This window comes from Somniosus microcephalus, unplaced genomic scaffold (genome assembly GCF_052327205.1).
Source record: "Somniosus microcephalus isolate GS21.2 unplaced genomic scaffold, FLI_Smic_1.0 unresolved_chr6, whole genome shotgun sequence".
NCBI lineage: Eukaryota > Metazoa > Chordata > Chondrichthyes > Squaliformes > Somniosidae > Somniosus > Somniosus microcephalus.
Genome location: NW_028225184.1, coordinates 47,425,161 through 47,569,339, shown reverse-complemented (window position 1 = coordinate 47,569,339; position 144,179 = coordinate 47,425,161). Strand labels below are relative to the sequence as shown.

General features: G+C 43.2%; 1 protein-coding gene and 2 long non-coding RNA genes across 4 annotated transcripts; all 3 read right to left on the bottom strand.

Moving 5' to 3' along the window:
* Positions 1 to 39,050: 39,050 nt before the first annotated feature.
* Positions 39,051 to 43,525, bottom strand: LOC147087273 (uncharacterized). The gene is made up of 3 exons (XR_015075605.1): positions 43,441 to 43,525; positions 41,629 to 41,669; positions 39,051 to 40,572 (listed from the first exon to the last, which is right to left on the bottom strand). It is a non-coding gene; the product is annotated as an uncharacterized LOC147087273 (long non-coding RNA).
* A 1,066-nt stretch (positions 43,526 to 44,591) lies between these two features.
* LOC147087272 (Fc receptor-like protein 5) lies at positions 44,592 to 88,127 on the bottom strand. 2 transcript variants are annotated; one of them, XM_085978214.1, is made up of 4 exons: positions 87,391 to 88,127; positions 85,321 to 85,614; positions 47,108 to 47,404; positions 44,592 to 45,508 (listed from the first exon to the last, which is right to left on the bottom strand). In XM_085978214.1, exons 1-4 carry the CDS (start codon positions 87,698 to 87,700, stop codon positions 45,348 to 45,350), a joined length of 1,062 nt encoding a protein of 353 aa, XP_085834340.1. In that variant the 5' UTR covers positions 87,701 to 88,127; the 3' UTR covers positions 44,592 to 45,347. The 2 variants fall into 2 exon arrangements, with proteins under 2 accessions (XP_085834340.1, XP_085834339.1); XM_085978213.1 differs by lacking the exons at positions 44,592 to 45,508; positions 47,108 to 47,404 and adding exons at positions 55,696 to 56,075; positions 56,747 to 57,040.
* A 29,149-nt stretch (positions 88,128 to 117,276) lies between these two features.
* LOC147087271 (uncharacterized) lies at positions 117,277 to 126,706 on the bottom strand. Its single transcript, XR_015075584.1, has 3 exons — positions 126,566 to 126,706; positions 125,881 to 126,079; positions 117,277 to 117,568 (listed from the first exon to the last, which is right to left on the bottom strand). It is a non-coding gene; the product is annotated as an uncharacterized LOC147087271 (long non-coding RNA).
* Between the last annotated feature and the right edge of the window lie 17,473 nt (positions 126,707 to 144,179).

Sequence of the window (144,179 nt, the reverse complement as noted above, 5' to 3'; positions counted from 1 at the left end):
GTGTGTCAGCTCACAGTGATAATAAATCGTTCAGTGCAATTCACACCGTGATTAACACTGTGAGCTCTCTCCTACTGTGTCAGGTAATGGTGTTTATAAACACTTCTGTGTAAGTCACTCCCTGTACAACACTGTGAGCTCTCCACTGGTGTGTTAGTTCACAGTGTTTATAAACAATTCAGTGTAATTCACACCGTGTCCAACACTGTGTACTCTCCCCTGGTGTGTCAGCTCATTGTATTTATATACACTTCTGTGTAAGTCACTCCCTGTACAACACTGTGAGATCTCCCCTGGTGTGGCAGCTCAATGTGTTTATAAACACTTCAGTGTAATTCACACCGTGTCCAACACTGTGTGCTCTCCCCTGATGTGTCAGCTCACTGTGTTTAGAAACACTTCAGTTTAATTCGCTCCGTGTCCAACACTGTGTACTCTCCCCTGGTGTGTCAGCTCATTGTGTTTATAAACACTTCAGTTTAATTCGCTCCGTGTCCAACACGGTCAGCTCTCCCCTGGTGTGTCAGCTCACTGTGTTTATAAACACTTCAATGCAATGCACACCATGTCCAACACTTTGAGCTCTCCACTGGTGTGTCAGCTCACTGTGTTTATAAAACTGCAGTGTAATTCACTCCGTGTCTGACTCTGTGAGCTCTCCCCTGGTGTGTCAGCTCACTGTGTTTATAAACACTTCAATGTAATTCACTCCGTGTCCGTCCTTGGGAGCGCTCCCCTGGTGTGTCAGCTCACTCTTTTTATAAACACTTCAGTGTAATTCATTCCGTATCCGACAGTGTGAGCTCTCCCTTGGTGTGTGAGCTCACAGTGTTAATAAATCGTTCAGTGTAATTCACACCTTGATTAACACTGTGAGCTCTCTCCTACTGTGTCAGGTAATGGTGTTTATAAACACTTCTGTTTAAGTCACTCCCTGTACAACACTGTGAGCTCTCCACTGGTGTGTTAGATCACTGTGTTTATAAACAATTCAGTGTAATTCACTCCGTGTCCAACACTGTGAGCTCTCACCTGGTGTGTCAGCTCACTGTGTTTATAAACACTTCAGTGTAATTCACTCCGTGTCCAACACTGTGAGGTCTCCCCTGGTGCGTCAACTCACTGTATTTATAGAAACGTCAGTGTAATTCACACCGTGCCCAACACAGTGAGCTTTCCTCTGGTGTGTCAGCTCACTGTGTTTATAAACACTTCAGTGTAATTCACTCCGTTTCCGACACTGTGAGCTCTCCCCTGGTGTGTCAGTTCAATGTATTTATAAACATTTCAGTGTAATTCACTCCGTGTCTAACACTGTGATCTCTGTCATGGTGTGTCAGCTCACTCTGTGTATAAACACTTCAGTGTAATTCACTCCGTGTCCAAAACTGTGAGCTCTCCCCTGGTGTGCCAGATCAGTGTGTTTATTAGCACCACATTTTAATTCACTTTGGGTCCAACACTATGCGCTCTCCCCTGTTGTGTCAGCTCTTTGACATCTGAAACATTTCATTGTAATTCACTCCGTGTCCAACACTGTGAACTCTCCCCTGCTGTGTCATCTCAAAGTGTTATTAAATCGTTCTGTGTAATTCACTCCGTGTCCGTCCTTGGGAGTTCTCCCCTGGTGTGTCAGCTCTCTGTGTTAAGAAACATTTCAGTGTAATTCACTCCGTGTCGGACACTGTGAGCTCTCCCCTGGTGTGTCAGCTCACTGTGTTTATAAACACATCAGTGTAATTCACTCTGTGTCTAACACTGCGAGCTCTCCCCTGGTGTGTCACCTCACAGTGTTTATAAACACTTCAGTGTAATTCACTCGGTGTCCAACACTGTGAGCTCTCCACTGGTGTGTCAGCTCACTGTGTTTATAAACACTTCAGTGTAATTCACTCCGTGTCCAAAACTGTGAGCTCTCCCCTGGTGTTTCAGCTCACTGTGTTTATAAACACTTCAGTGTAATTCACTCCGTGTCCAACACTGTGAGCTCTCCCCTGGTGTGTCAGCTCTCTGTGTTTATAAAGACTTCAGTGTAATTCACTCCGTGTCCAACACGGTGATCTCTCCCCTGGTGTGTCAGCTCACTGTGTTTATAAATCTTTAGTGTAATTCACTCCGTGTGCAACACTGTGAGCTCTCCCCTGCTGTGTCAGCTCTCTGTGTTTATAAACACTTCAGTTTAATTCACTCTGTGTCCAACACTGTGAGCTCTCCCCTGGTGTGTCAGCTCACTGTGTTTATAAACAATTCAGTGTAATTCACTCCGTGTCGAACACTGTGAGCTCCCACCTGGAGTGTCAGCTCACTGTGTTTATAAACACTTCCGCGCAATTCACTCCGTGTCCGACACTGTGAACTCTCCCCTGGTGTGTCAGCTCACTGTGTTTATAAACACTTCAGTGTAATTCACACCATGCCCAACATTGTCAGCTCTCCCCTGTTGTGTCAGCTCACTGTGTTTATAAGCACTTCAGTTTAATTCACTCCGTGTCCGACAAAGTGAGATCTCCCCTGGTGTGTCAGCTCACTGTGTTTATAAACACTTCAGAGTAAATCACTCCATGTCCAACACTATGAGCTCTCCCCTGGTGTGTCAGCTCACTGTGTTTATAAACACTTCAGTGTAATTCACTCCGTGTCCAACACTGTGTGCTCTCCCCTGATGTGTCAGCTCACTGTGTTTATAAACACTTCAGTGTAAATCACTCCATGTCCAACACTGTGAGATCTCCCCTGGTGTGTCAGCTCACTGTGTTTATAAACACTTCAGTGTAAATCACTCCATGTCCAACACTGTGAGATCTCCCCTGGTGTGGCAGCTCACAGTGTTTATAAACACTTCAGTGTAATTCACTCCGTGTCCAACACTGTGTGCTCTCCCCTGATGTGTCAGCTCAGTGTGTTTATAAACACTTCAGTTTAATTCACTCCGTGTCCGTCCTTGGGAGCTCTCCCCTGGTGTGCCAGCTCACTGTGTTTATAAACACTTCAGTTTAATTCGCTCCGTGTCCAACACTGTGAGCTCTCCCCTGGTATGTCAGCTCATTGTGTTTATAAACACTTCAGTGTAATTCACTCCGTGTCCAACACGGTCAGCTCTCCCCTGGTGTGTCAGTTCCCTATGCTTTTAAACACTTCAGTGTAATTCACTCCGTGTCCAACACGGTCAGCTCTCCTCTGGTGTGTCAGCTCACTGCGTTTATAAACACTTCAGTGCAATTCACTCCGTGTCCAACATTGTGAGCTCTCCCCTGGTGTGTCATCTCACTGTGTTTATAAACACTTCAGTGTAATTCACTCCGTGTCCATTACTGTGAGCTCTCGCCTGGTGTGTCAGCTCACTGTGTTTATAAACACTTCGGTGAAATTCACTCCGTGTCCAACACTGTGAGCTCTCCCCTTGTGTGTCAGCTCACTGTGGTTTAAAACACTTCAGTTTAAATCACTATGTGTCCAACACTGTGAGCTCTCCCCTGGTGTGTCAGCTCACTGTGTTTATAAGCACTTCAGTGTAATTCACTCCGTGTCCGTCCTTGGGAGCTCTCCCCTGGTATGTCAGCTCACTGTGTTTATAAACACTTCAGTGTAATTCACTCCGTATCGGACACTGTGAGCTCGCCCCTGGTGTGTCAGCTCACAGTGATAATAAATCGTTCAGTGCAATTCACACCGTGATTAACACTGTGAGCTCTCTCCTACTGTGTCAGGTAATGGTGTTTATAAACACTTCTGTGTAAGTCACTCCCTGTACAACACTGTGAGCTCTCCACTGGTGTGTTAGTTCACAGTGTTTATAAACAATTCAGTGTAATTCACACCGTGTCCAACACTGTGTACTCTCCCCTGGTGTGTCAGCTCATTGTATTTATATACACTTCTGTGTAAGTCACTCCCTGTACAACACTGTGAGATCTCCCCTGGTGTGGCAGCTCAATGTGTTTATAAACACTTCAGTGTAATTCACACCGTGTCCAACACTGTGTGCTCTCCCCTGATGTGTCAGCTCACTGTGTTTAGAAACACTTCAGTTTAATTCGCTCCGTGTCCAACACTGTGTACTCTCCCCTGGTGTGTCAGCTCATTGTGTTTATAAACACTTCAGTTTAATTCGCTCCGTGTCCAACACGGTCAGCTCTCCCCTGGTGTGTCAGCTCACTGTGTTTATAAACACTTCAATGCAATGCACACCATGTCCAACACTTTGAGCTCTCCACTGGTGTGTCAGCTCACTGTGTTTATAAAAACTGGAGTGTAATTCACTCCGTGTCTGACTCTGTGAGCTCTCCCCTGGTGTGTCAGCTCACTGTGTTTATAAACACTTCAATGTAATTCACTCCGTGTCCGTCCTTGGGAGCGCTCCCCTGGTGTGTCAGCTCACTCTTTTTATAAACACTTCAGTGTAATTCATTCCGTATCCGACAGTGTGAGCTCTCCCTTGGTGTGTGAGCTCACAGTGTTAATAAATCGTTCAGTGTAATTCACACCTTGATTAACACTGTGAGCTCTCTCCTACTGTGTCAGGTAATGGTGTTTATAAACACTTCTGTTTAAGTCACTCCCTGTACAACACTGTGAGCTCTCCACTGGTGTGTTAGATCACTGTGTTTATAAACAATTCAGTGTAATTCACTCCGTGTCCAACACTGTGAGCTCTCACCTGGTGTGTCAGCTCACTGTGTTTATAAACACTTCAGTGTAATTCACTCCGTGTCCAACACTGTGAGGTCTCCCCTGGTGCGTCAACTCACTGTATTTATAGAAACGTCAGTGTAATTCACACCGTGCCCAACACAGTGAGCTTTCCTCTGGTGTCTCAGCTCACTGTGTTTATAAACACTTCAGTGTAATTCACTCCGTTTCCGACACTGTGAGCTCTCCCCTGGTGTGTCAGTTCAATGTATTTATAAACATTTCAGTGTAATTCACTCCGTGTCTAACACTGTGATCTCTGTCATGGTGTGTCAGCTCACTCTGTGTATAAACACTTCAGTGTAATTCACTCCGTGTCCAAAACTGTGAGCTCTCCCCTGGTGTGCCAGATCAGTGTGTTTATTAGCACCACATTTTAATTCACTTTGGGTCCAACACTATGCGCTCTCCCCTGTTGTGTCAGCTCTTTGACATCTGAAACATTTCATTGTAATTCACTCCGTGTCCAACACTGTGAACTCTCCCCTGCTGTGTCATCTCAAAGTGTTATTAAATCGTTCTGTGTAATTCACTCCGTGTCCGTCCTTGGGAGTTCTCCCCTGGTGTGTCAGCTCTCTGTGTTAAGAAACATTTCAGTGTAATTCACTCCGTGTCGGACACTGTGAGCTCTCCCCTGGTGTGTCAGCTCACTGTGTTTATAAACACATCAGTGTAATTCACTCTGTGTCTAACACTGCGAGCTCTCCCCTGGTGTGTCACCTCACAGTGTTTATAAACACTTCAGTGTAATTCACTCGGTGTCCAACACTGTGAGCTCTCCACTGGTGTGTCAGCTCACTGTGTTTATAAACACTTCAGTGTAATTCACTCCGTGTCCAAAACTGTGAGCTCTCCCCTGGTGTGTCAGCTCTCTGTGTTTATAAAGACTTCAGTGTAATTCACTCCGTGTCCAACACGGTGATCTCTCCCCTGGTGTGTCAGCTCACTGTGTTTATAAAGACTTCAGTGTAATTCACTCCGTGTCCAACACGGTGATCTCTCCCCTGGTGTGTCAGCTCACTGTGTTTATAAAGACTTCAGTGTAATTCACTCCGTGTCCAACACGGTGATCTCTCCCCTGGTGTGTCAGCTCACTGTGTTTATAAAGACTTCAGTGTAATTCACTCCGTGTCCAACACGGTGATCTCTCCCCTGGTGTGTCAGCTCACTGTGTTTATAAACACTTCAGTGTAATTCACTCGGTGTCCAACACTGTGAGCTCTCCACTGGTGTGTCAGCTCACTGTGTTTATAAACACTTCAGTGTAATTCACTCCGTGTCCAAAACTGTGAGCTCTCCCCTGGTGTGTCAGCTCTCTGTGTTTATAAAGACTTCAGTGTAATTCACTCCGTGTCCAACACGGTGATCTCTCCCCTGGTGTGTCAGCTCACTGTGTTTATAAATCTTTAGTGTAATTCACTCCGTGTGCAACACTGTGAGCTCTCCCCTGGTGTGTCAGCTCACTGTGTTTATAAACACTTCACTGTAATTCACTCCGTGTCCGACCCTGTGAGCTCTCCCCTGGTTTATAAGTTCACTGTCTTTATAAACACTTCAGTTTAAGTTAGTCCCTGCCCATCACTGTGAGCTCTCCCCTGGTGTGTCATCTCACAGTGTTAATAAATCGTTCAGTGTAATTCACTCCATGTCCAACACTGTGAACTCTCCCCTGCTGTGTCATCTCACAGTGTTAATAAATCGTCCTATGTAATTCACACCGTGACTAACACTGTGAGCTCTCCCCTGGTGTGTCAGCTCATTGTGTTTATAATCACTTCAGTGTAATTCACTCCCTGTCCAACACTGTGAGCTCTCCCCTGGTGTGTCAGCTCACTGTGTTTATAAACACTCCAGTGTAATTCACTCCCTGTCCAACACTATGAGCTCTCACCTGGTCTGTCCGATTACTGCGTTTATAAACATTTCAGTGTAAATCACTACGTGTCCAACATTGTGAGCTTCCCGTGGTGTGTCAACTCACTGTGTTTATAAACACTTCAATGCAAGTCACTATGTTTCCAACACTTTGAGCTCTCCCCTGGTGTGTCAGCTCTCTGTGTTAATAAACATTTCAGTGTAATTCACTCCGTGTCGGACACTGTGAGCTCTCCCCTGGTGTGTCAGCTCACTGTGTTTATAAACACTTCAGTGTAATTCACTCGGTCTCCAACACTGTGAGCTCTCCACTGGTGTGTCAGCTCACTGTGTTTATAAGCACTTCAGTGTAATTCACTCCGTGTCCAAAACTGTGAGCTCTCCCCTGGTGTTTCAGCTTACTGTGTTTATAAACACTTCAGTGTAATTCACTCCGTGTCCAACACTGTGAGCTCTCCCCTGGTGTGTCAGCTCTCTGTGCTTATAAACACTTCAGTGTAATTCACTCCATGTCCAACACGGTGATCTCTCCCCTGGTGTGTCAGCTCACTGTGTTTATAAATCTTTAGTGTAATTCACTCCGTGTCCAACACTGTGAGCTCTCACCTGGTGTGTCAGCTCACTGTGTTTATAAACATTTCACTGTACTTCACTCCGGGTCCAAACTCTGAAATCTCCACTTTTTCAGCTCCCTGTGTGTATACACACGTCAGTATAACTCTTTCCATGTCCAACACTGTGAGATCTCCCCTGTTGTTACAGATCCGTATGTTTATTAGCACCGCATTGTAATTCACTTCGTGTCCGACACTGTGTGCTCTCCCCTGGTTTATAAGCTCACTTTGTTTATAAACACTTCAGTTTAAGTTAGTCCCTGCCCAGCACTGTGAGCTCTCTCCTGGTGTGTCAGCAGAATGTGTTTATATACACTACAGTGTAATTCACACCGTGCCCAACACTGTGAGCTCTCCCCTGGTGTGTCAGCTCACTGTGTTTATAAACACTTCAGTGTAATTCACTCCGTGTCCAACACTGTGAGCTCTCCCCTGGTGTGTCAGCTCACTGTGTTTATAAACACTTCAGTATAATTCACTCGGTGTCCAACACTGTGAGCTCTCCCCTGGTGTGTCAGCTCACTGTGTTTATAAACACTCCAGTGTAATTCACTCCCTGTCCAACACTGTGAGCTCTCCCCTGGTGTGTCAGCAGAATGTGTTTATATACACTACAGTGTAATTCACTCCGTGTCCAACACTGTGAGCTCTCACCCTGTGTGTCAGCTCACTGAGATTATAAACACTTCAGTGTAATTCACTCCGTGTCCAACACTGTGAGCTCTCCCCTGGTGTGTCAGCTCACGGTGTATATAAACACTACAGTGTAATTCACTCCGTGTCCAACACTGCGAGCTCTCCCCTGGTGTGTCAGCTCACTGTGTTTATAAACAATCCATGTGTAATTCACTCCGTGTCCAACGCTGTGAGCTCTCACCTGGTGTGTCAGCTCACTGTGTTTATAAACACTTCAGTGTAATTCACTCCGTGTCCAACACTGTGAGCTCTCCCCTGGTATGTCAGCTCACTGTGTTTATAAACACTTCAGTGGAATTCACTCCGTGTCCAACAATGTGAGCTCTCCCCTGGTGTGTCAGCTCACTGTGTTTATAAACAATCCATGTGTAATTCACTCCGTATCCAAAGCTGTGAGTTCTTCCCTGGTGTGTCAGCTCACTGTGTTTATAAACACTTCAGTGTAATTCACTCCGTGTCCAACATTCTGAGCTCTCCCCTGGTATGTCGGCTCACTGTGTTTATAAACACTTCAGTGTAATTCTCTCCGTGTCCAACAATGTGAGCTCTCCCCTGGTGTGTCAGCTCACTGTGTTTATAAACAATCCATGTGTAATTCACTCCGTGTCCAACGCTGTGAGCTCTCCCCTGGTGTGTCAGCTCACTGTATTTATAAACACTTCAGTGTAATTCAATCCGTGTACAACACTGTGAGCTCTCCCCTGCTTTGTCACAGCTCACTGTGTTTGTAAACACTTCAGTTTAATTCACTCCGTGTCCAACACTCTTAGCTCGCCTCTGGTGTGTCAGCTCACTGTTGTTCTATAACCTTCTGTTTAATTCACGCCATGTCCAACAATTTGCGTGCTCTGCTGCTCTTTCAGCTCATTGTGTTTATGAACACTTCTGTGTATTTCACACTCTGTCCGACACTTTGAGCTCGCCCCTTGTTTGCCAGCTCACTGTTTTTAGAAATGCACTTTAGGAAGTATGTGACGGCCCTTGAGATGGTGCAGACTAGATTTACAAGAATGGTTCCAGGAATGGGGATCTTAGCTGCAAGGTTTGGTTGGAGAAGCTGAATCTGTTTTATTTAGAGCAAAGGAGATTGTGGAATGATTTGATGGATGTTTACAAGGTATTGGAGAGTTTGAATCGGCGACACAGGGAAAGGCTGTTCCCACTAGTTGATGTTACCAGGAATATCGGACACAGATTTAAGGTTTTGGGCAAAAGAAAGAGGGTGGATGTGAGGAAAAACTTTATTATGCAGCGAGTGGTGAGGTCCTGGAACTTTCTGCCGACGGAAGTTGGGCAAGCGGAGAAAATCAATGTATTCAAGGAGAGACTGGATTGGCACTTGAGGGAAATAAACCTGCAGGGCTATGGGGATAGAGTGGGGGAATGTGGCAGATTGGATTGCTCTACAGAGAGCTGTCATGGACTCGATGGGCCGAATGGCGTTCTTCTTGCTGTTATGACTCAATGACTATAACTTTCTGATGCGTTCCGAAATCGGCCTGTTGCCAGTTTGGATTACGGTTCACTTGTCCAACTCTGCCAACTTCGATTGAATATTTATTTTTAATTTATCTTTTCCATAACATCAATTATCTTCCAAATAGCCTCGTCACCTCTTAGCCTCCTTTATATTAACTGGGGCTTTCACATTGGGCATCACCCATGAGGCCGTTTTCTGCACTGCCTCAAGAAATTGAATGTCTCCCTTGTGTCTCGGTGACCAAAGGTGGAGAGATTTCTTAAGCTTCGGACGGAGCAGAGCTGCACACAGTAACCGAATGACTTTCGCTGACTTTTGCTCTATTGACTTGGATCTGTAGGTGAATATGTTATTGCTGTTTTGATTGCTGTTTTACCCTTTTTGCCCTTGTTAAGTGTCAATTCAAATTAAAGTCCGAAGGCTATTTCTGTGTTATCCTCAGCTCTATGAACACTATTCAAATAGTAGGTGGACATCCCATTCAATTTATCATGTGTAATATTTTACAAGTTTCAGCATAAAATCACACCGACCATTATTGTCCCTTTAGAAGGTTTTGCCCAAAGCGTTGTGCTGTTTCTGAGCTGTGAACTCCACCTACAGAATCCTCCCTCATTTGAAAATATTTGCAAGACTGACAAATTAACATTGAGGTCCATAGGTTTTATGATTGAGGTAAATTTGCAACAAAACCTATCTCAGCACCGATCGATAGCAACCCCACTCAGTACTTTCCCACCCTGGTATAAAGCCTGTAACATTTATCCGTAGAATTCTACCATTAGGCCTATTTGTTATCCATTTGATCGAAGAAATTATTCCAGTGTTTGACGTGTCACTTTGAAATGTTTATTCCCATAACAGTATTAACCTGGGAGTGAAGCGGCTGACGCAACCTGTTTGTTCAAATGACTGTAACTAATATCAGTTGCCCCGGGACAGAACTGTACCCTGGAGATATTCCTGCTGTATAAATAAAGGCTGCTTTCAATGCATCACTTCTCAGTTTCTACCGGGCCTGGTGTGTCCATCACTACAGGAATCATCGATTCTCACACTAAATGGAAGTCCCGATACTTCATCAGATAACAGCCTATTACTTCCCTATTCTCGCAGCTGTTGGTGTTCCTGGTGAGTGATGAACCAAGACATGAATCTTATAAAAAAGTATCTTAACTACAAAGCTTCTCGTGCTGCGTGTCTGGCAAAGAGCCGCTTTTCCTATTCCCTCTGTAGCACAGTTATGTGAGGTGTGGTGTCAGATTAACCCGAATGTTCTCTGCTTAATTAATGTGGTGTCTTCCTTCACACTGTAGTCTCCAGTGATGATACCGTGATTCTTCTAAAAAGACTGGCATGCAATCTGGACTCCGGATCAAAGGACGCTAAATCATTGAGAAATAGGGTCGCCTGACTTAAATCTGCAACTCGTTAATATCTAAAAAGAACTGAATCATGCCACAATGCTCGCCTTCTACAAAAGTAACTTTCACCCAATAAATAGTGTGTTTATTGATGCTCAGAGTTGTTACAGTATAGTAAAGAAGGGATGCACTACCCAATAACATTCTTTCTATTTTAGTGATTTTCCTTTTGAAAGTTATACAGCGAACACTTCAGGAATGTTTTATAATGCACCAAGTTGTAAATGTTAAAGGCATTTCAGTGACTGCGTTTATTAATCTATTGAAGCAATATTCCTTCATATATTTACCTTGAGCAAATCCGCGGATCTCACGATTCAGTACAGTCCCATTTTGTCCTATATTTCCTGATATGGTGTTTTACTTTGCAACGTTCTTTAAACTATAACTGAATTACCTTGGGGAGTGTATGGTTCGAGGCTACATCTTGTCAACTACCCGTCCTTCACTGTGAAACATAAATTGCCACTTCAGAAAGTGGGATTGCTGATTCCACTTTTAAACCAGGACCCTTTGCAGGAGGGACTGCTCTCCCAGTTCTCCCCTTTCTGTGGCCAGCGTGCCTACTTTAAACCAGCGCCACCGAAAAATGTGTTCATTGGATCTTGCTCGTTGCTGATTTGGCTACAACAAACGGGACAGTGCTTCAGAACTTCATGGGTGCTTTGGGACTTTGTCGAATGCCGTTTCAAATTGCTAGTCTCTGTTTATATTGTGAAACGCGCATTGCTGCTGAACAGATGTGGAAGAAGAAATACAAAAAGCATCTTTAACAGCAATAGGGTTAAACAAAGTAGTCTCATTACAAGAGTGAACTCCAGGAAACTGAAACGTATGTCTGCTGATCTGATATATTTACCATACTACAAATCAATAGGAGCTCAAAAATAGGTTGCATTTGGAAAAAAAGAGTAGGTAATTCAGAGCATAATTCATTGGATATTGCAGCATTTAATTCGGTAGATAATTCAGTGGATAATCGAGTGTGTACTTCTTTGTATAATGTAATGTGTCATTCGCTTGATATTTGTGGATAATACATTGGATATTTCAGAGTTGATTCTATAGATAATTGAGAGGATAATTCGTTGTATATTTCAATGTTTAATGCGATGGATAATTGGGAGGATAATTATTTTGATATTTCAGTGTTTAATTCTGTATATAATTGAGAGGATAATTCTTGGATATTTCAGTATTTAATTCGATGGATAATTGAGCGGATAATTCTTGGATATTTCAGTATTTAATTCGATGGAAAATTGGGAGATTAATTCTTGGATATTTCAATATTTAATTCGATGGATAATTGAGTGGATATTTCTTTGGATATTTCAGTGTTTAATTCGATGGATAATTGAGAGGATAATTCATTGGCTATTTCAGTGTTTAATTCAATTGATAATTGAGAGGATAATTCTTTGGATATTTCAGGGTTTAATTCGATGGATAATTGAGAGGATAATTCTTTGGATATTTCAGTGTTCAACCGATGGATAATTGTGTGGATAATTATTTGGATATTTCAGTATTTAATTCGATGGATAATTGAGTGGATATTTCTTTGGATATTTCAGTGTTTAACCAATGGATAATTGTGTGGATAATTCATGGATATTTCAGTGTTTAATTCAATTGATAATTGAGAGGATAATTCTTTGGATATTTCAGTGTTTAATTCGATGGGTAATTGAGAGGATAATTATTTGAATAATTCAGTGTTTAATTCGATGGGTAATTGAGAGGATAATTATTTGGATATTCAGTGTTTAATCGATGGATAATTGTGTGGATAATTCTTTGGATATTTCAGTGTTTAACCAATGGATAATGTTGTGGATAATTCTTTGGATATTTCAGTGTTTAATTCGATTGATAATTGAGAGGATAATTCTTTGGATATGTCAGTGTTTATTTCGATTGATAATTGAGAGGATAATTCAATCGATATTTCAGTCTTTAATTCGATTGAAAATTGAGAGGATAATTCTTTGGATATTTCAGTGTTTAACCGATGGATAATTGAGTGGATAATTCTTTGGATATTTCAAGTGTTTAATTAAATTGATAATTGAGTGGATAAATCCTTGTATATTTCAGTGCTTCATTTTATGGATAATTGAGAGGATAATTATTTCGATATTTCAGTGTTTATTTCGGTAGATGATTGATTGGATAAGTGAGTTGGCAATTCTGTTCATAACTCAGTTCTTAATTCGGTGGCTAACTCAATAAATAATTATTTTGATAATTCTGTTGACAATCGTTTGGATAATTATTTGTATATTTCAATATTTAATTTGGTAGCTAATTGAGTCGATGTATTAGAGTGACAATTATCTGATTCCTTCAATGTTTAGTGCACTGGATAATTCAATAGATAATTATGCTATAATTTATGGGATAAATATATATACATTCCATTAGGATAATTTCTCGAAATTGCAGAAGCAATGAAAGTTCTGTCGATGTATCTGCTTTTCGTTTTCATAATATTAGTTCTCACTTTACAAATTTAATCCCACTTTAAATGAAACTCAATTCTTCATTCGGTCTGGTGGCGTGGTCTGGTGGGAGGGAGGGAATTCTGCTTCAAATTATCGGGTGTGTTATCCGCCGTTTTTATAACTTTGCTAAATTAAGACTCTCTGGTCAACAGCAGCAACATAATTGATATCAGACCGACAGCAGTGGGGCGTCGACACCCAGCACCATATTCAGTTCCTGCCCACATGTGAATGTCGAAGGTTTCTCGGCTTCTATCTATGAAAACACACCTATCCTCGTATCAGGTGCATGCAATTTGTGCCCAATATCTGCTCCTGGCTTCCCTTCAGTGGTCGCTATTCATGTCCTCTTGCTGCATCCTATCTCTTATTGGGACCACATCTAAATATATCACAATGATTCAACACATTCAAGAAGTCATTACTTCTTTCTCACATCTCTACCATAGAGCAAGCTCGGTTTTAAACTGGAGGAACCACGTGTTCGAATTGTACTTTTTTCCCGCCAAGTCCCCATGCAGCTTTACACCTTCCAGTCCCCAATTCTCCTTCCCCAGGGGCAGAACCCATTGCAGCATCACCACGCCGTGTCCCCATTGCAATTTCACCTGCCCACACCTGATGCACCTTCCCCCCGCCCAGTTTCCATTGTACTTCACTCCACAGGTTCCCCATTACACAGAATAGATTAATATAAAATTTTGCAGCACAGAACCAGGCAATCCTTCCCAACAGATCTATGTCGGTGCTTATGTTCCACACGAGCCATCTCCCGCATTTCTTCTTCTAACTCCACTAACATATCCATTTATTCATATTTGCTACCTGTAGTTATCTAGCTGCCACTTACATGCATCTATGCAAAGCGCCACAAACACTCTGTGCCATAGAGTTAACCACACAGAAGGAGACCAGCTGGCCCATCGAGTGCGTGCCGGTTCTCTGTAGAGCAATTCAGTCATTCACATTTCCCTCGGGGGCTGTCTTATGAAGAAAGTTTTAGCAGGTTGGGTATATACTCATTGGAGTTTATAATATTGAGAAGTGAACTTATTGAAATATATATAATTCTGCGGGGGCTTGACAGAGTAGATGCAGAGAGAATGTTTCCCCCCGTATGGGAATCTAGATCTCGGGGGCACAATTTCAGAATAAGGGGCCACCCATTTAAAATGGAGATGAGGAGGAAATTCTTCTCTCAGCGGGTCGTGAATCCATGGAATTCTCTACTGCAGACAGCTGTGGACTATAGTGGAATCAAAGTTTATGGGGAGCGGGCAAGAAAGTGGATTTGAGGCCAAGATCCGATCAGTCATGATCTTATTGAATGGTAACGACTTCCACATTCTAACATTTTTTGCACTTCATACATTGCTTCTATATACTAATTGTACAAAGCAGATCATAACTGTTCACAACAGTCTAATTTTGGTCTCCCCAAGGATCTATATACGTTTAACATATCTCCTCTGTTATTGCATTCTATTCCTCTTGAAATGAACTCCATTGCTTTGTCTGCACGTCTTCTGGCTTCCTTGAAATTCTTGTTAATTTGTAGCCCGAAATTCCAATTCTTCTCTCCCCATTTGGATTCTTATTTTCCAAGGCTCAGGTGGCCTCCTTATTCCACCGACCAAAATAGACCCCCTTACATTTATATTTAACTAATATTCATTTTACCAGTTACTCTCCATGATCCCACTTTGCTAATATCTTCTTGAATTTTGTCACAGACTTCCTCTGTGTTAACTACACCACATAACTGGTGCCATCCGCAAATTTTGATACGATACTTCTGATTCCCAAGCCCAACCCTCTACTATAAATTGTAAACAACAGCGGCCCCTGTGGAACATACTTCCCACATTTCACCAGTCTGAGCAACTACCTTAAACCTCTACGCCTGTTTTCTATTGAGCAGCCAGTTTACTATCCATTCGGCTACCTTTCCACTGAGTCTACGGGCTCAGATCTTAGTCTCGAGTCTGCTATGGCGGTGGAAGCTCTTCTAAATGTTTATGTATATTTCATTCACTACCTTATCCTTATCTACTCTCTCTGCTAGTTTTTCAATTAATGCAATAATTTTGGTCAAGTAGGACCTTCCCCTTTGAATTCCGTGCTGACTAGTCTTTATTAAGTTTTCCGTTTCAAAAGGAATTTCCTTTTTATGTTTGAGTGAAGATTCTAATACCTTTCCTCTCACCGATATTAAGCACACTGGATGAACGTTCTCAGAATTTATAATTACATTTATATACAGTGCCTGTGCTATCTCTTCCTTAGCTTTGACTATGAGTGGAAAAAGTCATTCCAGACACAGGGTTTTATCGTCTACACATATGTTTAGTTTATCATAAGAACGTAAGAAACAGGAGCAGGATTAGGCCATTCAGCACCTCGAGCCTGCTCCACCATTCAATGAGATCATGGCTGATCTTCAGCCCAAATTCCATTCACCAGCCTTAGCGCCATATCATTTGATGCCCTTATTAGTCAGAAATGTATCGCCTTCTATGTTCATTATACCCAATGACTGAGCCGCCACAACCCTCTGGGGTAGAGAATTCCAAAGATTCACCATCCTCTGTGTGAAGAAATGTCTTCACATCTCAGTCCTGAATGGCCTACCCTTTACCCTGAGGCTTTGGCCCTTGGTTCTAGAACCCTAACCAAGGGAAACTTTCTCCCAGCATTCTCCCTATCAACCCCTGTAATAAATTTTGTTTGTTTCAATGATTTCCCCTCTCATTGTTCTAAAATAAATAAAGACAGACTGCAAAAGCTTTTATCGGTATATCAGGAGGAAAAGACTGGTAAAATCCCAAGTCGGTCCCCTGCAGTCCGATTCGGGAGAATATATAATGGAGAATAAGGAAATGGCAGACCAATTAAACTCATACTTTGGTCCTGTATTCACAAAGGAGGACACAAATAACCTCCCAGGAATATCGGCAAACATAGGGACTAATGAGAGGGAGGAGCTGACAGAAATTAGTATCTCTAGGGATATGGTGTTGGGTAAGTTGAGGGGACTGAAGGCCGACAAATCCCCGGGGCCTGATAAACTACATCCTAGGGTACTTAAGGAGGTGGCCCTGGAGATAGCAGATGCTCTAAGGATCATCTTCCAGAACTCCATTGACTTGGATACAGTACCCGTGGATTGGAGGGTAGCTAATGTTACCCCAATATTTAAAAAGGGGGGTAGAGAGAAAGCAGGGAATTATAGACCAGTAAGCCTTACATCGGTTGTGGGCAAAATGCTAGAGTCCATTATTAAGGATAAAATAGCGGAGCACTTGACAAATGGGGAAAGGATCGGACAGAGTCAACATGGATTTACAAAGGGTAAATCGTGTTTGACTAATCTGCTGGAATTTTTTGAGGAAGTAACTGGTAAAATAGATGGGGGAGAGCCAGTGGATGTGGTGTACCTTGACTTCCAGAAAGCCTTCGATAAGGTTCCACACAAAAGATTGTCATGCAAAATTAAGGCTCATGGGATTGGGGGCAAAGTATTAACGTGGATAGAGAACTGGCTGGCGGATAGAAAACAGAGAGTTGGAATAAACGGCTCGTTTTCAGAGTGGCAGGCAGTGACCAGCGGGGTGCCGCAAGGATCTGTCCTGGGACCCCAGCTGTTCACAATATATATAAATGATCTGGATCAGGGAATTGGATGCAATATTTCCAAATTCGCTGACGACACTAAACTAGGAGGAGGGGTGGGCTCTGATGAGGATGTCAGGAGGCTACAGTGCGATTTGGACAGGTTGGGGGAATGGGCGGATACGTGGCAGATGCACTATAATGTGGATAAATGCGAGGTTATCCACTTTGGGGGTAAAAACAGGAGGGTAGATTATTATCTAAATGGCAATAGATTGGGAGATGGGGAAGTGCAGAGGGACCTGGGTGTTCTTGTGCACCAGTCACTGAAGGAGAGCATGCAGGTGCAACAGGCGATTAAGAAGGCAAATGGTATGTTGGCCTTCATATCAAGGGGGTTCGAGTATAGGAATAGGGATACCTTACTACAGCTGTACAAGGTGCTGGTGAGACCGCATCTGGAGTATTGTGTACAGTTTTGGTCGCCCCATCTGCGGAAGGATGTTCTTGCCATGGAAAGAGTGCAACGGCGATTCACCAGGCTGATACCTGGAATGGCGGGAATGACCTACGAAGAGAGATTAAATAGTTTGGGCTTGTACTCACTGGAGTTTAGAAGATTGAGAGGGGATCTCATCGAAACATATAAAATTATGGCAGGCCTGGACAAGCTGAATTCAGAGAGAATGTTTCCAATGGCCAGGGAGCACAGAACCAGGGGCCACAGTCTAAAAATAGCGGGCAAATCATTTAAAACAGAGATGAGGAAGAATTTCTTCACTCAAAGAGTGGTGAGCCTGTGGAATTCCCTGCCACAGAGGGCTGTGAAGGCTAATTCAATAAATATTTTCAAGAGAGAATTGGATATATTTCTGAATGCTAAGGGGATTAAGGGTTACGGAGAAAAGGCGGGGACGGGGTACTGAACTGGTAAGATCAGCTATGATCTCAGACGAGGATCAGCCATGATCTCATTGAATGGCGGAGCAGGCTCGAAGGGCCGAATGGCCTACTCCTGTTCCTATCTCTATGTTACTATGTTACTAAATTCAATAGAATACAGGCCTAGTTTACTTCATCTCTTCTCATACGACAGTCCTGGCATCCCAGGAATCAATCTCGTGAACCTTCGTTGGACTCCCTCTGTGGCAAATATATCCTTCCTTAGGTGAGGAGACCAACATGGTACACAGTACTCCAGGTGTGGTCTCACTAAGGCCCTATATAATTGGAGCAAACTACTTTACTCCTTTACTCAAATACTCTTATAATGAAGGCCAGCATGCCACATGCCTTCCCAATGGCCTGCTGCACCTGCACATTCACTTTCAGTGACTCATGTAAAAGGACACCAAGGTCCCTTTGAGCATCTGCATTCCCCAATTTTTCAAGATTTAGGAAATATTCAGCCTGTCTGATTTTTCAACCAAAGTGGATAACTTCACATTTATCCACATTATATTCCATCTGCCATATTCTCGCCCACTCACTGAGCCTGTCGAGATCCTCTTGAAGCCTCTTCCCATCCTTTTCGCAACAGACACTGCAACCTAACATAGTGAAACCAGCAAATTTTGAAATGTTACATTTAGTCCCCTCATTCAAATCATTGATACAGTTTGTGAAAAGCTGGGTCCCAAACACCGATCCTTGCAGTACCCCACTAGTCACAGCCAGCCATGCTGAAAAAGACACGTTTATCTCTACTCTTTGTTTTCTGTCTGTTAAGCAATTCTCAGTACCTGCTATTATATTACCCGCAATTTCATGTTCCCTAACTTTGATCACTAACTGCTTGTGTGGGACCATATCAAAGGCCTTCTGAACATCCAACTACAACTCATCTACCCGTATTCCTTTGTCAACTGCACTAATTACATCCTCAAAGAACTCCAATAGGTTTGTTAAACAGGATTTCCCTTTCATAAATCCACTATGGCTCTGCCCAATCTTACTATTAGCTTCTTAGTCCCGAGTTATTGCATCCTTTATAACATATGCCAGCATTTTTCCAACGACCGATGTGAGGCTAACATGTCTGTAGTTCCCCGCTATCTCTCTCCTTCCTTACTTAAATAGAGGGGATATATTTGCTATCCTCCAATCTGCATGAACCATTCCGGAATCTATCGAATTTTGGAAGATGACAACCAATGCGTCCACTGTCCCAATGGCCACCTCTTTCAAAACCCTAGGAGGTAGGGATTCCGGTCCTTGAGATTTACCGACATTCAGTCCCATTGATTTTGCTGTTTTTTTTTACTAATAATAATTTCTTTCAGATCCTTATTTTCGGCACACCCTTGCTTTTCTCGTATTTCTGGGAGCTTTTTTGTGTCTTCCTTCGTGAAGACAGAAACTAAGTAATTATTTAATTTGTTCTCCATTTCCTCATCCCCATTATAAATTCTCCCGTCTCTGACTGTAAAGGTCTTACACTTACCTAAGCCAGTCTTTTCCTTTTCACATACTTAGAGAAGTTTTTAAAATCAATTTTTATATTTGTCTCTAGTTTGTGCTCATATTACATTTTCGTTTTCTTTATCAAATTTTTGGTCCCCCCTTGTTGCTTTCTAAAAATTCCCAATCCTCAGGCTGGCCGCTTTATGTGGCAACTTTACAAGCTTCCTTCTTTTACTTAATACAAGCTTTAATTCCTTTTGTTAGCCATGGTTGGATCTCTTTACATTTTGGGTTTTTATTCCCTAGAGGAATACATGTTTGTTTCAAATTATGCATTATTTCCTTGAATGTTAGCCAATGTTTATCTAATGTATACCTTTTAGTAGTCTCCCAATCTACCATGACCAACTTGCCCCTCATAGCCTTGTAGTTTCCTCTGTTTAGATTGAACACCTCAGTTTCAGATTGGACTACATCACTCTCAATCTGAATATAAAATTCAATCATGTTACAGTCACTTATCCTTAAATGACCCTTTACCACAAGATTAATCATTAGCCCTTTCTCATTACACAGTACCAAATACTGAATAGCCTGTTCTCTGGTTGGTTCCTCCACATACTGATCCAGGAAAGCATCTCACATGCATTCCAAGAATTCGTCCTCCACACCATTAGTGGTATTTGATTTGCCCAGTCTATATGTAGATTAAAGTCCCCCATGTTAACCGTACTGCCCTTGTTACATGCACTTCTAATCAATGATCTTGCTCCCATCTATCTTAGAAGCCTTGGTATCCATTTTGAATTCCTTGGCTAATTTCACACCCACCGTGTTTGTGACCCTGGTAAAAACTGAGGAAAAAAACTGTTCAATATTTATTTCATTTCACTGCTTTTAATTTAGCGTTTACCTTGTTCATTCCTTAGTGGCCATATCCCTATTTTCCTATTCCTGTGTTTATCAAATACTGAAATATTTATTTTTATACTGGTTGATAATGTAATTTCGTAATTTGTCTTGGAGTTCCTAATTGTATATTCACATCTTTCCTAACATCTTATTGGCATTTGCCTTCCTCTCCTTTATTGGCTTTGTACTGCATTCAGTGTATGCCTTTTTCTTTAGTTTTAAGTTTGCTTTTTCTCTTTATTTAGCCGAGAACACTTTTTGTTGGCGATTGACCGTCGCCCCGCAGTCCCAATTTCATCGTCACTCTGCTCAGTCACCATTGCAACTTCACCCAACATGTTTCCCATTGCGTCTTCACCCAGCCTGTATCACATTGCACCTTCATCCCGCCCACTTCCATTGAACCTTCAGCCTGCACAGTCCCTATTGCAGCTTCACCACGCCCGATTGCTATTCCACCTTTGCGCCTTCACCCAGCTCGTTCCCCATTTCACTTCCACCCAGCCTGCTCCCCATTGCACCTTCACCCCGCCCACATCCATTGAAACTTCAGCCTGCCCAGTCCCTATTGCACCTTCACCACGCCCGATCCCTATTGCTCTTTCACCCCGCCCCGTCCCCTTTGCAACTTCACCCAGCTCATTGCATGTTTCACCTTCACCCCACCCACTTCCATTGAAACTTCAGCCTGCCCAGTCCCTATTGCAACTGCACCCAGACCGATACACATTGCACCTTCACCTAGCCCGTTCTCCATTATACGTTCTCCTAGCCCCCTTACCCATTGCACGTCCACCCGACCCACTTCCATTGAATATTCACCCCGCCCAGACCATATTGCACATTCATATCGCCGAGTTTTCATTGCACCATCATCTAGCCCGCTCCCCATTGCAGATCCACTCTGCGACTTCCATTGAACATTCACCCTGCCCAGGCCCTATTGCACCTTCCCCCTGCCCATTCCCTATTGCTGCATCACACGGCCCAGTCCCTATTACAGCAGCACGCTTCCCAGACCCCATTTCACCATCACCGAGCTTCTTTCCCATTGCACCACCACCCTGCCCACTTCCATTGAACATTACCCTTTCTAGGCCATAATCCACCTACACCACACCCAGTCAACATTGCAACTTCACTCCGCCCACTTCCATTGAACGTTCAGCATGCCCAATCCGATTGCACCTTCACCACGCCCAGTCTATATTTCTTTGGCAGTGGAAGGCACGGCCGCCAATGTTGGAGCAATTGAAATCCAGGATTCCCAAGAGGCCATAATTGAAGGCAGGGACATCAAATGATTGCAGGCCTGGAAGAAATTACAGAGATAGTGAGGGGCGAGGCCAGGGTGAGATTGGAAAACAAGAATGAGAATATTAAAATTTAGGCATTGACGGAGCGGGAGCCAATGAAAATCAATGAGCTCAGGTGATGCTGCATGAACGGGACTTGGTGTGAGTTGGGATACGGGCAGCAGAGTTTTGGATGAGCTCAAGCTTAAGGATGTTGGAAGATGAGAGGCTGGTCAGGAGAGTGTTGGAGTAAGCAATCCTAGAGGCCACAGCTGCATGGATGAGTGATTCAGCAGCAGTTGAGCTGAGGCAGTGGCTGAGTCGCGTGATGTAACGGAGGTGGAAGTAGGCAGACTTTCTGATGGAGCAGATATGCGGTCAGAGGCTCAACTCGGGGTCAATTACAATGCCAATGTTGTGCATGGTCTGGTCCAGCCTCATAAAGTTGCCAGGGAGGGATGGAGTCGTTGGCTGTGAATGGAGTTTATAGCGGGGATGAATTCAACGACTTCAGTCTTCCCAATAATTGGTTGTAGAAAATTCTTGACAAGCAGTGTGACATATTAAGGAAAAGGGACATGATGGGAGAGGTGGCAGTGAGATGGAGCTGGGTGTCCTCCTCGTGCCTTTGGTCCAGACGTTGTGTTTTCGGATGATGTCGCTGATGAGCAGCATGTAGATGATAATATGAGGGGACCGGAGGTAACGGTGTGGGAGCGGACACAGAAGCCGTTGCTACAATTATATAGATACGATTAGAGCAAGGTGTGCAGTCCCACCCAGCTGGAAGACGCCGGAGAGGCAGTGGAGGTGGATTGTCCAAACGAAGGCTGCAGACAGCTCGAAATGTAAGAGGTGGGTTGGTTACCACAGTCACAGTCACGGCTTGGGAGGAGACAGCACGAGCAAGCACGTGGTAAGGAAAGGGAAGTTGGTGATAGGGCGGTAGTTGGCAAGGACAGAGGCTTCAAGGGTTGTTTTGGAGCAGGTGCTCGTGACAGCATGTTTGAAGGGGCGGGGTCAGTACGTGAGGAGGGAGAACTATTAACAATATAAGCTAAGATGGGGGCCCGTAAGTGCAGTTGGGTGGTCAGCAGTTTAGTGGAAATAGGTTCGACCGAGCAGTAGGTGGGACTCCTATACAAGTTAAACTCGGAGAGGGCATGAGTGCAAATACGAGAGAAATTGGAGAACGTTGCGAGTTCAGAGATAGAGCAGATTGGAATCAACAGAGCGTAAAAGTTTTCTCATTAATCAGTGCAATAGCAACCTGAAATCTGACTCAAAATAATTGTAATAATGATGGTTTTACATTGACTCTGAGTGGAAACAAATCTCACTGATCTTTGCATCTCTTGCAGTTAACTTGGTGGCGATTGTGATCCTGTCCCGAGGAAAGTGCGGTCTCTCCAAATGTATCACTCGCTACCTGGTGGCCATGGCAATGGCCGATCTCCTGGTTGTTTGTTCGATTGTAATATTAGGGTGCATTGTTGAAATGTATTTCCCAGTTTCATTCTTGACGATTACCCCCGTGTGCTCTTTACATACAGTCCTGGGTTGGGCAGCCACGGCGGCCTCTGTCTGGTTCACAGTGGTTTTCACCTTCGATCGATTTGTAGCCATTTGTTGTCCGAAGCTGAAAACAAAGTATTGCACCGAGAAAACGGCGGCCGTTGCTATCGGGGTGGTGAGTGCACTGGGTTGTTTAATAAACATTCCCTGGTACTTTGTATTTGACCCTGAATATATAATGGAGAACGTACCCCGGGGTTGTGTCTGGAAACTGACCTTTTTTACTGCACCCACGTGGGCAGCGTTTGACATCTTTAATCTTACTTTAATCCCTTGTGTCCCATTCGTTCTGATTTTGTTGCTCAATGTTCTCACCGCTAGACACATTTTAATGTCCAGTCGAGTCCGCAGGGAACTCCGGGGCCTCAGCAATGGAGAGAATCACAAGGATCCAGAGATGGAGAACCGAAGGAAATCCATCATTTTGCTGTTCAGTATATCGGGCAGTTTTATTTTGTTATGGATGACCATTGTTGTTTATTCTCTATCTCTCCGTACAACCATCATTCAGTATGATTATGATAATGACATTGAATCTGTGGCATTCATGCTTCAGGTTCTCAATTGCTGCACAAACACATTTATTTATGTGCTGACCCAGGGTAAATTCAGAGAGGAGCTAAAGAATGGGGTAAACTATCCACTGCATTTAATTGCAAAATTATTTAAATTATAGAAATAGCTGATGTCTATCCATACAATGTTTATCGGCCATTGCAACAAAGATCAAAACGTGTTTAATGGATCAATCGATATTGGTACAACATTTTAAGCAAAGTTGCAAATCGATGGTTACTGTAATCTATTCTCCTTAACAAACTGTGTTATGTATTGTCACAGGTATGATTATAATATTAAATGTTATCCTGTTATTCACTGTGAAAATTAAATAAAAGCTGACTGAACATGCCCATGTGATTATTAATGTTACACAGGATGATTGATTGGGTGGACTTAGGGCCAGCTGGAAGGATGATGCAGCATCGTGTATCATTGGAGCAACTGTTCCCATCAGAAGGGAACCGTCGCACATCATCACCTGAATCATCTGTAACTAACTCAATATAAATGTAACTTTCAATCAACGGGAAATACCCAGATTGTCTCTTCTCAGCTAAATTTACCTCAACGGCTGATGTACTGCCTAAATGGACCTGAAAATCCTTCACCACCACTCAGCGTCACTCCCCCAGTAACCAGCCTGCTTCTCCTCGGAAAACCTTCATTAAATATTGAGACCGGACGTATTCGCACCCCCTCAGCAGTACTCGTCTGTGGGTGACATCGCTGATGCTGCGACAGCTGAAAGAGCCAAGATAACCAATTCATTTCTGTAGTTAGGGCTACTGCGGGCATCGAAACATAAATTTAAATAATATTAAATTCATGGGTTGCTCGCGGCAACCTGGAAACGTATCGCCCATTTTCCATTTTCTCTCCAATGTAAGGAGGTCCAAGAATGTCATGACCCAGCTCCACAGAGGGTGACCTTGCTAGTGATTGCTATTTCCAGCAAGTTGTTCATGCGGGAATAATTTTACAGACCTTACCAGGCCAGCCAAATAAACTGGACACAAGTATGGCCCGTAAGAGTGCCGTGTAAATAGCATGATTGACAATTGGAGCCACTTTCCTCTCACTGCATCAAACAATATCTGAAATTTACTGTGATACGGCGTTCCACAATATCTTAGACATTTCATTCAGCAGCAATTCTTATTGTCCTAAGATCTGAACACTCTAAGACGCAGTTGAAGGCTCTTGTGACTGATATTCCCTTACCAATATATGATTTCACCCAATCAATGAAAGCGGTATGAAACCACAGTTGGAACATGTATGGTTTTGGATCAGTTTCACTCGAGCAACTTTATTCTAACATGGGAACTAGCCTACAAGCAAAGACAAGGAAAAATTAACCTCAACCCCCATGGGTTCTGCTGTAACTACTCACCCACCAACTAATATTCCTGTACGATAACGCCTAATTCTCTCTGAAATTCAACATTTAATATTTTGTCACCAGTTAAATATATTCTGTTTTTCTATTCTTTATACCAAAGTGAATAACCTCACATTTGCTCACATTTAAGTACATCTGACAGTTTATTGTACAAACACGCAAACTGTCTATATCCCTTTGCAGGATCTGTGTATCCCCCTCACAATTGACTTTCCCACCTAGCTTTGCATCGGCATCAAATTGAATACTTTACAATAGGTTCCTTCATGTAAATCATTAATTAAGATTGTAAATATTTGTGGTCCAAGCACTAACCCTTGCGGCACCCCACTAATAAGAGCCTGCCAACTGCAAAATGACCCGTTTTTCCCTTCTCTCTGTTTTCTGCCCGTTATCCAATCCTCTAACCATGCCAGTGTTTTACACCAACCTAATAAGCCTTTATCTTCCATAACCATTTGTAAGTGGCACCTTGTGGAATGCTTTTTGGAAATCCAAATAATCTACATCCAGATAACCTGCTTCCTCTTCATCTACCCTTCCAGTTGCATCTCAATATTCTCCAATAAATTTCCTTAACACGATTTCCCTTTCAAAAAACCACGTTGACTCTGCCTAAACATATTATGATTTTCTAAGTGCCCTGTTATCTCATCCTCAATAATGGTAAGCGAAAAAGTTATAAGCGTGATAGTTTTGAACAAATGCATATGGTTCGACTGGATCTGATTAAGCCTGTAAACAGAAAACTGAATTTTGAGGCATTTGGCTCCCTCAAGTAAAACAGCAACTTTGAGTTGTAAGCATTTTTAAGTGTAATTTGAACGACTATTCAGTTGTACATTCAGGTACAGCAAACAATTAGAAAGGTAAATGGCATGTTTGTCTTTTGTGAAATGGGGTCGAGTACAAGAGTAAGGAATTCTTACTACAATTGTACTACAGGGCTTTTGTGAGACCTCACCTGGAGTACTGCGCACGGGGTTGGTCTATTTAATACAGAAAGGGTATACTTGCCTTCAAGGCAGTGCAATGGCGGTTTAATAGATTGATCCATGCGATGGGAGGAATGTACTAAGGGGAGAGTTCAGTAGATTGGGCCTGAACTCTGTGTGGCAAGATGGATGCGGCGATGCTACTGACGCGGAATTAGGTGAACTTTGTTATAGAGTGACTATTGTGTATAACGCAGAACCTATGATCAGAGAGGTGCTGAGGGTCATTGGCAGCTAACGCCCAATGTAGGGATTGATATTGGTGATTAGGATACAATATTTGTGGCTGCGACTAAAGATGATGCATTTAGCCATGCCAATGTTTGTTTAGAGAAAATTATGGCTCATCCAAAATAGGATATTGGAAATGTAGTCCGACATCAAAGCGGGGGGGAGTGGGTGGCGATAGAGGGGACAGAGGATTAAAACTGGTTTCGTCAACGTACATGTAAAAGCTGATCACATATTTGGGAATGAAAGTTTCAATGGGAAGCAGGAGGATGAGGAAGAAGAGAGGGCTGGCATACGGAGAGATAGAAAATAAACAACAATGGGCGTCCATAATAATATATAACAGCCAGATATACTGAAGAGCAAAACGATGGATTTCCTCCGATTTTCCATTTCTGGGTCTTTGTTCAACTGATTGCAGCGCGTAGAGAGGCAGAGGTAACACGGTAAAGAAATTAAACACTGCAAGAGACGAATCAATACAGGTAAAGATGCAAAGAGTAAGTGATGTAGGTGCTGAAATGGATAGTGAAACAAGAGAGAAAGAAGAATAGAGAGATAGAGCGAGAGAGGGTGAAATTATTGGGCAGACACACTGAGAAGGCAGAAAGAGAAACCGGCAAAAGATAAGATGGAGGAAAATAGAAAGAAAACAATATAATGAGGGAAATTACATGGACGAAAGCCATAAACAGTAAAGGCACATGCATATAAATTAAGAAAGCAGCACACATTCAGCACAACTTAAGAGAAAGATAGGAGTTTGTGAGCAAGAGAAAGCTGCGAGAAATTGTTGTACAAATGGAGACAGAAACTGAGAGAGGTAGAGGAAAGTTAAACAGGAATAATTGTCACACAGGGGAGTCATCAGCTTACATTCCCACTAATTTCTCCAGCTCTATTATTTTTACTATTACTAAGTTCCTTTAATTCCTCCTTCTCACTAGACACTTGGTTCCCTCGCATTTCTGGAAAGTTAACTGTGTCCTCTTCCATGAAGACAGAACCAAAGTATTTGTTTAATTGCACTGCCATTTCCTTGTTCTCCATTATAATTACTCCCATTTCTGAATGTAAGTGACGTACATTTGTCTTCACTAATCTTTCTCTTTTTACAGACTTGCAGAAGTTTTCAATCCACCTTTATGTTCGTTGCAAGTTTACTCTCATACTATATTTTCCCCTCTTAATCAATCTCTTGACACATTTTTGCTGAACTCTAAACTGCTTCTAATCCTCAGGCTTGCTGGAATTTCTGGCAACTTTATATGACTTCACTTTGGATTTAATAGAATCCTTCATTTCTTTTGTAAGCCATGGCTGTGCCTCTTTTCCTTTTGTGCTTTTGCACCAGAAAGGAATGTATATCAGCTGCAATGTCACTGTTTTCTGGTTGAGGGTCAGATGTCGTTGTAATGGCATTAATAGAGTAATACATAGAGTTACACAGCACAGAAAGAGGCCCTTCAGCCCATCATGTCCGTGCCGGTCATCAAGCCCTGTCTATAATAATCCCATTTTCCAGCACCTGGTCCATAGCCTTTTATGCTATGGCGTTTCACGTGCTCATCTAAACGTTTCTTGAATGTTTAGAGTTCCTGCATCTACCAGCCTTTCAGGCAGTGATTTCCAGATTTCAACCAACCAGTGGGTGAAAATATTTTTCCTCAAATCCCCTCTAAACCTCCTTCCACTTACCATAAATCTATGCATGCTGGTTAACGACCACTCTAATAAGGGGGAAAGTTCTTTTATATCTACCCTATCTATGCCCCTCATAATTTTGTACACATCAACATGTCCCCCTCAGCCTTCTCTGCTCTAACGAAAACAACGCCAGCTTGTCCAATGTCTCTTCATAGCTGAAGCTCTCCAGTCGAGGTAACATCCTGGTGAATCTCCTCTGCAACCTCTCCAATGCAGTCACATCCTTCCTATAGTGTGGTGACCAGAACTGCACATAGTATTCCAGATGTGGCCGAACCAGCGTAAAGCTCCTTCATAACCTCCCTGCTCTTATAGTCTATGCCTTGGCTAATGAAGGCAAGTAACCCATATGCCATTTTAAAAACCTTATCTACCTGTCCTGCTGCCTTCAGGGATGCACCATGTACATGCACACCAAGGTCCATCTCATCCTCTGTTCTTCCTAGGGTCCTACCATTCATTGTGTATTCCCATGCCTTATTATTATTCTCAAAATGCATCACCTCACACCTCTCCTTATTTCCTTTCTGAAAGACTCCCATTCCTCTGATGTGGATTGTCCTACAAGTAGCTGGTATCAGTCCACTTTGGCCAGATCCTGCCTTTTCATATACAAATCGGCCTTCCCCCAATTTATAATCTTTATTTCCGGTCCATGTTTCTGCTTTTCCATGACTACCTTGAATCTCACCGAATTATGGAAACTGTCACCAAAATGCTCTCCTACTAACACTTCTACCACTTGCCCGGCTACATTCCCTAGATTTAGGTCCAGTTACCGCCCCCTCTCTTGGTGGACTTTCTACATGCTGGCTGAAAAAGCTCTCCTGGATGCACATTAAGAATTCCGCCCCTCTAAGCCTTTCACAGTCGGTCTATCCCAGTTAATATTGGGTAAGCTGAAATCCCCTACTATTATTGCCCTAATATTTCTACACTTCTCTGATATTTGCCTACATATCTGTTCCTCTATTTCCCCCTGATTGTTTCGGGGCCTATTGTACACTCCCAGCAAAGTGCTGGCACCATTCTCGTTTGTAAGTTCTACCCATATGGCCACATTAGAGGAACCTGCTAAGATATCATCCCTCCATACAGCAGTAATTGACTCCTTGATTAATATTGTGACAAGCCCTCCACTTTTACACACCCCTCTGTCTCGCCAGAAAATTCTATACCCTGGAATATTGAGCTGCCAGTCCTGCCCCTCCCTCAACCATGTCTCTGTGATAGCAACAATTTCCTACCCCCATTGTTGCACCAACACCTTCAATTTAGCTGCCTTACTCGCAAGACTCCTCGCCTTAATACAAATGACACCCAGCCTTGACATACACCCTTGTGCCATTACATATTTGCTCTGCCTTACAGGATGACTTGTTTTTTCCTCTATATTTGGCTGTGCAGCGACCCCTTCTATAGCTGCACTCCGTATCCCATCCTTCTGTCAAGTTATTTTAAACCACCCCCCCAACAGTACTAGCAAACTTCCCCACAAGGATTTTGGTCCCGTTCCGGTTCAGGAGCATCCCTTCCAACTTGTTCAGGTCCCACCTTCCGCAGAAGCAGACCCAGTGATCAAGGAAACTTAAGCCCTCCCTCCTGCACCAACTCTTTAGCCACACATTCATCAGCTCTATCCTTCTATTCCTATACTCACTAGCACTTGGCACCGGGAGAAATCCAGAGATTACAAACTTTGAGGTCATGCTTTTAATCTGCTACCTAGCACCCTAAATTCTTAATGCAGTACCTCATCCCTCTTTCTACCCATGTCCTTGGTACCAATGTGAACCATGGCTTCCGATTTTCACCCTCCCCCTCAAGAGTGCCCTACAGCCGTTCAGTGATATCATTGACCCTGGCAGCAGGGAGGCAAAATACCATCCCGGAGTCACGTCTGCAGCCACAGAAATGTTTATCTGTTCCCCATACGTTCGAATGACCTATCAGTATTGCTCACCAAATCTTTTTCCTCCCCATCTGTGCAGCTGAGCCACTGCTAGTGCCACGGACTTGGCTCTTGCTGCATTCCCGAAGAACAATCTCCCCCATCAGTATCCAAAGCAGAAAATATGTTGGTGAGGGAGATGGACCCAAGGGACTCCTGCACAACCTTCCTAGTTCTTTTACTCTGTCTGGCGGTCACCAATTCCCTGTCTGCCTGTGCACTGTTTGTCTGCGGTGTGACCACCTCGTTAAACATGTTATCCACGAAGATCTCAGCTTTGCGGATGCTCCGCAGTGACCCCAGCCACAGCTCCAGATCGGAAAGGCGGATTTCGACTAGCTGCAGCTGGAGACACTTCCTGCACACATGTTCGCCCTGGACACAGAAAGTGTCCCTGACTTCCCACATAGCACAGGAGGAGCACTCCACACTGCCGAGCTGCCCTGCCATGCCCTACTCTTAATTTACTCCCTTTACTTTCTTTAAATTAAAGAATAATGGCCCAGTAATTCGGGTCCCAACACGTGAGTATGGATGGAGTACCCACGCGTGGACCCGATGGAAGTGCCAGTTTCTTTCATGCTTAGCACATGCGTGGGAAACCGGCATTTCCGGACCTCTGAACGAACGTGTGCGCAAGGGAGTCTCTGCGTGCACTTTGCACTTACGTTTTTTTTTACAGATTTTTCCGTGAGGGTAAGTCTTTAGATTTTAGAAATGTAAAAATTGGGCATAAGGACTGCATTTTAAAAGGTAAGTGGTCCAATAATTAAAGTTAGAATTTTTTTTCCACAGGTTTATTATTTTAGTAGAATTTACAGTAAGGTAAGTGTATTTTTGGACCCGATTTCGTGAAAAAAAATGTTTTCCGAAATTTGAATAATTTTTTAAATAGTTTTTTAATGTTATTAATAGTTCATTTAATTAGTGGGATTTTTTTAACTTTTATTTTAAGTTTAAGTACTGTTTTGGGCGCCCGGAGTTTTCATGAGTTTGACAGTTCTTACTATCAAACTCATGAATGAACTTTTGCAACCTCCGATTAGTTGCCCAGTACTCACGTGATCCCAGCTGGCTCATCGAACTAACTACGTCGCTGGATCACGCTAGCACAGCGCGCCGGGACCTGGACCGGGCCACAGACGCTTCCACACAGGCCGAGGTCTGAAATGTCGGCATGCTAGGTAAGTGTAGGTCGGGGGCTTGCACCCGCGGGAAGCCCCCGATCATAATTTCTGGGCCATTAATTACACGAGGGACCTTATATTATTTAAACACTACTTATTCTAAACTATAGACCTTACTTTTACTTTAACGACTGGAATGTACATATAGTCACCAGGTCCTACTTAGCAATCAGCTCCTTCCATGGTTGTGAGGTCATTTTAGTGGTTTCGCAGTTGTTGTTTGACTGCTCCTGCTCTCGAGCTCTTTACTTGGTGTAAAGTAAGAACCAATTCCTACAGGGTGAAAAGTTAGGAAAAGCAAAGGCGAAGCAAGGGAACTCCTCCTCCCACTCCTCACCTAACTCCCTGATTCACTCAACTCGCACTACTCTGTTTAAAACGCACTCAGTTCAAAATCGCACTGCACAGCCTGTTTTTAGATGTGAATTAACTTAATTGTATAAACAATTTGTTCTAAATTAACCTCATACCTACACAGTCATAAGAACATTTCTGTGGCCGATTATCTCCGTTCGGGAGCATGCGGCATTGAATCCTTAAAGCAATCGTTTCAAACATAGTCATAGAATCATAACGGCACAGATGGAGGTCATTCGGCCCATTGCGTCCTTGCCGGCTGTCTATAGAGAAATCCAGTCAGTGCTATTCCCCCGCTCTTACCCCGTAGCCCTGCAACTTTAATTCCCTCAAGTGCCTATCCAGTCTCCATTAGAAAAATTTGAGTGTCTCCACTTCCAGCCTCTTCTAACGGCAGCGACTTCCGGATCATCACCACTCGCTCAATCAAAACGTTTTTCCGCACATCCCACCTGTATCTTTTGCCCAAAAGGTTAACTCTGTGTTCCCTAGTCATTGTAACATCAGCTGTTGGGAAGAGCCTTTCCCCGCGTAGCCAAGGCAAACCTGTCATAATCACCTCTATCAAGTCACACCTCAACCTCCTTTGCTGTAATGATAAAAATCCAGCTTCTCCAACCTGTCCTTGTAACTAAGATCCCCCATCACCGTTAAATCTCCTCTGCACCCTCTCAAGTGTCTTCACATCCTTCTGAGAAACATACAAACAAAGAAACATAGAAGATAGGAGCAGGAGTAGGACATACGGCCCCTCGAGCCTGTCCCACCATTTAATGAGATCATGGCTGATCATCCAAATTCAGAACCTGGTCCCTGCTTTCTGTGATATCCCTTGATCCCTTTAGCCTTAAGAAATATATCTAGCTCCTTCTTGAATATATTTAACAATTTGGCCACATCTGCCTTCTCTGGTAGAGAATTCCACAGGTTTACCACTCTCTGGGTGAAGAAATTCCTCCTCATCTCAGTCCTAAATGGCTTACCCCTTATCCTTAGACTGTAAACCCTGGTTCTGGACTCCTGCACCAACGGGAACACCCTTCCTGCATCTCGTCTGTCTAGTCCTGTTAGAATTCTATAAGTTTCAATGGATCCCCCCTTATTATTCGAAACTCCAGCGAATATAAGCCTCATTGACCCAATCTCTATTCATACGTCATTCCTGCCATCCCAGGTATCAGTCTGGTGAATTTTTGCTGCACTCCCTCCATGGCAAGAACATCTTTCATCAGATAAGGCGACGGAAACTGCACACATTACTCAAGGTGTGGTCTCACCAAGACCCTGTACAACTGCAGCAAGACATCCTTACTCCTTTACTCGAATCCTCTCGCTGTGAAGGCCAACATACCAGTTGCCTTCTTAACCGCCTGCTGCACCTGCATGCTTACCTTCAGCGACTGGTGCACAAGGACACCCAGGTCTCCTTGTACTTCCCCTTTTCCGAATCTGTTGCCTTTCAGATAATAATCTGTCTTCCTGTTCTTGTCACCAATGTTGATAACCTCACATTTACCCACATTGTACTGCATCTGCCATGCATCTGCCCAATCACCCAACCTGTCCATATCATACTGGAGTTTCACTGCATCCTCGTCAAAGCACACTCCCCCACCCAGCTTTGTGTCGTCTGCAAACGTGCAGATATTACAGCTAGTTCCCTCGGCTAGATCATTAATGTATATTGTGAACAGCTGTGGTCCTAGCACCGATCCCTGTGGTACCCGACTAATCACTGCCTGCCACTGGGAAAAAGACCCGTTTATTCCAACTCTTTGCTTCCTGTCTGTCAACCGGTTCTCTATTCAATTCAATACATTCCCCCCAATGCCATGTGCTTTAAATTAGCAAGCTGATCTCTTATGCGGGACCTTATCGAAAGCCTTCTGTTAGTCCAAATGCACCACATCCACTGGTTCTCCTTTATATATTCTACTGGATACATCCTCAAAAAATTCCAGTAGATTATTCAAGCATGATTAACCTTTTGTAAACCCATGTTGACTTTGTCCGATCCTGTCACTATTTTACAAGTGCTCTGCTATTACATCTTTTATAATGGACTCTAGCATTTTCCCCAATACCGATGTCAGGCTTACCGATCTATAATTCCCCGTTTTCTCGCTACCACCTTTCTTATAGTGGGGTTAATTTAGCTGCCATCCAATCTATGGGGACTATTCCAGTGTCTATAGAATTTTGGAAGATGACCAGCAATGCATCTACTATTTCTAGGGCCACTTCTGTAAGTAGCCTAGGATGTAGATTATCCAGCCCTGGGGATTTATCAGCCTTCAATGCCGTCAATTTCCCTAACACAATTTCCCTAAAAATACTGATTTCATTGAATTCCACCCTCTCATTCAAACCTATGTTCCCCGACATCTCTGGAAGGTTATTTGTGTCCTCCTTTGTGAAGACAGAACCAAAGTATGTATTTAATTGTTTTGCCATTTCTTTGTTCCCCAGTATAAATTCCACTGATTCTGAGTGCAAGGGACCTCCGCTTGACTTCACCAATCTTTTGCCCTTCACATATCTATAAAGACTTTTCCAGTACGTTTTGATGTTCCCTGCAAGCTTACTCTCATATTATATTTTCCCCCTATTAATTAATCCCTTTGTCTGCCTCATAACATCGTAGTTTCCTTTATTTAAATTCAGGACTCTAGTCTCTGATTCAACTATTTCACTCTCCACCTTAATGAAGAATTCTATCATATTATGATCGCTCCTCCCCAGGGGGCCGGACACAACACCATTGCTAATTAATCCGTTCTCATTACGTAATACCCAGTCTAAGATGGTCTGATCTCTCGTTGTTTCCTCGACAAATTGGTCCAGGAAACCATCCCGTATACAGTCTACTATTTCCTCGTCCACAGTATTGTTACTAATTTGGTTAGCCCAATCTAAGTGTAGATTAAAGTCACCCATGATAACTGCTGTGCCCTTATTGCATGCTTCTCTAATTTCCCGTTTAATGTCAGCCCCAAACTCAGTATTACTTTTTGGGTGTTTGTATACAACTCCCACTATCTTTTTCTGCCCCTTGGTAAGTGTCAGCTCTAACCCTACGGGTACCACATAATTAGTGCTAATATCCATCCTTGCTATTGTGTTAATCTCCTCTTTTAAATGTGGTGACCACAACTGAACGCAATACTCCCGTTATGGCATAACCAGTGCTTTATAAACGTTCATCATAACTTCAGTACTTTTGTACTCAATACCTTTATTTATGAAGCCCAATATCCCATATGCTTTGCTAACCACACTCCTAATATGTCCTGCCACCTTCAGGGACGTATGCACATTAATTCCCAGGTCCCTCTCTCCCTGCACACTCTTTAAAACTGTGCTATGAAGTGTATATTGCACCTCCCTGTTATTTCTGCCAAAATGCATCACCTCATACATCTCTGTATTAAATTCCATCTGCCACTTGTCTTCCCATTTTGCTAGCCTATCTATGTCCTGTTGCAGTCTATTGGTATCATCCCCACTGTTTGTCACCCACCCCCAAGTTTGGTGTCATCAGCAATTTTAGAAATTCTACTCTGTATACAAATATGCAGGTCATTTAAACATTTCAAAAAAGCAGTGGCCCCAACACAGACACTTGCGAAACACCACTGTCTACGATTCTCCAGTCTGCAAGGCAACCATTTACCACAACACGATGTTTTCTGTCCTTAAGCCAATTCCATATCTAACTTGCCTATTCCATGTGGCGCAATGTTGGTACCCAGCCTTCTATGTGGTAATTTGTCAAATGCCTTCCTAAAATCCATGTAGACAACATCCATTGCATTCCCTTCATCAATCCGCCCTGTTACTTTAGCAGAAATTTGAATTGAATTAGTCAAACACGATCTGCCTTTTACAAATTCGTGGTGGCTCTACTTCACTAATTTAAAGCTCCCAAGCGCCCGTTAATTTTTCCCTTGATTACAGTGCGCTTGCTCGGCATCCCATCCACTAGTTTAAACATCCACTTTTCATGAGGGCAGCAAGTTGTTCCAACATCTGAGGCTCCAGCAGCATTGAATTGGCCCGGAGCTGCTCTTCATCAACCCGGACTCCTCAACATCTCAGCTCACAGCAGCCGCTGGCTGACGGGATCGTCTGTATTCACAATGCAGAGCGAGCAGTCACAGCTCTTGTTCCTGTTTGACTCCCTGTCGTTCTTCCACCTCACTTTCTGTTTCGGACATCGGATTTTGGTCTGGTCACAAAACCTTCACAATTGCTGCTTTGCTACAGTTTCTTTTAATGTTTACAGGGGAGATGAGCAGAAACTTAACGAAAGGAAGTCGGCAGCAGCATCTGAACAGTTTGCTCCAGATCTCGGTAACACCTCGTAGGGAGCTACAGGGTTACAACGGGATTAGTCTGATTGATAGTGGACTGACTAAAGGGAACTGATGTGAGATAGAGAACGAGGATCCTCAGAAACTGATCCTAGTCAACAAGTGCAATGTACATGCTACATGTGAGGATAGGCATTCAGACTGTCAGTGAAAACTTTTGTTCTCCTTACCTAAGGGAAAATACACGTGCCTTAGAGGGAGTGCAAACACAGGTTCACCAGACTGATTGTTGGGATAGGGGGATTGTACTATTAATATATGTTGAGTAGACTAGGCCTATATTCTCTCGAAACATATACAATTCTTACAGGGCTCGACAGGCTAGATGCAGCGAGAATGTTTCATTTGGCTGCAGTGCATAGAACCAGCGGTCACAGTTTGAGAATAAGGGGACGGCCATTTAAGACTGGGAAGAGGAGAAATTTCTTCACTCAGATGGTGGTGCATCTTTGCAATTAATCACCCCAGGGGACTGTGGATGCTCAATCCTTGAGTAAATTCAAGACAGAGATCGATAGAATTTTGGATATTAAAGGAATTGATGGAATTGGGATAGTGCAGGAAAGTGTAGTTGGGGTAGAAGATGAACCATGATCTTATTCAATGGAGGAGCAGGCTCGAGGGTCCAAATGGCCTACTCCTGCTCCTCTTTCTTATATGTTCTTAGAAGGATAGTTATGGGACAAATAGTGGGCTGTGGGATTAAATTGGATTGTTCTTTCAAAGAGACGGCACTCTCACAACGGAGCCAAATGCCCCTGTTGTGAGTTAAGATTCTATGATTATATGTTGTTATCTCTTCATAATGATAAAGGCCTCTCTGAGGTCTCCTCTTAGTCTCCTTTTTCCCTGAGGGAGGAGCCCAAGGAGTCCCCATGTCTTCCTGCTCAATGCCCCTTTCACACTTCTGTGCTGAGCCCTGGTTTCTTCTCTTCACCCACAGTTGTATTAGGTGCACATATTCAGTACATACTTGGAGCAAAAAAGGAGCTTATTTTAAGTCCAGCAAATGAATGTTGGCATTGAGAAAGTAAGGAACTCAGTCCTTCTATCCTTGATGTCATTAGCTTGGTGCCCCGGACATGTAGCTCAGTGGTATGCGAGCCTAAGTTGCATCTCCAAGCATTTTCTTTAACCACAGTTGCTGAATGTTGCTTTATGAGGGCAGCAGGTTACAACAGCTGAGGCTCCAGAAACATTCAGTGGGCCGGAGCTGCTCTTCACGCACAGTCACAGACTGGCCAGATTGTGTGACGTCACAATGCTGAGCGAGCAGCCACAGCTCTAGTTCCTGTTTGACGCCCTGTGGTTCTTCCATCTCACTTACTGATTCAAAGATCGGATGTCAGCTTGGAAACTAAACCTTGGTCATTGCATTTATGCCACAGACCTGTTTTTGAAATATTCAAAGAGGAGCAGAAACCTTGAGAACAGAAAAGTATTTAAAAGCTGTGAGCCATCAGTGTCGCTGGGCAGCTGGCTCTCTGTCAGAGAAAATAGAGATTATATTTTCATAATTACAGTCATAATGTGCTTGGAGAGACTAAAAATTATAACACGTGACCTTGATACATTCAAAGCATGCGCTCTACCACTGAGCTACATCCACACTGACAGCTAAGCACGCAAACCTTGGACAGAGAGAGGAGCGCTGCTGTCTAAGGCCTGCTGTTTGCTTCTTTGAGCGCCTCTCCCGCAGACTCATCACCTCCAAACATTTAATTATATCGGAGCAGGAGTTAATCTCAGGCTCCCAGAAACAGCTCAGTTCAATGGGTAGTGCCTGAATATGTGATGGTGTCCACGGTGAGCGAGCAGCCCCTCTTGTTCCTCATTGGCTGCCGATGATTGGTCCTCCCACTTTCTGAATCACAGTTCAGATTCCAGCCCAATCTTCAGTTCTCACTTTTACAAAGAGCTGACCGCTGGTCCACACAACGTTTGTAATTTTATCTTTGGGAGCTAGTGTATCATGAGCGATATAGGTTTACCCACCCGTTAGTGGAGATGTGTGGACGTGAAGGAGGGCGGAAAGTATGTTTTGTGGGGGCTTTAGTAAGGGCAAGGTATTTCCACTCTGTTACAGTCGAAAGAAAAAATAAAGTCTTCCATTTCACGAACTCAGGAAGCACTGTAGAGCAAATGAAGTACGTTTGAGGAGCAATCACTGTTGCAATGTCAGAAATGTGGCATCCAATTTGTGCACAGCAATGTCCCACGAAGTGCAATGCGAGGAACAGTACCTCATCTTCCGATTAGGCACTTTGCAGCCTTCCGGACTCAATATCGAGTTCAACAATTTCAGATCATAACCTCGTCCCCTATTACTTTTTTACTTATAATTTTTTCCACCCGTTTGTTTTGGGTCTTCCTTCCCACCCGCATTTCCTTCTGTTTCTCCCTCTCACCTGGCAGCTGTCTCTTACCTGCTAGTTCACTTCACACCTAATCTCAGCTGTCTTTTGTCTCCACCAGCCTATAACCATCTCGTTTGCTTTCGAATACCTTTTATTGTCTCTTTTACTTCTTTTGTCGATCGCAGTCCTGCCTTCGATCGATTTTATTTTCTTTCCAATTTTGAAAAATGGTTCCGACCCGAAACGTCAACTCAAATTTCTCTCCACGGATGTTACCTGAACTGCTGAGTTTTTCCAGCATTTTCTATTGTTATGAGGTGGAGATGATCTGTTTTAGTGATGTTGGTTGAGAGACAAACATTGTCCAGAACACAGGGGAGAAGTCCCCTGCGCATTATCGAATAGTGCCATTGGATACTTTATGTCTACTTGAGAAAGTAAGTGGGGACTCGGTTTAACGTCTCAGCCATTTTTATCTCCTTATCGGAGCAAGGATATACATGCCTTAGGAGTGGTGAAACGAAGGTTCAATAGATTCATTCCTGAGGTCAGGAGGAATAACTTCATTCAGAGGGTTATGAATCATTGGAATTCTCTACCCCAGAGGGCTGTGGATGCTGAATCGTTGAGCATATTCAAGGCTGAGACAGATTGATTTTTGCACTCTAGGTGAGCCAAGGAATATATATCTTCTCAGATACCTCGATCTCAATTTTTTTCTGATTACCTTCCTGTGAAACACCTTGGATCGTTTAAGGAAAGGATATAAATGCAAGTTGTTTTTATTGGACTTTCCAACCTCATGGGACCTTGTAGTAAATAAACAAACACCACTACTGTGTAATTAGACTTCTGCGAAATTGTAATGCATTTATTCAGATACTGAACGCATGACATTGCTGTACGCTCAAATGCATATGCTATTATAAAGCTATTAAATCATCTTCCATGCCATTAACAGTTATAATTATTTCCTGCAACAAAGCATCACCCGGGCAGAGCGCAGAGAGGAAACTCTGGCAGGGCAGAGGGGAATCGCACAGTTTTAACATAATAAACCCCGTTTTTATCAGTGAAATGAAAGTCAATCCCATTCCTCAAGGTGCGCGCGATACACTGCGCCAGATTTAACATTCGGCGCTCTGCTATGGTGAAACTTAGCACCCAGGCAGTAAAAGCAAAAACATATTTTACACCAAATTATTTAGAGCAGAATTGACTTCCTGGAGGAAACTCCAGCAGTAGCGGAGAGGGCAAAGATGTTCATGAAGTTTCCTGATCTATTCTAATTTCCCCAAAGTGAGGTCCGTTCTGTAATGTGCAAGCTTAGTAAGAAGTTTTACTTTACTAAAACACCGCTTCTACCCTCCTGCTGCAAGGTGGTGCCGAGAGTATTGGCGAAATTGATAGCCCCCAATCCGGTGGTTAATCGATTATTCAAATTCATGACTGGGGGCCAAGTTTGCATTTTGTGCCCGGCTACACAGAAACAGCGATTCAGTCACAATTATCTCAAGGAACATGGCAAAAACGATGGAATTTAAACTTGAGTTGTACAAATCCTTGGTCAGTCCCGGTCAGGAATACTGCGGTCATTTCTGGGCATCGCTCTTCAGGAAGGATCTATTGGCCTTGGAAGGGGTGCAGCGCAGATTCACCAGAATGTTACCGGGGCTTAGAGAGTTACATTCTGAGGATAGGTTGCATTGACTTGGATTGTTTTCCCTTGAGTACAGGAGATTATTGTGTAAATTAATCAAGTTTCTTAAAATGTTTACACTATCTGATAGGTTGGCTATAGGTAATCTATTTCTTCTGGTAATGAAATCTATAACAAGGTAATTATAAAATTTGAGGTAGGCCGCTCAGAAGCAAATTCAGGAAGCACATCTTCACGCGATGTTTTGTAGAAATTTAGAAGTTTACCCGCAGAAAGGCTCTGTGCTGGGGGCAATAGGAGATTTCGAGAGAGGGATTGAAAAGTTTTGTTAGGTCAGCGTATCAAATGATTAGGCACAAACCGGGTAAACCGAGTTGAGGTTCAGACCAACTATGATCTCATTCCATAGAGAAGGCTCGAGGGGCTGAATGGCCGGCTCCTGGTTACCATGTTCTAAAATGTTTGTTTAAATTACGCACAAAGTAAACTAATAACCTGGAGTGGGGTCAGACATTTCTCACAGATTACATTTCTATAGATGGCTTCTTGCAAACACAAAGTCTCGCTGCATAATATTTTAATGGGTGAAATGCTGATGACCATGGCATTGTCCGGTACTGTTGAGATGGATGTGCCTGGTCTTCTAGAGTTTCACTGCTGCATAGAGGACGGAGTCCTCACCGAGGTTTTGGACGGTGTCTCGCTGACTCTGAAAGGAATGGTGCAAATGGTCAGAAATGCAATCGAACAACTACACTCTGGTAACAGTTCAGCGAAATTCTATCAGCTGATGCTCCAAGGCAGAAGCCGAAAAATGTCAAAAGCAGCGTTGTTGGAGTGAGCAGTATTAAACGGGGAATATTGCACTGCTCTAAAGGGTATTAACTGTCTGCTAACGGTTACATTTGCAGATGAAGTTTTCACCTCAGGTAATGCTGTTTGTTTAAAACAAGAAGGGACACTCGAGCAGCAGCAGGGCAACAGGACATGATGGAAACAGAGAGCGGGAGGAATTTTCTACTTGATCAGAGGTGCTGAAGGGACGATAAGGGTTCGGCCACCGATCACTTTGACATCGATGGAAAGGGACATCAGTAAGGTGTAAAATGGGCGGCTGAATCCAGATCACTGTTTTAGGCCCACTCTAAGCCAAAAGTTCCAGCGCCTATCTCTGACAGCATCGGAAAATGAAGGGACAACTTAACTTTCCAGGTGGGATACTAGGATGTTGTGTGTAAGACGTGGAAACCGCATGTTGGTTCAGTGGGTGAAATAGAAAATGGTCTTGTTTATGTCAAAATGCTCTGCATATTCCAGACATTAACCAATTGTTAAACTGTAAATGCTGTACATTGCCTAGATTCGCTTGTACAGGAGTGTGTTTGCAGCTGCATTCGTGGTAATTGAACTCTGTAATTTCCCTTCAGTTCCTATAGCGGGCCCAAATCTACACCTCACCCCTCAAATATTATTGTTCTATTGCAAATACATTTGTTCAATCCGCTTAGAAAAATAGAGATCCGTTCATTATTCTGCATTGGACATCATTCTGTCGCCGTTTAAAGACATATTGAAGTGTGATCAAAAACATTTTTGTCCTCATGTATATTAATTACTGGACAAGGCAATTGTGATATTTCAAAAGAAGAAGAACTCTGTTGGAGAAGGCAACAAATATTTGGACACATCGTTCCAGGAGATGGAATGAGCGAGATAAAAGTCCACATCAATGGAAAAATAAAATCCCAGTGCATTTTTAACTTACAGCGTTTACTCTCGGCAATGTTTGCAGGTTAAGAACAGCATCTAAACAAAACAAAACACAATAACAAATGGATTGATGTTTAAATACTTATAGCATTTTCCTCTTTTATTAAAGAGTTTTATTCCTATGGAGGTTTTGTTTATCATCATATGGATGGGACACCATCTCCACACTCAATAGTGGGAACTAGCTGGCCATTGACAACTACCAATGGGTATTTGACTATCCACTAGGAAGTGAATGCACCTCCTATGCTGAGCTTCCCTTCTCAATTCCTCGGTTTCTCCAGGAAGTGGATGGGTTGGCTGAGGTTTCTCTCGAAATGGGCAGTAGATTTTCACTGTATGACTTGATGTTTCTCGGATTATCGCTGATGCAGCGATAGCTTGCCTAATCTAGAGTTGTCCTGTGATCTCAATGAGTGCTAAACTCTCGATTGTTGAATATTAATGCATTTTTATCCATGATAATAACTTTAGCTATTTGAATAAGGAAACACTTGATTCCGAAATATTTACATCATACAGGCATGTTGCTTCCTCTCTACAAAATCTTACTTGCTGTTGTTAAAATGTTGTCATCCTTTTTGTTCAATCTTTGCTCATTATAATAACCTATGTGATCCTTTATTCTGGAAACTTTATATGTAAATGTCTCACACTGTTGTTACACCATCTAACCACGGGTGGCACTACAACGCATTAAACGTTACTGGAGAAGAAGTTCGATGCTACTCCTAACCCAATGTGTTAGCTTCACATCTTTGAAAGGGTTTTGCTATTTAACATTAAATAACAATAAAACGTGAAGTATTGTACAAAAGGGAAAGACGGCCAACATTGGAATTTAATTACATCTGTGTACCCCGGTCCAGTTATCCACTACCCTACAAGAGCAAAAAGTGGAAGGAGCGCACGTCAACCCATGCAGCCCACCAACCCACCCCTTCAACCACCGTCTGCCCCACCTTTGACAGAGCGTGTAGTCACCTGAGAACTAATTTTTAGTGTGGAAGCAAGTCATCCTCGGTTCCGACTGACACCCTAAGAAGATGACCCTGCAATGCTGCACTTGAAGACTCTACTTAGCCCGGACTCCACATGCCTATTGCACTGCGAATTCGATGAGCAATACCATACAAATCTTTTGTGCTCTTTATAAATCGCACTTCCGATTGTAATTAGTTGCTTCACATTGCTCATGATAAATTCCTCTGCTTGATTCACTTGTAGAATCAAAATCTGCGACAGAAATTTGGCATACTGTAATTACATCTATCCACCAGTGGTGGTGTGGTGCAGCTTCTCAGCATGTTTGCAAAAACCTGTGATGCTATTACCGACTCCACTTGCTTCAGCAATTGCTACCTATTACACTACTGTACTGTAAATATATAAATATTTAAAACAATGCACGATCAGATTTCCTATTAGAAACAAATTAGCACAGTGGGTCGGAATAAAAAAGGGGTTTGTTTTACATCTATGTGCTGGGTCCAGCGACCTCTTTCCGACTATCCTCTCTGCATCTGTTGACTACACTCCCTCATCACTCCCTGTCTGAAAAATCACTTTCATTGAATGATGAAAATATATATTCAGAGTTTATTTTGATTCTTGGTCAGATTCACTAAATGATTCAGAATGATTGACAGTATATGTGATTCACAGTTGGTTTGCTAATACAATAAAATGTCTACAAACGGTTACTAGAAATGTAACAATAAGATTGTGTTCATTCCTTTTCGTTAACTGCAAGAAAAGCTAAATGCAAAGGAGAATTTTGGATGTACGAATACAAAACTGAACTTACATGTTAGGGTCTCACTGCTTTGGTCACCAGGAGGCGCTGTGTTCCTTAAAACAACATATATCGTCAATTAATCATTTTATTTTCGATGGCACAGATCATTAAATTCTTGATACAGGTATTGATTGGATTTCAAACATGGATCCCATGTTATATGTAAAAGTATCTCTCTGCCCACGTCCTGGAACATGTGTTTATCCAACTGTTCCCAGGCCAGGTTATTCCTTGTTACCCTGGAACTAATGATTAGTTTGACATCTAGGGTGATTAATGAGGACCTATCTCCTGCTCTCACCATGTGGAGCGGCACCATTACATAGTTTGTGAATATTTCCTCCCGTTGGACAATCTTTTTTGGCGAGCAGAATTTCCATTGGGCTAAAAATAAGAATTTGATGAAATCATCACAAACCGATTCGCGATATCGATTCAGTGAGCACAAAGAGGGATTTCATCTCTCATTGAGCTGTTGTTAATATGGGATCCCCAGATGAGAAAGGCTATAGTTTAATGAGATAATGAACAAAAACACATTTAAAGGGATGTAGTGCAGATGCAAACAAAATTACTGAAGTAAGTGAAAACTGCCTGGATTAGTGTTTGAATATGGTTGAGTTTGTGTGATTGTGTGTGTGTTTGAGTGTGTGTGTGTTTTATTATGATTGTGTGTTTGAGTGTGTGCATGTGTGTTTTAATATGTGTGTGTTTGAGTTTGAGTGTATGCTTTATTATGAGCGTGTATCTGTGTCTTTCACTGAACGTATGAGAAAATATATGTGTTCTTGTGTGTGAATGTGTGTGATTATGTATACCAGTCTGTGTATATATATATGTATTTGTGAGTGTATGTATGTATATACATCTAGTTGCGTGTTGGAATGTGTGCGTGAGTGTGAGTGGGGGAGTTTCTTTCTAATATGAAAAGGAAGTGAAGTATACAGGGTACAATTATTCCTGAACATCTGCATCTGAGTTTTATCTTGGCCAGGTGTGGTTGTAATTGACAATTCAACAGTCAATGATCTCACCTCATTTCTCTGCTGCTTCTCCACTTCCCTGAGAAGAAAATGTAAGTGTTAGAAATCTGAGCCAAATAATGGTTTACAAAATAGGAATAAGAGTAGAGTCAATGAGCTGAAAAGGTCTTTTGGACACAGAAACCTTTGCCCCAGCAACATAACTGTCCCGACACAACCACCCAATGTTTTATGAAGGAACCCGAAGGGGGTACTTTTAAATTAACCCACCGGTGGGAAACGGTCGAATTCAGGCAGGATTTCCATTGTACACAGCGCCCATCTCCTGCTCCGCTAAACTATAATTTCATGCCATGCTGTGTTGCAGATTTTCCTCCTCCATACTCATGTACTACCCTAACCACCTCCACAACATCACCTCTCAGCCGTCTCCTTCCAGACTAAGAATACCGAGTTTTTCGATTCATTCGTTACAATGTGACACTGTGGGTTGGAATTCCACTTGACTGGTAAAGGAAAATGGGCGGTATCGCTCACTCTGCATGTTCTACACCCCACAGGACATTCAGTTCCATACATGGGGAATACCATAGGTGGCAAATGCGATATCATCCATCTTGCACGATCAAGTAAGACACATTTGTACCCCAGTAATGCAGTTGCTCAAAATTAGCAGTAGCGTTGAGCCGCCCATTCTACGTTAAAATCTATATTCTATTGAAATCAATGATACTAAATATCGGATGGAGCAAATAACAGGCGGCTATTTAAAATACTCCCGTTATGTGCTTCCACCAAAGACGCATTTCTACCCAGGACCCTTTCTGCTTCGACCCTCGCTGTTTCGCCTGTCAGTCTACGATTTCCAAATATTTACAGTCCGAGCTTATGGGTGAAGTGGGGGATGGTTGGAGGAGGTTGTCAGTACTGTGTTCATGGAGAGGCGGCAGTAAGCATGGTCTGCGTGTCTGTAATGAACGGATAATGCATGTTGATTAACCCACCTTTCTTCCAGAAGCACACACCCAACAGAACAAAGATGAGAATCAGACCCACAGCAGAGCCAACACCAGCCTCCAGCGCAAAGGATTTATCTAAGTGAGGTAAAGGGACACAGCGTAACCAAGTTAAACAACAGTTTCTACAAAAAATAGATAATCTGCAGCTTAACAGAAGCCACCGATAGGCAGTGGATCCGGAGTGAATTCCAAAGCAGAAAAAACACATAAGAAATTAAAAGGTTGATATAATATCATAGAATTGCACAGAAAAGAATGAGTCCATTTGGCCCATCGTGCCTGTGAAAGAGCTATACAAATAGTATCACACCTCTGCTCATTCCCCACAGCCCTGCATTTTGTTCTCACTTTCAAGTATATATCCGATTCCCTTTGGAATGTTACTATTTAATTTGCTTCCACCTCACTTTCAGGCAGTGCATTCCAGATTACAACAACTCGCTTGTTTATTTAATAATGTTATCTCACCTCTGTGTTTTGCCAGTGATCTTTAATCTGTGCCCTGTGGTTATCGACCCTACTGCCAGTAGAATCAGTTTCTCCTTATCTGCTCTATCGTAAACCCTCATAATTTTGAACCATTCTATTACATCTCCCCTTAACATTCTCTGCTCTAAGGAGAACGACCTCAGATTCCCTTGTCTCTTCACATAAAATGGCATAGCATTTCCAACACTCGCGATACTTAATGTTAGCGGTTCCTTGGATTTTCACTGTTTCGAAAACGTGCTTCAGATGTTCAAAGTCGTTCTCTCCTCCTCTGTTTTTTATAATAAATGACCCGCATTAAATCAGTGCTGCAATATCAGCGAATCAGTAATAAAGTCGGCGGGGGTCTGGCATGCAGTTGACGTCACAATGCATTGGGAGAACATGACGCAGCACGAAGCTGATTCTCATTGTTCGATTGATTAGTTGCCTCGTTCATTCTTTGATTCTTTCATTGGATATTAACCGTGTTCTGGGACAAAGTGACTGTTCCCAGCTGGCGGCAAAAATATAACAGATTGCACGTAAATTAGTCAGTTTCATTCTGTAAGTTTCATTCTGGTCATTGGGTCAAAACTGCGCATGCGAGGAGAGAATGAGTTGAGCTAATTTTTTAGGTGCGGACCTTTGTCACAACATCCTGCTCTCTCCACAGACGCCGACTGAGCTGTTGTATATTTCAAACAGCAGATTGTTTGTTTTGCTTATTGCTTACCAGGTTAAAATGACCTTTTGTTAAAGTCGGTAACGTGAATATTTTTTTTTCTCAGCTTCCCTAGGGTTAATCTTGCACTATTATAGAATCGATGAGGAACTACAGAAGAAAGCGAGTGAATCAAACTTTTAATCGGAGTTGGAGAAGTAAAACCATCCAATGGTTAGCGCTTTAGTTCTGCCATCAGTCACGCAGTAAGTAGCAAACACTTAATGGAATAAGAGTCAAAGGGTATTCGAGCACTGGCATAAAAGTGGGCAATGTCACATCGCCCACCTGTTCAGTCCTGTATGACGGGGTGTAAAGTGGGCAGCCTATGAGTCAACATCCAATAAGAATTTTAACATATTGATGTCATTTACATGCCAGTTTTAATCCTTAAACAGAACAACTGATGCAGACTAACTATGATGCAAGCACCCCTTGTGCTGGGGTCCGATAAATACAGTGACTCTGTGAATCTCACTCACCTCCTACAGTTATATGTACAGGGTCACTCAGAGCCGATGTTAGCCGCCTTCCGCTCACATCCGCTTTGAACAGGCAGGTGTAACTTCCTCCATCGGAATGACCTATATTCCTGATGGTGAAGGTGAGAGAATTACACCCTGCAGCAGCATGCTGGACATCCGAGTGATTCGTTTCTCCATGTCTGTATAAGTAAAATGTGATGCCAGGAAGCTCCCGTGGGCTTGTACAGTTAAAGGTGACTTCTCCACCCTTCACAAGAACATTGGAATCCATTGATATATTTGGTTTGGGTAGACCTGTAATTCGAAAGGAACAAGTAGTGACCATCGATTCAAAATGCAATATAGACTTATTCTTGAGAACCAAAATATGAATGAGCTGGGCTTGTGTACACAGGGGATAACTGAAGCGTTTGGAGAAGACAAGACAGTCGAAAATATAGTGAGCAGTGAGGATGATATCAACACACATCAAGGGGACATGATTCTGCTATTCCCATTTACACTTCCTCTAGACCCAGCTTTTGTTTCTTTACTGGTCCCATACCATCTCCTTTTGTATTGTACAATCAGACCTACTGTAATTTAATCTTTCCTGCCTTCCAACCTAACACAGACCTTCCCATTTGATCTTTCCTCCCTTCCCCATTTCACTGCCTCTGCATTTGCTTAAAATGTTTTATAACTCTAAGTTTTCCAGTTCTGAGGAAAGATCATCGATGTGAAACATTAACACTGTTTCTCTCTCTACAGAGGCTGCCTGGCCTGCTGAGTATTTACAGCATGTTCTGTTTTTATTTCAGGATTACATAGAGAGACTGGTGAAATTGAGAGAAACATGGCAGATGAAATCTAATGCAGATAAGTGTGAAGTGACACAATTTCGTAGAAAGAATTAAGAGGGAATGTTTAAACGAAATTGTACAATTTCAAACGTGGTGCAGGAACAGAGGGTCCTGGGGTGCACATGCACAAGTCTTTGAATGTGGCGGGTTAGGCTGAGGCTACATTTAAAGAAAAGCTGTATCAAACAGAGGCTTAGACTACAAAGTCAAAGAAGATATGCTAAAGCTGTAGGAATCACTGGTTAGACGCCATGTAGGAATACTGTGTCCCAGAATAGGGCACTACACTTTAGGAAGGATGTCAATGCCTTACAGATGGTGTAGAGGAGATTTACCAGAATGGTTCCAGGGAAGAGGGATTTCAGTTATATTGAGAGACTGGAGAAGCTGTGATTGACTCGTCAGAGCAGAGAAGGTTGAGTAGAGATTTAATAGAGGTGATCAAAATCATGAAGCGTTTAGATAGATTAAATAAGGAGAACGTTTTTCCAGTGACAGCAAGGTAGGTAACCAGGGGACGCAGGTCTGATTGTACAAATCAAACTTCCTCTCCACCTTCTCTGCTCTAAGGAGAACTACCCCAGCTTCTCTACTCTATCCACGTAACTGAGGTCCGTCCTCCCTGGAATCGTCCTCGTAAATCTTCTCTGCCCTTCTCTAAGGCCTTCCAACCCTTCCTTGAGTGCGGTGCCCAGAATTAGACCCAATGCTCCAGTTGAGGCCGAACAAGTGTTTTATAAATGTTGATTATGACATCCTTGCTTTTGTACTTTATGCTGCTATTTAAGAAGTTCAGGATCCCGTATGCTTGTATAACCGTTTTGTCAACCTGCCCTGCCACCTTCAACAATGTGTGCACAAATACCTCCAGGTTTCTCTGGTTACACATACACTTTAGCGTTGTAGCTTTTAGTTTTTATTGTCTCTCCTCGTTCTTCGTACCAAATATATCATGTCACACTCTTCCACGTTGATATATTTCGTATTGTTACTGCATCTGTGGTAAATGAATGTAAAGAACAACAGAAATGGATTTCTGCATGTTCTTGTGCCATGAAAGGCTGGTAACTCAATAACGATTGTGACGTGTTTAATTGAAATGTTCGTATCGGCAATTGAGATTCGACAAAAAGGGAACTGATGGTTTCAAAAAGAAAATAAATCAGTTGGGGATCTTGTTCCAAAATCTGGGCTTATCGCTGAAATTACCATCTTTGATACCAGGAGAAGATATTTTCCTTTGAAATTCACATTTCTGCTAACTTAGTCGAGCCATAACCTGAATAAAAAGAGTGAACAACTCCCATAAACTGTGTGGATTTACATTTCACATCAGGCAGTGCAGAGTTGCTCGACTGTAGGATGTGGGCTTCGCTGGCAAGGCTGGCATTTAGTGCCCGAACCCAGTAGCCCTTGAGAAGATGATGGTCAGTCTTCTTCTTTAACCCATTTATGCTCCCACAATGCTGTTCGGTATGGACTTCCAAGATTTTGAGCGAGCGACGATGAAGGAACGCCAAATATATTTCCAAGTCAGGATGGTGTGTGACTTGGAGGTAGAACTAGGAGATTATGCTGTTCAGATGCTACGACTGCCATCGTCCTTTTTTATGATGGAAGTCGAGGGATTTCGAGGTGCAGACGAAATCCATTGAGTGATATGAAACCTTAAATGTACTTAAGTTAAAATATTTTGCGTATCAGGATGTTTTTGTAAATCTCATTCCGCTGTTTCGGTTATCTGACTGAGAATCTGTAATCTGACAAGGCCACCCACACTGGCGGTGCCTCGTGAGGTGACCATACATTCAGTGGAGTTAAAACTTTGGCAGGAAGAAGCCATTTGACGTTAAACATTCCACTGTGGTAGTTCCAGACATTTAGTGAGTAAAATTGGAAATCAGGGTCAGATTTTGCGTGATTTTAAGAGATAGCCGGCCGCCCCCTGTCAGAATGTGTTGTCTTCACATCGCTAAATATCCAGTCTCTCAGCTCCATCAAACAGCATTCCCTCAGTACTCAGTCACAGGGACAATGGTAAACTAGCACGATATTAGATTCCATTTAAGTCAATGGAGGGTATAATTGGGCGGAGAGTAAAATGGAAGGTCGATCCCTATCCGCCTCTTTTCCACCTGGAGGATGTGGTTAAAGTTACCCTCCAAGTGTCGCCATGGACTGTGAGCTCATGTTTTTCGTCGGGATTGAATGCACAACATTCAGACGCAATGGAGTATAAATTCGTCTTGTACAGTAGCCTAAAGCAGGCGATAGCTCAACATCAGCACGTTTTACACATCGCCGGATTTCCATTTCAATTGCCTGCAATGGAATCAGAAATCTGTCGGGTGTGAATCGGGCGGCTGTTTCGCTTTCGCCTGTTTTACGCTAATTCCCGTGAGGAATGTCACAGTATCTCCAGTAATGCCCTTTGCGGTGAGCAGGTGCACAGCGAGTGATTGCAGGGCATGTTACATGAATCCTGTCAAGAGTTGAGGAATCAGATTAAAACCTAGCCCCACTATGTATGAAAGGAGGGAGAGAGGAAACGAGGAACTACAGGCCAGTTAGCCTGACATCAGTAGTAGGGAAATAGTTCGAATCTGTTATTGAGGAAATGGTAATAGGTCACTCAGAAAATACAAATAGCATTGACAGAGTCAACACGGATTTATGAAAGTGAAATCATGTATGACAAATCTGGTGGAGTTTTTTGAAGTTGTAAATGGCAGAATTGATAAGGGGGAATCAGTGGAGGTGGTGTATTTGAATTTTCAGAAGGCATTCGATAAGGTGCCAAACACGAGGTTACTAAACAGAATTAGGGCTCATGGGATTGGGGATAATATATTTGCATGTATTGAAGATTGGTTAACGGACAGAAAACAGAGAGTTGCAATAAAAGATTCATTTTCGGGTTGGCAGGCTGTAACAAGTGGGGTTATGTAAGGATCTTTGCTTGGGCCTCAGCTTTTCACAATCTACATCAATGGTTTGGATTAGGGGACCAATTGTAATATATTCAAGTTTGCTGATGATACAGAGCTGGTGCAACTTAAGGTGTGAGGAGAATGCAAGAAGGCTTCCAGGTGATATAGACAGGCAAAGTGAGTGGGCAGGGACAGGGCAAATGGAACAGAATGTGGAGAAGTGTGAGTCTAGATCCAAGGTCCACAGTCTCAGGTTAAGGTTTCGGCCATTTAGGAATGAGATGAGGAGAAATTTTTACACTGACTGGATGATAAATCTTTGGAATTCAGTACCCCATAGGGCTGTGAAGGCTCAGTCGTTGAGTATATTCAAGACAGAGGTAGATAGATTTTTGAATATTAAGGGACTCAAGGGATATGTGGATAGTGCAGGACAGTGGAGATGCTGTCGAAGATTGCGAATGATCCTACTGAATGGCAGAGCAAGCTTGAAGGGCCAAATGGCCTTTCCTGCTCCTGTGTCTTATATCCTTATGTTCTTAAAACCAATTCTGTTTTATTCCTCTCTCCAAATATTAAACCATTAATTCAGTTACAGTGATAGAAGCATGATTTTATAAACATACCAAGAGTGCTGGAAAAATGCTAAAATCCTCTGCTCCCTGTCACTCACCTGCTACAGTGACCATCACAGACTCACTGTGCTGAGTTTCTAACCACCTTCCATTGACGAAGGTCCCATATTTGCACTGGTACCGCCCTCCTTGGTCAGTACTGTTAACCGGGATTGTTAAAATGTTGTCCTTTCTGACCATTTCATCAGATTGCAGGTATTGATTATCTTTGTATAAGTAGAACGATTTGCCTCGATAATCTCCGGTCACATTGCAGGTAATGGTGATCGCCTCTCCTACTACATACACCCCACTCGGTTGATCAAGTGATATCATTGGTGTAGTTAGCGGATCTGTGGTAAAATAAATATAAAGTGCAATTAGAAATGGATCTGCGGATTTCCACGTGCAGTGCAAGGTTGGGAACTCATTGATGATTGTGCGGTGTTGAAGCACAGTTTCCCATCGGATACAGAGATTCCGCAATAGGGGACTTCGGGAATTGATTATAAAAAAATATTGACTTGCATTTCTCTAGCGCCATGCATAACCATGGGACGTCCTAAAGCAGTTTACAGCCAATTTAGTAATCTTGAAGTGTATTCGCTGTTGTTATGTGGGAAATCAAATGGTGGTGCCAAAGAACCAAAATCCGCTCAAGTTCTCGGTCCAAAGTCCGGTTTCAGACCAGAGATTTTACTCGGGGATGCGAGCGGAACAAGGAAATGGTTGCTTTGAAATGCCCAGTGCTGTTACTTTAGCAAGGTGAAGATGAGATCAGAGACAGTGAAAGTCTTCATTATTCCCATAGCAGCGACTGGTACCACTGCAAGTATGATACCCCCGCCAACAGAAGGCAGTGAGCAACCAATCTAAGCGAGGCTTTGAGTGTCACACTTTTGAAATAATTTAGCCGTTTTTGCGAGCACACAATTATTTTTATATATACCATTGTGGTTGTCGCTGGCATGTCCAGCAACTACTGTCAATCCCTAGTTTCCCCTCCAGAAGGTGTGGGTGGCCTTCTAATTGAACCTTAGTGAGGCCAGTGTGGTCAAAGTGCACAACAATGTAATGAATTGTAAGGGATGGATGTACCAACGATGAAGGAACAGCAATATATGTCCAAGTCAGGATGGTGTGTGACTTGGAGGAGAACTTTGAGGCGGTGATGTTCCCATGTACCTGCTGCCCTTGTCCTTCTAGGAGGAATAGAACGCTGGTTTGGGAGGAGCAGCCGCAGAAGCCTTGGTGACTTGCTGCAGTGCATATTGTAGATGGGAAACACTGCAGCGACTTTGTGCCGGTGGTGGACAGAGTGAATGTTTAATGTGCTGCATGGTTTGCCAATCAAGTGAGCTGCGTTGTCTTGGATTGTGTCACGCTTCCTGATTTGCAGCTGCTCTCACCCAGAGATGTGGAGAGTATTCAATCACACTCTGGAGTTGTGCAAGGAGATGGTGGAAAGGCTTTGTGGAGTCAGGAGGTGAGACACTCACCGCAGAATTCCCTGCCTCAGACCTGTTTTGTAGCCACTGTGTTTATTTGAATGTGAATTTGGAGTGGATGTTGTTCCCATGCACCTGCTGCCCTTGTCCTTCTGGCTGGTGGAGGTCCCGTGTAAGTGAAATGCTGACGAAATGCAATGAAGAGAGAGATATGGAAACCCACAAAGTAATTCGATTAAAATATCACACATAATAGGATCATTTTGAAAGTCTTGGCACGCAGATTCTGTTCTCGGACAGAGAAACCTGTAATCTGTTATGGCCAGCCCATCTGGAAAGCTTCTTGAGCTGACACTACACTCAGTGGAGTTAAATCCCACACGCTATGCTTTCATTGTGGCAATAAAATTTAAAGTTTAAACATGAAGTGGGACATTTTTTTGGAGGCGGATCCTTGAACATAGTGTTTATGATTCGATTTTATACACATAATTAAATGGAAAGCTTTATCAGGCAGGGCTGAAAACGGGCGGCCGAATCGCTAGCGCCCGTTTTGAGCTACCGCCCGTGACGAATTTCATCGCCTTATCTCCAGTAATGCCCTTTGTCGGTAATGGATTCACATCAATTGAACACAGGTCCAGAATTACATGAATCCTTTCGAGAATTGATCAATAGGTTCAAAACCCATTTGGTTTCTTCCTCTAGCCTAATATTAAAACATTCATGTTGTTCCAATGATTAAAGCATGATTTTATAAAAATTCCAAGAGCTTGATAAAATCATACAAAATCCATTGATCCCTGTCACTCACCTGCTACAGTGACCGTCACAGACTCGCTACGATGAGATTCTAACCATCTTCCCTTGACAGAGGTTTTATAGTGGCACTGGTACCGCCCTCCCTGGCCTTTACTGGTAACTGGGATTTTTCCAATGTTGTCCTTTCTGATATTTTGATAGGATTGCAGATGTTGATTATCTTTGTAAAAGTAGAACAATTTATCTCGATAATCTTCAGTCAAGGTGCAGGAAATGGTGACCGTCTCTCCTACTACATACACCCCACTCGGTTGATCAAGAGTTATCACTGGTGTTGTTAGCGGAGCTGTGGTGAAATAAATAGAATGTACAAGTAGAAATGCATCTGGGGATTTTCATGTAAAGTGCAAGGTTGGGATCTCAATGATGATTGTGCGGTGCTGAAGCACAGTTTCACATCGGATACAGAGATTCCACAAAAGGAGAGTTGGGGATTCGATTATGAAGAAAAAAAGACTTGCATTTTTCTAGCGCCTTTCATGATCTTGGAACGTCCCAAAGCAGTTTACAGCCAATTTAGTAATTTTAAAGTATTTTCGCTGTTGTAATGTAGGAAATCAAATGGCGGTGCGAAAGAACCTAAATCAGCTTCAGTTCACTCTCCAAAGTTCGGTTTTAGGCCGGAGATTTTACTCTGGGGTACAAGCGAAAAAACAAAAAGGTTCCTTTGAAAAGCCCACTGCTGCTAATTTAGCCCAAGTGAAAATGAGATCAGAGCGAGTAAAAGTCTCCATTATTCCCATAACAGCGACCGGCAGCAGTGCAAGTAAGATACCTCCGCCAACGGAAGGCAGAGAGCAACCAAAATCAGCGAGGCTTTGATAGTCACTCATTTCAAATAATTAAGCCGTTTTTGTGAGCACGCAATTATTGTTATCTTTACCGTTGTGGTTGTCACTGGCGTGGCCAACAACTACTGTCAATCCTAGTTTCCCCTTCAGAAGGTGTGGGTGGTTTTCTAATTGAACCTTAGCGAGGCCGGTGTGGTCAAAGTGAACAACAATGTCGTGAGTTCAAAATTTTTTGCCTACCGACGATGAAAGAACAGCGATATATATCCAAGTCAGGCTGATTTGGGACTTGGAGGTGAACTTGGAGGTCGTGGTGTTCCCATGCGCCTCCTGCACTTATCCTTCTAGGTGGGAGAGGTTGCAGGTTTGGGAGGTGCTGCCGAAGAAGTCTTGGTGACTTGCTGCAGTGCAACTTGTAGATGGTAAACACTGCAGCCACTTTGTGCCGGTGGTGGATAGAGTGACTGTTTAAAGTGCTGCATAATTTGCCAATCAAGTGACCTGCTTTGTCTTGGATTGTGTCACGCTTCCTGAGTTGCAGCTGCTCTCATCCAGAGATGTGGAGAGTATTCAATCCCACTCTTGACTTGTGCAAAGAGATGGTGGAAAGGCTTTGTGGAGTCAGGAGGTGAGACACTCGCCACAGAATTCCCTGCCTCCGACCAGCTCTAGTAGTCACAGTGTTTATGTGGAGGTGAATTTGGAGCGGATGTTGTTCCCATGAGTCTGCTGCCCTTGTCGTTCTGGCTGGTGAAGGTCCCGTGGAATTGAAATACTATCGAAATGCAATGCAGGGAGAGAGATGGAAACCCACGAGATAATTAGATTAAAATATCGTGCATATCAAGATCTTATTGAAAATCTCAGCACGCAGATTCTCCTGTAAGCTTGCAGAGCTTCTTGAGATGACAGTACACTCAGTGGGGTTAAATCCCTGGCGCCGTGCTGTCATTGTGGCGCTAATCGTTGATTGTTCGAACCTCTAGTGATAAACATTTTCTTAGGCGGATCCTTGAATCAGGCGGCCGCAATTTGATTTTGTACACATAATTAAATGGAAAACATAATCAGGCGGGTCATAAAACGAGCAGCAAATCGCTATCGCCCATGTAATGCTACCGCAGGCCATATGTTTCATTCTCCTATATTGTCATTATGTGAGAGACAAGCAGTGATATCCGATTGTATTACAGTGAAAAAATTGATTCTTACCCATTACCGTTACCTCCACGGTATCACTTCGGTCTGAGGTTATCTGCCGCTCTGACATTGTTCCCTTATACACACAGGAGTAATCTTCTGACCCAGTCCCCATGCTGTCCGTGATGTCAAAGATGACCGCGGATTCCCATGAATTGGCTTTGACCATTTTGATTGGATTATTTTGCCCTCCTCTGTACAAATAGAACATGCTCCCTGAATATGGAGATCGGGCTCTACAGGTAACTCTGACCATCTCCCCTCTCACAAATATTTTATCCAGAAGGTTAAGTGATATTAATGGTTTGTGAGGATGAGCTGTGAGGATAACAAGGAAACACATTAATGTAAAATCAATATCCCGCCGTGCGTGAACAGTTCTGCAATCCGCTTTTCACCCCAGACTATTATACTCTCCTTGAAGTCAAATGAAAGTAATTTCCGAAAGGTTGTGACCCAATCAGCCGACCCGATTTTACGTTGTACTGAAGTAAATTAATGGTAAAATCGGGCGGAGTGTAAATCGTGAAACCGGCCCGAAATAAGCTCTTTCCCGCTTGGTGGATTTGCTCACAATTGCCCACCATGAGCTGTAAGCTGTGAGCTGGATATAGCCAGGACAATGTAAATGACCACCGGCCAGTTTTCTGCTGAGCGAGTAGGTTTAATATCACACACAATGGAATCGGATAGCGTAAAAACGTGCAGCCGATTCACTTTCGTCTTTTTTGCTCCTCCACCCGAGACAAATTTCAGGTGCAATATCTCAGTATTGCTGTTAATAACAGTAGATGCACAGCGGTGTATTCAGGGCCATTGTTACACGGATCCTGTCAAGCTTTGAGCAATGAGATCAAAGGCCATTCGCTTTTATTCCTTTCTCCTAACGTTAAACATTTCATTTTGGTATTGTGAATAACACATGGATTTTTGAAAATACCAAGCATGTTACATAGACATATTAATAAACTCTGCCCCCTGTTACTCACCTACTATTGTCAGCGTAATAGCCTCACTCAGCGGGGAAAATAATTGCCTTCCATTGAAGGAGATTCCATATTGGCATTGGTACCGCCCTCTTTGGTTACGCTGTGTAATCAGGAATGTTGCAATGTTGCCCTTTGTTACGATTGGGCTAGAGGACAGCATTGGGCCATCTCTGTCAAAGTAGAAGGCTTTATTGCGATAATCTCCGGTCACAGTGCAGGTAATGGTGACCCTCTCTCCTACTACATACACCCCACTCGGTTGTTCAAGAGACATCACTGGCTTTGTTAGCGGATCTGAGGTAAAATTGACGGAAAGCACAATTAGAAATAGATCTGCGGTTGTTCATGTCATTTGTTCACTCAAAAGTGATTGTGCTACGTTGGAGGGAAGTCCTTTCATTGGGGACTGAGATTCCACAAAAGTGGAGTTCGGGACCTGATTAAAAGCAAGAGAAAACTTGCATTTATATAGCACCTTTCAGGAACTCAGCAACTCCTAAATCGCTTCACAGACAATGTAATACTTTGGAGCTCAAGTCACAGCTGAAATGTAGGAAATCAAATGGCAAAGTCAAAGAAAATAAATCAGCTTCGATTCTCTTTCCAAAGTCAGATATTAGGCCAGAAAATTTACTCTGGAATACAGGCGGAACAAGGAAAATGCTTAATTGGGCATCGCTATTTCTGCTAATTTAGCGAAGATGAACATGTGGTAAGATTACTGAACCTCCACGTTAACTCTGCGGATTCGCATTTCAAATAATGGAGTTATTTCGGTGGTCCCAAAATATTTTTGAATCATTCCAGATGAGGCCGCTAATGGTAAGGCCGTCATTTGTTCCCTATATCAAGTTGGCCTTGAGAAGATGGGGGTGGGTATTCTTCTTGATCCGACGCAATCTGTGTGGGGAAGGTGCTCACACAGTGCGCCCGCAGGGAGTTCCACGGTTTAATGCAATGAAAAATGAAGGAATTACAATATATTTCCAAGTCAGGATGGTCTGAGAGTGGGAGGGGTGCCTGGTGGTGATGGTGTTCCCATACACCTGAAGCTCTTGTCTTCTGGTTGGTGGAGGTCGCTGGTTTGGGATTGTGTAATTGTCCTCCGGAGGTCTATTACTGTCCTCCTCATTGCTCACTATATTTCCGAGTTTCCTCTCGTCTGCCAACTTTGAGACTTATGATCTGTATAACCAAGTCCAGGTCATTACTATGCATCAAAAATGTATTCCCTCTTGAATGTTGCTATTGAATATGTCTCCAGCACCCTTCCAGGCTTGGCATTCCAGATCACAACATCTCGCCGTGTAACACAGTGCTCTTTAGTTCCTCTCTGGATCTTTTGCCAATGATCTTAAATCTGTGCCTTTGGTTCAGTTTCTATTTTATTTACTCTGTCGATAACCCTTATAATTTTGAACATCTCTATTGAGCCGCCCCTTATTCTTTTCAGCTTTAAGGTACAAAACCATCTCATCTAGTCTCTCCAGATAAATAAAAAACTTACCAGTTGTGATATTGCAAAAACGCTGCCCGTCTCACTCACCTGTTACTGTTACTCACACCGAGGCACTAAGTGAGGACCAGGTCCATTGCTCGTTGACAAGGTATCCATACTTGCACTGGTAATCTCCTTGCTGATATCTGCTGGTTGACGCAATGTAAGACACTCTGCTGGTAGTGGGAAATGTAAGTTTTCCCCCATCTTTATAAAAGGTATAATCGCTACCCGGGGAATTTATGTCGCCATTGCAGGTAATTGTGATGTTCTCTCCGGGTAAATACACGCCAGATTTTTCATTCAGGGTAATTTCAGGTTTCAGCTGAAGTTCTACGGTAAAAATCATGCTAAACATTTATAAAGCATTGACTTGCTGGCAGCTGGAGTATAGTGTAGTGTTCTGGGCACCAAACTTTAAGAACGATGTCAAGGACTTGTGTAGGGTAAAGTGAAGGTTTACCAGGATGATCCGGGGGTGAGGGACTTCAGTTACGTGGAGAGATTGCAGAATCTGCGATTGTGCAGAGAAGGTTAAGGGAGAACCTTATTGGTGTATTTTAAATTAAGAGGGGTAAGTTTGAGCAAATAGGGAGAATCTGTATCCTCTGGAAACTGGGTCCATAAATAGAGCTCAGTGACTTAAAATAATTGAGAAAGGAACAAGAAGGGACCGGCGGAGAATTTCTTCACTCAGATGATTTTAAGATTGGCAAAGCAATAAGTGAAAAGGTGCTGGATACAGATTCCACTGGAACACTCATGATTCAATTGGACATGTATTGAAGGGCGCTAATGTCCAGCTTTAATTTAAAACCTGGGGTGTGGGACACAATTGTACAGCTCTTTCACACAGCTTTCACAGACATGATGGGTGCAGTGGACTACTTCTGTTCCTGAGAGACGGTATCATGCTATGAATTTATGCTCTACCGAAATAGAAAGGGATTGATGTTAGTGACCTGCTTTTGTGATGGCGTTGTTCGCCGACAGAAGGCGCTAATGCACTTTTCAGGGCATCTAAAGTTGCAAGCAAATGGTGGGATAACCCATCAAAGCGAGTGGAGAAACATCTTAGAATTCTCCGTCTTTGTGATGTGCGAAGTTCAGTGCAGTCAGTGTTTATCACTCTCTCGTCTCTGAGTCAGATGATTGTGGGTTCGAGCCCCATTCCAAACACTGGAGCTCATAATCTGGGCCGACACGCCCACTGCAGTACTGAGGGAGTGATGCACTGTGGAGATACCAAACCTTGGATGAAACTTTAACCCGAGGTCCTTACCTTCCTCACAGGTGAATGGTAAATATTCCCTGGCACTTTCTGCAGAGCAGGGACGTACTTGTGCTCTCTTGTGTCAAGGGAGTAGGAGGTGGTGTTCGTGCTCAGAACGAGTTCAGATAGGGCATATGGGGAGATGGGAGATAATAGGAAATAAAATGCAATTCAAGTTCAGGGCAGGGTGAGCGGGATAAGGGGATGGTTTCTTTTGCAGGGCAAGGGAAGGAGTTGAAGGATCAGAGGCAGCTGGGTGGATGACCTTAGCAATAGAGGAGTGTACTGAGATGAAAATTTCTAGGGGAGGTGATGGTGGGTTTGGGTATTAGAGGAGGGAAAGGTTTAGGAACACAGCCGAGCTCCGAACACACGGGGTGGGGAGAGAAACTGACATGGGAACTGAAAACACTGAGGACAAGGAGTCGCTCAATGAACAGGTCCTGGGATGAAAGGGAGAAAGCATATCTTAGTAAGAGACTCGGATGGGACTGGAGTTTTTAAGGCAACTATGTCTTGTGGAGAGACCAGGAGCGTGGATCATGTTGAGGGGGTGAATGTAAGTGTAGGTAACAGATGAGCAAGAGTAGAGTCTGCGTTGAGAGTTGGTGATTAGGGCCACAGTGCTACCAAACGTGCTAGAATGCGGAAGCACGTCGGGAGGCTTCAGCGAGGTTCATGATGTTGCCATTGTGAGTCATGTCTCAGGCAAAGCCAATAGATCAAAGCAATTCAGCAATCACCCACATGGATTGCAACTGCCTTGTTTGTTTGCATTACATTATATGGCAGCACAGAAACAGGTCATTCGACCCATTAATTCCATGTCTGCTGTTATGCTCTACACGACCCTCCTCCCACCCTCTCCTTCTGACCCCATCAACATATCCTTCTCCTCAACTAGCGAGTTCCATATTCTAACTACTCTCTGGATAAAGAGGTTTTTCCTGGATTCCCTATTAGATTCATCAATGACGATCTTATGTTGATGGACCTTAGATCTGGTCTCCCACGGAAGTGGAAAAATGTTCTCTACAACTGCCCTATCAAACCCGTTCATAATCCTAAAGAGCTTTTTCACATCACCCCTTCGTCTTTATATACCTAGAGAAAAGTGCCCGAGCCTTTTCAATCTCTTCTGATAGTTACATTATTTCAGGTCTGGTATCATCGTAGTAAATATACATTGCACCTTCTCCAGTGCCTCTATATCCAGTTTATAATATTAAGACCAGAACTGTTGAGAGTGCTCCAATGTGGTCTGCCTTAAGAAATGAATCCCAGGGCGTTCTTTGTTTTGTTATGTGTTAATTAAATTGTGTCTCAAATTTTAGTGATTTGTGCCCTGTTCCCCCAGATTCCTCTGCTCTTCAACCCCATTTCGGAAATTAGTTTCTACGTAGTAAGTGTTATCCTGATTTCACTTACATATGTTGATCCACGTATATCCTTCCACTTCACACTTTGTACATATTATAATAATAGTGAACAATTAATCCGGATGGAAATTGGTAGCGGTGCTGGTTGATACATTGAACAACCCAAGGGGTTAGTGGTGAATTACTTGACTGGGATGGATAAATAGATTGTGTGATTAGGCTTCAGCAAGAGTGATGGGTGTCGTGATCAGCAACAGAGCAGGAGCGGGAGTGGGCGTTGCTGCTCGTATGAAAAGCTTGACAGAAATCTCGATGGACCTTTCAGAGAATGCCAGGAGAGGCACAGAATGCCGCTGTGGATTGTTCACCAATAAATCATTCATGCAAATTAAGGAGAGTGGAATGCCAGGGAAGCTGGATAAAAAGGGAATTGAGTTGTTAACAAAATTATACACAGGTTAGATCAAAATAAGTTATCGTAATATTAAGTCGAGCATTTGTCCGGTAAAGCACATGGAATTGAAGACAAATTAGTGACATTGGTACTGAATTGATTAGCAGTTACGAATCATAGAGCAGCGATAATGTGTCTGTAATCTAACTGGCAAAAAGTGACAAGTGGTGTCCCCAGGATTCTGTAATGCGGCCTCATGTTTTAACTGCATTGATCTATGAGTTACAGGAACGAATAAAGTTCCAGATATCCAACTCCACTGACGGCACTAAGCTGTATATTCTGGCGATAGCAGCAGACCGTTGTAATGGGACATTGCTACCTTAATGAGTGGGCAAAACTCTGGGCAATTTAGTTCAGTGTCGGGGGCTGTTTGGTCAACCAATTTCGACCTAAGCAAGATATATATTACACCTGGAATACTGTGAGCACTTCAGCAAACCACACCATAATTAGCATATAGGAACATAGGAATCGAACTAGGCCATTCAGTCCCTCGAGCCTGTTTCTGCCATTCAATTCGATCATTGCTGATCGGTATCCTTACTCCTTCTAACTTCTAGCAGATTTCAGTGAACAATTCTGTACTTTCAACATAAAGGAAGCACGGTGCCATAGTGGTTAGCACTGTTGCCTCACAGTGCCAGTGGACCCAGATTCAAATCCGGCCTTGGGTGACTGCCTATGTGGAGTTTGCACTTTCTCCCTGTGTTTGCGTGGGTTTTACTCCGGGTGCTCTGGTTTCCTCCCACAGTCCAAAGATGTGCGGGTGAGGTTGATTGACCATGATAAAAAGTGGCCCTTAGTGTTAGGGGGGATTAAATACGCGGGGTTACGGGGATAGAGCTTGTGTGGGATGGCTGTCGCTGCAGGGACCGGGTGCAAGGGTTTGGATGATCAGCCATGATCTCGTTGAATGGCGGAGCAGGGCCGAATGGCCTGCTCCTATCTTCTATGTTTCTATAACAAACAACATAGTCCCACTATAACGTGGAGAGCAGATTTATTTATTAACAATCTAAATGATGTCTGAAAAATATATTTTGATACTGGAAATTAACATTGAAAATATGGCTGGGAATGTATTTCTGAAGTTCAACAGCATTACCTGTAGGAGATATAAAATATTGTTAGACTTTTTCTGGGTGTCAAAACAAGAGGTTGTATAGCGAGGGACCAATAGATTGTGGTTTTGATGAAAACAAATAAAACAAACGGCGGATATATAAAAAAGTACAAGCACCAGTTAGTTAAATATTTTTAGAAGTTCTTAGAAGTTTGGAAAGTTTTTTAAAATGTAATTAAAATGGAAGAGGCTGAAAGAGGTTAATGTGGGCGTGGCTTAGTTTTCACTGCTTTTGTGGGCGTGTCTTTACTTACTCATTGGCTGTAGGCTGCACGCCTGGCCTTAGTGATGTCATATGCTGCCCACAACTAAGCAGTGCCGAAGAGCAAGTCTCAGTTCTCTGCAGCTCCATCGAGACTGACCGCAATTTTTGGGCCTTCATATCATTCATATGGTTCACTGCCCAGAACTGAATGCAGTTCCACCAGACGGGGTCTATCATAGAGAATATAAGCAGGAGCAGGCCATTCGTTCCATCGAGCCTGCTCCACCATTCAATATGATCATGGCTGTTCCTCTATCTCAATACCATATTCCCACTCTCTCGTCTTATCCCTTGGTGCCTTTTGTGTCTAGAAATCTATCTCTCTCCTTCTTATATATATTCTGTGCTATGGCCTCCACAGCCTTCTCTGGTGGAGATTTCCAGAGGTTCAACACCCTCTGATGAAGAAGTTTTTCCTCATCTCAGTTCTAAATGTCCTACCCCGTATACTCAGACTGCGACCCCTCGTTCAAGTCCCCACAGTCAGGGGAAACATCCTCCCTGCACCCAGTCAAACTCTGTCAGAATTTTATACGTTTCAGTGAGATTCCCTCTCATTCTTCTAAACTCTAGCGACTACAGGCCTAGTCGACCCAATCTCTCCTCATACGGCAGTTCTACCATCACAGGAGCCTGTCTGGTGAACCTTCGCTGCACTCCCGCTAGGGCAAATAAATCCTTTCTTAGGTAAGGAGACAAAAACTGCACACAGTACTCAAGGTGAGGTCGCACCACGGCCCTGTATAACTGTAGTAAGACATCCTTGATCCTGTGCTCAAACCTCTTGCAATGAAGGCCAACATACAGTTTTCCTTCCTAACCGTTGCTGGACCTGCATGTTTACTTTCAGCGACTGGTGTACAAGGACACCCAGGTCCCTTTGTACATCAACATTTTCCAATCTATTACCTTTAAAGTAGCACTCTGCCGTTCTGTTTTTCATACCTAAGTGGGTAACTTCACATTTATCCACGTTATACTGCATCTGCCATATATTTGCCCACTCACTCAACTTTTCTAAATCGCCTTGAAGCCTCTTTGCATTCTCCTGACAAATCACAATCCAACCTGGCTATGTGTCATCAGAAAACTTCACAATAATACATTTTGTCCCTCATCCAAATCATTGGCATATTTTGTGAATTGTTGGGGCCGCAGCACTGATCTCTGCGGTACCCCAATAGTCTCTGCCTGCCACCCCGAAAAAGACCCATTTATTCCTACTCTCTGTTTCCTGTGTATAACCAATTAACAATCCATGCCAGTATATTACCCCCAATCACATATACTTACTTTTGCACACAAAACTGTTATATGAGACTTTATCAAAGGCCACCAGAAAAGCCAAATGCGACACATCCACTAGGTTTCCCTTATCTATTCTACCAATTACATCCTTAAAAAACTCCAGTAGGTTTGTCAAACACAATTTCCCTTTCATAAATCCATGTTGACATTTTCTAATCCCGTTCATATTTTCTAAGTGTCCGATTACCACATCCTTTATAATAGACTCCAGTATTTTACCTACTGCTGATGTTAGGCTAACCGGTCTGTAGTTCCCGGTTTTCTCTCTCCCTCCATTTTTAAATAGTGGGGTTACATTTGCCACCCTCCAATCTGCAGAAATTGTTCTATAATCTATAGAATTATGGAAGATGACAACCGATGCATCCACAATTTCCATGGCTACCTATTATGTTACTCTGGGATGCAGATTATCAGATGCTAGGGATTTATCGTCTTTCAGTCCCTTTAATTTCTCCAGCACTATTTTTTTACTAATACTAAATTATTTAATTCCTCGTTCTGCCTAGACCTCAGGTACCCTACAATTTCTGGGATGTTATTAATGCCCTCTTACGTGAAGACAGAAAAAAGTATTGTTTGATTGCCCAGCCATTTCTTTGTTCCCCATTATAAACTCGCCCGTTTCTGGCTGTAAGGGACCTACATTTTTCTACACTAATCGTTTTCTTTTTAGATACTTGTGGAAGCTTTTGCACTCCGCTTTTATGTTCCTTCCAAGTTTACTCTCATACTCTATTTTCCCCTCTTTATCAAACTCTTGGTCCTTTTCTACTGAACACTAAGCTGCTCCCAATCCTCAGGCTTGCTACTTCTGGCAACTCTATATGGATTCTCTTTGGAGCTAATTCTATCCTAAATTTATTTGCTTATCCATTGTTGGGCCGCTTTTCCTTTTCGATTTTTGCACCAGAAAGGAATTTATAACTTTTGCAATTCTTGCTTTCGTTCCTTAAACGTTAATCATTGCAATCCACTGTCATGCAATTAAATTAAGCTCCCAAATCTATTATATCCAACTCCCTCCTCATATTTCGTGCTTTCCATTGTTTAGATTAAGGACCCTACTTTCGGATTAGAAACATAGTAGATAGGAGCAGGAGTAGGCCATTCGGCCCCTCGAGCCTGCTCCGCCATCCAATGCGATCATGGCTGATCATCCAAATTCAGAACCCGGCCCCTGCTTTCTCCACATACCCCTTGATCCCTTTAGCCTTAAGAAATATATCCAACTCCTTCTTGAATATATTTAATGTATTGTCCTCTACTGCCTTCTGTGATAGAGAATTCCACAGGTTCACCACTCTCTGGGTGAAGAAATTCCTCCTAATTTCTGTCGTAAATAGCCTACCCCTTATCCTTAGATTGTGACCCCTGGTTCTGGACTCCCAGACCATCGGGAACATCCTCCCTGCATCTAGTCTGTCCAGACCTGTCAGAATTTTATAACTTTCAATTAGATACCCTTTCATTCTTCTAAACTGCAGCGAGTACAAGCACAATCGACCCAATCTTTCCTCACCCGTCATTCCTGCCATCCCAAGTATCAGCCTGGTGAATCTTCGCTGAACTCCTTCCATGGCAAGAGCATCCTTCCTCAGATAAGGCGACCAAAACTGCACACACTACTAAAGATGTGGTCTCACCAAGGCCCTGTATAACTGCAGCAAGACATCACTCTTCCTGAACACAAACCCTCTCACTTAGAAGGCCAACATACCATTTGCCTTCTTAAATGCCTGCTGCATCTGCAGGCTTACCGTCAGCGACTGGTGCACAAGGGCACCCAGGTCTGGTTGCACTTCCCCTTCTCCCAATCTATTGCCATTCAGATAATAATCTGCCTTCCTGTTTTTGCCACCAAAATGGATAACCTCAAATATATCCACATTATATTGCATCTTCTATGCTTTTGCCCAATGAGCCAACCTGTCCAAATCATCCTGGAGTTTCTCAGCATCCTCCTCACAGCACACACGACCACCCAGCTTTGTGTCATCTGCAAATTTGGAGATATGACATCTAGTTGCCTTGTCTAGATCATTATTATATATTGTGAGTAGCTGGGGTCCAAGGACCGATCCCTGCGGCACCTCACTAGTCACTGCCTGCCACTTGGAAAAAGACCCGCTTATTCCAACCCTTTGCTTTCTCTCTGCCAATCAGTTCTCTATCCAATTCAATACCTTGCCCACAATCCCATGTTGCTTAAATTAACACGCTAGTCTCTTAAGCGGGACCTTATCGAAAGCCTTCTGAAAGTCCAAATACAACACAACCACTGGTTCTCCCTTATCTATTTTACCAGTTACATCCTCAAAAAATTCCAGTAGGTTAGTCAAGCACGATTTACATTTTGTAAATCCATGTTGATTTTGTCCGATCCTGTCACTGTTTTCCAAGTGCTCTGCTATTACATCATTTATAATGGACTCTAGCATTTTCCCCATTACCGATGTCAGGCTTACCCGTCTGTAATTCCACATTTTCTCTCTACCACCTTTTTTCAATAGTGGGGTAATATTAGCTACACTCGAAACCATGGTGACTGTTCCAGATTCCATCGAATTTTGGAAGATGATCAGCAATGCATCTACTTTTTCTAGGGCCACTTCCTTAAGTACACTAGGATGTAGATTATCAGGCCCTGGGGATTTATCCGCCTTCAATCCCATCAATTTCCCTAACACCATTTCCGTACAAATATTGATTTCTTCCAGTTCCTCCCTTTCATCAGACCCTATGTTCCCCGACATCTCTGGGAGGTAATTTGTGTCCTCCTTTGTGAAGACAGAACCAAAATATGTATTTAATTGATCGGACATTTCTTTGTTCCCCATTATAAATTCCCCTGATTCTGACTGCAAGGGACCTACGATTGACTTCACCTATGTTTTTCTCTTCGCATATCTATAACAGCTTTCACAGTCGGTTTTTATGTTCCCTGCAAGCTTACTCTTATTTCTATATTCCCTTTCTTAATTAATCCCTTTGTGCTGCTTTGTTGAATCCTAAACTGTTCTCAATCCTCACGTTTACTGCTTTTTCTGGCCAATTTATATGTCCTCTCCTTGGATCTTATGCTATCCCTAATTTCCCTTGGTAGCCACGGTTGAGTCACATTTTTCGTTTTATATTTATGCCAAACTGGGATGAACAAATACTGTAGTTGATCCATGCGGTCTTTGAATGTTTGCCATTGCATATCCACCATCAACCCTTTGAGTGACATTCCCCAAGCAATCCTACCCAACTTGCGCCTCAGACTGTCGTAGTTTCCTTTATTTAAATTTAGGTACCAAGCCTGTGAGTCGACAACGTCATTCTCCATCTGAATGATGAATTCGATCATATTATGATCGTCTGACTCAAGGGGCCTCGTACAACAAGATTGCTAATTAATCCTTTCTCGTTACAAAATACCCATTCTAATATGGCCTGATCTCTGTTTGGTTCCTCGACATACTGGTCCAGGAAACCATCCTGTAAACACTCCAGGAATTCCTACTCCACAGTAATGTTAAAAATTTGGTTGATTGGAATTGTTCACTTTCCATCGTAATGAAGTATTACATCATATTATGGTAACTTTTCCTAAAGTATCCATAACAACTAAATTATGAATTAACCCCTTCTCATTGCACAATACCCAATCTAGGATAGCATGTTCCCTGGTTGGCTCCTTAACGTACTGGCCTAAATTACAATCTCGTGCACGCTCCAGTAATTCATCCTCCACTCTAATAATGCTAATTTGGTTTGGCCAGCCTATTTGTAGATTAAAACCACCCATGATTACTGTACAACCCTTGTTGCACTCATCTCTATTTTTCGGTTTGATGCCATCCCCTACAGATCCACTATTGTTTGGAGAGGCCTACAGACAACTCCCACCAATGTTGTCTGCCCCTTGGTGCTTCTTAGCTCCACCCAAACTGATTCTACATCTTGATTTTCTGAGCAAATATCCTTGCTCACTATTGCTCTGATGTCATCCTTTACTAACAGTGCCACCCCACCTCCTTTTCCTTCTTGACTTTCCTTCCTGAATATCAAATACCCCTGGATATTCAGCACCCAGTCTTGGTCACGCTGCAACCATGTCTCCGTAATCAAGTGCTCTGTACAGCTACAACTTTCTTCCTCCACTTCGAATCCCAGCTATCTTGAGATAAAACTATATCTTGAGATAAAACTATATATTGAGATATAAGCTGTGTCTTTATGCATTTCTCCACTTCACCTGACGAAGGAGCAGCGCTCCGAAAGCTTGTGATTTCAAATAAAACTGTTGGACTATAACCTGTTGATGTGTGACTTCTTACATTTGTCCACCCCAGTCCAACTCCGGCATCTCCACATCTTGAGATAAAGGCTAACATTCCACTAGTCTTTGTAATGATGTTCCTACCTTTCCACTAGATTTTACTAATTTCTGTACTTTGATTCCTAAATCTTTCCGATCCTCCATTTTCCCCAGTTTTTCACCAAATAAGAAGTACAGGAATCTTGTTTTACGTCCAAAATGGAAGATCTCACACTTTTTCACTTTACATTCCATCTGCTACATTTTTCCCACTCACCCAATCCATCAATGTCCCTTTACATCTTTCTGCTCAAGAGTGCATTATTTACTGCGTCAGTTAAATTAATTTCACCAGCACACTTAAATATACGACTCCCTATTCCTTCTTTCAAGTCATTGTTAAATTTACTGAAAATCTGAGATTCAGTTCAGATCCCCGGTGGACACCACTAATCACATCCTGCCAGTGTGATTACAGAGCCATTATTCCTACTATCTGTCTCCAGCAATATAGTAAATTTCCTGTCCTTGAAGTCTATAAGTTTCCTCCAATTCCATGCACAAGCTAGTCGAATGCCTACTGAGATTCCATTTGAATAACATCCATAGACAGTCCTTTACCTACCACTTTAGGTATCTCCTCAAAACGATGAACTAGCTTCTAAAGAGGTGACTTAACCGTTACAAATTCATGCTGGATCACTCTGATCAGCTCATTTATTTCCGAATGCTCTGTCACTCTGTCCTAATAATAGATTGTTGTACATTCCCCACAACTGAGAGCAGTCTAATGAGCCCATAATTTCCTAGTTGATCTCTCGTTCCCTCTTAAATAATGCTCTGCGTCTTGCTATTTTCCAATCCAATCGTTCAATTCTTCAATCGAGAGACTTTTGGAAGATGATGACTCGATAGGATTACATAGGATTTCATCAGATATACGGCACAGAAACAGGCCATTCGGCCCAATCGGTCCATACCGGCGTTTATGCTACACTCGAGCCTCCTCCTGTCTAAATCTAAATCTGTCAGCGTAACACTCTGTTCCCTTCTCCCTCATCTTCATGTCCTGCCTCCCTGAAATGCATCTATACTATTCGGTTCAACCACTCACTTTGGAAGCGAGTTCCAAATTCTCACAACTGTTTGGGAAAATAAGTTTCTTCTCAATTATCTATTGGATTTCTTGGTGTCACTCTTCTCGTGATGGCCTCCAGTTATGCTCCTCCCCACAAGTGGAAACATTCTCTCCGTATCCAATCTATTAAAACCTTTCATAATATTAAAGACCCCTATAAGCTCACTCCTCATCCTTCCTTTTTCAAGAGGAATGAGACCCAGCAATGTCATCTTTTCCTATATGTATACCATCACATTTTTGTATCATTCTTGTAAATCTCATCTGCCCTTTCTCCCTTGAATCTAAAGCCTTTTTAACATATGGTGACCAGAACTGCAAGCAGTACTCTAAATGCAGTCCAACAAAGGTTCGATGCAGGCTCAGCATAACTTCGCTACTTTTCTGTTGTGTCCTTCTAGAATAAACCCTCGTGCTTGATTTGTTTCTAAGTGGCCTTGCTAACCTATGTCGCAAATTTAAGTGAATGTATGTATTTGAAATCAGTGGAAATGTTGTTCCTCTACCCCAACTAGATTCGAACCTACCAAGTGATAAGTGACATCCCTATTCTTCCTGCCTAAAGGTATTACCTCGTATGTATCTATGTTGAACTTAATTTGCCAATTATTTGCTCATTCTTCGCGTTTATTAACATCCCCCTATAATGGATTGCACTCCTCCAGATTATTGACTATTGCCCCAATTTGTTATCATCTGCAAATTCAGAAATTGTGTTTTGATTGAATAGTTTAAATCGTTAATGTAAATTGTGAACAGCAGTGATCTCAGCACTGATCGTTGTGAAACACCACAACGCACCTTCTGCCACTGTGAATAGCTAACCTTTACTCCCACTCTCTGCTTTCTGTCTTGAAGCCAGCTAGCAACCTATTCTGCTACTTATCTCCTGACTCCGCATACTCTGACCTTATTCGGTAGTCTATTGATTGGACAAATCAAATTCGCCAAGGTAGCCTTGAGGAGGAGTTCATAGTGTGTATCTGGGATGGTTTCCTAGAACAGTATAGAAACATAGAAACATAGAAAAGGGGGCAGGTGTAGGTCATTCGGCCCCTCCAGCCTACTCCGCCATTTAATGAGATCATGGCTGATCATCCAAATGCAGTACCTGTCCTGCTTTCTCCCCATATCACTTGATCCCTTTAGCCTCAAGAAATATATCTAACTACTACTTGAATATATTTAATGATTTTGGCCTCAGCTGCCCTATGTGGCAGAGAATTCCAGTTTCACCACTCTCTGGGTGAAGAAATTCCTCTTCATCTCAGTCCTAAATGGTTTACCCCTTATCCTTAGACTGTGAACCCTGCTTCTGAACTCCCCGCCATGGGGAACATCCTTCCTGCATCTAGTCTGTCTAGTCCTGTTAGAATAGTACAAGTTTCAATGAGATCCCCACTCATTCTTCTAAACTCTAGCGAATGTAAGCCAACTCGACTGAATCTCTCCTCATACGTCATTCCTGCAATCCCAGGTATCAGTCTGATGAATCTTCGCTGCACTATCTACATGGCAAGAACATCCTTCCTCAGATAAGGCGACCAAAACTGCACACAACACTCAAGGTGTGATCTCATCAAGGAATGTACAACTGCAGCAAGACATCGTTGTTCCTGTACTCGAATCCTCTCGCTAAGAAGGCCAACATACCATTTGCCTTCTTAAAAGGCTGCTGCACCTGCATGCTTACCTTCAGGGACTGGTGCACATGGACACCCAGGTCTCTTTGCACTTCCCCTTTTCCCAATCTATTGCCTTTCAGGTAATAATCTGCCTTCCTGTTTTTGCCAGGGACGTAGATAATCTCGCATGTATTCACATTATGCTGCATTTGCCATGCATCTGCCCAATCACCCATCCTATACAAATCGTACTGATGTTGTTCTACATCCTCCTCACAGCACACACGCCCACCCAGCTTTGTGTCATCTGCAAACTTAGAGATATTATATCTAGTTCCCTCCTCTGGATCATTTATATATATTGTCAATAGCTGGGGTCCTAGCACCGATCCCTGCTGTACCCCACTAGTCACTGCCTGCCACTCGGAAAAAGACACATTTATGCCAACTCTTTGCTTCCTGTCTGCCAACCACTTCACTACCCAAGACAATACCTTACCCCAATCCAATGTGCATTAACTTTACACACTAATCTCTTACGTGGGACCTTATTGAAAGCCTTCTGAAAGTCCAAATACACCACATCCACTGGTTATACCTTATCTATTTTACGAGTTACATCCTCAAAAAATTACAGTAGATTACTGAACATGATTTACCTTTTGTAAATCCATGTTGACTTTGTCCGATCCTGTCACTGTTTTCCAAGTACTCTGCTATTACAACTTTTATAATGGACTCTAGAATTTTCCTCACTACTGTTGTCAGGCTTACCGTTTCTTAATTCCCTGTTTACTCTCTACCGCTCTTTTTAAATTTTGGGGTTACATTAGCTATCCTCCAATCCATGGGAACTGTTCCAGAATATTTAGAATTTTGGAAGATGACCAGCAATGTATCTACTATTTCTAGGGCCACTTCCTTCGGTACTCTTGGATGTAGATTATCAGGCCCTGGGGAATTATCGGCCTTCAATCCCATCAATTTCCCTGACACCATTTCCCAACAAATACTGATTTCATTCAATTCCTCCCTCTCATTAGACCTATGTTACCCGATGCTTGACTTCACCAATCTCTTTCTCTTTACTAATCTATAGAAGCTTTTACAGTCTGTTTTTATCTTCTCTACAAGCTTACACTTATGAACTATTTTCCTATTCTTAATTAATCCCTTTCTCTTCCTTTGCTGAATATTAAGGGCTCCGAATCCTCAGGGTTGCTGCTTTTTCTGGCCAAATTGTATGTCCTCTCCTTGGATCTTATGCAATCCCTAATTTCCCTTGTTAGCTACGGTTGAGTCACATTTTGTTTTATTTTTATGCAAGCAGGGCTGAAAAAATTCTACAGTTCATACATGCGATCTTTAAATATTTGCCATTGCCTATTCACCGTCAACCCTTTAAGTAACGTTCCCCAATCCATCCTAGCAAACTCTTGCCTTATACCATCGTAGTTTCCTGTTTTTTAATTCAGCACCCTTGTCTCTGAGTCAACTACTTCACTCTCCATTTTACCGAAGAATTTTATCATATTATGATCGCTCCTCCACAAGGGGCCTCACACAACAAGATTACTAATTAATCATTTCTCATTAAATAATACCCAGTCTAAGATGATCTGATCTCTAGTTGGTTCCTCGAATATTGTTCCAGGAAACCATCCGGTATAAACTCTAGGAGTTCCTCTTCCACGGTATTGTTACTAATTTGGTTAGCCCAATCTACATTTAGAATAAAGTCACCCATAATAACTGCTGTGCCCTTATTGAACGCATCTCTAATTCCCGGTGTAATTCCATCGCCAACCTCCGCATTACTCTTTGGGGGTTTGTAGTCAACTCCCACTATCGTTTCCAGCCCTTGGCATTTCTCAGCTCTGCACCTACAGATTCCACATCATCAGAGCTAATAAACTTCCTTACTATTGTGTTAGTCTCATCATTAACCAGCACTGCTACCCCACCTCATTTTCATTTTTTCCTGTCCTTCCTGAATATTGAATACCCCTGGATGTCGAATTCCCAGTCATCGTCACACTGCAGCCATGTCTCCATAATCCCAATTATATCTTATCCCTTTACATCTATTTGCACAGCTAATTCATCCACCTTATTAGGAAAGCTCCTCACATTAAGAGACAAAGCCTTCAGGCTTGATTTTTCATCACTCGTAGTACTTTTAGAATTCTTATTTACTATGGCCCGGTTTGATTTATAGCCTTGATTTCTCTGCCTTGCACTTTTGCTTTTCTCCTTTCTGTCTTTTGCTTCTATCATTGCTTCCCTTTCCTCTGTCTCCCTGCACAGGCTCCCAACCCCCTGCCATTTTAGTTAAACCCTCCCCAACAGCACTAGCAAACACTCCCCCTAGGACTTCAGTAATGGAACCAAGCAGGCTACCTTGTATCTGGTACTGTGTAATATGATAGCATTAATTAATGACCTCATACAAAAGGATCCTCCAGGAAAGAGTGATCATAACATGATTGAGTTTCAAATTCAGTTGGAGGGTGAGAAAGTTGTATCTCAAACCAGTGTCCTGCTCTTAAACAAAGGTGATGTCAATGGCATGAGGGCATAGCTGGCTATAGTGGATTGGAAAAAAACAAATTAAAAGGAAAGGCAGTTGAAATGTAGTGGCAGATATTTATGGAAATATTTTATAACTCTCAACAAAAATGTTCTCCAGTGAGAAAGAAATACTTTAAGAGAAAGCAGCACTATTCGTGGCTCACTAAGGAAGTAAAGGATGGTATCAAATTGAAAACAAATGCAAACAAGATTGGTGGGAGGCAAGAGGATTCCGATTATCTTTAAACCAGCATTGGATTACTCCAAAAATAATAAAGTGAGAGAATATGAATTACCAGAGTAAGCCAGGAAGAAATATTAAGTCAGATTGTAAGAGCCTCTACAGCTACATAATAAGGAAAATAGTAGCTAAAGTAAATATTGCTCCCTTAGAGGATGAGAATAGGGAATTAATAATGGGGAACGGGGAAATGGCAGAGACTCTGAACAAATATTTAGTATGTGTTTTCACGGTAGAAAACATTAACATTAACCCACTAATGTATAATCAAGGGACAACAGGGAGGGGGGAACTAAAGACTATTACTATCACTAAGAAAAATGTATTTGGTACAATAATGGACTAAACGACGAAAAGTCCCCTGGACCAAATTGGCTGCATTCCGGTGTCTTTAAATAAGTGGCTGCAGTGATAGTGGATGTATTGGTTGCAATCTACCAAAATGCACTGTACTCTGGAGAGGTCGCAGCGGATTGCAAAACATCAAATATAACACACCTATTTATGAAAGGGGGGAGTCAGAAAGCAAGAAACTATAAACCAGTTAGCCTTACATCTGTCGCTGGGAAAATGCTGGTGTCCTTTATTAAGGAAGCAGTGGTAGAGCATTTGGAAAATCATAATGCAGTCAAGCAGAGGCAGCATGTTTATATGAAAGGGAAATCATGTTTACCAAATTTGCTGGAGTTCTTTCAGGATGTAACGAGTTGGGTGGATAAGGGTGAGCCAGTGGATGTGGTGTATTTGGATTTCCAGAAGGAATTCGATAAGGTGCTACATAAAAGGTTACAGCATATGATAAGAGCACACAGAGTAGCGGGTAATAAATTAGCATGGAAGATAATTGTCTAACTAACTAAAAGCAGAGAGTCGGGATAAATGGGTCATTTTCCAGTTGGCAAACGGTAACTAGTGGGGTGCCATAAAACTCGATTCTGGGGCCTCAACTACTTACAATCTACATTAATGACTTGAACGAAGGGACCGTGTGTCATTTAGCCAAGTTTGCGGAAGATGCAACAATAGGTGAGAAAGGAAGTTGTGCAGAGGTCTAAACGAAGCTGCAAAGGGATACAGAGAGGCTAAATGAATGCGCAAACAAATGACAGTTGGAGTATAATGTGGGAAAGTGCGAGGTGATCCACTTTGGCAGGAAAAATAAAGTGTCTTGATATCACATCCTTTATAATTGACTCTAGCATTTTCCATACTACTGATGTTAGGCTAACCAGCCTGTAGTTTCCGGTTTTCACTCTCCCTCCTTTTTTAAGTAGTGGTATTACATTTGTCACCCTACAATCTACAGGAACTATTGCATAACCTATAGAATTTTGGAAGATGACAACCAATGCATCCACTATTCCACTCTCCCGGTGTCTCCTTCAAACTTGCTCTGACGATGCCACCTTCCCTACTAGTGCTTCTGATTTGTAATTCGTTTACATCAGCCGAGGATTCCCCTCTACCATGGTTCACATGGCCCACTGCTGTGTTCATTCCAGTTCCCGCACTTCTGCTTTCATTCCATCCCAACCCTCCCAGGACGACAGTAGGTTTCGCCTTGTCCTCAACTTTCATCCCACCAGCCTGCACCTTCGATGGATCATCCTCCAGGATTTACGAAGTCACCAGCGTGATCTCATCCACCAAACACATCTTCCTCTCACCACTGCTTTGTGCTTTCCAAAGGCACTGCTCCCTCGTCGACACCCTGGTCCACAGCTCCCCCCCCCACAACACCCCACCTCCTTCGCCCAGCACCTTCCCGTGCAAGGGCAAGAGATGCAACAACTGCCCTTTTACCTCCTCCCTTCCCACTGTCGAGAGCCCCAAACACTACTTCCAGCTGAAACAACGATTTACTTGTATGTTTTGCAAATTAGTATATTGTATTCCTATTCACGATGTGGTCTTCTCCACATTGGGTCTACAAAACGCAGATTGTGTGACTGCTTTATGGAACACCCCCATTCAGTCCGTGAGGGTGACCTGAGCTCCCGGTCACCTGTCACTATAATTCTCCACTTCACTCCCACTCTGAAATCTCCATCCTCGGCCTCTTACACTGTTGCAGTGAAGCTTAACGTAAGCTCGAGGAACATTGCCTCCTTTTCGATTAATCACATTAAAACCGTCTGGATTCAACATCGACTTCACCAAATTCAGATCATAACCTCTGCCTGTATCAATTGGTTTCTTTCCCTCACATGGCAGCTGTCTTTAATTCAGCAATTGGCATTTACATTTCATCTAGAACCATCTTTAAAACACAACAGTAAAATATTTTACAGGCACCTCAATAAGTAAGAGAATTGGGATGGGAATAGTGCCATTAACGGGTAGATAGGATAATACCACAGGTAACGATAGAGAGATGCCAGAAACATTAAATAATTATTTTGCTTCAGTATTTACCAGGGAGATAGAACAGGTGGGCATCTCATTTGATGATGAGATTAGTAACGAGATAAGTGCATTTAAAGTAAAAAGGATTTATTAACTAAACTAATCAAACTCAAAGAGAATAAAACCCCTGATCTGGATGGATTGCGTCCACACATTTTAGTAGAATCTAGCGAAGCGATAGCAGAGGTATTACAACAAACATTTAACAATTCGTTTAAAAAAGTGTTGTGCCAGAGATTTGGCGGATAGTGAATGTAATACCTATAGTTAAGAAGGGGCATAGAACATGTCCAGGGAATTATAGACCAGTCAGCTTAACATCGATAGTAGAAAAAAATGGAGCACTTACCAAAGGATAAAATAGAAGAACATCCCGAAACAAAAGACATAGAAATGATTAGTCAGCATGGATTTCAAAAGGGAAAGTCTTGCTTGACCATCATCATTGAATTTTTTGAAGAGTTAACAGAAAGTGTCGACAATGATAATGCAGTAGGTTTAATTTTCCTAGATTTGCAAAAGGCCATCCATAAGGTAACCCATAATAGACTGATATACAAGATCAGATAATGTGCAGTCAGGGAACAAGTAGCAGAATGGATAGTTAGCTGGCTTCAAGACAGAACGCATTGAGTGGGAGTAAAGGGTAGCTTATCACAGTGGCAGAAGTGTGTAGTGGTTTTCCACAAGGATCAGTGCTGGGACAACTGTTGTTCACAATTTATATTTTCGAATTGGATTTGAAATCAAAAACACAATTTTTAAATTTGTGGATGACACCAAATTGGTTGGGGTATAGTCAATACTGAGGAGGACTACAACAAATTACAGGCTGACATGAATAAACTTGCAGAATGGGCATATAATTGGCAAATGAACATAAACACATATAAATGTGATGTATTACGTTTTGGTAGGAAGAACAGGGAAGTCAAATATTAATTGGATGGTGCGAGTCTAGTTTGGGTAGAAGAGCAAAGTGATCTCGTAGTACAACTACACAATTCACTAAACGTTGCGACACAGGTTAGCAAAGCCATCAACAAGCAAACCAAGAATTAGGGTTTATTTCTAGAGGTTTAGAGTTGAAAAGTAGGGAAGTTTTGCTAAACCTGAATCGAAACGTGGATAGACCACACTAACTGCGCTCAGTTCTGGTCGCCATATTTTAAAATAATATAGAGGAGCTGGAGATGGTGCAGAGAATATTTCCAAGGCTGATGCCAGAAATGCGATGGTATACATATCAGGAAAGGATGAACAGGCTGGGTCTCTTTTCTCTTGAAAAGAGGAGGTGGAGGGGTGACCTGAAAGAGGTCTTTAAAATTATGAAAGGTTTTGATAGATTCGATAAAGAGAGAATGTTTAAAATTGTGGGGAAGTTCATAAATAGAGGCCATTAATATAAGATAGTCACCAAGAAATGCAATAGCGAATTCATAAGAAACGTCTTTACCCATTGAATGGTGAGGATGTGGAACTCGTTATCACAGGGATTGGTTGAAGGGAAAAGTATCGATGAATTTAAGGGGAGGCGAGTTTAGCATATGAGGGAAAAGGGAAGAGAGGTTTCTGCTGATAGATTTTGATGAGTTAAACTGGGAGGAATCTCGAGTGGAGCATTAACGTTGGCATGGACTGGTTGGGCTGAATGGCCTGTTTCTGTGTCGTATATCCGACTTAGTCCTATGTAATCCTATGTAAAGTAAATCTCTTCTCAACCATCACTGCTCTCAGCTGAACAAATCCAACTTCTCTGCTGAATCCACGTAACTGATGTCATTCACCCTTTGAATCATTCTCGTAAATCTTTTATGCACCCTCTCTACTGCCTTCACATCGTTTCTATACTGTGGTGCCAAGAATTAGACATAATCGCTTTGAGGCCGAACCAGTGTTTTGTAAAGATTCATCATAACTTCCTTGCTTTTGTACTCTGTGCTTCTATTTATGAAGTTCAGGATCCTGTATGATTTTTTAACTGCTTTCTCTACCTACCCTGACACCTTCAACGATCTGTCGACATATAACCCCAGATGTCTATGTTCATGCACTCATTTTGAATTTTACCATTTATTGCCTCTCCTCATTCTTCTTGCCAAAATGTATCACCTCGCACTCTTCTGCATTAATATATTTGCTGCTGTTAGCGAATCTGTGGTAAAGTAAATGAAAAGAACAACAGAAATGGATTGCTGCATTTTCTTGTGCCGTCAAATGATGGTAACTCAATTACCATTGTGACGTGAAAAATTGAAAGGTCCGTATCAGTGGTTGAGATTCTATAAAAGGGGAACTGATGGTTTCAAACAGAAGTGGGACATAAAATAAACCAGCTGGGGATCCAGTTCAATAACGTGGGCTCATCGATGCAATGTCCCTCTTTGATACCAAGAGAAGGGTTGGATTGAAATTCACATTTCTACTAACTTTGTGGAGACATAACCTGATTAATCAGAGTGAACAACTCCCATGAAACGTGGGGATGTGCATTTCATATGAAGGAATTCATTTTTGCTGGAATTTAGGACGTGGGCGTCGTTGGCAAGGCCGACATTTACTGCCCAACCCCAGTTGCCCTTGAGATGATTGTCAGCCCACTTCTTGAATCCACTTGTGTTCCCACAATGCTGTTTGGTATGGACTTTCAGGCCTTTGAGCGAGCGACACAGAAGGAACGCCAGATACAGTTCCCAGTCAGGATGGTGTCTGACTTGGATGTGGAACTGGGAGATGATGCTGTTCCCATGCAGCTGCTGCCATCGTCCTTTCTGATGATGGAGGTCGTGGGTGTGCGGAGTGCCGTCAAAATGCAACCCATTGAGTGATATGGAATGCTACAATGTGCTTAAGTTAAATATTTCACATATCAGGATGATTTTGAAAATCTCATTCTGCAGTTCCGGTTTTCTGACTGAGAATCTGTAATCTGACATGGCCAGCCAATCTGGCGGTGTCTCGTGAATTGACCATACATTCAGTGGAATAAAAAAATATCAGGATGATGACATTTGGCATTAAACATTTCGCTGTGGTAGGCCCAGAGATTTAGGGAGTAAAATTTGAAATCAGGGACTTTGATTGTGTAATTATAATAGCCAGCCTGCAGTTCCCCTGTCAGAATGGCTTGTCTTCACATCGCTAATTATCGGGTCTCTCAGCTCCATCACACAGCATTCCCTCAGTACTCAGTCACAGGGGCAATTGTAAACTAGCACGATATTACAATCCATTCAAGTCAATACAGGTTATAATTGGGCGGAGAATAAAACGGGAGGCCGATCACTCTCCGCCTCTTTCCCGCCTGGAGAATGTGGTTACAGTTACTCTCCAAGTTTGGCCACGGGCTGCGCTGTCATGATTCTTTGGCCGGGTTGAATTAACAAAATTCTGACACAATGAGGTAATCATTAGTCCTGTACAGTAGCCTAAAACAAGCGATAGCCCATCATCAGCCCGTTTTACACATCACCGGACTTTCGTTCCCATTGCCTACAATGGAATCTGAATTCATGGGGTGTGAAACGGGAGGCTGATTTGCTTTCGCTCGTTTTGCGCTTCCGCCCGTGACGATTTTCATCCCATTATCTCCTGTAACGCCCCTTGCCGCTAATAGATTCATAGGGTCTGAATGCAGGGTCAGTGTTACAGGGATCCTGTCAAGATTTGAGCAATAAAAACAAAACGTAACCCTACTATTTAAGAAAGGAGGGCGAGAGAAAATGGTGAACTACAGACCAGTTGACCTGACATCAGTATTCGAGAAAAAGTGAGAATCTATTATTAAGGACTTAGTAAAAGGGCACTTCGAAAATAATAATAGGATTGGCAGAGTCAACATGGATTTATGAAATGGTAAACGTGTTTGCCAAATTTGTTGGAGGTTTTTGAGGTTGTAACTAGCAGAATAGATAAGGGGGAACCAGTGGATATGGTGTTTTTGGATTTGCAGAAGGCATTCTATAAGTTGCCACACAATAGGTTATTAAACAAAATTAATGCTCATTCGATTGGTGGTAATATACTAGCATGTATAGAGGATCAGTTAACGGACAGAAAGCAGAGAGTAGGAATAAACGGGTCATTTGCGGGTTGGCAGGCTGTAACTGGTGGGATACCGCAAGATCAGTGCTTGGGCCTCAGCTATTCACAATCTATATCAATGATTTGGATGAGGGGACCGAATTTATTATATCTATGTTTTCTGATGATACATAGCTGGGTTGGAACATAAGTTGTGAGCAGGATGCAATGAGGCTTCAAGGGGATACAGACAGGCTATGTAATTGGGCAAGAACACGGCAATTTGAACATAATGTGGAGAAATGTGAGGCTACCTCCAAGGTGCGCAGTCTCAGATTAAGGGGTCGGCCATTTAGGAATGAGATGAGGAGAAATTTCTCCTCTGTGAGGGTCAAGAATCTTTGTAAATCATTACCCCAGAGGGTTGTGAAGGCTCAGTCGTTTAGTATATTCAAGACAGGTAGATATGTTTTTGAAATTTTAATGAATCAAGGGATATGGGGATATTGCAGGAAAGTACAGAAGACCGGGAAGTCAGCGAAAGACCAGGGAGGTAAGACAAACTGGTAAGTACTTTTCTCAAACCTTCCTAGAAAGTAAAACCAAAACTAGTGGGATTTGGTTAGTTTAAAAAGGAATAAGAGGAGTACAGTATACATTGGTCTAAGTAAGCTTCGGGAAAACAAAAGTCGATAAATAAACTAAAACTAGAAAATTAAAAAGTAATATAAGGGTTAAGTCATGGCAGTAGAGCTCGGACCTGTGTCATGCTCCTCCTGTAACATGTGGGAAATCAGGGACGCTTCCTGTGTCCCTGACGACTATGTGTGCGGGAAGTGTGTCCAGCTGCAGCTCATGTGGGACCGCATGACGGCCCTTGAGCTGCAGATGGACTCACTTTGGAGCATCCACGATTCTGAGAGGGGTGTGGATAGCACATTTAGTGAGTTGGTCACACCGCAGGTTAAGGCCAGCGTAGACAGTACATGGGTGACCAAAAGGCAGAGCAAGGGCAGGAAGGTAGTGCAGAAATCCCCTGGGGTTGTCTCCCTTAGCAACAGGTTCACCGCCTTAGGTACTGTTGTCGGGGGGGGGGGTGACACATCGGGGGAAGGCACCAGCAGCCAGGCTCATGGCACCATGACTGGCTCTGTTGCAAAGAAGGGAGGGAAAAAGAGTGGCAGGGCTATAGTAATAGGGGATTCGATTGTAAGGGGAATAGATAGGGGTTTCTGTGGTCGCGACCGAGACTCCAGGATGGTATGTTGCCTCCCTGGTGCAAGGGTCAAGGATGTCTCGGCGCGGGTGCAGAATATTCTGGAGGGGGAGGGGGAACAGCCAGTTGTCGCGATACATGTTGGTACCAACGACGTAGCTAAAAAAAGGGAAGAGGTCCTACAAGTAGAATTTAGGGAGTTAGGAGCCAAGCTAAAAAGTAGGACCTCGAAGGTAGTAATCTCTGGATTACTACCAGTGCCACGTGCTAGTAAGAGTACAGAGAACAGGATAGTTAGGCTAAATACGTGGCTTGAGCAGTGGTGTAAGAGGGAGGGTTTTAAATTTTTGAGGCATTGGAACCAGTTTTGTGGTAGGTGTGACCTATACAAAAGGGACGGTCTACACCTGTGCAGAGATGGAACTGATGTTCTCGGGGTAATTTTTGATAAAGCAGTTCGGGAGCATTTAAACTAGTATGGCAGGGGGCTAGAAACCTATGTAGTGAAATAGAGGAAAGTGAAAGGCAGACAGAAATAAATGGTAAAAGGGTGAGGAACAAAAAACAAAGGGCCAAACTAATTCATAAAAAATGTGAGCATAAAAAAAGCCTGAGGGTTTTATACCTTAATGCGAGAAGCATCAGGAACAAGGTAGATGAATTAGCTGTGGAAATAGAGGTTAATAATTATGATCTAATTGGGATTACGGAAACATGGTTGCAGGGTGAGCAGGGCTGGGAGCTTAACATACAGGGGTATTCAGTATTTAGGAAGGATCGACAAAAAAGAAAGGGAGGAGGGGTAGCATTGCTAGTAAAAAAGGGGATAAATGCAATTGAAAGGAAGGATATTAACTCAGTTAATACAGAATCTATATGGGTGGAGCTAAGAAATAGCGAGGGGCGAAAAACATTAATAGGAGTGGTATATAGGCCTCCAAATAGTAAAATAGTGGTTAGGGAGGGCATCACGAGGGAAATTAGAGAAGCGTGCAATAAGAGCACAGCTGTCATCATAGGTGACTTTAACTTACATATAGATTGGACTAGCCTAATCAGTAAAAATAATGAGGAGGAGGAATTCCTTGAGTGTTTAAGGGATGGTTATCTGGGTCAATATGTCGAGGAACCAACTCGGGAACAGGCTATATTGGACTGGGTACTGTGCAATGAGAAGGGACTAATCAGTAATCTTGTTGTACGGGGACCCTTGGGTCAGAGCGATCATAACATGATCGATTTCTCACTCGAAATGGAGAGCGAAGAAATTGACTCAGAGACTAAGGTCCTGAATTTAAACAAGGGGAATTATGATGCCATGAGACGGGAACTGAGTAGGTCTGATTGGACAACGTTCCTGGGAGGACTGGAGGTAGATAAACAATGGCAAACATTTAAAGATAGAATGACAAAATTGCAAAAATAGTTTATACCAATCTGGCATAAAAGGAAATCTAAAAAGGTGACTCAACCGTGGATAACAGGGGAAATTAGAGACAGCATAAAATCCAAAGATAGGGCGTATAAAATAGCCAAAAAAAGCGCCAGAGCGGAAGATTGGGAACAGTTTAAGATAGAGCAAAGGAGGGCAAAGGGCATAATCAAGAGGGGCAAAATAGCTTACGAAAACAAGCTGGCGGAAAATATAAAAACTAACTCCAAAAGCTTTTATAAGTATATCAAAAGGAAAAGACTGGTGAAAACCAAAGTTGGTCCATTGCAGTCAGATACGGGGGAATATATAATGGGAAATAAGGAAATGGCAGATCAACTAAATGCATACTTTGGGTCAGTCTTTACGAAGGAAGACACAAAAAACCTCCCTGGGATATCGGGAAAAATAGGGACATTGGCAAAGGAGGAACTGACGCAAATCAATATCTCTAAGGATATGGTGTTAAGGAAGCTAAAGGGATTGAAGGTGGACAAATCCCCAGGGCCTGATAACATGCATCCTAGGGTACTGAAGGAGGTGGCCCTAGAGATAGCGGATGCACTAAGGATGATTTTTCAGAATTCATTAGACTCGGGAACAGTGCCCATGGATTGGAGGGTAGCTAACGTTACCCCACTATTCAAAAAGGGGGGTAGGGAAAAAGCAGGTAATTACAGACCTGTAAGCCTTACATCAGTTGTGGGCAAAATGCTGGAGTCCATCATTAAGGATGAAATAGCGGAGCACTTAGCAAATGGGGACAGGATAGGACAGAGTCAACATGGATTTACAAAGGGTAAATCGTGCTTGACTAATCTATTGGAATTTTTTGAGGGAGTAACTGGTAGAATAGATGGGGGAGAGCGAGTAGATGTGGTGTACCTGGACTTCCAAAAGGCCTTCGATAAGGTCCCACATAAAAGATTAGCATGGAAAATTGAGGCTCATGGGATAAAGGGGAAAGTATTGGCGTGGATAGGGAACTGGCTGTCAGATAGAAAACAGAGAGTTGGAATAAACGGCTCATTTTCTGAATGGCAGGCAGTAACAAGTGGGGTACCACAGGGATCTGTCCTGGGCCCCCAGCTGTTCACAATTTACATTAATGACCTGGATCAGGGAGTCGGATGCAGCATTTCCAAATTTGCAGACGACACTAAACTAGGAGGGGGGGTGGGCTCAGAGGAAGAGACCAGGAAGCTCCAGAGCGATTTGGACAGACTGGGCGATTGGGCGGATAAATGGCAGATGCACTATAATGTGGACAAGTGCGAAGTTATCCACCTTGGGTGCAGGAACGGGAGGGCAAATTATTATTTAAATGGCAATAGATTGGGAGAGGGGGAAGTACAGAGAGACCTGGGTGTTCTTGTACACCAGTCACTGAAGGCGAGCATGCAGGTGCAACAGGCGGTCAAGAAGGCAAACGGTATGCTGGCCTTCATAGCAAAAGGGTTAGAATACAGGAACAGGGATACCTTGCTGCAGCTGTACAGGGCACTGGTGAGACCACACCTCGAGTACTGTGTACAGTTTTGGTCGCCTCATCTGAGGAAGGATGTTCTTGCCATGGAGGGGGTGCAGCGGCGATTCACCAGGCTGATACCAGGAATGGCGGGAATGACCTATGAGGAGAGACTATGTAGTTTAGGGATGTACACACTGGAGTTTAGAAGATTGAGAGGGGACCTCATAGAAGTGTATAAAATTCTGACAGGTCTAGACAGACTGGATGCAGAAGGAATGTTTCCCTTGGCGGGTGAGAACAGAACTAGAGGACATAATTTAAGGATAAGGGCTAAACCATTTAGGACAGAGATGAGGGGGAATTTCTTCACTCAGAGAGTGGTGAACCTGTGGAACTCATTGCCACAGAGGGCAGTGTACGCCAGCTCATTAAATATATTTAAGAGGGAATTAGATATATTTCTACGGGCAAAAGGGGTTAAGGGTTACGGAGAGAAGGCGGGGACGGGATACTGAATTAAAGGATCAGCCATGATCTCATTGAATGGCGGAGCAGGCACGAAGGGCCGAATGGCCTACTCCTGCTCCTATCTTCTATGTATCTATGTATCTATGTAGAACATTAGCAATGGTCTTATTGAATGGCGGAGCAGGCTTGAAGGTCTGTATGGCCTACTCCTGCTCCTATTTCTTAAGTTCTTATATTCGTAAAACCAATTCTGTTATATTCCTCTCTCCTAATATTAAACCATTAATTCTGTTACAGTGATTAAAGCAGAAATTAATAAACATACCACGAGTGATGATAAAACATATGAAAAATCTCTGCTCCCTGTCACTCACCTGCTACAATAACCATCACGTACGCGCTTCGTAGGGAGTCAAACTGCCTTCCATTGACGGAGGTCCTATATTGGCACTGGTACCGCCCTGCTTGGTCTGTACTGGTAACCGGGATTGTTCCAATGTTGTTCTTTGTGACAAATTGTTCGGATTGCAGATATTGATCATCTTTGTAAAAGTAGAAGTTATTATCACGACTATCTCCAGTCACGTTGCAGGTAATGGTGACCGCCTCTCCTACTACATATGCCCCAGTCGGTTGATCAAGCGATATCAGTGGTATTGTTAGTGGACCTGTGGTAACATGAATAGAAAGTACAATGTGAAATGGATCTGCGGATTTACATGTGCAGTGCAAGGTTGGGAACTCACTGATGAATGTGTGGTGTTGAAGCGCAGTTTCATATCAGATAGAGAGATTCCACAAAAGGGGAGTTCGGAATTTGATTACACAGAAGGAAAGACTTGCATTTCTATAGTGCCTTTCATGACCTTGTGACGTCCCAAAGCAAGTTACAGCCAATTTAGTACTTTTGAACTGTAGCCGCTGTTGTAACATAGGATATTGAATGGCGGAGCAAAATAACCTAAATAAGCTCCAGTTCTCTGTACAAAGCCCGGTTTTAAGCCAGAGATTTTACTCTGGGATACGAGCGGAAAATGTAAAAGGTTGCTTTCAAATGCCCAGTGCATCTAATTTAGCCCAGATGAAGATGCGATCAGAAAGATTTAAAGGCTCCATTATACTCACACTGCGAGCGCTACCAGTTCAAGTATGAAACCTCCGCCAACCTCAGTGAGGCTGAGACCGTCACACATTTCAAATAACTGAATTGTTTTGGTGGGCCCGATATTATTGTTATCGTTACCGCTGGAATAGTCGCTGGCATATCCAGCAACTACTGTCCATCCCTAGCTTCCCATTCAGAATGTGACGGGTGGCCTTCTAATTGAATCGCAGCAAGTCCGGTGAGGTCAAAGTGTAAAACAAAATAGTGAGTACTAAGATTTGGATCTAGCGACGATGAAGGAACAGCAGGATCGTGTGTGATGTGGAGTTGATTTTGAGGTGTTGGTGCACCCATGCGCCTGCTACCCCTGTCGTTCTAGGAGGGAGAGGTCATGGGTGTGGGAGGTGCTGCTCAAGAAGTCTTCATGAGTTGCTGCAGTGCATCTTGTAGATGGTATGCATTGCAGCCACATTGCGCTGGTGGTGGTTGGAGTAAATGTTTAAGGTGGTGGCTGGCGTGCCAATCCAGCAGGCTGCTTTGTCCTGGTTGGTGTCAAGGTTCCTGAGTTCGAGCTACACTCATCCAGGCAAGTGGAGAGTATTCCATCACATTCCTGACTTGTGCATGCAGATGGTGGAATGCCTTTTCGGAGTCAGGAGGTGAGTTATTCGCCGCAGAATTTCTCACCTCAGATCTGCTCTAGCAGCCATAGTGTTTATATGGAGGGAAATTTGCAATTGATGTTTTTGTTTGTGAATTTGTTGGTGATGGTTTCCCCATGTGCATGCTGCCCTGGTCCTCCTGGGTGGAGAAGGTCACCTGTTTGTGAGTTGCTGCCGAAATGCAATGCAGAGACTGATCTGGAACCTCACAATGTAATTAGATTAAAATACAGGACCATTTTGCAAGTCTCGGTACGCAGATTCTGTTCCCTGACAGCGTAACCTGTAATGTTTCAACGCCAGTCAGTCTTGAGAGGTTTCTGAGGTGACGTTACATTCAGTGGATGTAAATCCCTGGCGCCGTGCTGTCATTGTGGCATTAAACTTTGATAGTTCGAACATGTAGAGGATAATTTTTCTTAGGTGGTTCCTTGAAACAAGTGGTCACGATTCGATTTTACACAAATAAATAAATGGAAATCATTATCAGGCGAGGCATAAAACGGGTGGACAAATCCTGTCTACAGTTGAGCAATAAGATCAAATCCCATTAGGTTATCTTCTTCTCTCCTAATAGTAAACCATTCATATTGTTCCAATGATTAAAGCATGATTGTATAAAGAATTTCAGGAGCTTGAAAAAAACATACTAAAATCCTCTGCTCCCTGTCACTCACCTGTTACAGTGACCGTCACAGACTCGCTGAGGTGAGATTCTAACCACCTTCCATGAACGAAGATACCATATCGGCACTGGTACCGCCCTCCTTGGTCTTTACTGGTAACCGGGAATGTTCCAATATTGTCCTTTGTGACAATTTGATCGGAGTACAGCCGTTGATTATATTTGTAAAAGTAAATGGTTTTATAGCGATAATCTCCGGTCACAGTGCAGGTAATGGTGACTGTCGCTCCTACTACATAAAGCCCAGTCGGTTGGTCAACAGATATCACTGGCGCTGTTAGTGGATCTGTGGTAAAATACATAGAAATAGCCTTTAGAATTGGGTCTGCGGACTTTCATGTGCAGTGCCAGGTTGGGAACTCAATGTTGATTGTGCAGTGTTAAAGTGCAGTTTCACATTGCTTACAGAGATTCCACAAAAGGTGAGTTCGGGATTTGATTACAAGGAAACAAAGAAAGACTTGCATTTCTGTAGCACCTTTCATGAACGCGGGACGTCCAAAATCACTTTGCAGACAATTTATTACTTTTGCAGTGTATTCGCTGTTGTAATGTAGGAAATCAAACGGCGGTGCCAAAGAACCTAAATCAGCTCGAGTTTGCTGTCAAAAGTCTGGTTTAAGGCTGAACATTTTACTCTGGGATACGAGCAGAACAAAGAAGTTTGCTTTGAAAAGCCCAGTGCTGCTAATTTAGCCCAGGTGATGATGCGATCTGAGAGAGCGAAAGTCACCATTGTACCCGCACCGTGACTGGAACCAATGCTATTGTGAATCCTCCACCAAGGGAAGGGCATTAGAAACCAATCTCAGCGAGGCTGTGACGGTCACACATTTCAAATAATTGACAAGTTTTGGTGGGCCCGCAATATTGTTATCATTACCGCTGTGGCAGACACTGGCATGGCCAGCAACTACTGACCATCATTAGTTTTCCCTTCAGAAGGTCGGTGGCCTTCTAATTGAACCCATTCAGGATGGTGTGGAACTTGGAGGGAACTTTGAGGTGATGGTGTTCCCATGTGCCTGCTGCCCTTAATTCGAAAAAAAGGAGTGAACAACCTGCTAAACTCCTTGGATTCACATTTGAAACTGTGGGCCCACCAAAAGCTTTCAAGGAGATTTCCAATTAGTCTCAACCGCTGCCCTTTTCCCGGAGCCATACAACTATTCCGTTTTTAGGTATTCATTCAATTCTATTTGGAGGGTAATATTCAATCTGTTTCCACCACCAATTCAGGCAGTTCATTCCAGATCATACAAACTCGCTTTGGAAAACAATTCCCTTTTTATCCATCCTGGTTCTTTTGCCAATTAATTTAAATCTTTGTCCTTTGGTTGCAGTTTCTTTTTATTCATTCTATCGATACGCGTCATAGTTTGGAACAACTCTATTGATACTCCAATTATTATTTTCTGCTCCAAGCGTATAACCCCACCTTATCTAGTCTGTCCACATCAAACTACCCGGGGTTATAAGGCACAGAGCTACGTGATGGCTAGCAGAGAGAGAAATACAAAGAGAGGGAGAGAGATTGAGACAGAGATAGACAGGAACAGCGTGGGAGAGGAAGAGAGAGAGATCACGACAAATCAAAGATAGCATCCAGAGAGAGGAAAGAACAATTAACAGGTTAAATGGATTCGCAAATGAAGTGGAAGTGAGCACACGATAGAAAGAGAAGATGACAGAAAGAGGAATGACAGGATTGGGAGAGAAACAGAGAGAGAAGGACTGCGAGAATCATTGAGCAATGGAACGATGGGGAATCAGCGAGACTGGATAAGGGAGATAAAGGTAGATCGAGGGCTGAAGGCCGTACAAGTCTAAGCTCCGGACCGTACTATCTGACAGGGTCGTGGTAACAGATTCCAGAGGAAATCTCGAAAGGCAATTGGACATGTACTTGAAGATGACTAATTTGCAGGATTAAGCGAAAAGCTGAGGAATGGGACTAAAATGGGCCACTCTTTCCAAAAGCCGCGACAGGCAGGCCGGGCCAAATTGCCTCCGTCTGTGCTGTAAATCTTCATGATTCCATGATTGTATGATCAACCGAAATATAAAAGGGATTTAAATTACTGATCTACATTTGCATTGGTGTCTCTCTGGGTAAAGAGTTTCTCTTTAATTCCCTATTATCATCATTAGTGACGAGCTTCTATTTATGGAACTTATTTCTGGTCTCCCCCACATGTGGACTCATCTTTTCTGCGTCTGCCCTGACAAAACTTTTCATAAACTTAAAGACCTACATCAGATCCCCGTCTCCAGTCCTCCCTTTCCTAGAGAAAGGAGCGCAAACCTGTTCCATCTTTCCTGATAGATATAGCCTTTCAGTTCTGGTATCCTCCTTGTCAATATGCATTGCACCTTATTCAGTGCTTCGATATCCATTATATAAAATGGAGGCCAGGACTCTGCACAGTGCTCCAAGTGCAGTAAAACCCTCGACTATAAATTGCACCTTCTCCAGTGCTTCGATATCCACTTGATAATATGGAGACCAGAACTCGGCAAAGTGCTCCAAGTGTAGTAAAACCCTGGTCTATACATTGCACCTTTTCCAGTGCTTCGATATCTATTTTATACAATGGGGACCAGGACTCTGCACCGTGCTCCAAGTTTAGTGTAACTCAGGTCTATACATTGCACCTTCTCCAGTGCTTCGATATCCATGTGATAATATGGAGACCAGGACTCTGCACAATGTTCCAAGTGTAGTTAAACCCTAGTCTATACATTGCACCTTCTCCAGTGCTTCGATATCCATTTTATAAAATGGAGACCAGGACTCTGCAGAATGCTCCAAGTGTAGTAATACCCTGGTCTATACAAGGTTAACTTATAAACATAGAACATAGAAAAATAGGAGCAGGAGTAGGCCGTTCGGTACTTCGAGCCTGCACCGCCATTCAATATGATCATGGCTGATCCTCTAACTCAATACCATATTCCCACTCTCTCCCCATACCCCTTGATGCCTTTTGCATCTAGAAATCTATCTATCTCCTTCTTCAAAACAATCAGTTACTTGGCCGCCACAGCCTTCTGAGGTAGAGAATTACACAGGTTCACTACCCTGTGAGTGACGAAATTTCTCCTCATCACAGTCCTACATGTACTACCCCGTATCCTGAGACTGTGAACCCTCGTTATATACCCCCAGCCAAGGGAAATGTCCTCTTTGTATCGAGTCGGTCTAGTCCTGTCACAATTTTATACGTTTCAATGAGATCCCCTCTCATTCTTCTAAACTCGAGAGAATAGAGGCCTAGTCGACCCAATCGCTCCTCATACGACAGCCCTGCCATCCCATGAATCAGTCTGGTGAACCTTCGCTGCACTTCCTCTATGGCAAGTATATCCTTTCTTAGGTAAGGATACCTGAACTGCATACAGTACTCCTGGTGTGGTCTCACCAAGGCCCTGTACAGGTGTAGTAAGACAGCTTTTTTCCTGTATTCAAATAAGAACATAAGAACATAAGTAGGACAAGGAGTAGGCCATATGGCCCCTCGGGCCTGCTCCGCCATTCATTAGTATCATGGCTGATCCGAATCTAGACTCAGGTCCACTTCCCTGCCCGCTCCCATTACCCTTAATTCCCTTATCAGCTAGGAAACTGTCTATGTCCGTTTTAAATGTATTTAATGTTGCAGCTTCCACAGTTTTGCTTCCCTCTGAGTGAAGAAGTTTCGCCTCATCTCAGTTTTGAAACGGCAGCCCCTTATTCTAAGATTATGACCCCTAGTTCTAGTCTCACCCATCAGTGGAAACATCCTCCCGGCATTCACCCGATCAAGCACCCTCACAATCTTTTATGTTTAGATAAGATCGACACTCATTCTGCTGAGTCCCAATGAGTAGAGGCCCAACCTACTCAACCTGTGCTCATAAGTGAACCCCCTCATCTCCGGAATCAACCGAGTGAACCTTCTCTGAACTGACTCGAGAGCAAATATATATTTTCTTAATTATGGAAACCAAAACTGTACGCAGTATTCCAGGTGTGGCCTCAGCAGTACCCTGTATAACTGAAGCAAGACTTCCCTGCTTTTATACTCCATTCCCCTTGCAATAAAACCCAAGATTCCATTGGCCTTCCTGATCACCTGCTTTACCTGCATAACAATCTTCTGTGTTTCATGCACCAAGACCCCAGATCCCTTTGTACTGTAGCACTTTGCAGTTTCTTTCCACTTAGATAATAATTTGCTCTTTGATTTCTCTGCCAAAGTGCATAACCTCACACTTTACAACAATATATTCCATCTGCCAAATTTCTGCCCACTCACTTAGCCTGTCTATGTCCATTTGCAAGGTTTTTTATGTCGCCCTCACTCACTGCTTTCCCTCCCAAATCATCTTGCAATGAAGGCCAACATACCATTTGCCTTCCTAACTGATTGCAGCACCTGCATGTTTGCTTTCAGTGACTGGTGTACAAGGACAGCCAGTTCCTTTTGTACATCAGTATTTCCCAAATTTTCAACATTTATGTAATACTCTACATTTCTGTTTTTCGAACCGAAGTGGATAATTTCACATTTATGCACGTTATACTACCATGTATTTGCCCACTCACTCAACTTGTGTAAATCGCCTTGAATCCTCTTTGCCTTCTCCTCATAACTCACAAATCCCACCAAATTCGTGTCGTCAGCAAACATGGAAACATTACATATTTCCCTCATCCAAATCATTGATATATATTGTGAATAGCTGGCGCCCAGGCACTGATCCCTACGGCACCCTGAAAAGATCAATTTCTTCCTACCCTCAGTCTCCTGTCTGTTAAACAATTTTCTCTCCCTGCCGGTATATTACTCCCAATCCCATGTGTTTTATTTTTGCACACTGAACTCTTGTGTGGAATTTTATCAAAGCCATTCTGAAAATTCAAATACTCCATGTTAACAGTTTCTCCCTTATATATCTGCCAGTTACATCCTCAAACATTCCAGTAGGTTTGTCAAACACGGTTTTCTTTTCAAAGTAAGGCTTTTGACAAAGACTCGCATGGGAGACTGGTCAAGAAGGTTAGAGCCCATGGGATCCAGGCCAATTTGGCACATTGGATCAAAATTGTCTTAGTGGCAGGAGGCAGAGGGTGATGATCGCAGGTTTTTTTTATGACTGGAAGCCTGTGTACAGTGGTGTACTGCAGGGGTCAGTGCTTGTTCCGTTGCTCCTTGTAGTATACATCAATAATTTATGTGAGAAGTCACACAACACCAGGTTATAGTCCAATAGCTTTATTTGAAATCACAAGCTTTCAGAGCGCTGCTCCTTCATCAGCTGAAGTGGAGAGATGCATATAGGCACAGCATATATAGTCAGAGAGCACTGCCAGATGATTACAGGTAATCCTTCTAAGTGCCCTTTATCTCACCTCGGCAGAGAGATAACCACAGCAATCAAAGGTGTGAATCGAGTCCCAACAGGTCAGTGAGGAAAACATTACATCAAAGAACAATGAGGTGGGGTCATAAGGGGTCAAATGTTGCAGAGGCTGGGGTCTGTATGAAAAACAATAAACAAGCAAAAAACAATTTTTTGCCTGAAATCACAGCAGGTCTGGCCGCAGCTGTGTAGAGAGAACAAGCCAACGACGACTCGAGTCTGGATGACTATACGTCAGGTGGGGTTAGATGTAGCGTGACATGAACCCAAGGTCCCGGTTGAGGCCATCCAAATGAGTGCGGAACTTGGCTATCAGTTTCTTTCGACGATTTTGCGTTGTCGTGTGTCTCGAAGGCCGCCTTGGAGAATGCTTACCCGAAGATCAGAGGCTGAATGTCCTTGACTGCTGAAGTGTTCCCCGACTGGGAGGGAACACTCCTGCTTGGCGATTGTTGTGTGTTGTCCGTTCATCCGTTGTCGCAGTGTCTGCATGTTCTCGCTGATATACCATGCTCCGGGGAATCCTTTCCTGCAACGTATGAGGTAGACAACTTTGGCCGAGTCACATGAGCATGTACCATGTACCTGGTGGGTGGTGTCCTCACGAGTGATGATGGTAGCTGTGTTGATGATCTGGCATGTCTTGCAGAGTTTGCCGTGGCAGGGTTGTGTGATGTCGTGGTCGCTGTTCTCCTGTAAGCTGGGTAATTTGCTGCGAACGATGGTCTGTTTGAGGTTAGGCGGCTGTTTCAAGGTGAGTAATGGAGGCGCGGGGATGCCCTTAGCGAGGTGTTCGTCGTCATCGATGACATGTTGAAGGCTGCGAAGAACATGGCATAGTTTCTCTGCTCCGGGGAAGTACTGGACGACGAAGGGTACACTGTTCGTTGTGTCCCTTGTTTGTATTCTGAGGAGGTCTATGCGATTTCTGCTGTGGCCCGTCGGAACTGTCGATCGAAGAGTCGAGCGTCATATCCCGTTCTTACGAGGGCGTCTTTCAGCGTCTGCAGGTGTCCATCGCGTTCCTCCTCCTTTGAGCAGATCCTGTGTATTCACAAGGCTTGTCTATAGGGGATGGCATCTCTAACGTGGTTAGGGTGGAAGCTGGAGAAGTGGAGCATCATGAGATTGTCCGTTTCAGGAAAGGATGCCCCAGATCATGGTACATCAGCGAGGCCATGCAGAAACTGCGACAACGGATGAGCGGATACCGCACAACAATCGCCAGGCAGGAGTGTTCCTTCCCAGTCGGGGAACACTCAGCTCCGAACTTCGGGTAAGCATTCCCCAAAGCGGCCTTCAAGACACACGACAACGCTCTACACATTTGCGGCCGGGCCTGCTGTGATTTCCAGCAAAAAATTGTTTTTTGCTTGTTTTATGTTTTTCATACAGACCCCAGCATCTGCAACATTTGACCCCTTATGACCCCACCTCTTTGTTCTTTGATGTAATGTTTTCCTGACTGATCTGTTTGGACACCATTCACACCTTCGATTGCTGTGATTATCTCTCTGCCGAGGCGTGATAAAGGGCAGTTAGAAGGTTTACCTGTAACCATCTGGCAGTGCACTCTGACTCTATATTCTGTGCTTGTATGCATCTCTCCACTTCACCCGATGAAGGAGAAGCGCTCCGAAAGCTTGTGATTTCAAATAAAGCTGTTGGACTATAACATGATGTTTTCTGATTTCTCACATTTGTCCACACAAGTCCAACACTGGCATCTCCACAATATCAATAATTTAGATATGAATGTAGGAGGTATGATCAGGAAGTTTGCAGATCACACGGAAGTTAGTGGAGTGGAAGACAGCAAGAGGGAAGCCTCCTGCTACTGGACGATATAGACGGGTTGATTTGATATGCAGAACAGTGGAAAATTGAATTTAACCCTGAAAATTCTGAGATGATGCATTTTGTGAGGACTAACAAGGCAAGGGAATATACAATGAATGGTAGGATCGTAGGGAGGACAGAAGATCAGAAGGACCTTGGTGTGCATGGACATAGATCCCTGAAGGCAGCAGGGCAGGTAGATAACGTGGTTCAAACGCATATGGGACACTTGCCTTCCTTAGCCGAGGCATAGAATATAAAAGCAGGGAGGTTATGATGGAGCTGTACAAAACGCTAGTTAAGCCACACTATAGGAAGGATTTGATTGCATTGGAGAGGGCGCAGAGGAGATTCACCAGGATGTTACCTGGGCTGGAGCGTTTCAGCTATGAAGAGAGACTGGACAGGCTAGGGTTGTTTTCTTTATAGCAGAGAAGGCTGAGTGGGGACCTGATTAAGGTGTACAAAATTATATGGGGCACAGATATGGTAGATAGAAAGGAACTTTTCCCCTTAGTAGAGGGGTCAATATCCAGGGTGATAGTTTCAAGGTAAGAGGCTGGGGGTTTAGAGGGGATTTGAGGAAAAACTTTTTTACCCAGAGGGTGGTTGGAATCTGGACCTCACGCCTGAAAGTGTGGAAGAGGCAGGAACCCTCACAACATTCAAGAAGCATTTAGATGAGCACTTGAAACGCCATAGCATACAAGGCTACGGATCAAGTGCTGGGAAGTGGGATTAGAACAGATAGGGCTTGATGGCCGGCGTGGATACGATGGGTCGATGGGCCTTCTTCTGTGCTGTATAACTGTATGAATCTCTGATTATTTTGCTCATTTATATCACAATTCCCCTGCCTGATGTCTATGTCTACATTGTCCTTCTCCATAGTAAACACAGACGCAAAATATTCATTTTAATCTTCACCTACATCTTCTGGCTCTACACACAGATTGCCACTCTGGTCCCTAATGGGCCCTACTCTTTCCCTGGTTATCCTCTTGCATTTAATATACTTATATATAGCACTTGGAAAATAGTGACAGGATCGGACAAAGTCAGCATGGATTTACAAAAGTTAAATCATGATTGACTAAACTACTGGGATTTTGAAGGATTTAACTGGTAGAATAGATAAGGGAGAATGAGTGCATGTGGTGTATTTGGACTTTCAGGAGGCTTTCGATAAGATCCCGCACAAGAGTTTAGCGTGTAAATTTAAAGAACATGGGAATGGGGGCAAGTTACTGAATTGGATAGAGAACTGGTTGGCAGATAGGATGTAAAGAGTTGGAATAAACAGTTATTTTTCCGAGTGGTAGGCAGTGACTAGTGGGGATCGGTGCTAGGACCCCAGCTAATCACAATATATATGAATGATCTAGACGATGGAACTAGTTGTAATGGGGCAGAAATTCGGGTCGGGGGCTTGCCGCACGTGCAAGCCCCCGATCTACACTTACCCGACGCGCTGGCCGTTGAGCATCAGCGACGCCTGGAATTCCTGTTTTAAAATGTTGACTCCCGGGCAGCGTCTGACGTCACGCCGCCCAGGAGTGCAGCCAGCGCGAAGCCTGGAGCACGCAGTGCAAGTGAGACACGCCCCTTGAGGTCTCATTTTAAAAGGACACGCCCCCATTGTTTCTCACAAGCTGCAAAGCATTTTTACATGTAGAGCAGCATTTTAAATAGGTTTTTGGTATTTTTAAGAAGTTTTTGATAACTTTTATAAACGTTTACTTTTTTTGAAGAATCTGAAGTAGTTTTAAACAGAATTAAAGCCTTTTAAAAGCCCTGAAAGCATTTTTTTCATTCCATTTATTTAATTAGCAACGTCGCCGTCGCCGTACGTGTCTTCACACTGTTCCCTTTGGGGAAATGTATGAAGTGGTGGAAGGATTTCTGGCCGTGATTAACGCTCCTTCTGTGATCGTAACCATCTTTGCACCAGCCATTAGGGTGGTTAGACCTATGGCGGGAGGGTTTTACGGGCTCCCACAACCTATACGAAGGGGGGGGGCCTCCCACACCTACGGACGCAAATATCCCAATTGATGTCTACCCAGAATTTAGTGCCGGAGCTCCGACTCCACTTGCCGGGACTGTCTGGAGCGGGGTTAGAAACCCTATGCCGTGTGGCCCAGTGGCGGGGATGCTACCGCTACGCCAAAGGCCCACTCACATTAGCAACGTGAAATGGCTGGAATGAGCACAATTCACGGCATTAAAATAACTCACAATTGAACTGATGATGACCTCAGCAATCTCCTCAACGCGGTGGAGGCGCAGCGCCTGCTCATCATTGGTAATGAGAAGTCCAAGGCGCCGCAAAAAGGACAGATGATAGCTTGGTCTTTCAAGTGGCAGCATAGGGCTCCAGTCACGGGGAGGGATAAGGCGCAGGAAACGTATGGGTGTCACCTTTTGCACGGAGTGGGCCTTTTGCGTAGCGGTAAGCATCCCCGCTGCTGGGCCAGAAGGAATAGGGTTGCGAGCCCCGCTCCAGACAGTCCCGGCAAGTGGAGTCGGAGCTCCAACTATAAATTCTGGGTGGACATCCAGTGGGATACTTGCGTCTGCGGGTGTGGGTGCCCCCCCCCTCAGATGGGTTGTGGGAGCGCGTAAAACCCTCACGCCATAGGACTAACCACCCTAATGGCTGGTATGAAGATGGTTATGGTCACGGAAAGAGTGTTAACATGGCCAGAAATCCTTCCACCACTTCATACAGATCCCGAAAGGGAACAGTGTGAGGATACGTACGATGATAACCTCTTGCGCAATGCACCTCCTTGGACCCACAGTCGCAGATGCGAGGGGGCAAATCGTGCAATTGTTAAATTTTTCATTTTATTGACTTGTAAAATGTTGGCCCAGTAATTCCGTTCCAAATGCGTGAGTACGATTGGGGTGCTCACGCATCTGGCAGGAGGAAATGCCGGTTTTCAGCATGCACAGCGCATGCGGGGAAAACCGGCATTTCCTGTCCTCTGAATGAAGGGATTCAGAGGCAGAACGCATGCAACTGCACAGGCAGCGCGTGCGCAGTAAAATTCGCCGGTTTCATTCATGCTTTCATTGAGGTTAAGTCCTTACAACTTACACATGAAAAAAGCATGAGTACAGTTGCTCCAGAGGCTACGGAGGAAGATATATTTTATCGTGGAGCTTCTGAAAGGCAATATTTTTGTTTGGGAAAGGGAGGAAAGTTATTTTAAGAAATGCTGAGCTAAGTTTGAAAGTTTTTTTTTTTAAACGGGTTTTCAGTACTTTAGGTAGAAGGAGCAATTGTGGCTATGTGAATTGAATTTGCTGTGTTTATTAAATGTGAAAATGACGCCAACATTTTTAAGAAAGAAGCTTTTCATCAGTAATATATTCTTTTAAGTAATTATGTATGTATGTCTGTATATATTCCTTTGTGTATATGTATGTATATATTCCTTTACTTGTGTATGAATGTATGTTTTTAATTATGACTTTCAGAGAAAGTAAATTATTGGAATATCATAATTAAATACATACCTTCATACACATTAGTAAAGGAATATATACATATATGTAAAGGAATATATACGGACATACATACATAATTACTTAAAAGAATATATTACTGATGAACCGTTTCTTTCTTAAAAATGTTGGAAATGTTACATTACTCATTTTAGAACAGTCATTTTCACATTTAATAAACACAGCAAATTCAATTCACACAGCCACAATTGCTCCTTCTACCTACAGTACTGAAAACCCGATTAAAAAAAGGAATTAAACATTAAAACTTATCTCATAATTTCTTAAAATAACTTTCCTCCCTTTCCCAAACAAAAATATTGCCTTTCAAAAGCTCCACGATAAAATATATCTTCCTCCGGAGCCTCTGGAGCAACTTTACACATGCTTTTTTCATGTGTAAGTTGTAAGGACTGAACCTCACTGAATCCATGAATGAAATCGACGAATTTCACTGCGGACGCGCTGCCTGTGCAGTTGCATGCGCTGTGCCTCTGAACCCCTTCGTTCAGAGGACAGGAAACGCCAGTTTTCTCCGCATGCGCTGTGCATGCAGAAAACCGGCATTTCCGCCGGCCAGACGCGTGAGTACCCCAACCGTAGGCACGCGTTTGGAACGGAATTACTGGGCCAATACCTCCAAGTTTGCAGACGTCATAAAGCTGGTTGGGCGTGTGTGCTGTGAGGAGGATGCCGAGACAGTCCAGTATGATTTGGAGAGGTCGGATTATTCGGAAGATGCATGGCAGATCTCATTGAAACTTATAACATTCTAACAGGACTGGATAGACTAGATGCAGGATGGATGTTCCCGATGGCGGGGGAGTCCAGAACCAGGGGCCACAGTCTAAAGATAAGGGGTAAGCCATTTAGGACAGAGATGAGGAGGATTTTCTTCACCCAGAGAGTGGTGAACCTCTGGAGTTCTCTACCATAGAAGGCTGTTGAGGCCAATTCATTAAATATATTCAAGAAGGAGTTAGATATATTTCTTAAGTCTAAAGGGATCAAGGGATATGGGGAGAAAGCAGTGACAGGATACTGAATTTGGATGATCAGCCATGATCTCATTAAATGGCGGAGCAGGCTCGAGAGGCCGAATTGCCTACTCCTGCTCCTATCTTCTATGTTTCTAAATTTCTATTATACAACTTGAGGTTTTGCTTTATTTTGCCCGCCAGTGTTTTTTCATGCCCCTCATCGCTCTCCTAATCACATATATAAGTGCCCACCTGCACTTTCTCTATTCATCTTGGTCTCCCAATGTTTTCATTCCTATGTATCTGCCAGAAGCCTGCCTTTTTTTCCTAATCCATTCTTGTATGTCCCTTGACATCCAGTGTGCGATGGGTTTTTTGGTCCCACCGTTGACCCGGACGAGAACATGATGCCGTTGTACTCTCTCTATTTCCTTTCTGAAAGACTCACACTACTCTGATGTGCATTTCCCTACAATTAGCTGGTCCCAGTCCACTTTGGTCAGATCCTGTCTTATCATATTATAATTGGCCTTCCCCCAAATTGGACACTTTATTTCCGGTCCATCTTTGTCATTTTCCATGTCTTCCTTAAATACCACCGAATTATGGTCGCTGTCACCGCAATGAATGCTCTCCTACTGGCACTACTAACACTTGCCCGGATACATTCCCTAGAATTAGCTCCAGTACTGCCCCCTCTCTTTCAGAACTTTCTACATGATGGCTCAAAAAGTTATCCTGGATGCACTGTAAGTATTCTGCCCCCTCTATGCCTTTCACACTCTGACTATCTCAGGTTATATTGGTGAAGTTGAAATCCTCTACTATTATTACGCTATTGTTTCTACACTTCTCTGAGATTTGCCAACATATCAGTTCCTCTATCTCCCCCTGACCGTTTGGCGGCCTGTAGTACACTCCCAGCAAAGTGCTTGGCCCCTTTTTGTTTTTAAGTTCTACCCATATGACCTCGTTAGAGGAACCTGCTAAGATAACCTCCCTCCTTAACAGCAGTAATTGACTCCTTGATTAATAATGCGACAACCCCTCCTCTTTTACACTTCCCCCTTCTCGCCTAAAAATTCTATACCTCGGAATATTGAGCTGCCAGTCCGCAAACATATCTCTGTTATTGCAACAATATCTGACTCCCATGTTTTTATCACCAACATCAATTCATCTGCCTTACTCGCACGACCCCTTGCATTAAAAAAATGCCATCCAGCGTTGCCATACTCCCATGTGCTGTTACATATTTGCTCTGTCTTCCAGGCTGACTTGTTTTTTCTGATATATGTAGGTGTGCATCACCCGCTACTATAGCTCCACTCCTTATCCCATCACCCTGCCAAGTTAGTTTGAACCCCCGCCCCCCAACAGTACTAGCAAACTTCACCACAAATATTTTGGTCCCGTTCCGGTTCAGGTGCAACTCGTCTGATTCGTACAGGCCCCATCTTCCCCAGGAGCAGACCTAATGATCCAGGAAACTGAAGTCCTCCCTCCTGCACCAACTCTTCAACCACGCATTCATCTGCTCTATCGTGCTATTTTATATTCACTAGCATGTGGCACCGGGAGTTATACAGAGATTACAACCTTTGAGGTCCTGCTTTTTAATCTGCTACCTAGCTCACTACATTGTTGTTGCAGGACCTCATCCCTCTTTCTACCCATGTCGTTGGTACCAATTTGAACCACGACCTCTGAAGGTTCGCTCTCCCCCTTCAGAATGCCCTGCAGCCGTTCAGTGACATCCTTGATCCTAGCGCCAGTGAGGCAACATAGCAACCTGGAGTCACGTCTGCGGCCACAGAAACGTCTATCTGTTCCTCTTACGATAGAATCCCCTATCACTATTGCTCTCTCACTCTTTTTCCTTCCCTCCTGTGCAGCTGTGCAACTCGTAGTGCCACGGACTTGGATCTTGCTGCATTCCCCTGAGAAACCATCTCCCAGATCAGTATCCTAAACTGAAAATCTGTTGGAGAGGGAGATGGACCCAGGGGACTTCTGCACTACCATCCTAGCTCTTTTACTCTGTCTGGCGGTCACCCATTTCCTGTTTGCCTGTGCGCTGTTTAACTGCGGTGTGACGACCTCGTTAAACGTGCTATGCAGGAAGATCTCAGCTTCACAGATGCTCCACAGTGACTCCAGCCACAGCTCCAGCTCCGATTTGTGGAATTCGAGTAGCTGTAGTAATAGATACTTCCTGCACATGTGTTCGCACTGCACACCGAAAATGTCCCTGACTTCCCATATAGCACAGGAGGAGCACTCCACATTGCCGAGCTGCCATGCCATGTCCTACCCTTAATATACTCCCTTTTCTTCCTTTAAATTAAAGAATATTAAATACACTAGGGACCTTACTTCCCTTTAAACATGACTTACTCTGAACTAGAGACTTTACTTTTACTTTAACGACTGGACTGTAGAAATAGTCACCAGGTCCTATTAACAATCAGCTCCTTCCCTGATTGTCCCGTTGCTTTTTCGCTTTCACAGATTGTTGTTTGACTGCTCCCGCTCTCGGACACTTTCCTTGGTGCAAAGTAAGAAACAATTCCCAACTCGCAGCATCTGTTTAAACGTCACTTAACTTTCAGTCCCATTAAATTCTCCACCACTATTTTTTTAATAATACTAATTTACTTTAATTCCTCCTTCTCACTAGATCCTTGGGTCCTTTGAATTTTCGGGAAGTTATTGCTGTCCTCTTCCGTGAAGACAGAACCAAAGGATTTGTTTAATTGCCATGCCATTTCCTTGTTCCCCATTATAAATTCTCCCGCTTCTGACTGTAAGGGACATACATTTGTTTTCATTAATCGTTTTCATTTTATATACTTGTAGATGCTTTTACAATACGCTTTTATGGTTCTTGCAAGTTTATTCTTATACTGTATTTTTCCCCTCTTAATCAATCTCTTTGTCATTTTTTGCTGAACTCTCAGCTGCTCCCAATCCTCTGGCTTGCTACTTTTACTGGCAAATTTTTGTGACTCCTCCTTGGATCTAATACTATCCGTAATATATCTTGTTAGCCGTGTTTTGGCTGCTTTTCCTTTTCTGTTTTTGCGCCAGAAAGTAATGTATAACTGTTGAAATTCATGCATTCGTTCCTTAAATTTTTGTCTTTTCCTATCCACCTTCATGTCTTATAATGAAGCTCCCTATTTTATCTTCCCTGCTTTCCAATTCTCGGCCTCTTGAAATGAATGCCAGCGTATTCTTTGCTTTCCTAGAATCATAGCATCACCGAAATTTCTGGCACAAAATGAGGCCATTCGAGCCATCGTGTCTGAGTCTACCGATAAAGTGCCATCCAGCCTTATCCCATTTCCCAGCTCTTGGTCCATAGCCTTGTAGGTTATGGAACTTAAATGCATATCCAAGCACGTTTTAAATGTGATGAGAGATTCTCCCTCTACCACCCTTTCAGCCAGTGAGTTCCAGAACCCCACTACCCTCTGGGTGTAAAAAAGCTCTCCTCAACTCCATTCTAATCCTTTTACAATTTACTTTAAATCTATGCCTCCTCTTTATTGTCCTCTATGCGAGGCGATGCAGGTGCTTCCTGTCCACTCAATCTAGGCCCCTCATCATTTTAAACATCTTATTCAAGTCTCTCCTCAGACTTCTCTGTTCCATAGAAAACAACGCAAGCAAACCCACCTTAGTTATGGCCTTATTAACCTGCGTCTCAACTATAAGTGATTTGTGTGCCTGTACCCCCAGTTTCCTCTTCTCCTCTACACCATTGAGATACTTTTTTTCCAAGGAGTAATTGCCATCCATATCACAAGTATATTGGTTATTCCACGTATACCCTTCCACATAAGACTTTTTATATAAATACATATATAATAGTAAACCATCATTCTGGGTGGAAATTGGCAGGGGCGTTCGTTGATCCATTGAAGAGTCCAAGGGGATAGTGGAGGATTCATTGACTGGGACGGATCAGTAGTTGGTGAGATTATGCCTCAGTAAAGGCGATGTGTGTGAGGATCAGTGGAGGATTCATTGACTGGGACGGATTAGTAGTTGGTGAGATTTGGCCTCAGTAAAGGTGATGTGTGTGAGGAGCAGCAACAGCAAAGGAGCGGGAACTGGTTTTGCTGCTCGCATGAAACGATTGATAAAACTCTCGATGGGCCTTTCAAAGAATGCCAGGAGAGGCACAGAGGGTCACTGTGGACCTGTTCACGAATAATTCAATTCTAGAAATGCAGGGGATTGGAAGCCTAGTTGAGTAGTGAAGTGTTGGGATATTGGCCGTTAATTAAGGGCAGAATAGAGAAATACAGAAAAGAGCGAATTAATAAAAGGGATATGGGACTCATGGCAGATTGACACTGGAACTCCTGCAGCTCATCTCTGGCTCAAGCCAAATGTCAGTATATGGGGTGCTAACAAAATGATCCACTTGTGTGATCAAAATCAGTAATCGTGACATTAAGTAGAGCATTTGTCCGGTAAATCACATGGAACTGAATTCAACCTATTGACGTTGGTAGCGAATTGATAAGGAGTTAGGAGACAGAGAGCAGGGATGACGGGTATGTAATCTCATTGGCAGGATGTGATAAGTGGTGTCCCCAGGATTCTGTAATGTGGCCTCATGTTTTCACTGCATTGCTCTATGAGTTACAGGAATGAATATAGTTCATTACATCCAAATTAATTTCGAAACTACGTTAGGTGGCATTGCAAATTCAGGAGCTAGCAGCAGAATGTTGCAAGGGGACTTTGCTAGATTAAGTGAGTGTGCAAAACTCAAGTTGATTCACTTCAGTGTGGTTGGAGTGAGAGTTCACCCACTTTAGACCTAAGCAAGATATACATTCCACTTGGAATGCTGAGTGCACTTTATAAACCAACACCAGATTAAGGATGTAAGAACATATGAACAGAACTAGGTCATGAGCCCCTCTAGCCTGTTTCACAAATCAATACTATCATTGCTGATCTGTATCCTAACTCCATCTACCTGGCTTGGTTTTATAAAACGTATTACCCTTTCTTAATACAAATCTACTAATCTCAGTTTTGACATTTCCTATTGATCTAGTCACAACCGTAATTTTGAGTGAGAGTTGAATGTTTTCAGCTTACTTTGTGTATAGAAGTGCTTCATCACATCACCCCTGAAGGACCTAGCTATAACTGTAAGGTTATGCACGCTTGTTCTGTACTCTCCCAGCAGCTGAAATAGTTTATCTCTTTCTAACAGATCAAATCCGTTAATTAACTTAAACAGCTGAATTAGATCACCCGTTAAGCTTCTGTACTCGAGCGAATGCAAGCCTAGACTATGGAACCTCTCCCCATAATTAACCCTTATTGACCTGTTATCATTTTGGTCAATCTCCGCTGCACCCCCTCCAAAGCCAAGGGGCAGATTTTGCGGTGTGTATGGCGGCGTACTCTGAGAGTGCTCCGTCACATTTACTGCAAGTTCGGGATTTCCACAAGTGCTTGCACAGGCACTAACTCCCGAAATTGTGATTGTTCCAGGTTCGCCTTAACACATGATCTGCACCGATGGGGAAGTACTAATGAAAGGTGCAGATTTGGGCGAATTACAAACTGCCTAGCAATTACATCCGCATATCTTATGGTTACTGAAAATGGGCACAAGAGGCTGTGTCACATTTTAAAAGATCTGTGACTGTAAATTGTGGACGTTTTGGTGGAGGAGACTTTTTTGTTGCTTGAGTTTAATTTTACTTATTTGGGAAGTTGAAAAAGAAAGTAAAATAAAATGAAATTCTAACAAATTTCAGTGAAAAAATTATTCCAAATAATAAATGAACAAGATAACTTAAATAATAATCTCTCTTTATCATGGAGAATAGATTTGTTTATTACCAGCCTAAATGAGGTCTGAGTAATATATTTAATACTGAAAATTAACTTTGAATATATGGTTGGGAATCTCTTTCTGAAGTTCAACAACATTACCTGTAAGAGATAAAGGACAATTTTAGCCCTTTACTGAGGATCAAAAAAGGAAGTTGAATCCAAAGGGACTAATAGATTGTTGGTCTGGATGAAAGCATAAAACAAAGGATTGATATATGCAGTATTGAAAAAATAATATCAATGGAAGAGACTGAAAGAGCCTTTTCTGGGCGTGGTTTATTTTTAACAGAATTTATGGGTGTTTCTTCCCTTACGCAGAGGATGTACGCTGCACTCCTGGCCTTAGTGATCTCATACATGGCACACAACTCTGCATCGCCGAGGAGCAACTATCCATTCTCTGCAGCTCTATACTCTGTATCTATGCGCCCGATGCAATTGTTGGGCCATTATATCCTTCCTGAGGCCCGCTTCCCTGATCATAATGCAGTTACTCCAGACGGGGTCTAGCCATAGCTCTGTACAGCTCCAGTTACTCCAGATGGGGTCTAGCCAGACTCTGTACAGCTCCAACTTAACTTCCACCGCCACGTATTCCAGCTCTCTTGAGGTGAAGCACATTATTCCATTAAACTTTGTAATTATCTGTACCTGTCCACTAAATTTTAGCTATCCCTGTACTTCGACCTTTAATTCACTCCATGTTTCCAATTTCCCGAGCTTTATAGCAATTAGAAAATCGAAGAATCTTGTTTGTACGTCCAAAGGGAAAGAACTCACACTTTCCCTCTTTAAATTCCATCTGCTACTGTCTTCCCGCTCACCCAATCAAACAATGTCCCTTTACAACTTTTTGCTCACGTGTGCATTATGTACTGTGCAACCTAACTATTTTCGCCAGCGAAATTTGATATATGGCTCTCTATTCCTTCATCCAAGTCAGTTATAAATATGGTGAAAAGCTGAGTTCCCAGTACAGATCCCCGGGGACACCATTATTCACATCCTGCCAATGTGAGTTTAGAGCCATTATCCCTACTAACTCTCTCCAACAAAATAAACATTTCATTTCCAATTCAATACATTGCCTTCAATTGCACGCATGGCTACTCGAATGCCTTCTGGATGTCCCTATAAATAGCATTCATAGACAGTTGTTTAACTCCAATTAGGTACCTTCTCAAAATAACAATTGGTTCGATAGACGTGATTTGCACTTTACAAATCCATGCTGGATCTCTCTGGTCAGTTCATATCTCTCCAAATGCTCAGTCACGCTGTTCCTAATAATAGATTGTAGTGCTTTCCCAAAACTGATGTAGACTGGTGGGCCAAAAATTTTCAAGTTGATCTCTCCTCCCGTCGTAAATAAACAGTGCCTGTTAGTTTCCAATCGAATTGGCCAATTCATCAATCGAGAGACTTTTGGAAGTTCATGACTAACACATCAGCAATTTCTTCACCTAGTTATATTAACCGCCCCCACCCCTCCCGCCACACGCCCATCGGGTAGAAACACTCGGGTCCTGGAATTTTTTTCTATCTTTGATGTCATTATCTTCTCCATCACCATTTTTTTACGTATATTGAACCTAGATATGTCTTCCTATATTTATTGTACTTTTCCTTGAATCGCTGACCAAAATGTTAGAAAACAAAGACATCTCTCATAGTACCTGAGCAATGAAAGCTACTGAGATGCAGACATGCATTACTGCTACAAACTTCACAACATGATGCATTACAGCAATGAATTTCAATTACATAATAACAAATTCATTTATTGAGCAGTTTGAAATTTAATTGCTCAATTTCATTATATTAGAGAAAAGCGTCGACACTAACCTTGAGAAACGATTCTCCGAACCCCAAAAACCACTAAAAAGAGAGAACATGAATCAGATACTCAAACACAAAACCTTTAGCGGCTGAATATACTGACTGACTGCCGTGTATTGTTTTATGGACATTTCACAGTGTGACTGAGTTGGTGACATTCTGGCTCCTTTTACTTCAACTCCCGCTCCAGTACATGAACACATAATGTAGGCAGACACTAATTACAGAGAGTTCCAGATTTACACTACACTTTGTGTGAGAAAGTATTTCCAGTTTTCACTCCAAATTATTTGGCATCAGTTTAGATATCCTGCTCCTTGTTTTAGATTCACCCACCGTGACTGAAGAAATTCTACCGAGATGTTCATTTGCTTCTAATTCCAATAATGCACGGCAATTAACAAAATGTGCCCTTGGGCCTAATGACACAAAACACGTGAAATGATAACAGATCCATTTTGTGGCTTTGTGACAACGGCACTGAAAGACAAATGAATGCAACTGCATGGAATGTGGGTGCAAACACTGAGCATCTTTACAGATCTCCACTTGCGGCTACACCACGATACAGAATGGCAATGGCAGGGCCGGAGCTCCATTATTGAATGGATTCAGGCATTACCAGTGGCAATTTTGTTTGGAGACGTTGTTGATTAAGAGGTTAATGCAGCTCTGTGTCTTAGTAGTGTATTAGTCTCCGCGCACTGGGCAGACCTATATCTCAGTGATATGTCAGCTCTTGTATACTGAATGAGGAAGTGGAGTTTAAATAAGTAGAACCGAATGGTGTTAGAATTCACTGGAAACCGAAACTTTTAAAGCCAGTTTACGCACTGTCACAAATATCACAATGCGTGTGCAATCAGCATGGAAGAAGGAAGAAACATTTAATAACAATAATTAAATAATATGAAAATATTTCAGGCTGATGTTAACAATGGGAACAAATGCTTAGAATGGAAACCTGCGGTTTCAGCTCAGAAACTCTTCACTCGGACAAACAGGAAGTTTACCCCGACAGTAGAAACAGTGCCTGAGAGTCAAGAATGTGTTTAAATGTACTGAATATAAATACATTGTGACAAACCTTCTGATACACATTCAATGAATAAATAATGAATACGTTGTAAACCACCTTGTTTTAACATCCCTTAAAGACCTCGCCCCTCCCATTCTCTGTAACGCCTCCAGCCCCACAACCCCCTGAGATATCAGAGCTCCTCTAATTCAGTCCTCTTGAGCATCCCTGATTATAATCGCTCAGCCAGTGGTGGCCGTGCATTCTGTTGCCTAGGCCCTAAGCTCTGGGATGCCCTGCCAAAACCTTTCCTTTTCGCACCATTTCTTGCCTCCTTTAAGTCTCTCCTTAAAACCTACATTTTTGACCAACCTTTTGGTCACGTGCCCTTATCTCTCCTTATGAGACTTGCTGCCAATGTTCTTGTCTTATAATACTGCTGTGATGCACCTTGGGACGTTTTGCAACGTTAAAGGCGCTATATAAATAAACGTTGTTTTAGAGTCATAAAGTCATAGAGTCATAACGGCACAGAAGGAGGCCATTCGGCCCAACGAGTCCATGCTGGCTCTCTGCACAGCAATCCAGTCAGTTTAATTCCCCCGCTCTATCCCCGTATCCCTGCAGCTTTATTTCCTCAAGTGACTATCCAGTCCCCTCTTGAAAACATTGAGGGTCTCCCCATCCTCCAATTCCATTGGCAGTGAATTTCAGGTCATCACCACTCACTGCGTAATACTTTCCCTCTCATCACCACTCTCTCAATAAGTCCTGCCACATTCAAGGACCTTAAACATTAAATCAGTGTCGCTAGCCCATGTAATCCATCAACTAGTGGCAACAACCTTTTCCCATCTAGCCCATCAAAACCCGACATAAAAGTGCACACCTCTATCAAATCACTCATCAACCTCCTTTGATCTAATGAAAATGAAACCTCTATTTATGAAGCCCAAGATCCCATATGCTTTGTTAACCACTCTCTCAATAAGTCCTGCCACCTTCAGGGACCTCAAACACTAAATCTGTGTTCCCTAGTCAAAGTAATCCATCAACTAATGGGAACAATTTTTTCCCGTCTAGCATATCCAAACCCATCATAATAGTGTACAACTCTATCAAATCACTCCTCAACCTTCTTTGCTCTAATGAAAACAATCAAGCTTCTGCAACCTGTCCTTGTAGTTGAGACCCCCATCCCCGGAACCAATGCAGCAAATCTCCTCTGCACCCTCTCAAGGGCCTTCACCTCTTTCCCAGATTACGGTGAATTGAACTGGGTGCAATACTCCCGTTATTGTCTAAACAGCACTTTATAAAACTTCTGCATAACTTCTTTACTTTCGCACTCTATTTATGAAGCCCAATATCACATATGCTTTGTTAACCAGTCTCTCAAGAAGTCCTGCGAACTTCAGGGACCTTTGCACATTAACCCCCAGGTCCCTCTCTTTAAAACTGCACCATTAAGTGTATTTTGCCTCTCCCGGTTCCTGCTGCCAAAATGCACCAACGCACACTTCCCTGTACTGATTCCATTTGACACTTGTCTGCCCATTCTGCCAGCCATTTGATGTCCTTTTGCAGTCGACTGATTTTATCATCACTGTTTGCCACATAACATCTCCTGTAAATAAGCGGACGCAATTCGGGACACGGTGCAAAGCGAATGGGTGAAATCGGAGCACTCAAACTGCATGAGGTAGTTTTGCTGGAGGATGAAACAAGATGAGGAAACGGAGTGATTGGAACTTCAATGGTCTTGTCCACTGGAAAGGAAGTTGTCTGATCAGTTGTTAACTGGGAATAATAACAAGGGAGCAGGAGCTGGATTGTTGGGCAAACTCAACACAAACATTGCATATGTAGATCTAGGAGAGAAATTGGAACAGACTCAGGATCAGGGCAAGGAGGTGGGAGAGCCTCAGGGGATGGTTGGGCTACTGGCCAAAGGAATTGTCAGATAAAGCAGGGGCATCCAATTTAGGAAGAATGTGAAGGCACTTGAGAGGGTGCAGAGGAGATTTACCGTAATGGTTCTGGGGATGGGGGTCTTCACTAAAAGGACAGGTTGGAGAAGCTTGATTTGTTTTCATTAGAGCAAAGAACGTTGAGGAGTGATTGATCGAGGTTTGCACAATTATGACGGGTTTGGATCGGCTAGACGGGAAAATGTTGTTCCCACTAGTTGATGGATTATATGGACCAGGTGAAATTATTTGATGCACAGGGTCGTTAAGATCTGGAACACACCACCTGAAAGGCTAGTGGACTCAGATTCCATAGGAAATTTCATAAGACCATTGGAAATCTATTTGAAGAGCACTAATTTGCAAGTTTATTGGTTAAAAGCTCGAGCCTGGGACTAAATGGCCTTCTTCGGCACTTTAAGATTCAGTGACTCTAACTAAATAAGATCTATCGAGACGGCCATGTGCAAACAATTCCAATAATCCATAGCTAGGAACAAAATGTGCCTTTGCCTTAAAGAAACAAAACACCATTAAATGATGCACAGATTGACCAATGGTCCATTGTGTGACAGAGTGAAACCATCACTGAAAGACAAAGGAAAGCAGCTGGGTGAAGTCTGTGTGCAAAGAATGATCTTCTGTACAGATCTCCACAGGCGACCATAGCACGAAACAGAATGGCAAGGCTATTGTGGAAACTCAATTACGGAATGTTTGTTGGCAATAACGGTAGGAATTGAGATTGAAAGCGTTGGAGTTTAAGAGATAAACTCTCAGCACCAAAGGCAGCTGCAGCACTGTATTACTCGAAGGACTTTCAACACCGCCCACTGTGCAGATCTCTGTCTCAGTGATATGCTCAGCTCCAGCAGACTGAATGAGGAAATGGAATTAAAATACATTCCTGGATCTGAAAGCTGCCTGAATTATTCACCAGAAAGCATTAGTTGTACAGACAGTACACAGACGCTCAACTATATCAAAGAGCACCTAAAATTGAGATGCAAGACGGAAAAGAGAAAGAAGTATAATCAAATAAAGGAAAATGGTCAGTACTGCAGACAACAGTAGCAGCAGTTAGGTGTGAAAACGGAAGCCTGCGGTTTCAAGCCGAAGGAGCTTTAATTCATAAAAAGCGGCACTTAGCTGCTCACAGAAAGAACAAAGTCTCAGAACCAAAGAAAATACTAAAAAATATTTACTACAATATACTGTGACTGTGTTAAAATCATTCTTATCCAGTCTCTCTCTCGAAATCTTTAATACCCCCGGCATTATCTGTTCATGTTTGAGTGCAGACACTGAGTGGGTTGCTTGACGCGAGTTCAGCAGTGGTGAGCCCGGCAGAACTTTAACCTCCTACCGCACATGCTCGCTCTGCAGCAGGCAACAGATATCAAAGAGCTACATCACGACATTTGGCCGAGGCTTCCTTCACTGGCCTCGGAGCATTAAGCTGAATGGTAGCGCATGTACCTCCGCTTGTTGGAGATCAGGGAACACAGCAAGGAGTGGATGTTACTCATTCGATCTTACTATGATTTATTTCTTAGCTCTGCACTGCAGGCACTTACTGAGCTATCAGGAGACCAATATGCTCCACTATTCTCCTGACAATATACACAATTCTCCAAATCCATTCCAGTAACAAATTAAAAAGTGCCGTATAAAACCGAGAGATGGTCATTTAGTTCAACTTTTCCAAAAAGGAGATTAGGAGACCCATCAACACCCAGAGAGTGGACACAATGTGGAAGATGGGACCACATGGTGTAGTTCCGGTGAATAGCATAGATGCATTTAAGATGAAACTCGTTGCTAAAATGAGGGGAAAAGAAATTGGAGGATATGTTGATAGTGTCATCTGAATTCGATTGCGAGGTGGCTGGTGTTGTGTATAATCAACGGCATAGAACTGTTGGGGCCGAATGGCCTTGTCTCTGTGCTGTTATTTCCATGTAAATCTATTTAATTTCAGGCTGAAATTAACAATGACAGCAAATGTTGTAAACGGAAGCCTGTGGTTTCTGCTCTGAAGCATTTCTCCATTGGCAGTTGGTATGTTAACCCCTGACAGTAAGTACAATACATCAGAATCAAAAAGTATTTTGTGGCAATCTTTCTTATACACTTTCAACCGTATAATTCATTAATTGGTGTCCATAATTGAGAAAGGACATACTTGCTCTCGAGTCAGTACAAAGAAGGTTCACTCGGTTAATCCCGGGGATGAGGGGATGGACATATGAGGAGAGGTTCAGTAGATTGGGACTCTACTCATTGGAGTTCAGAAGAATGAGAGGCGATCTTATTGAAGCATATAAGATTGTGAAGGGTTTGGATCGGGTGGATGCAGGGAAGATGTTCCCGATGATGGGTGAAACTAGAACTAGGGGGCATAGTCTTAGAATAAGGGGCTGCTCTTTCAAAACTGAGATGAGGAGGAACTACTTCACTCAGAGGGTGGTAGGTCCATGGAATATGCTGCCCCAAAAAGCTGTAGAAGCTACATCATTACATAAATTTAAAACAGAAATAGACAGTTTCCTAGAAGTAAAGGGAATTAAGGGTTACGGGGAGCGGGCAGGAATTTGGACATGAGTCTAGGTTCGGATCGGTCATGGCCCTGTGGGTAGCGGAGCGGGCCCAGGGGCCGTGTAGCCTGATCCTGCTCCTATTTCCTGTGTCTAATTTTGTTAGATTCAGGAGATGGTTCTGTGATAGTGGATTGGCGGTTAGGATCATATCAGCCATGATCTTATTGATTGGCGGAGCAGGTTCGAGGGGCCGATTGGCCTACTCCTGCTCCTATTTCTTATGTACTTATGTTCTTATGTTCTTAATTATTGGATAACCACCACCATGTGTGATGGAGTAGCAGACTGAAACGCCATACTGTCATTTATTAATGCAATTCAATTCAAGTCAATTTAATAAAATAAAAAAGCTGTTTCATATTCCACTAGCATCTTGTAACCGATATAAAAGCGGATGTGTTGAGGGACATCACAGAAACAGAATGGGATCAATCGGAGGATACTATCAGGCACAATACAGTTTTGCAAGAGAACTACAGTAACTGACGAGAAAATAATTCGATACTTCAGCTTGTTTAAGGCCTGAAAGGAAGTTAGATGGTCAGCTGTTCACTAACATAAGTTCAAGGCCAAGGTGGTGGGTTTCACAGGCACATTAAACAGGAGAAGTGCATGTGTGGGGATAGGAGAGACATTAAGGAAAGATGCAGAATCAGAGCTCAGAGAGGGCGGAGCCTCAGGTGTTTGAACGTCGTGACCAGGGGAACTGTGTGATGTCGCATCTGAACTGGTGGACTTGATCTTAGAGACTTCAGCTTTGTAGAGAGATTAGAGAAGCTGGGATTGTTCTCCTTAGAGCACAGAGGTTTTAGCGGAAATTCACCAGAATGACTTGGATTTGTGTCATTAGAGCAGTGAATGTTAAGTGGAAATTTAACATAAAAATACCGGGAATGAAGGACTTCAGTTATGAGGAGAGACTTGAGATTTACGTTGATCTCCTTAGAGCAGAGAAGGCTAGGTGGAGATTTAGTTGTATGATTCCTGGGGAAAGGGACTTCAGTTATGAGGAGAGATGAGAGAAGCTGAAGTTGTTCTGGTGCAGCCTGCGAGGAACTAAGAAGTGGATTTAAATACAGTTAAAAATAGTTTTTGAAAATATTTCAGGCTAAAGCTAACACTGAAAGAAAATGTTGAAAACAGAAACCTATTGTGTGAGCTCAGAAGCACTTTACCTCGGACAATGAGGAATTTAATTTAAGGAGGAAAATACATTTTGACAATATTTCTTTTATGTTTCTGGCCATATAATTAATTAATTCTGTGTTTACCACCACAGATAGAATCAGCAAATCACAGAACTTTCCAGCAGCGCTGGAACCACAGCACCATCGTGTCTGTGCTGGCTCTTTGACAGACCAATCACATTAGTCCCACTCATATGTTTTTTCTTCAAAGTCCTGCAAGTTTTTCACTTTGGATCATTTAGCCCATTCCATTTTGACAGTTACAATTAGAGTTCCATAGAGGGAGTGCAACGATGGTTCAACAGACTGATTCCTGGGATGGGGGGATTGTCCTATGAGGAGAGACTGAGTAGTCTAGGCCTATTTTCTCTAGAATTTAGAAGAATGAGAGGTGATCTCATGGAAATATATAAAATTCTTAAAGGGCTTGACAGGGTAGATGCAGGAAGGATGTTTCCCCTGGCTGGGCCGTCTAGACCCAGGGGCCACAGTCTCAGAATAATGGGTCGGCCATTTAAGACAGAGATGAGGAGACATTTCTTCACTCAAAGGGTGGTGAATCTTTGGATTTCTGTACGCCAGTGGGCTGTGGCGGCTCAGTCGTTAATTATATCCAAGCCGAATATCGATTAATCTTTGGATATTAATTGAATCATGGTGTTTAGGGATAGTTCTGGAATGTTAGATGTCCTACTCCTGCTCCTTTTTCGTATGTTTTTATGTTCTTAATATACATTTAGAGATAATATTCCACTTTACATCTCGTAAACTGTAAATTTAGTGGTATTATATACAAACACAATGGATGAAATAGAATGATACAATCCGCCTAATAACCCTGTATTGTGCGGCAAATGTAACTGTGCATTGAAATCAATGTAGTTTGTTTCTGAGTCCAATTAATTTAAAGAAATTAGCCGACTTTGAAACAACAAGAATAAAACTCAATTTTGACGTGAATGAAATCCATGTGTTTTATATTCACCATTTCATTCAACTGAAAATCAAGTCAGCTTGGAGCTTGGTTGGAAATGCAGTAAACTTTAAATTGTAGTAAACAGTGAGGGGGATAGCAGCAGACTTCGGAATAGAGACAGTCTTGTGAAGTGGGCAGGTACATTTAATGTAGTGAAATCTGAAGTGATGGAATTTAGGTAGACGAATGAGGAGAGACAATATATAGGAAATTAAAATATATTACAGGGCGTTCCGAATCAGAGCGCACATTCACAAATCTTTAAAGGTGGCAGGACCTATTGATCAATATGTTAAAACAACCTTTAAGATCTATTGCTTTAATAGTAGAGACATAAATACAAAAGGAAGGAGGTTTGCTAAACCTTTGTAAATCACAGGTTAGGCCTCAGCTGGAGCATTGTGTCCAATTCTGGCCACCACACATTAGGAAGGATCTCATGACCTTATAAATGATGCAGAGGAAATTTAGCAGAATGGTAGAAAGATTGACAGAAGTTAGTTATGTGGAGAGACTGGTGAAGCTGGGATTGTTCCCCTGACGGTAGAGAAGATTAAAGGAAGATTTACCAGAATGGTACCAGGGATGATGGACTTGAGTTCTGTGGAGAGAGCGGAGAAGCTGTGATTGTTCTCCTCGGTACAAAGCAAGCGTGTACCCATAAGGAGGAAATATGGGGCTTCCAAAGCTACAGCGCTTGGATGAGAAAGACAATGGAGGTTAAATTAAATTATGACAAATGTCAATTGCAGAATACAGCAGAACACCAGGTAGAATAGGGAGAGTTCAGGCGGAAATTGAAAAATTACATAAGAAGGGAAAGGGGAGCAAATGGAAACAAATTAGCGGGTAAAATGTATCATTTATAAGCATTAAAGTAATGTTGGGGCCGATTAATGTCAAAAGAGGAAAGATTCTTGTGGAGGCAGAGAGCATGACTGGGGTACTGAATGAATAGTTTGCAGCTGTCTTCACTTAGGAAGATGATGAAGTTAATGTTGCAGTAGATGTACTGGATGGGATAAAATAGATAGCAAGGATGTAGAAACTAAGTTGCCGATATTTACATTAACAATTCGCACGATCCATATGGAATGTATGCTACATTGCTGAGGGAAGTAGTGGAGGAGATAGCTGAAGTTCTGACCACGATTTTGCAAAGCTCCTTGGAAATCAGAGTGGTGCCCAAGGACTGAATCATTGCAAATATCATGTGACTGTTCAAAAAAGTGGCGAGAGATATACCGGTTAATGCCAGGCTAATCAGTCTACTTTCAGTGGTGGGAAAACTACTGGAGACCATTGTTAAGGACAATATTAAGTCTGACTTACAGAAGCATGGTGTAAAAAGGAACAGTCAACTTGGAGCTGGTCAAGAAATATCATGTTTGACTAACTTGACTGAGTTTTTTGAAGCAATAACAAACAGGTCATGCAGCCGATTTTGTATATCTGGAATTTCAATTAATATGACATAACAGATGCGAAATGTAGAAGCAGATGACAGTATAGGCAGGATGGTAAATTGAGTAGGTAATTGTCTAAGGGATAAGAGGCAGAGAGTAGTGATGGACGGATGTTTCACTGATTGTGTGGAATTACACAGTGGTATCCCCCAGGGGTTGGCAATAGCACCATTGGTTATATTATTATATAGAAATTACCTCGACTTGGGTGTAAGGGGTAACATTTCCAATATTCCGTCTGATGAAAAAATGTAGCAACGTTGTCGGTAGTGATCTGGATAGCAGCAGACTTCAGGAGGATATAGTCAGAGTGGTGAAATGGGCAGACTATGCCAGATGCAATTTACTGCGGCTAACTGTGCAGTGAAGCACTTTGGGAGAAACAACATGGCGAGGCAGTATAATATAAATGACAATATCTTCAAGGGGTAAAAGAACAAAAGTGTATTGGGGGAACATACTCACAAATCATCGAAGGTGGCAGGACAAGTAGATAAGGCCACTATGACCGTGTATGTGATAATTGGCTTTGATACAAAGACGCACTAAATAGAGGAACACAAAAGTCATGCTAAATATTTACAAACAGGTCTCAACTGGAGTATTGTGTACAATTCTAAGCACCGCACTTTTGGAATGATGTCAAGTGCTTCGGGAGGATAAGATAAATTTTCCAGGATAATTGTATGCATGAGGGCCACCCATTGCAGGAACTGGATTTGCTCTCCTCACAGAACATTTTAATGGGAGGCGCAATAGAGGTATTGGCAATAATATAGGGCATTGATAGAGCAAGGAGCGATAAACAGTCGACAAACAAATCTCAAAGATTTCTGATAATTTACTGAAGGTGCAGAGGGGAGATGAGGTGAAATGATTTGGCACAGAGGGTGAAGATCTGGAACACACCAACTGAAAGCCTGGTGAAATCAGATTCCATAGAAACTTTCATAAGACCATTGGACATGTATTTGAAGAGCACTAATTTGCCTGTTTATGGTCTAAATGTTCGAACCTGGGACTAAATGTCCCCCTTCTGCACTTTAAGAGAAAATGACTCTAACTAAATAAGTTCTATCGAAACGACATAGTGTAAACTATTCCAATAATCCATGGCTAGGATCAAGATGTGTATTTGCCTTAAAGGAGCAAAACACCATTAAGGGATGCACAGATACAAAAATGGTCAATTTTTAATGGTGTGAAACCATCATTTAAAGACAAAGCAAGCACCTGGGTGGAGTCTGTGTACAAATAATGAGCATCTTTACAGATTTCCACATGCGACCATACCACAAAACACAAGGCTATCGTGGAATCTCCATTATGGATTAGATGGAGGCAGTAACGGTAGGAATTCAGATTGGGATAAAATTGAGTTTAAGAGATAAAGTCTAAATTCTGAGCACCAAAGGCAGCTGCAGCATTGTATTGCTTGAAGGACATTCGTCTCAGCCCACTGTTCAGATCTGTTTCTCAGTGATATGCTCAGTTCCAGCAGTCTGAATGAGGAAATGGAATTGAAATAAACTCTTATATCTGAAAGCTGCCTGAATTATTCACCAGAAAGATTTAGATATGCAGGCAGTATACACACGCTCAATGATAGCAAAACGTGCCTGAAGTTGAGAGGCAAGATGCTAAAGAGAATGAAAAATAAGCAAACAAAGGGAAATGCTAAATACTGCAGAGGACAGCAGCAGCAGTTCGGTGTGAAAACGGAAGTCAGCGGTTTCAACTCGAAGGAGCTTCAGTTCAAAGAAAGAGGAACAAAGCTGCTCGCAGAAAGAACAGTGTCTCAAAACAAGCGAGACAACTACAATATATTTAGTATAATATACAGTGACTGTATTATAAATTCAGTTTCTCTCGCGAAGTGTCCAATACCCCCGGCATTATCTGTTCATGTTTGAGTGCAGACACTGAGTGGGTTGCTTGACCTGAGGTCAGCAGTGGTGAGCCCGGCAGAACTTTACCCTCCTACCGCGCATGCTCGCTCTGCAGCAGGCAACAGATATCAAAGTGCTGCATCACGACTTTTGGCAGAGGCTTCCTTCACTGTCCTCGGAGCACTGAGCTGAATGGTAGCGCCAGTATCCGCTTGTTGGAGATCAGGGAACTCAGCAAGGAGCCGATGTTGACCATTCGGTCTTACATTTATGTACTTCTTAGGTCTGCACTGCAGGCACTAACTGAGCTATCGGGCGATCAGTATCCTCCACTATTCTCCTGACAATAAACACTATTCTCCAAATTAAGTCCAGTAACAATTTAAACCGTGCTTTTTCAAACCGAGAGATGATGACTTAGTTCAATTTATCCAATAAGGCGTTTAGGAGACAATTGTTCATGCAGTGATTGGACACAATAAGGAAAATGGGATCACATGGTGCAGTTGCGGTGAATAACATAGATGCATTTAATTTGAAACTATTTGGTAACATGAGGGAGTTAAGAATAGGAGAATATGCTGATAGTGTCATCTGAATAGATTGGGAGGTGTCTGATGTGGAGTATAATCAATGGCATAGACCTTTTGGTGCCGAATGGCCTTGTCTCTGTGCTGTTATTGCAATGTAATTCTATTTAATTCTCAGGCTGAATTTCACAGTAACAGTAAATGCTGTAAACAGAAGCCTATGGTTTCAGCTCTGAATCGCTTCACCTCGGACAGAGAGTAATTTAACCCCTGACAGTAAGAACAGTGGTTCAGAACCGAGAATGTGTTTAAACACATTTAAAGAAATACATTGTGGCAATCTTTCTTATACTATTTCAACTGAAAAATTAATTAATTCTTGTATAATCCACCACCGTGTGCGTTGCTTCAGCCGACTGGAAATCCATACTGTCGTTTATTAGTACAAATTGATTCAATTATTAAAATAAAAATAGTTATTTCATATTCCACCAGCAACTTCCAAACTTGAAAAGGGGATGTGCTTAGGGACATCACACAAACAGAATGGGATAAATCGGAGGATGCTATCAGACAGAATGCTGTTTTGCAAGAGCATTACAGTCACTGAAGTGAAAATAATTCAATACATCAGCTTGTTTAAGGTCTGAAAATAAGTCAGATGGTCAGCTGTTCACTAAAAATAAGTTCAAGGCCAAGGTGATGGGATTCACAGGCAAACTAAACAGGGGAAGAGCATGCGTGGGGATAGGAGAGACATTCGGGAAAGACTCAGAATCAGTGCTCAGAGAGGGCGAAGCCTCAGAACTGTTTGAGCGTTGTGATCAGGGGAACTGTGTGATGTAGCAGCTGAACTGATGGTCTTGATCTTACAGACTTCAGTTATGTAGTGAGATGAGAGCAGCTGGGATTGTCCTCGTTGGAGCGCAGAGGTGTAATTGGAGATTCACCAGAATGGCACCAGGCCTGAGCAACTTCAGTTATGCGGAGAGATTAGAGACACTTGGATTTGTCTCCTTAGAGCAGAGAATGTTAAGGGGAGATTTATCATAAACATACCGGGAAAGAAGTACTTCAGTTATTAAGAGAGACTAGAGAAGATTAACTTTTTCTCCTTTGAGCAGAGAAGGCTAGGTGCAGATTCGTCAGTATGATACCAGGGAAATGCACTTAATTTATGAGGAGGGATGAGAGAAGCTGGGGTTGTTCAGGTGCAATCTGTGTGGAAATAAAAAGTGGATTTAATTACCGATAAAAATAGATGATGAAATTATTTCAGCCTGAGGTTAACAGTGAAAGAAAATGCTGACAACAGAACCGCTGGTTACAGGTCAGAAGCGCGTCACCTTGTACAATGAGGAATTCAACCCTGACAGTAAGGGAACGGCATCAGACCCAAGAATGAGGATAAACATATTGAATGAAAATGCACTGTGACAATCTCTCTGATGTGGTTTAACCGTATAATTAGTTAATTCCTTGCTTACCACCACAGATAGAATCAGCGAATCACAGAGCCTGACAGCGGAGCAAGAGGACATTCGGCCCCTCGTGCCTGTCCTGGCTCTTTTTCAGGCCCAAAACTTTAGACCCCCTCTTATGTTTTTCCTCATAGGCCTGCAAGATTTTCCATTTGACACATTTACACTATTCTGCTTTGACATTTACAATTAGAAGTGCACTAACAGAATGATTCTCAGACATTCAATTGTTAATGAAATTGAATTCAAGACACTTATTGCAATTATATAGGGCCCCAGTGAGACCAAACCTTCAAATTGTGTACAGTTTTGATCTCCTTATCTAAGGCAGGATATACTTTCCATAGAGGGACTGCAACGTTGTATCAACAGACTGATTCCTGGGATGGGTGGATTGACCTATGAGGAGAGATTGAGCAGACTAGGCCTATATTCTCTAGAGTTTAGAAGAATGAGAGCTAATCTCATTGAAATATATACCATTCTTACAGGGCTAGACAGGGTAAATGCAAGAAGGATGTTTCCCCTGGCTGAGGCGTCTAGAACCAGGGTTCACAGTCTATAAATACATACTCAGCCATTTAGGACTGAGATGAGGAGTAATTTCTTCAATCAGAAGGTGGTGAATTTTTGGAAATCTTTACCCCAGAGGGCTTTGGAGGCTCAGTCGTTAATATATTCAAGTCCATGATCGATCATTTTTTGGTTATTAAGCGAATCAATGGGTATGGGGATAATGCGTGAAGGTGCAGTGGGGTTCAAAGATCAGCCAAGATCTTGTTCAATGACGGATCAGGCGAGAACGGCAGGATGCCCTATTTCTGCTCCTATTCTTATGTTCTTATGTTCGTAAAATATATGAAGAGAAAATATTCCACTTTACCTCTCGTAAACTATAAATTAGGGGAATTATATAGAAACACAATGGAAGAAATAGAAATATACAAACGACTACTACACAACTATTGTGCTGCAAATACAACTGAACATTGCAATCAATGTAGTTTGTTTCTGAGTCCAAATAATTTAAAGTAATTAAACGACTTTGAAATAAAAAACTTTAAATTGCATTTGGAAGTGCATGAAAGCCAAGTGCTTTATATTCTCCATTTCTTTCATCTGAAAAGCAAGTCAGCTTGCAGCTTGGTTGGAAAAGTAGTAAACCTGAAATATGTAGTAAGCAATGCGCTGAATAGTAGCAGACTTCCGGAGGACAGAGAGAAACTGGTGAAATGGGCAGGTACATTGCAGCTGACATTTAATACAGAGAAATATAAAGTTTTGGAAATTGGGCAGACGAAAGAGGAGAGGCAGTGTATAGGAAATTATAAAATGTTACAGGGCGTTCAGAAACAGAGCGCACATAGAAAAGTATTTAAAGGTGGCAGGACTCGTTGATCAATGTGTCAAAAAAATCTTTAATATCTTTTGTTTAATATTAGCGACATAATATATAAAAGGAAAAAGGGTTATGCTAAACCTTTGTAAATCACATGTTAGTCCTCAGCTGGAGTACTGTGTCCAATTCTGGCCACCACACATTAGGAAGGACCTGATAACCTTGTAGACGGTGCAGAGGAAATTTGCCAGAATTGCAGGAGGATAATCAGAATTCAGTTATGTGGAGAGTCTAGTGCATTTTGGATTTTCCACCTTATGGCATAGAAGGTAAACGGAAAATTTACCAGAATGGTAGCAGGGATAATGGACGTCAGTTATGTGGCGAGATTAGTGAAGCTGGGCTTGTTGACCTCATGGCAGAGAAGGTTAAGCGAAGATTAACCAGAATGGTAGCAGGGATGATGAGCTTCAGTTATGTGGAGAGACGAGTGAAGCTGGAATGATTCACATTATGGCATGGAAGGTTAATGGAAGATTAACTAGAATGGTAGCAGGGATGATGAACTTCAGTTATGTGGAAAGACTTGAGATGCTGGAATTATTCACCTTATGACAGAGAAGGTTAAGTGAATATTTACCAGAATGGTACCAGGGATGATGAACTTCAATTATGTGGAGAGACTAGTGAAGCTGGGATTGTTCACCTTAAGGCAGAGAAGGTTAATGGAAGAATAACCAGAATGGTAGCAGGGATGATGAACTTCAGTTATGTGGAGAGACTAATGAAGCTGGGATTTTTCACCTTATGACAGAGAAGGTGAATGGAAGATTAACCAGAATGGTAGAAGGGATGATGAACTTCAGTTATGTGGAGAGACTAATGAAGCTGGGATTTTTCACCTTAAGGCAGAGAAGGTGAATGGAAGATTAACCAGAATGGTAGCAGGGATGATGAACTTCGTTTATGTGGAGAGACTTGTGAAGCTGGGATTGTTCACCTTAAGGCAGAGAAGGTTAATGGAAGAATAACCAGAGTGGTAGCAGGGATGATGAACTTTGGTTATGTGGAGAGACGAGTGAAGCTGGGATTGTTCACCTTAAGGCAGAGAAGGTTAATGGAAGATTAACCAGAGTGGTAGCAGGGATGATGAACAACAGTTATGTGGAGAGACCAGTGAAGCTGTGATTGTTCACCTTATGGCAGAGAAGGTTAAGGGAATATTAAAAAGAATGGTACCAGGGATGATGGGCTTCAGTTCTTTGGAGAGACTAGTGAATCTGGGATTGTTCACCTTCTGACAGAGAATGTTAAGGGAAGATTAACTACAAAGGTAGCAGGGCTGATGGACTTCAGTTATGTGGAGAGACTAGTGAAGCTGGGATTGTTCACCTTATGGCAGAGAAGATTAAGGGAATATTAAACAGAATGGTACAAGGGATGATGGACCTCAGTTATGTGCAGAGACCAGTGAAGCTGGGATTGTTCACCTTAAGGCAGAGAAGGTTAATGGAAGATTAACCAGAGTGGTAGCAGGGATGATGAACAACAGTTATGTGGAGAGACCAGTGAAGCTGTGATTGTTCACCTTATGGCAGAGAAGGTTAAGGGAATATTAAAAAGAATGGTACCAGGGATGATGGGCTTCAGTTCTTTGGAGAGACTAGTGAATCTGGGATTGTTCACCTTCTGACAGAGAATGTTAAGGGAAGATTAACTACAAAGGTAGCAGGGCTGATGGACTTCAGTTATGTGGAGAGACTAGTGAAGCTGGGATTGTTCACCTTATGGCAGAGAAGATTAAGGGAATATTAAACAGAATGGTACAAGGGTGATGGACCTCAGTTATGTGCAGAGACCAGTGAAGCTGGGAATGTTCACCTTATGGCAGAGAAAGTTAAGAGAACATTTACCAGAATGGTACCAGGGATGAGGGACTTCAGTTATGTGGAGAAGCTGGAGAAGCTGGATTTGTTCTCCTCGGTACAAAGCAAGCATGTGCCCATAAGGAGGAAAGATGGGGCTTCCAAAGTTAGAGTGCCTGGATGAGAAACAGAATAGAGATTACACTAAGCGGAGTTCAGGAGGCTTATGACAAATGTGAATTGCAGAACGCAGCATAACACCAGGTTGAATAGGGCGAGTGCAGGCAGAAATGTAAAAACGATATAAGAAGTGCAAAGGAAGCCCATGAAAACAGATTAGTGGGTAATATACACCTTTAATAAATTTTAAAGGAATGGTGGGGCCGATTAATGTCAAAAGAGGAAATATTCTTGTGCACGCAGAGAGCATGACTGAGGTACAGAATGAGTAGTTTGCATCCGTCTTCACATAGGAAGAGGAGGGAGTCCATTTTTGCAGTAGATCTACTGGATTGGATAAAATACATAAAAAGAATATGAAAAATAAGATTGCGTTAAATACATTAACATGTCAGCAAATCCATATGGGATGTATCCTACATTCCTGAGGGAAGTGGTTGAGGAGATAGCAGAAGTTCTGACCGCAATCTTACAAAACCCCTTGGAAATGGGAGTAGTGCCAGAGGAATGAAGGATTGCAAATATCACGTGACTCTTCAAAACGGGGAGAGCGATACATCTGTTAATGCCAGGCTAATCAGTCCACCTTCAGTGCTGGGAAAACTACTGGAGACCATTGTCAAGGACAACATTAAGTTCTCACTTACAGAAGCAAGCTTTAATAAGGGACAGTCTGCTTGGATTTTTTCAAGAATAATTGTGTTTGACTAACCTGATTGAGTTTTTTGATGAAATATCCCTGAGGGCTGATGAAAGTTGTGCAGTAGATTTTGTATATCTGGAATTGCAATTAAGTATCACATAACAGAATCACCCGAACTGCAGAGGCTCATGGTATTATAGGGGCGATAATATATTGATACGAGGGAGTGAGCAGTGGTGAACGGAAGTTTTACTGAATGTGTGGAAATATGCAGTGGTATTCCTCCAAGGGGCGGTATTAAGACCATTGATAATCGTGTTCTACCTACATGAATTGGACTTGTGTATAAGGGGTAACATTTCGAATTTTGCACTGATGGAAAATTTGGCAAGGTTATATATAGAGAGCTGGATAGCAGCAGATTCAGGAGGAAATAGACAGAGTGGTGAAATGGGCAGACTATGACAGCTGGAATTTACTGTGGCTAACAGTGCAGTGAAGCACATTGGTAGAAACTTCATGGCGAGGCATTATAATACAAATGACAATATCTTCAAGTTGTCAAAGAGCAAAGGTAACTGGGAGCACATGCTGGCCGATCATTGAATGTGGCAGGGCAAATTGAAGAGGCAGTTAAGAGCGTGTACGAGATATTTGGCTTTGAAGAAAGATGCACTGAATAGATGAACAAGGAAGTCCAGCTAAACATTCACAAATTACTGGTTAGGCCTCAACTGGAGTATTGTGTAAAATTCTAAACACCGCATTTTAGAAATGATTTCAAGTGCTTCGCGAGGGATCAGAGAAAGTTTCCAGGATAATACTAGGTATGAGTGCCATCCATTGGAGGAGCTGAAATTGCTCTCCTTACAACAGAGTTATTAGCAATATATGGGGCTTTGATAGAGCAAGGAGTGATAAACTGTCGGCAAGCAAAGTTCAAAGATTTCAGATAAACAGCTAAAGTTCCAGAGCGGAGATGAGGTGAAATGATTTGACACAGAGGTTTTTTAAGATCTGGAACACACTACCTGAAAGTGTGATTGAATCAGATTCCATATAATCTTTCATATTTTGCATGGTTATGTGTTAAAACCTCGATCCTGGGACTAAATGTCTTTCTTCTGCACTGTAAGATTGAATGGCTAAATAAATAAGGCCTATCGAGACGACCATGTGTAAACAATTTCAAAAATCCATGGCTGGTATCAGGATGTGCCTTTGCCTTGAAGAAACAAAGCCATGGTAAATGATGCACAGATACACACATGGTCCATTTTGTGACTGAGTGAAACCATTACTGAAAGACAAAGGAAAGCAGCTGGGCGGTGTGTGTGTGAAAAAACTGAGCATTTTTACTGATCTCCACAATCGACCATAGCACGGAAAAGAATAGCAAGGCCACCGTGGAATCTCCCTTATGGAATGAATGGAGGTACTGACGGTGGAAATTGAGATTGAAAAAATGGAGTCTAAGAGATAAATTATCAGCACAGCAGGGCAGATGCAGCCCAGCATTTGTTAGCGGACATTAGTGTCCGCACTCTGGGCAGATCAATATCACAGTCAGATGCTCAGCTCTTGCAGACTGAATGAGGAAAAGGGGTTAAAATAAATTTCTAGGTCTGCAAGCTGCCCGAAATATTCACCAGAAACATTTAATTGCACAGACAGTACACGCAGGCTCACAAATATCACAAAACGCCTTACATTGAGATGAAAGTGTGAAAAGAGAATGAAAAATAAGCAAACAAATGGACAATGTTCAGTCATGCAGAGAAAAGTAGCAACAGTTAGGTGTGAAAACGGAAGGCTGCGGTTTCAACTCGAATGTTCACGGAAAGAAAAGTGTCCCAGAAACAAAGGCAGTGCTAAAAATATATTTACTGTAATATCCACTGTCAGATAATATTGTTCTTCTCCTCTTTCCAAACCTCCTAAATTGTAGAAACATGGAAACGTACGGCACAGGAAGCCATTCGATCCATTGTGACTGTGCCGGCCAGAAAGCATCTTCCTTTGCCCACCGGGTACATTCCTGTTCTTTTCCACAGATTAGCCGGCATTACTGAACCGACAGAAGAACCTTTAAGTCAACCGAACAACATTGTGAAACCGCACACCTCATCAGGTGATATTGTGATTTATCAGACATACTCTTAACCGTTTTATTTCAATTACTCTTATCTTTCCCCTCTCCTTTGTGAAGAAGGAGACTCACCCTGGAACATGGCTGTAAGGGCGGCGGTTTTCTGTTTTGCCCTTGGGGAGAGTGGATACATTGCATATCTGATCTCCGACGCTGCAAATCTCTCACCTCTCCCGAAAACTAATACCACTTGCACTGTCTCAATGTTACTCATGGAGAATTCAGCACAAACAAATATCCACTCTGACAGATTGCCGATCTAAAGTGGTCCACTTAGTTTGCCAGGAGTTGCTTTAATCCACTGAACTACCGGAGATCGGTCACCACCGGATTCAGTCCCACTCTCCTGCTTACATTTGCCCACTCAGTTACCTCGCAGACCCAGAATCCAGCAAAGCAGGTATTAAATTGATCACGACTCACCAAACAGCATTAACATGGCGGCTCTCTCCATGTTCTAGTGTGAGCTAAATTGAGAGATGAGAGCTGTAAGTAACGGCGACTGATTGTTATGCTCCGCCTCGCAGAAGTTCATACCAGGAAGCGTTGAGGCACTGAGAGCAGAAAGAGAGGCCGGCAGGAAGTGAGGTCATCCCCACAATTAAAGCAACAGCACTGAGTTTGTTTACAAGCTGGAATGCAGTACGGATTGGAACGTTGCAAGCTCCAGCTTTACAAAATTTGAATATTAGACAATAATAACCGGCAACAACAATCATTAGGGTTGAAAACGGGCTGCAAAATCGCTACCACCTCTTTCCACCCTGCGGTGTGACAATTCACCCCAAACAGTTTACTATCATTCTCTTCCCTGAAGGACCTTAATTATCTAGTTGACTATGTACGACCTCCCGTTGTTTCCTGTTTATTTTCCTGCCGTCAACTAATCAATTACCCCAATTTAAGATTTAAGTTTCCTAAAGTGGGATTATGAACTCATCACCTGTGAGCACCTCAACAGACTCCGGTCCATTAATCTCGGGGTGAGGTTTGTTATTGCTGTTGGGGAGGATTTACACTAACTTGGCAGGGAAAAGAGCACCAGCATATTCAAGTAGAAAAGAGGAATAAGGTGCATAAAAGAGTGCTTGTGTTAGCTAGTACTAGAGAAGACAGTACTTGAGGCGGTAATAATACAATTTTATGTAGGAGCAGACTAAAAAAGACAATGACAAATTCAGAGATGGGTTTAGAATGCATGTACGTAAACTCTCAACGTGTGGTGAGTAGCGTTTTTGAGCTAAAATCACAAATAGCTGTGTGGCAATATGATGTTGTGGCAAGAACGGAAACGTGCCATTAAAACTGTGAGGACGGGACACTTATTATTCAAGGGTACAAGGAATTCAGAAAAGAGAGCAAATGAAAAAAGGGAGGTGGGATGGCAGTGCCGATTAAGGAAAACATTGTACAGTTGGAAAGTGTGGATGTTCTTGAGGGGACAATGACATAATCCATTTGGTTAGAGTTCAGCAGCAAAAAGCGTATGATGACGGTATTCGCGTATTCTATAGGCCTCCAAAGAGTTAGAGTGATATACAGGAGCTTGTGGCGTTGCCACATTGGGGAAACACTGTGTGTATGTAGATAAACCTGTAAAATCCCCTTTTAACTGCTGTATTCCCCTCCCCCCGCAAGACAGTTGCAAGCTGAGAGGAATAAGGCACGTTCAGACTTGTCTGCTGCTGATAGAAGGAAAACCAATCAGGTTCCAGCAGGTGACCAATCCGTGAGTCATCACAGGTTTGCGGGCTTCACGAATTCAGTACTGTGTTGTGAGAGTTGGAGTAAAAACTTATTTATTGTAGCTCGCTGTGTTGCCTATTTCTTTACGCGGGAGACTGTAGTCCCCCACATTGGTGACCCTGGATGCCGACGGTCGAAGCCCCCGACTCACGCAGCCCAACAGAGGCCAGTAACGACCCGATGGCAACCAGCAGCAGCTTGATGTCGGCCGGCGCCGCGTCCTTGAAGCACCTCACCTTCTGGGAACACCAAGCACCAGCTTGGTTCGCGCACTCGGAGGCCCAATTCACCCTTCGCAGGATTCAAGATGATGAAGAAAGGTACCTCCACGTAGTCTCAGCACTAGCAAGCTCTACCACCACCGAAGTTCTCGACCTGCTGGGGAACCAACCACAGACCGGCAAGTACTCAATCATTAAGGGCCGCTTGCTGCAGGCTTATGGCCTGTCCAAGGAGGAGAGGGCCCGCAGGCTTCTCTGACTACCAGGCCTCGGCGAATCTACCCCAACCCACTTGATGAGCCGGATGCTTGCGCTCCTGGGCTCTGTACCGCAGTGCCTTTTGTTTCGGGCCCTTTTCTTCAGCCATCTTCCTCAGCAGGTACAGACTGCCCTCGCGGGGTCCCCGATCACGGACTGCGTACAACTGGCAGCCGCCACGGACAAAGTTTTCACCATCGCCCAACTCGGCTGTGCAGCCGCGAGGCTCCCCGACACCACCGAGCGCGCGCCGCCACGCCAGGCCGCAGAACTATGCTACTACCACGCGCGTTTTGGCCACAAAGCCCAACGCTGCAGAGCACCCTGCTCTTTTGATCAAACCAAGGTGGCCGCCCAGCCCAATGCACCAGCCCCGGGCCACCGCCTAGGCCTGCTTGACCGCACCCCCGCCGCCACGATGGCCATTGGCACCACAGTTAAACTGCTGTACATAACCGACTCTCTTTCTGGGCGCAGATTCCTTTGCGAAACCGGAGCCTAATGCAGCATAATTCCTGCCTCACAGCTCGACATTTAGGCAGGCCGCAGCAGCCCACCCCTCGTGGCGGCAAATGGCGCAGCCATTGCTACTTTCGGAAAGCGACGGGCCGAGGTTTGTTTCAATGGCCAGCGATTTATGTGGGATTTCGTGATGGCCTCGGTGGCACATCCTTTGCTGCGCGCCTATTTTCTTTGCGCCCACGGACTCCTGGTCGACGTCCGCGACAGGCGCCTGATCGATGCAGCAACTTTCGCTTCACTGGCCTGCCAGCAGAGCAACAGCCCAGCCCTCGTCGGGTCCTGCTCCGCCCCGGCGCATGACAACTACGCCCGCCTACTCGCAGATTTCACTAGGCTCACACAACCGACCCTCTCAGCCACGGCAGCCAAGCATGGGGTCGAAGATCACATCGCCACTACGGGACCACCAGTGTTCGCTCGAGCCAGACGCCTGGACCCATCCAAGATGGCGGTGGCCAAGAAAGAATTCACCACGATGGAAAAACTGGGCATCATCCGCCGCTCGAACAGCCCTTGGTCATCCTCCCTCCATATTGTACCCAAGACGGGCGGTGGCTCTCGCCCCTGTGGCAACTACAGATGGCTCAACGACGCCACCACGCCCGATAGATACCCCATTCCGCACATCCAAGACTTCTCGGCACACCTAGCAGGAAAGTCCATCTTTTCCAAGGTCGACCTGATTCGCGGCTACCATCAGGTCCCCGTCTACCACGCAGACATCCAGAAGACGGCGGTCATCACCCCCCTTCCGACTGTTTGAGTTCCTGCGCATGCCCTTCAGGCTTAAGAACGCCGCACAGGCCTTCCAACGGCTCATGGACTCCGTCCTACGCGACCTGAACTTCCTGTTCGTCTATCTGGATGATATCCTCGTGGCCAGTACCAGCAAGGTCGAGCACATTGCGCATTTGCGCTCCCTTTTCCAGCACCTCAGCCAACACGGTCTAATCGTCAACCCGGCCAAATGCCAGTTTGGAGCAGCCCAAATTGACTTTCTCAGCCACAGAATCTCGCCAAGGGGAGCCATTCCCCTACCTTCCAAGGTGCAGGCGGTGGCGGACTTTCCCCAGCCCACCTCGGTTAAGGCGCTGCAGGAATTTTTGGGGATGGTCAATTTCCATCATCGGTTTGTGCCCAGTGCCGCCGCACTCATGCGCCCCCTCTACAAAGCCACCAGGGGCAAAACGGGCAAAGAGCAACTCACCTGGTCCAGCGAGATGGCGACAGCCTTCCACCAGACCAAAAGCGCCTTTGCCAACGCCACAGTACTGGCCCACCCCATCCCGGGCGCCAAGACCACCCTCACCACGGACGCTCGGATTACGCCGTCGGCGCCGTCCAGCAACAGTGGGTTGAAGGCGTGGCAGCCACTGGCATTATTCAGCTGACAGCTGCGCAAGAACGAGAAGGCTTACAGCACATTCGACAGAGAGCTGCTGGCCCTGTTCCTGGCAATCCGGCACTTCCATTTCCTTCTGGAAGGCCGGCCGTTCACCGCATTCGTGGACCACAAGCCGTTCACTTTCGCCATGGCCAAAGTAACCAAACCCTGGTCCGCGCGCCATCAGCGCCAACTCAACTTCATCTCGGAGTTCACCACGGACATCCGCCACGTCGTCGGCAAGGATAATTTGGTGGCCGACTGCCTCTCAAGACCCTCGTTCCACGCAGTGCACCTGGGCATCGACTACACCGGCATGGCGAGAGACCAGGCTGCCGATGCGGAGATCCAGGCCCTCAGGACGTCAACTACCAGTCTCACCCTGGCCGACATCCACTTCCACGCAGCTGGCACAACCCTCCTGTGTGATGTCTCAGTCCCTTCGCCTAGGCCGGTCGTTCCATCCGCCTGGCGCAAGCGAGTTTTCGACATCATCCACGGCCTCTCACATCCAGTAATGCGTGCGTCTCAGAAACTTATGTCCGCGAAGTTCACCTGGCCTGGACTCCACAAGGATGTGAGAGACTGGACCAAAACATGCATGCCGTGTCAGCGTGCTAAGGTCCAGCAGCACACCAAGGCACCATTGGAGTGTTTCCCGGTTCGCGAGAGGCGTTTCGACCACGTCCACGTCGATCTGGTAGACCCTTGCCGCCATCGCATGGTTTTACACACCTGCTCACGATCGTCGACCGCACCACCAGAAGGCCCGAGGTGGTTCCCCTCGCCTCCACCACCACGACTGACGTCGCGCGAGCATTCGTCTCGACATGGGTGGCCCGGTTCAGTGTGCCGACCGACATATAACCTCCAGTTCACCTCACAGTTGTGGAATGCCATCATTGCCGGCCTCGGCACCAAGTTGCACAGGACAACAGCCTACCACCCGCAGGCCAACGGGCTCTGCGAGCGCTTTAATCGTTCTTTGAAAGCCTCTCTCTGCGCCAGCCTGGTCGATACCAGACAGATCGACAAGCTACCCTGGGTTCTCCTCGGATTGCGTACCACGCCCAAAGAGGACCTCCGCGCCTCTGCGGCCTAGATGGCCTATGGCTGACCACTCAGAGTACCAGGCGACTTCCTCCCCCTGACAACGGAGCCGTGGTCGGCCGCCAAACAGCTTTCCCTGCACCAGGACGCGGCCCAGCAACTCTGTCTAGTGCCCACTTCGCAACACGGCCCGCAGCTGTCCTACGTGCCTCGAGACTTCCGACATGCGGAGTTCGTCTTCGTGCACCGGGACATGCACAGAGGCCCACTGCAGGCACCATACACCGGCCCCTTGCCAGTATTGGAGACAGAGGAAAAAGATTTTCTTATCGATGTCGGCGGGAAGCCGGACCTTATTTCAGTAGACCGCCTCAAACCGGCGCACCTGGACCTTAGCTTCCCGTTTCGGTCGGCTCTTCCCCCATGGCAGGGCAGACCTCCTGTGTTGGCGGCGGCCCCAGCAGAGGACCAAGACATGCCAGAACCTTACTTTCCAGCCGCCGCCCCACCTTCGCCGGCAGCCTGTTCAGCCAGCCCACCAGCAGACCATCCGCCTGACCAGCCGACGAACCAACCGGCCGACCTCCCAGACAGCCCTCCTCACACGCCAGATCGCTACTACAGCCGCTACGGCCGCTTGGTCAAACCTCCGCAGAGACTGACTTTTACAGTTAACGAGGATTCTGGGCGGGCGTATGTGCCGTTGCCACATTGGGGAAACACTGTGTTTATGTAGATAAACCTGTATAATCCCCTTTTAACTGCTGTATTCCCCTCCCCCCGCAAGACAGTTGCAAGCTGAGAGGAATAAGGCACGTTCAGACTTGCCTGCTGCTGATAGAAGGAAAACCAATCAGGTTCCAGCAGGTGACCAATCCGTGAGTCATCACAGGTTCGCGGGCTTCACAAATTCAGTACTGTATTGTGAGAGTTGGAGTAAAGACCAATATCTTGTAGCTCGCTGTGTTGCCTATTTCTTTATGCGGGAGATCGTAGTCTCCCACAAGCTAATCTGCAGGGAAATTGCAGAGACATGCAAGAGCTTTAGAGTGGTGATATTGGGGCACTTGAGTTACCCAAATATCGATTGGGATATTGCTCCGGTAAAGGGAAAGCAGGGGCAGGAATTTCTGAAATCAAGAGTGGAGTTTCTATACTGGAATAGGGCTAACTTCAATGGGATGTGAAAGGATCTAGCCCTGGTAAAATTGAAAAACAAAGACTGACAGGGAAAACTGCAACGGAACAATGAGTGATCTTTAAGGAGGAGATGATCCATTCCAACAAGGGCTCCTTGGATGACGAGGGAGATAGAGAAGATAATGAAACAAAAAAGGGGTTGCATGATGCATGTCAAGTGAATTCTTCAAAGGAGAACCAGACGAAATGCAATAAGTTGAGAGGGGAAGTGATGATGAAAGGAAGATTGACAAAGAGATAATATGATAGTAGAATGGCAGTTCACTAAAATCTTCTACCAGCCTGTAAAGTGTAAGCGGATAGTAAGAGACGGTGTGGGGCCTATTAGAGACAAAGAAAGTGCTATTATGCTTAGAGGCGCAGGGCAAGGCTAGAATATTCAATGAGCACATGTTATCAGTGTATAATAAAGAGGTGAATGCTGTCAAAATAACGATAGAAGAGCAAAAGCGAGAAGCAACAGAAGGGTTGAAAATTGATAGACAGGATGTACTAGAAAGATTGGGTATGCTTAGAGCGGACAAGTCGCCTGGTCTAGATGTCTTAAATCGCAGGTTGCTAAGGTAATTGGGGGAGGAGATAGCGGAAGGGTTTGCCATAATTTCCCAATCTTTCCTAGATGTGGGGGTGGTGCCTGAGGGTTGGAAAGTGGCAAATGTGACACCATTGTAGAAGAAGGGTGTAAGGAAAATCCTAGTAGCTACTCCTTGTCAGTTAACATAAGTGGTGGGTAAAGTTGTAGAAACAATGACCAAGAAATAAATTACCGGGCACTTAGAGACGTTCAAGCTAATTAAGGGGAACCAACAGGGATTTGTGAAAGGCAGAACGTGTTTGACTAATTTAATTGAATTTTTTGCTGAATTAACAAAGAATATTGGTGAAGGGAATGCAATGGATGTTGTCTACATGGATTTTCTGAATGCGTTGATAAAGTACCCTATAGAAGGCTGGTTATCAAAATTGAGGTGCATGGAATAGGTGGGGCAGTGGCAGCTTGGATAAGGAATTGGCTTAAGGACAGAAAACAGCGAGTTGTGTTAAATGGCTCTTTTTCAGAGTGTCTGATACCAGACAGTTGTGTTCCTCAAGTGTCAGTGCTGGGGTCACAGCTTGTTTTGAGATATATCAATGACATGGATATTGGAATGCAGAGCAAAATTGCTAAATTTGCTGATGACACCAAATTTGGGGATATGGCAAACAATGATGTTAATACCAATCGAAAGCATCAGGACATAGAAAGACTAGCAGAATGGGCAGACAAGTGGCAGATGGCATTTAATACAGAGAAGTGTGAGGTGATGCATTTTGGCAGAAGGGACAGGGAGAGGCATTACACACTTAATGGCATAGTTTTAATTAGTGTGCAAGGAATGAGGGGCCCTGGAGTTAATAGACATAGTTCCCTGAAGGCAGCAGGGCATATTGAGAGAATTTTTAAGAAAGCATATGGGATCTTGGGCTTCATAATAGAGGTATTGAGTACAAAAGTAAATAAGTTGTGCTAAATCATTATAAAGCACTGGTTAGGCCACAACTAGGGTATTGAATACAGTTCTGGTCGGCCCACTTTAGGAAGGATGTGAAGGCCCTTCAAAAGGTGCAGCCGAGATTTACCAGATTGGTTCCCAGGATGGGGGATCTTATCTACAAGGACAGGTTAGAGAAGCTGGATTTTTTTAGCAGGGCTACGGGGATAAGGCGAGGGAGTGGGACTAACTGGTTCACTCAGCAGAGATCCGATAAGGACTCGATGTAACAATTGGCCTCCTTCTGTGCCGTTATGACTCTATGACTGTAGTGCGTGAAGTTGGATTTGATGTAGAGGATCAGGCATGATCTTATTGAATGATGGAGGAGGGGCAAAGGGAAAAGGGCCTAAATCTGCTCCTATTGCTTATGTTCTTAAAATACATGAAGAGATAATATTACACTTAACATTTCCTAAACTATAAATTTAGGGGGTTTAAATACAACACAGTGGAAGAATTTAAGGTTACAAGCCGCCTATTTTCGCTGTATTGTGCTGCAAATGTAGCTGTGCATTGAAATCAATGTAGATTGCTTCTGAGCCCAATTAATTTAAAGTGGTTTAACGACATTGGAACAACAAGGACTAAATTCTGTTTCGACGAAAATTAAAATGATGTTGTCTGCATTCCGCATTCTTTTCATCTGAAAAGCAAGTCAGCTTGGAGCATGGTTGGATATGTAGTAAACTTGTAATTGTAGTAAGCAGTGAGGAGGATAGCAGCAGACTTCAGCAGGACAGAGGGAGACTGGAGAAAGGCCAGATACTTTGCCGCTGACATTTAAGGCAGAGAAGTGTGAAGTGATGAATTTTGGGCAGACGAATGAGGAGACGCAATGTACAGGAAATTGGAAAATATTCCAGGGCATTCAGGAACAGAGTGCACATACACAAGTCTTTAAAGGTGGAAGGACCATATGATCAATCTTTAAAAAAAATCTTTGAAGACCTTTTGCTTTAATAGTAGAGATATAGGCCCAGAAATTCGGGTCTCCACGGGTGTGTAAACATGGATTACTCACCCGTAAGCCCAATGGAAGTGCGGGTTTCCTGCTTGCACTGCGCATGCGCAGGAAACCGGCACTTCCGTTACCCTGAAGGAAGGGGTTCAGAGTTCAAACAAGTGCACAGGAGAGGCTGTGCATGTGCATCGAACTTACATTTATTTTGCAGGTTTTCCTGGGAAGGTAAGTCTCCAGGAGTTGCACATATACAAAGCAGACGCAAGGCCTGCTCTTTACAAGGTAAGTGATTAATTCATCAAAATTAAAACATTTTTTCCACGGATTTATTATTTTTAAATACTTTAAAGAAAGGTAAATTCATTTTTAGCCCCGTTAGAATATAAAATTAATTTTATTCAAAAATTTAAATTAGTTTAAAATAGTTATTTCATGTATTTTAAAAATGTGATTTTGTAAGAAAAAACTTTGAAGATTTAGCGATGTTTTGGGGCTTATAGCTTTTATAAGTTTGACAGCCCTTCCTGTCAAACTTAGGAATGATGCATTCTCTGCTACCATTGGCGCTACAAGGCCCACGTGATCCCAGGGGACGCATCGAACTAACTGTGCCCCTGGGATAAGCAAGCAATGTGCGCTGGCAGTTGGAGGAGGCCCAGGATCGCAATTCCATGGGGGCCCACAGCTCAACGGCCGGCACGCAAGGTAAGAGCAGGTCGGGGGCTTACACCCGCGGGAAGCCCCCGACCCGAATTTATGGGCCATAATGTACAAAATGAAGGAGTTATGCTAAATCTTTGTAAATTACTGGTTAAGCCTCAGCTGGAGCTTTGTCTCCAATTCTGGCCTGCAAATATTAGGAAGGATCTCATGACCTAGTAAATGGTGCAGAGGAAATTTACCAGAGTGGGAGGAGGGTTGACAGAATTCAGTTTTGTGGAGAGTCTTGAGAAGCTGGGATTGCTCCACTTGGTACAAACCAAGCATGTGCCCATAAGGAGGATAGAAGGGGCTTCCAAAGTTAGAGCGCCTGGAAGAGAAACAGAATAGAGATTAAACTAAACAGAGAAAAGGAGGCTTATGACAAATGTGAAATGCAGAATACAGCAGAACACCAGAATGTGGACAGTGGAGGCAGAAATTGGAAAACGATATGAGCAGCGAAGAGGGGGCGCATGAAAACAGACTGGTGGGTAACATAAATCTTTTATAAACATTAAAGGAATGGTGGGGCCGATTAATATCAAAAGAGGAAATATTCTTGTGGAGGCAGAGAGCATGACTGAGGTACTGAATGATTAGCTGCATCTGTCTTCACATAGGAAAAGGATTATGTTCATGTTGCCGTAGATCTACTGGACAGGATAAAATAGATAGGTAGGATGTGGAAAATAAGTCGACGTTATTTACATTAACAATTCACCCGATCCATATGGGATGTATCCAACATTGCTGAGGGAAGTGATGGAGGAGATAGCAGAATTTCTGACCACAATATTACAAACTTCCTTGGAAATGAGACTGATGCCAGAGGACTGAAGTATTGCAAATGTCACATGATTGTTCAAAAAAGTGGAGAGCGATATAACTGGTAACAGCAGGCTAAACAGTCTGCCTTCGGTGGTGGGAAAATTACCAGAGACCATTGTCAAGGACAATATTATTTCTCCCTTACAGAAGCATGCTTTAATAACGGACAGTCAGCTTGGAATTGTTCAACTGAAATCGTGTTTGACTACCCTGACTGTGTTTTTAATGAAATAACAAATAGGCCGTGCAATCTATTTCGTATATCTGGAATTTCAATTATGTATCACATAACGCACTCACTCGAAAAGTAGAAGTCATGATATTATAGGCATGATGGTAAATTGAGTACTTAATTGGAGAAGGGATAAGAGGCAGAGAACAGTGATGAACGGATGTTTCACTGACAGTGTGAAAATCCGCAGTGGTATCCCCCGGAGGTCGCTGTTAAGGACATTGATTATCTTGTTATATGTAAATAAATTGGAATTGTTTGTAAGGGGTAACATTACGAATCTTGCATTTGCAGCAAAATTTGGCTACCTTGTAAATAGTGAGTTGGATAGCAGCAGACTTCAGGAGGATATAGAGAGAGTGGTAAAATGGCCAGACAGATGCCAGATGCAATTGACGGCGGCTAACTGTGCAGTGAAGCACTTTGGGGGAAACAACATGGAGAGGAAGTACATTGTAAAGGAAACTGTCTTCAAGGGGTAAAAGGGCAAAACGTAACTGGGGAAACATACTCACAAACATTGAAGGTGACAGGTCAAGTAGATAGATCAGATAAGGCCGTGTATGGGTTAACTGGCTTTGAAAAAAATAGGTTCTGAATAAAGAACAATGAAGTCATTCTAATTACTTACAAATCCCTGGTTAGGCCTCAACTTGAGTGTTGTGTACATTTCTAAGCACCACACTTTAGGAACGATATCAAGTGCTTCCGGAGAGTTCAGAGAATGCTTGCACGATAATATGAAGCATGTGGGCCGTCCTTTGGAGCAGCTGGAATTGCATTGCGTACAACAGAACATGCTAATGGGAGAACCAACAGAGATAGTGGCAATAATATGGAGCTTTGATAGAGTATGTAGCGAGATATATTGTCGGCAAGCAAAGTTCGTGGATTTTGGCAAAGGGCCCAGAGGGAAATGAGGTGACATTATTTGACAGAGTCTGGTTAAGATCTGGAATGCACCACCTGAAAGTGTGGTGGAATCAGTTTCCATAGGAACTTTCATAAGACCATTGGACATTTACTTGAAGAGCACAAATTTGCATCTTTATGGGTTAAAAGCTCGAACCTGGGACTAAATGTCCTCCTTCTGCACTGTAAGATTCAATGACTCTAACTAAATAAGATCTATTGAGATAAACATGTGTAAACAATTCCAATAATCCATGTCTAGGATTAAGATGTGCCTGTGCCTTAAAGAAGTAAAACACATTTAAATGATGCCCAGATACACAAATGATGAAGTAGTTACACAGATACACAAATTTTGAAGTAGGGTTTAAACCCGAAACGTCAACTCAAATTTCTCTCAACGGATGATGCCTGACCTGCTAAGTTTTTCCAGCATTCTCTGTTGTTATTTTACACAAATTATCAATTTTGTGACTGAGTGCAACCATCACTGAAAGACAAAGGATAGCAGCTGGGTGGAGTCTGTGTTCAAACAATGAGCATCTTTACACATCTCCGCATGCGACCATACCAAGAAACAAAATTGCAATGCTATCGTGGAAAATCCATTATGGAATGGATTGAGACATTATCGGTGGGAATTGCGACTGAAAGGATTGGAGTTTAAGAATTATATTCTGAGCACCAAAGGAAGCTGCAGCAGTGTGTAAGTTGGAGGACATTAGTCTCCACCCACTGTGCAGATCTGTAATTCAGTGATATGGTCAGCTCCAGCAGACTGAATGAGGAAGTGGAATTAAATAATGTTCCTTGATCTGAAAGCTGCATGATATATTCACCAAAAAGCTTTAGATGTACAGACAGTACACACACATCCAAAAATATCAAAAAGTGCCTGAAATTGAGATGCAAGATCGAAAAGATAATGAAAAAACGCTCTCCAGCAGGCAACAGATAATAAAGAGCCACATCACGGCATTTGGCCGAGGCTTCCTTCAGTTGCCTCGGAGCACTGAGCTGAATGGTAGCGCCAGTACCTCCCCTTGATGGAGATCAGGGAACCCAGCAAGGAGCGGAAGTTGATCATTGGGTCTTACTTTGATGTATTTCTAAGCTCTGCACTTCAGGCACTAACTGAGCTAAGGGGAGACCAATATGCTCCACTATTCTCCTGATAAAATGCACTATTCTCGAAATCCAGTCCAGTAAAAAATTCAAAAGTGCCTTTTCAAACCGAGGGATGATCATTTATTTCAACCTATTCAATAAGGAGTTCATGAGACACTTCTTCACCCAGAGAGTAGACACAGTGTGGAAAATGAAACAACACGGTGTAGCTGTGGCGAATAGCATAGATCCATTTAAGGTGAAACTAGTTGGCAACATGATGGGGAAAGGAATAGGAGGATATGCTGATAGCGCCATCTGAATTAGATTGGGAGGTGGCTGGTGTGGTGTATAATCAATGGCATAGACCTGTTGTGGCCGAATTGCCTTGTCTCTGTGCTGTTATTTCCATGTAACTCTATTTAATTTCAGGCTGAAGTTCACAGTGACAGCAAATGCTGTAGACGGAAGCCTGTGGTTTCAGCTAAGATTCGCTTCACCTCGTGCAGAGAGCAATTTAACCCCTGACAGTAAGAGCAGTGCATCAGAACCAAGAATGTGTATAAACACATTGAACAAAATACATTGTGCAAATCTTTCTTATACACTTTCAACCGAATAATAAATTAATTATTGGATAAACCACCACCATGTGGGGTGCAGTAGCAGACTGAAACTCCAGACTGTCAGTTATTAATACAATTCAATCCAAGTCCAGTTATTAAAATAATAAAAATATTTTTCATATTCCACTGGAATCTTCTAAACTATATGAAAGGGGATGTGATGAGGGACATCACAGAAACAGAATGGGATGAATCGGAGGACACAATGAGGCACAATGCAGTTTTGCAAGGGAATTACCGTAACTGAAGAGAAAATAAATCAATTCTTCAGCCTGTCTCAGGTCTGAAAGGAAGTTAGATGGTCAGCTGTTCACTAAAACAAGTTCAAGGCCAAGGTGGTGGGTTTCACAGGCAAATTAAACAGGAGAAGAGCAAGTGTGGGGATAGGAGAGAGTTTGAAGAAAGACTCAGAATCAGAGCACAGAGAGGTTGGAGACTCAGAGTTGTTTGCACGTTGTAACCTGGGGAACTGTGTGATGTAGCATCTGAACTGATGGCCTTAATCATAGAGACTTCGGTTATGTAGAGGGACTAGGGACGCTGGGATTGTTCTCCTTAGGGCACAGAGGTTTAAGCAGAAATTCACCAGAATGGCACCAGGGCTGTGCAAATTCAGCTATGCGGAGAGATGAGAGACACTTGGATTTGTGTCATTAGAGCAGTGAATATTAATGGGAGATTTAATATAAAAATACCTGGAATGAAGGACTTCAGCTATGAGGAGAGTCTAGAGAATATTAACTTTTTCTCCTTAGAGCAGAGAAGGCTAGGTGAAGGTTTACCAGCATGGTACCTGTGGAAATTCACTTCGGTTATGAGGAGAGATGAGAGAAGCTGGGGTTGTTCAGGTGCAATCTGCATGGATCTAAATAGTGGATTTAAAAACCGGTATAAATAGATTATGAAAATATTTCAGACTGATGTTAACAGTGACTGGAAATGCTTACAACCGTAACCTGTGGTTTCAGCTCAGAAGTGCTTCACCTCGGAAAATGAGGAATTTAACCCCTGACAGTAAGAGCAGGGCATCAGACCCAATACTGAGGATTAACATATTGAATGATAATGCAATGTGGCAATCTCGCTGAGATGGTTTAACCGAATAATCAGTTAATTATTTGTATACATCTACAGATAGAATCGGGAAATCACCGAAACTGACAGCAGAGCTGAAGGCCAATCGGCCCATCCTGACTGTGCTGGCACTTTGGCAGACCACTCACATTAGTCCCTCTGATATTTGGTTCCTCATAGCCCTGCAAGCTTTTCCCTTTGAAACATTTAGCCAATTCCCTTTGACAGTTACAATTAGAGTTACAACAACAGACTGATTCTCAGACATTCAATTAATAATAACATTGAATTCAAGACAATTAATGCAGTTATATAAGGCGTTGCTGAGACCAAACCTGGAGTATTGTGTACAGTTTTGGTCTCATTTCCTAAGGAAGGATATACTTGCAATAGAGGGAGTGCAAAAGATTGATTCATAGAAACATAGAAACATGGAAGATAGGAGCAGGAGTAGGCCATTCGGCCCCTCGAGCCTGCTCCGCCATTCAATGAGATCATGGCTGGTCATCCAAATTCAGTACCCTGTCCCTGCCTTCTTCCCATATCCCTTGATCCCTTTAGCCTTAAGAAAAATATGCAACAGCTTCTTGAATATATTTAATGAACTGGGCGGGGGTGATTGTCCTAGGAGAAGAGATTGCGTAGACAAGGCGTTCGTTCTCCAGAGTTTAGAAGAATGAGAGGTAATCTCAATGAAACATACAAAATTCTTACAGTGCTTGTCAGGGTTGTTGCAGGAAGGATGTTTCTCCTGGCTGTGCCGTCTAGAACCAAGGGTCACAGTCCCAGAATAAGTGCTCGGCTATTTAGGACTGAGATGAGGAGAAAATTCTTCACTCAGAGGGTGGTGAATATTTGGAATGCACTACCCCAGAGGGCTGTGGATGCTCAGTCTGTCCAGTATATCCAAGCAAATATCGCTAATTTTTGGAATATTAAGCGAATCAAGGGGTATGGGGATAATGCAGGAAGGTGGGGTTGAGGTCGGAGATCCACCATGACCTTGTTAAATGCGGATCAGGCTGGAATGGCAGCATGTCCTAATCCTGCTCCTATTTCGTATGTTCTAATGTTCTTAAAATACATGGAGAGATAATATTCCACATTTATCTCGTAAACTATATATTTAGGGGAACATGCAGACACAATGGAAATTCTCTCTTCACAAAGGACGACACAAATAACCACCCAGAGATGGCGGGGAAAATAACATCTAATGAGAGGGAGGAACTGAATGAAACAGTATTTTTCGGGAAATGGTGTTAGGGAAATTGATGGGATTGAAGGCCGATAAATCCCCAAGGCCTGATAATCTATATCCTAGGGTACTTAAGGAAGTGCTCCTAGAAATAATAGATGCATTGCTGGTCATCTTACAAATTTCTATAGATTCTGGAACAGTTCCCATGGATTGGAGGGTAGCTAATGTTACCCCAAATGTTCAGTACTGCGGCAAACAGTAACAGCAGTTAGTTGTGAAGACGGAAGGCTGCGGTTTCAACTCGAAGGAGCTTCAGTTGAAAGAAAGAGGAACTGAGCTGCTCACAGAAAGAACAGTGTCTCAGATCCAAAGTCAGATCTAAAATACATTTAGAGTAATATCCACTGACTGTTAATGTTTTTCTGCTCCTTCTCTCTCCATACATCCTGAATTATAGAATCATTGAAGCGGAAGGCACTGGAAGCTATTCGGCCCATCGTGTCTGTGCTGGCCGGAAATGATTTTCCTTTGTATACTGGACACATTCCTGTTCTGCTCTACAAATAAGCCAGCGTTACAGAACCGACTGAAGAACTTTTAGTTCAACTGATATCTTTTTGAACCCTCAAACCTCATCAGCTGATATTGTGCATTATCAGACACTAAACTAACCTTTTTCGTTCAATTAATATAATATTCCCCCTCCCCTTTGTGAAGGCAGCGGCTCAACCTGGAACACCTTTGTAAGGCCGACGCATTTCTGTTTTGCCCTTGCGTAGAGTGGACACTTTTCATATCTAAGCTCAGACTATGTGTGTCCGTGAACAGTCTGATTACAGAATGTGTAATCATGGAACCTGACAGTGTCCTCAGTGGACATCCACTAATCAACACTGTACACCGGGGCCAAGAGGTAATGATCAGCAGCGGGAACTTTACTTCTCTCTAACTCACAGTGTCCTCAGTGGATATCCACTAATCAGCACTGTAAACAGGGGCCACGAGGTAACGATCAGCAGTGGGAACTCTCTCTACTTCTCTCTACGCACTAAATCCCCCACCTTTCCCAAAAACTGATACCACTTGCACTCGCTCAATTTTACCTACGGAGAATTCTGCACAAGCATGTAACGGCTCCGACAGCTTTCCAAACTAAAGTGGTCCACACAACACTAGGAGCTGCTTTACTCCACTGAGTTACTGGAGATCGGTCACCGCCAGACTCAGTCCCACTCTCCTGCTTAAATTTGCCCACTCAGTTACCTCACAGTCCCGAAATGCAGTAATTTAGGTATAAAATTCTTCACGACTCAGCAAACAGCATTAAAAAGGAGGCTCTGTCCATGTTACAGTGTCAGTTAATTTGAGACATAAGAGCTGTAAGGAACAGCGACTGAGTCTCTTGCTCCACCTCGCAGAAAATGATACCCAGAAGCTTGAAGACAATGAGAGCGGCAAGAGATGCTGGGAGGAAGTGAGGTGGTCGCCACAATTAAAGCAACTGCACTGAGTTTTTGTACTTGCTGGATTGCAAGATGGATTGGAACCTTGCAGGGTCCAACGTGACAACATTTGAATATTAGACACTAATCACCGCAAACACAAATCAGGATGGTTGTAAAACAGGCTACCAAATCTCTACGGCCCATTTCCACCCGGCAGTGTGACAATTCACCGCATACAATTTACTAAAATGCTCTTCCCTGAAAGACGTTAGTTATCCAGTTGACTTTTTCGACCTCCCGCTTGTTTCCTGATCACATTCCTGCCGCTAGCCCATCAACTGCCCCAGTTTAAGATTCAGTTTCCTAACCTGTTACAGTGGGATTATGAATTCATCACCTCTGGGCAGCTGGTCGTCTGGGATTGACAATACAGAATAACGACATGTTTACCTCTGAAATAGAAACATAGAAAAATTACGACACAGAAGGAGGCCATTCGTCCCATCGTATCTGTGCTACCCAGCCTAATCCCACCTAGCAGCACTCGGTCCGTAGCCCTGAAGGTTACCTCGCTTCAAGTGCACATACAAGTACTTTTTTAATGGGATGAGGATTTCTGCCTCTACCACCCTTTCAGTCTGTGAGTTCCAGACTCCCCCGCACCCTCTGGGTAAATAAAAAATCCGCATCCCGACTCTAATCATTCAATCAAGCACTTTAAGTTCCCCCCCCTGGTTCTTGAACCCTCCTCAAAGTGAATTAGTTCCTTCCTAGCCACTCTTGCTGGGACCCTTATAATTTTATACATTTCAATTAAATCTCCCATCAGCCTCCTCTGTTCCAAGGAAAACTACCCCAGCCTATCCAAACTTTCCTCATAGCTAAAGTTTTCCAATACTGGAAATATCCTCGTAAATCTCCTCTGCAACCTCTCCAGTGTAATTACATCCTTCGTGCAATGTGGTGACCAGAACTGCCCACAGCTCGCAAGCTATGGCAGAACCAGTGTTGTATTCAGTTATAGGATAACTTT

Bases quoted from the DNA above. Each gene is read 5' to 3' on its own strand.
- LOC147087272 (XM_085978213.1), bottom strand. From the start codon at position 87,700: ATGTATTTTACCACAGATCCACTAACAGCGCCAGTGATATCTGTTGAC. The intron at 85,615-87,390 runs GTGAGTGACAGG...ATGTTACCACAG, and splicing joins TGTGACGGTCACTGTAACAG to GTCCACTAACAATACCACTG. The intron at 56,076-56,746 runs GTGAGTAACAGG...TTATCCTCACAG, and splicing joins TATTACGCTGACAATAGTAG to CTCATCCTCACAAACCATTA.